Below are 112,948 nucleotides of genomic sequence, written 5' to 3' on the forward strand. Positions count from 1 at the left end.
AAATTACAGGCCTCTCTCATCTTTTTAAGTGGGAGAACTTTCACAATCGGTGGCTGACTAAATACTTTTTTCCCCCACTGTATGTAAGAGAGGGGGTCTGGACACTGTCCGTGATCAATAATATGTAAAGTAATCTACTAAAACATAGTAATGTATAGGGGACTGTAAAGACAATATGAATCCATTACCACCATGAGGAAGACAGTGATATTGAGATCAGTCACACTTGTAGAAGATCAATACAACAATGTCTGTCCAGAAAAAACAGTAAAGTGAGACAAAGCTTTTCAGAACAATCCATGTTTATTCAATATAACTAAATACTAAATCAACCTATAATAAGTTTAAATAGTGAAATATGACACTTAAATAACCACTCATATAATATGAGTAATATGGAAAGGATAAATGATTTGCATTTACAATGAGTGGTTTCTGTCAGATAACTGTGTCAGCCATTATGATTAGAATGTTCAGGTGTGTGTTGATGCCCCATTTACTGTCACACAACAGCTTCTTCTCTGATTGGCTTGATAAAGTTTTGGCCTCTTAAAACGGCCATGTTCTGTGTTTGATCATGCAGGACCTTCGCAGATGTAGGGTTTTTTGAAAGAACCACAGTGCTCCCTGCTGGCTGAAAGAGACATTGCAAACAACAGCAGAGAGCCCCCACTAAACTGTACACAACACAGGTCAGATGCTTGTGTGTGTGTGTGTGTGTGTGTGTGTGTGTGTGTGTGTGTGTGTGTGTGTGTGTGTGTGTGTGTGTGTGTGTGTGTGTGTGTGTGTGTGTGTGTGTGTGTGTGTGTGTGTGAATAACCCAAGTCCATGTTGCTCACATGTCAGTGTGTGCATACGTGTGCGTCTGTTTTTCAAATCCATGTTTATTGTGCGTACTCCACAACTCTACATGGCAGTCTCTGTTATCATCCTCAGGGGCATGGTGAGAGCACAACCACAATAGTTTTCACCAAGAATTTGTCTGAATCACGGAGAGAGAACCTGCATGGCCAATGGGCAACTTCAATAAAGGCAATCAGAAGCTATAATGATCAAAATCCTCCACCAAAGTTTATTTTTATGAGGGGACATGGCTGAGGGTTAGGGAATTCAGAGCAGTAATTAATAGTCTTAAGTGACTGTTGTTGGATGAGAGATGCACTCTGGAATGGTACTGTGAGCTGGTACTGTGTCCCCCAGCGCGTCCCACAGCATCTGGCTGGCATGCAGCGAGGAAACTGAGAAACTGTATTACTGCTCTCTCATTTCTCCAGGCTCACACTCCTCCCTGCATGTACCAATGCTAATCTCCTGTCACAAATGTTAAGGGAAAGACTTGAAATGCCACAAAAATGTCATCGTTCCACCATGTTATCCTCTCATCTAGCCCCCCACCCCACCCCCAAACACACATTAGCAAATATATATGTGTGTGTGTGTGTGTGTGTGTGTGTGTGTGTGTGTGTGTGTGTGTGTGTGTGTGTGTGTGTGTGTGTGTGTGAGTGTGTGTGTGTGTGTGTGTGTGTGTGTGTGTGTGTGTGTGTGTGTGTGTGTGTGTGTGTGTGTGTGTGTGTGTGTGTGTGTGTGTGTGTGTGTGTGTGTGTGTGTGTGTGTGTGTGTGACGAGAGGGGACCAACTTCTTCTTGCCGTGGGTTGTTCTTGCTGCGCGGGGGAAGGTTGGTATGTCAGTCCCTTATTGGTACCCCAAGGCAGGCCTGGAGCTCTGGGGTTGTGACTCTCTTCAGTCCTTCCACTGCTAGGGCCAGCAGAAACAAGGAGAAAGCAGTCAGCGCCGACTACTGACATTTGAACACTGAAATAACTATTTTCTTAGAGGTTGTAAAAGGTGTTACATTTGTCACAGTCTGAGTTTATGCCCATTTCGGAGGAATTAACCTACAAAGACCAGGTAATAGAACCTCAAAATCTTTATGCTCTATTACAACAAGCTAACACTGATATACACAAAGGTTACCTCCCAGGTTTGTTCATCCACAATCATTTGTGAAAGCTGTCTGTCTTCTCTCTGGTGTTGGGGGAAATGTGAGACAGATAGGAAAAATAAAAACTGGATGCTGGGGTAGGATTTCAGTCTCTGTCTCTTTCCATCACAGGCTTTTCTCTAATTGTCACACAGCCGCCCTATGTCTGTGCCCATGTTCGTTCCAGCTTGGCAATCCAAGGTAGCACCAATACACAATCCGTGCTGACAGCATGCATGTCTCTGCTCACGACCGATCCTTGTGCACGATCTCGTGCAGCTCTAGATTTAAATATCCAGACGATAACCTTACAGGTTATGAATGGTAGCAGGGGAGACAGCTCTGCATAGGCCTTACATCCAAGCCAGACAAATCAGTGTAACGGGGGAAGAGATATCACAATTGGGGAATGCGGATGCCCCTGGAAGCCCCACGGCAGTATGGGTGACCCCGCAGTATATTCTCTTACAAATGTGACCCTGGATTATGTATCACAATCGGCATGAGAAATAATCCCACGGGCTATAGATCGTCCTCGGCAACTGGAGATTGTTGTCCTCAGCACATCTGTGTACATACAGGATGTGGCAGCTCCAAGGCATTTGGTAGAGGAGGCTTACTTTAACGCTGCAGGCATGCATTTCTGAAATCCCTACTAGGCTAAAAATGTATGACGTGCTGAAACACACAAACAAAAAGGGAAAAACTGGAATTATCCTTACCTTGTTCTGTGGCATCTAATCATTTGTGATAGTTTGTGTACTCATTCTTATAATTAATTTGCTTTCTGGGACAGCTTTTCTTCTCCAAATTAGTTCTAAAAATAATGTTTGCAATAGCAGATAAAGTGCACATGTAGTGATGGGGTTAGGATATGTGCAAGGTAATAAACATTAACAAGAACGTTCCATCCAAGGCCCTATTCGTACTAGATTCAATCATAAAAAGGCCCTAGAATAATATTGCTACAATTAGGCTAGATGGGGTTTGAGGTTCAAGTCAAATAGGGGGTGCTGGTGCTTATATTTGTCCTGTTTCACTCATGTACAAGTGTGTGGTGTGAAATGGAAATTTGTTTTTAGTATATCCCACTCCCCCTGAGACACTGGGGTCACAGCCAGGGATCAGCTATTATTGACGGCGACCATGGCATAGTTAGGGTTAAATGCCTTGCTTAAGAGCAGCGCAACAGATTTTTCACAGAGTCAGCTCAGGGAGTCAAACTAGCAACCTTTCAGTTACTGGCCCAATGCTGTAACCGCTAGGCTACCTACCTTCCATCTCATGTGCTCACTGCATATTGGGCTTTTTTGGAATACTGTATTTATTCATTCCTTATTTTACTGTAACCTGGTAAATTGACTGAGAACACATTCTAATTTACAGCAACAACCTGAGGAAGAGTTGCAGGGGTTCATCAGTGTAGGAAAACTCTGATGAATTCTACTTCATGTTATGGTGATACATGTAACGTGCCAAGCCGGACCATGGTAGAGTTTTTACCACAGGCAGTAGCTTTTTTTTAACCCTGTTTAGAGTAACTTCCCTCCACATCACCTCAACCTGGATACTCAAATATATGTGACAACCAGGAACATGACTGATGGGAGGTAGTAGCACGCGACACCTCAACGCAGCCGTCACTTCCTATGATGTCATACACACACCTGGCCCTCATAGAGTTAATAAGCAGAGTTTGATTGACATCTGACATTTCATTATGGACGAGTCATAAGGAGGCTGTACAAATCGAAACAGACATGACATACAACGGCAGAGCAAGGAGACTGACATGCCAGGAGACACGGAGGCAAACTTGCTGCAGGACTTGGGGAAACTCTAGACCTTCACTGTCATTTTGATTTAATTTTCCACAAATCTCATACAACGCAGTGAGGAAACAAGTATGTTACTATGAATTGTAGGCCCCTGTATGCTTCCCATTATTTGATAGATTCAGCTGTAGGAAGGGTTTGAATTACTGGAGTGCCCGAAGATGCCGAGCACTCCCATAAGAAATCAGGGTACCCCTATACTATTAACATGTGTATTCCCATAAGAATATTGACACATTGATTGTATTACATAACACATCTTCGCCCCTCTGCTCATTTATAAGCTGGAGCCAAGTCATGCTGGAAAACGACATATCTAAGCCAGCACAGTACTGGGGTCCTGTGTGGCTCAGTTAGTAGAGCATGACGCTTGCAACGCCAGGGTTGTGGGTTCAATTCCCTCTGGGGAAAAATGTATGCACTCACTACTATAAGTTGCTCTGGATAAGAGCATCTGCTAAATGACTAAAATGTACTGCTTGGGTTGGCGTGAAAAGGATAATTGATCAGACTGAATTAAAATGAGACTAGTATTTTATGTAGGCTTACATGCAAATCCATTACAAAACAAGCTTTTCATTTATTATTAAAACTCCTCAGTTAACAGTATGCCTTATATTAACCAAATACCATAAGATTTGTAAACATGAATTATCCATACACCAATTGAAAACCTCTCTTTAATGTGCCTCAGTGGGGTTTTTTGTGTGCCATTTTTATTCTGCTGAAATATTTTTTGATTAATCAAGAAAGATAGACTTTAAGATATATATATATATAAATTAAACAATTAAACATTCTCAATTTGATCATTCATGTGTAGCCTAAAATAATGTAAGCACGTTTTAACTACCTAATAAAGACATTATTCTGTAACGAAATATTCATGGCGATAGTATTCGTATACTATAAAGTACTTTTATCTGATGCAACGTAATTAAACAAAATAATAGCCACTTTTTATGTCACCATTGGCTGAATATGTTGTCGATTTAAATCTAGTGGGCAGGACTGAGTAATTTCGACCAATCCTGTGCCATCTCCCTTGTCCCATCGTTCACAAAGATGTCGTTGAAAGAGCTATCCTCGCTAGAAAAGGCTTTAGGATTGAAAAAGCCTAACAAATACAGTACTCAGGGGGATAAGAAGGTGAATTTGCCATCTAATGGTTGCGGTTACAGTTATCGATATGTGCTAAATAAAATAGAGCTTACCACATGAACAGTAGCCTAGGTTAAAAAGAGTCGTGAGCACATGCTAGCTACAAAGCTAGCTAGCTAGCTTGCTAATGTTAGCATGCCAGTATACTTTCCATAGAAAAGCAAGATACTAGTTAGCTAGCTAGCTTTAGCTAGTTCTATTTTAGCGAAGGCAGGTCACGTAGGAACAAAGAAGCTATAACTTTACCCCATATAAGTTGTAGAGTAAATGTGTAATCAATGTTTGAGCTAAACTGTGTTATTAGCCAGCTGGCTTGGCTAACATTGAATGAATCTGCTGCCTGTTTATGCCATGTGATTGCAATCTTAGGTTGCCAACGATTTCTGGCTCTAACTATAGCAAATTTCAGTGGAGTGCTATACTGACTCAACTGCCTTCATTACAATGTTAGAAACACAAGTCACAGGGTGTAGTCAATGTGACTGCATGTTTAAGCACTGAAATACTGTATCTTGTTGACAAGTCATTACAATACAGACACTGACATTATGTGTCCATAATTCCTATCAAGCTAAAGCTAAATGTACACATTGACATTCTCTCTCCCACCCAGGTGCCTGTCCTCCAGAGTGTTAATGGGCCAGCTCTGGTTGGCTTGGTGACCATCGCCACTCACCTGGTCCAGGAGGCCAAGCGGCCTGAGTTGCTGGGTGGGTCAGCAGAACACAAGGCTGTAGTGCAGCAGTGGCTGGAGTACAGAGTCACCAAAGTGGACGGATGCCACAACGAAGATATCAAGACCATACTAAAGGTAGAGACCCAGAAACAATAGTAAAGATTATTCTCCAACGTTTTATAACTTCAAATCATCCAGAATTAGAAAGTCAATTAAAATAAATAAATATCGAAGTACATTTCATTGTCCAATGTAAATGTGGACCCACTGTTTTTCTACCATTGCTGTCATATGGGATAGACCGGCTTGGTGAGCTGTGTACGGAGAGGGTCTAGAATAGCAGAGCCTGGGAGAAGCCCCTGAGCCAAACTCGCCAACCCATGCTCCACCAGCCGTGGCTAGACTGACAGAGTGTGTGACTCATTAAGGCGCGGGGATATGAATCTAGGCTGATATATGGCCCTTCAGTGACATGGCCGAGGTGGGCAAAGCCGTAGATAAGAGCTAAGGGTGGGCACACACTTTACAATATAAGTCTTTAATTGGGGGCCGCTGTCGACAGCGTGAAAGGGATATGAAGCCATTGGTTGACTGGACAGGCGGCTCTCGGCACTGGCTGTCAGGGTGACGTGCCGCCTTGGCATCACTGAGAAGTCCTACTGATCCAGAATGTGGACGTGAATGTGGACTTTAAAAAAATGTAATGGTGCCACTTACAGAAGTTAGCCCTGAGCCCCACTCTGTGCCCCCACTGGCTGTTCACTAGAACTCTTAACAGCACACCAATAATCCCAGAAATGAAAGGGGTCAATGCGGGCCACAATAGCATACGTTTTTGTTTTTTTGCGCTTGTAAATTCTACCGTGTCACTAGTTTGTGTTGATTGTGCAGAAAAACAGCCAACATTTTAGATTTGAATTCAATAGTTACACTTTGGAATCGATTTCATGGGCGGCTTTAGTCATACCGTTGATTTAGAAAACCTCAAGTCTTGGAAAATAACAAGTTTGTCCTCAGGGGAGCTAATGTTCTACCTTGTGCAATAACTTATTCTTCACTGGGACCAGAAAGTGCCCTTCCTTCACTATGGTAGAATAGTCATGATGTTATAACCCACAACCTTGGGGTTGTAGTGAGGTCTAGAATCCCCAGTGAGTGTAGAGATATCAGAAGGCTTGGACAGACTGTGGTTGGGGATGGTGGAGGAGCAGAACCCAGGTTCTGAACTCCATGTGGGGGTGGAGGGGGAGCAGTCTTCCGTAGCTGTAGGGAAGGCAGGGATCTGATTGTGGCGGAGGAGACTGCTGCCTTCATGCCTTGCTTGGCAGCACATTCCGGCTGAACAATAACTCCATTAGCCCTCAAGACGCTGTATGTGCAGTACAAGTGCTAAAGATGGTTCCGTCCCTTGGGACCTGCACAACCACACACACACAGCCCCTGTGTGCTTAGTCCATCCAGTTTGTGGAAGGTTCATTAGATTTGCAGGCGCCCAAGTCAGTTGGGAGAGGAGTGGGCCACTTGTAAGGCATCTGCGCTAGCCGGAGTGGCCAGAGTTTTGGGGATGCCATGCCACGGCAGGTAAATACGTGTTCCCCCTCAGGTCGCTCATTATTCACATACAGATACAGCGCTCTCCACTCATATGTGCGCGTCACGCACTCCCAGATATATAGGTTAAATAGATCTCAGGCCTGGGTTGGCTCCACCAGCCACCATCTTAGTTTTCAACTATTTTGACTGTTAAAGATGTTTATTTTGATATTTTGTCTCTTTAACTGTGGATATGTCATTATCACCCCATTGCTGAAAGTTTGGTTATTGTTTTTCCTCTTTAAAATAAATGTTCTATAGTTGATTAAATTCCTTGGTCAACTTTTGAGACATTTCTCAGATTCAAATGTCTAATCTGGTTGTTATGATAAAAAAAAAAAAATGCTTAGATAATGTCAAGAATCACATTGGAGTGATTCTGACTGTGGTCCTCAAGACAATTGTTTGTAGGCGTATGTCTCCACAGTGCATTCGGAAAGTATTCAGACCCCTTGACTTTTTCCACATTTTGTTACGTTACAGCCTTATTCTAAAATGGATAAAATAGTTTTTTTTTTTTTCGTCATCAATCTACACACAATACCCCATAATTACAAAGCAACAACTGGTTTTTAGAAATGTTAGCAAATTTATAAAAAATAAAGTGAACACACTTAAATAAGTGTTCAGACCCTTTACTCAGTACTTTGTTGAAGAACCTTTGGCAGCGATTACAGCCTTGAGTCTTCTTTGGTATGACGCTACAAGCTTGGCACACCTGTATTTGAAGAGTTTCTCCCATTATTCTCTGCAGATACTCTCAAGCTCTGCCAGGTTGGATGGGGAGCGTTTGATCGGTTTCAAGTCCGGGCTCTGGCTGGGCCACTCAAGGACATTCAGAGACTTGTCCCGAAGCCACTCCTGCGTTGTCTTGGCTGTGTGCTTAAAATGTTTGTCCTGTTGGAAGGTGAACCTTCGCCCCAGTCTGAAGTCCTGAGCAGGTTTTCATCAAGGATCTCTCTGTACTCTTTGCTCCGTTAATTTTTCCCTCGATCCTGACTAGTCTCCCAGTCCCTGCCCCTAAAAAACATTCCCACATGACGCTGCCACCACCATGCTTCACTGTAGGGATGGTGCCAGGTTTCCTCCAGACGTGACGCTTGGCATTCAGGCCAAAGAGTTCAATCTTGGTTTCATCAGACCAGAGAATCTTGTTTCTCATGGTCTCAGAGTCCTTTAGGTGCAGTTTGGCAAACTCCAAGCAGGCTGTCATGTGCCTTTTACTGAGGAGTGGCTTCTGTCTGGCCACTCTACCATAAAGGCCTGATTGGTGGAGTGCTGCAGAGATGGTTTTCCTTCTGGAAGGTTCTCCCATCTCCACAGAGGAACTTCGGAGCTCTGTCAGTGGCCATCGGGTTCTTGGTCACCTCCCTGACCAAGGACCTTCTCCCCCGATTGCTCAGTTTGGCCAGGCGGCCAGCTCTAGGAAGAGTCTTGGTGGTTCCAAACTTATTCCATTTAAGAATGATGGAGGCTACTGTGTTCTTGGGGACCTTCAATGCTGCAGACATTTTTTGGTACCCTTCCCCAGATCTGTGCCTCGACACAATCCTGTCTCGGAGCTCTACGGACAATTCCTTCGACCTCATGGCTTGGTTTTTGCTCTGACATGCACTGTCAACTGTGGGACCTTATATAGACAGGTGTGTCCCTTTCCAAATCATGTCCAATCAATTGAATTGACCACAGGTGGACTCCAATCAAGTTGTAGAAACATCTCAAGGATGATCAATGGAAACAGGATGCACCTAAGCTCAATTTCGAATACTTATGTGAATAGGTTTTATTTTTGCTAAAATGTCTAAAAACCAGTTTCCGCATTGCCATTATGTGTGTAGATTGATGAGGAAAAAAACTAATTTAATAAATTTTAGAATAAGGCTGTAACGTAACAAAAATGTGGAAAAGGGAAGGGGTCTGAATACTTTCCGACTGCACTGAGGATCTGTGAAATTCTGTCAAATATGCAATTCTAATTAACCTAATGATCCACCAAAAGTAATTTACTTTTATTTTTTTCCTCATGCAGGACCTCAACAGTTATCTAGAAGACAAGGTTTACCTGGCAGGAAATCAGTTCACCCTAGCCGACACACTCATGTACTACGGAATTCATCACGTCATCGTAAGTCTGTCAAACGGAGCTCACAATTAAAAGAGTCATATGGTTAAAGGGCATGAGAAAGGAAACTTGACACAAGCAGAAAAGATGAGGCGCAAAATGATGTCTTTAGCCCAGGCCAAGGAAGAAGTTTGTTGGCCCCTGGAGGCTGACAGAGAGAAACTGGATCACATGTTGAGAAATGTCAGCGGTTGTGGCGGAGATGGATCGTTGCCACCAGGCACAAGGGAGTCAGTTTAGTTTTTTATCACAGCGGTTAACCTCAGGACAGAGGTCAGTCAGCAGCCCAGTTCCTCATTCTATTTGTTTGAAGTTCAGTTCAGGGGGGGACTATCATAGCTATCGAACCCAACTGGCATGATTTTAGACTCTATTTCAGGTACAGTAGAGCTATGTTAGACCAGGCTTGGGCAGCCTCACAACGAACCTGAAACAGGATTGTCTAATATGTTCACATTATTATGGTGTCTCTTCAGCTAGCAATTACAGTTGAAGTCAGAAGTTTACATACACCTTAGCCAAATACATTAAAACTCAGTTTTTCACAATTCCTGACATTTAATCCTAGTAAAAATTCCCTGTCTTAGGTCAGTTAGGATCACCACTTTATTTTAAGAATGTGAAATGTCAATAATAGTAGAGTGATTTATTTCAGCTTTTATTTATTTCATCACATTCCCAGTGGGTCAGAAGTTTACATACACTCAATTAGTATTTGGTAGCATTGCCTTTAAATTGTTTAACTTGGGTCAAACGTTTCGGGTAGCCTTCCACAAGCTTCCCACAATAAGTTGGGTGAATTTTGGCCCATTCCTCCTGACAGAGCTGGTGTAACTGAGTCAGGTTTGTAGGCATCCTTGCTCGCACACTCTTTTTCAGTTCTGCCCACAAATGTTCTATAGGATTGAGGTCAGGGCTTTGTGATGGCTACTCCAATACCTTGACTTTGTTGTCCTTAAGCCATTTTGCCACAACTTTGGAAGTATGCTTGGGGTCATTGTCCATTTGGAAGACCCATTTGCGACCAAGCTTTAACTTCCTGACTGATGTCTTGAGATGTTGCTTCAATATATCCACATAATTTTCCTTCCTCATGATGCCATCTATTTTGTGAAGTGCACCAGTCCCTCCTGCAGCAAAGCACCCCCACAGCATGATGCTGCCACCCCTGTGCTTCACGGTTGGGATGGTGTTCTTCGGCTTGCAAGCACCCCCTTTTTCCTCCAAACATAATGATGGTCATTATGGCCAAACATTTCTATTTTTGTTTCATCAGACCAGAGGACATTTCTCCAAAAAGTACGATCTTTGTCCCCATGTGCAGTTGCAAACCGTAGTCTGGCTTTTTTATGGCGGTTTTGGAGCAGTGGCTTCTTCCTTGCTGAGCGGCCTTTCAGGTTATGTCGATATAGGACTCGTTTTACTGTGGTATAGATACTTTTGTACCTGTTTCCTCCAGCATCTTCACAAGGTCCTTTGCTGTTGTTCTGGGATTGATTTGCATTTTTCACACCAAAGTACATTAATCTCTAGGAGACCGAACACGTCTCCTTCCTGAGTGGTATGACGGCTGCATGGTCCCATGGTGTTTATACTTGCATACTATTGTTTGTACAGATAAACGTGGTACCTTCAGGCGTTTGGAAATTGCTCCCAAGGATGAACCAGACTTGTGAATGTCTAGTTTTTTTTTCTGTGGTCTTGGCTGATTTCTTTTGATTTTCCCATGATGTCAAGCAAAGAGGCACTGAGTTTGAAGGTAGGCCTTGAAATACATCCACAGGTACACCTCCAATTGACTCAAATGATGTTAATTAGCCTATCAGAAGCTTCTAAGGCCATGACATAATTTTCTGGAATTTTCCAAGCTGTTTAAAGGCACAGTCAACTTAGTGTATGTAAACTTCTGAGCCACTGGAATTGTGATACAGTGAATTATAAGTGAAATAATCTGTCTGTAAACAATTGTTGGAAAAATTACTTGTGTCATGCACAAAGTAGATGTCCTAACCGTCTTGCCAAAACTATAGTTTGTTAACAAGAAATTTGTGGAGTGGTTGAAAAACGAGTTTTAATGACTCCAACCTAAGTGTATGTAAACTCCCGACTTCAACTGTACACTTGTTTTACATTTACTTTTACATTTTAGTCATTTAGCAGACGCTCTTATCCAGAGCGACTTACAGTTAGTGAATACATATATATATTTTTTTTATACTGGCCCCCCGTGGGAATCGAACCCACAACCCTGGCATTGCAAACGCCATGCTCTATCAACTGAGCTACATCCCTGCCGGCCATTCCCTCCCCTACCCTGGACGACGCTGGGCCAATTGTGCGCCGCCCATGAGTCTCCCGGTCGCGGCCGGCTGCGACAGAGCCTGGATTCGAACCAGGATCTCTAGTGGCACAGTTAGCACTGCGATGCAGTGCCTTAGACCACTGCGCCACTCAGGAGACTGTGGGGAAAGAAATGTGACTTAAGTTACAAGTAGAGTTGCTTCATTAGTTTTGGTACTAGCTAGTTATAGCCAGAAAGATGCATTTGCTAAATATAAATGGAGATTCATAACATTGCTAGACATTTTATTTTCCCGCCTGCCTTGTAATGTGACAGTAGTGTCATTCTCAACCTTAAACAATGTCAGATTTGTATAGTATGGATCATCAGTGATAAAAATGAATGACCCCCTGTCTCTCCTAGGTGGACCTGGCCGTCCAGGAGAAGGAGAAGTACATGAACATGACGAGGTGGTTCAATCACGTCCAGCACTACCCCGGCATCCGGCACCACCTGCCCCCCGTGGTGGTCCTGAGGAACAGAGTCTACACCAGCGGCCACCACTGAGGTCTCCTGTCCCCTGTCAGGGTGCACTGCTGGCTGCCAGGATGGCCCAGGGCGGACTTGGGGGGTACACAGGGTGGTGCTGACATCTCATCATCCCCACCTACCCAACACTACGGTCCCTCCCTCGCCTTCGAGACGTTTGATGTCTTTTTGTTGTTGTTCGGAGTCTCTGTTTTTTTTATGACTGCAGATGCTGTCAGTGTCAAGGTGTAGGGATATTCTAGCGCTGCTTTCTGAAACTGGCTCCCTGAGAGCATTCTTGCTGATGAATGGCAGTAGGGTTTGCTGATACCTGTCAGCAACTCTTGTCTTTTCACTTAAAGGGATAGTTCACCCAAATTACAAAATGACATTGGTTTCCGTACAGCAATCCATCGTTTAGTTTCCCATGCACTGTTTCCACATGCTAATGGTTTAGCGTTTGTGGCACAAATCCCATTCAAGTCATGGGACTGATATTAGCATTTTTTGCACATCATGTTCAAATCATCCAAAACTGTTGAGCTTCACAAACAATTTTAGATACTTTGGATGATTTGGACATGATGTGCGAAATAGGCTAATATCAGTCCCATGACTTGATTGAGATTTGTGCCCAAATGCTGAAACGTTAGCATGTGGAAACAGTGCCAGAGAAACTAAACCAAAGCATAGATTGCTGTAATACCTTGTCCATAGACTACTTACAGAGTAAGGAAACCAATGTCATTTTGTAATATGGGTGAACCTTCCCTTTAACCTGAGCCTTGAATGTGAAAAAGTATTATTAAAAAGTACAAATTAGTTAATAGTTTGCTATGTCGCTTTAAAGAAGTCCCTCTTGCAATTTCAATGTCTCAACATGTTACTTAAACAAAACAAAATAACTCCAGTCCGCCGAACTGTGTTCAGCATCCTCCACAGATCCCAGGTCCACTATCAACTTTCCGCCCTCATGAATATAGTCTTCAGTCTTAGTTTCCCGAGCTGCTGCCTCTGCTATTCCACCAGCAGCGTGGGCAGCAGCCTCTAGTTCAGATCAGAGTCACTCGAATCAATCTGTGTGTTGATGCTGAAGGACAGAGGGCAGACTACCAGCTGCCATAGAGGCCACAGTGTGCCTCTGTCCAATGCTAGAGCCCTGGGTGTCAGCCATGCATTGTGTCATTTCACCCTCTTACCCATGGGGCGGCAAATCATTTTGCAACAACATCCGAGTGATAATACACACTCACACAAGCAGACTGGATTTAGCCATTAGCTCTGTCAGCAGTGGGAATCACAGCTAATATATATATTGAATCGCTGTGTTTGCACAACAAAATAGTTGGGTTATCTTTGTCTTAATTATGAAAACTTTATCCGATGTGTCAAACTGTTAACTGGTTTAAACTGGCCTTTTTGTCCCTCCTAGTTTTCTGGTATGTTCTTCCTAATAAGCCTGCCTTATGACGGCTGCTGCTTTACTGCTATGGTTTGTGTTATTTAAGTCTACAGAAGGTTGTCCTGTGCCAATAAAAATCAAAGGGAAACAAAGATAATCTTCATCTCATGAGTCTCATCTTGTTTTGTTTTTTATTAATCGCTTATTTATAATTCAAATATATATGTTTTTAATTTGGTGGGTCCATCGATTAAACAACAGCAAACAAGGTGCTGTGTGTTCCAGAAAGAGTAGACTTGTGAAAGCAGACATCCTGCAGTCATTTGAGCAGGCCTTGTGACTAGATAAGAAAGAACATTGCACTACTGGACCATAATAGAACCACTGTCCTGTTGTTTATTTCAGTTCCATTTAGATATCACTGCTGCTGAAAAGAAGCTTAACACAGCATGTCATGCTTTATCTTTGAGGTGTCAGCTAGATTGCAGAGACTGAACTTAAGAGGGCTTTTGTTTTATGCGTTTAAACTGCGTAGACACATTTTGAAGTTATACAAAGCTTTCTGAAGACCTAACTCATGGATTCGCAACTAACTCGACGATGTGTAACAATAAACTTCAAATTAGTCTTTGATGTTTTGTGTGCTGACTGACTATTGTCGTAATGTCAAAATGGCAGTGTCATTAGGTCTTCCAGCTTTGCAGCTGATGATCAAACCAAAGCCAAGACAAACCCATAGATGAAGCCACAGTGGGTAACTCAAGACAGCCCAATTAGTAGGAACCTCTCCCCAGTCATCTGAAGACAGAGGTTCACCCCTCTACAGGGGTGGACTGCCACAATGAGCTCACATTGAGATCTTTCCCCCCTTGGCAGCTGAGGCAGCCTTTATTTCCCCCACCCCCTGGTCAGCGATAGTTCAAGGGTCAATTGGCTCGGTGGATTAGCAGGGTTCACTGGTGACTTCAGCTCTCACCAGGAGTCATCTCTCAGTGTGTGGTCATGACCAGACGCCACCTATCACTCACTCCTCTTTATGGCCACAAGCGGTTTCACTGTGGGAAGGGCATGGGGGCAGAGTCCAGGGCCAGGTGAGGTGAAGTTGCCCTACGGACAACTATCTAAAGAATGACACCTCTGCTGGGTCTTACCTTTTAAAGTGTAGTGAGGAGTGCCACAGGTTCCCCAAGCAAGACCCTGTGTCAGGTAAGCAGTTTTGGCAATAAGTCTGGTCATGAAGTAAATGGTGCCAATCTGAACTTGTAAAAAACGATGTGGGTTCCCACAGATTCAGGCAGTTTCAATAACTGGTCCCTTAGTACCATCTTCCTAATGAAAGGCAACTGTGGTGGGGTATTCACGTCACATAACACCCCACGGTGTTAGTCCGAGTCTGCCATGTCGACACAAAAAATAGTTTGTTATGTCTTCTTAATGAGATCGAGAGAGCGGCGCATCCGACGGGACGTGTTCCCCTGATTGATTAAATGAAACAATCAACACTGAGTGGGGGCGCATTAACGTGTCGTAAGTGCTTGTGACAGGCCTTGCCTTATCCTCCTCTTACAGATAGTGACAGTTCTACCATGCGCCCATAAAGATGGCATCTGATTGTCAATTACAATTACACAAGTGCAGAGGCAATGATCAGGCGGGTGGGGGTAGTTTTCTTTGCACACTGTTAAGTACAGTCATTGGTTCAGGCTTCAAGGGCTTGAGGGCAAGTTGGGAAACTTATTTTGCTGTAGTTTCCTCTCCTCTCTAAAGGTACAGAGGATCGTGTGAAATTGTGAGGTAAGCAGGGGATACATTCCAAGGTTGGGTGTATTTGTCTCTTTCACGGTAGTGTTTCTGTTGAGGGTTTTCTATCCAGCTTCTGTATTAGAAGCATGGCGTCTTAATGCAGCTTCTGTATTAGAAGCATGGCGTCTTAATGCAGCTTCTGTATTAGAAGCATGGCGTCTTAATGCAGCTTCTGTATTAGAAGCATGGAGTCTTAATTCAGCTTCTGTATTAGAAGCATGGAGTCTTAATGCAGCTTCTGTATTAGAAGCATGGAGTCTTAATTCAGCTTCTGTATTAGAAGCATGGAGTCTTAATGCAGCTTCAGTATTAGAAGCATGGAGTCTTAATTCAGCTTCTGTATTAGAAGCATGGAGTCTTAATGCGGCTTCTGTATTATAAGCAAGCTACAGGGAGGTAAACACTAATCTTGTCAAAGTTTATTTTCTCTGGGGTACAAGTAGAGCCATGCCATGGAGCGCAGAATGAGCCCAGGTGTGTGGCGAGGAGTTTACGCGACGCACTCACTCACTTCATCAGTCAGAGAGGGGCGGCTGATTCAGCCTAGGTGCTGAAGTACATGTGTGCATCCCGGGGCAATGGGATCACACCTAAACTCAGGCACGGATGACAGACTGCTCCAGAATTAGCCTGCATCGCTTGCCCTCTCTCTCTCCCAACCTGCCTCAGCTGCACACACACTTCCTGGCTGCCGCATTCAGATTTCCTGTGTGTGTGTGTGTTCATGCGCTCGTTCAGGGGGTTGTGGATTTGGCTTGGGGGCAAGGGTTGAGAGAGACGTGGTGAGTTTGGGGGGATGGGAGGAGTGCATACCGTGCAAGAAGCAAGGAAGATAGAAAACTTCCTTGTCTGGATAAGTTCAAATAATGGACCTCTCAGTTCTCTTGTGTGGATTTGTCCTGCGCTATGTTCTAAAGCTGCGAAAGTCTTGATCTTTTTTATATAGACCCCTGCTTTTAGGAGTCAGTGGGGTAGAGGTGCAAGAACATACACATCATTATTATTATTACCAATATGGAACTAGTTCTCCATACATTTTGCCAGGGAATTGTCTCCTCCAGGACATTTTATCGGCTGCACTCTGGCCTTGTGGCATAGTCACTGGTGACAGAGAGGCCATTCTGTGCCCTCATATTCTAATTCTGAAGAATGTGTCGCAAATTAGGTATACATTTTCTCTCCTACTCCATGCACCCTTGCCTCTCTACCCCACAGGTCTATGCCACTTAACTTTAGACTGCCCTCCTGCCTTAATGGTTTTTGATAGGATGTCTTCGGGGGGGGGGCTACCAAAAAGTAATTGTGTCTGAAGCCCCTTGACAAGGGCTGTACTTTTAAAAAGGTACTGCTCAGGGAACCGAGGGCAATAAGCTGAGAGAATGGTGATGGTAGTGAGCCTCAGATGCATTCCTGGGTGGAGAGAGGGCAGGAGGGGGTCAATGCCATCAGCGATACCCTATAATGACCACCCTTGGAACAAAAACAACACCTTCATTACCATTTCTCCTCGGCTCATCTGCATATGTGTCAACCGGCTGTGAATTTTTAATTTCCGCCTTATTACAATGCAGATTTTAATTTGGGGTGACTAATTTATTTAAACCTGGAGTGAAATTATCCCCCTCTTCCAGCACTGTTTCCCTCCTTATCTTGTCACATTTCCCTAATGCAAAAAAACACTCCTGATTCATATTTAGGAGAACAACTCAGGCAAGGTTTGATATGATTAACTGTAATTATGTGTTACCTAACTGATCTGCTTACCTTTGGTGCAGTAGTCTAAATACATATTCATGAAGGAGGGGTTTACAGGAATAGTATGTGTTTATCTTCCATTTTACTTTAAAGTTTGCATTTCCACTTTTTACCGAAAGACACTTGATACAATGACAGTACTTCGGCATATTTTAACTCTGGGTTGACTGTATCATATAAGCCAAACCAATAGACAGTTCCCAATGTTCACCTCACTGAGCATGGCGATAATGCATAGCCTGGGCACAAAGGGAGCCAGCCGGCGTGGCGCTAATGGATTAACCTTGACAGGACATGATTATGAACCAGAAGTGCACCTTTTACTCATGCCTGGTTGTTTCCCGTGTGTGTGTATATGTATGAGTGTGTGTGTGTGTGTGTGTGTGTGTGTGTGTGTGTATATATATGAGAGAGTGTGTGTGTGTGGGCTTCACCGCTCACTGGCTTGATTCTGGACTGGGGGCATGAAGCTGCAGTCTGGCATAGGGGATGCCCGCTCGCTCACCCGACTGCTCCACTCACTGCTCACTTCCCCTCTCTCTCTCTCTCTCTCTCTCTCTCTCTCTCTCTCTCTCTCTCTCTCTCTCTCTCTCTCTCTCTCTCTCTCTCTCTCTCTCTCTCTCTCTCTCTCTCTCTCTCTCTCTCTCTCTCTCTCTCTCTCTCTCTCTCTCTCTCTCTCTCTCACTCTCTCTCTCACTCTCTCCCTCTCCCTCTCCCCCCTCCACCTCCTCACACACACACAACCGTCCACAGCAGGACTGTCCCAGGACCAGGAGGGGGGTGATAATGGGGGGTGGGGGTGATAATGGGGGGTGGGGGTGGGGGGGGGGTATGGGTCATGGAGAGAGTGGCAGCTGGGGTCTCAGTCTTACCCCTCAGTGAGCTTGCTCTGCTAAACATCGACTTATTTCAAGGGGTCGCTCTTTGATTCTCTGAGTATTAGTTAAAGTACAGTGATTCAAGTCACTGATATGAAGGGTTAGTTAAAGTACAGCGATTCAAGTCACTGATATGAAGGGTTAGTTAAAGTACAGCGATTCAAGTCACTGATATGAAGGGTTAGTTAAAGTACAGCGATTCAAGTCACTGATATGAAGGGTTAGTTAAAGTACAGCGATTCAAGTCACTGATATGAAGGGTTAGTTAAAGTACAGCGATTCAAGTCACTGATATGAAGGGTTAGTTAAAGTACAGCGATTCAAGTCACTGATATGAAGGGTTAGACCATATTTTGGGCATGCTCTCTTTTAAAAATGTGTCAATGTGATATTTTGTGGATTATTGGAAAAAAGTGATGTTTTGTTGGTCCAGTCAACATGCAAAATGTGCTGTGTGTCAAACAGCCATGGATAAAGGAAAGACAAATGATTGCTCAAAGGTTGCAACTGCCTAATTTGCCAAATTACACAGAGTGAGTCTATTTAAGTGAGCATGTGCTGTGAAATTGATTATGCTCCTCTTTGGAATAGCCTATGGTGCATTCCTCACTTAAGGCAGTCTTGAACTCCTAGCATTGAAGGGTACTGTCCCTGAGTCTCGACCAGGGATTGGTTCATGTTGTCACCCCCGGCAACAACCCCAGCGGACATACAGTACAGGACCGGGGGACACCAAGAGGTACGATGTCCTGCAGATGTGTCCGTCTTGGAAAAATGACAGGACATGTTACAGCCATCCACCATCGTGGCTCAAATGGCCTGCAGTCAACCACCCATTCCCCAGCCCAGACACTGCTGAAGGAGCCACTGCTAGGGATGTTGGGGGGTAGGTTACTGAGAGAGCTCCTCAGTCAGGCTATATTTAACTGCACATGACACACAGCTGATCGCTGGCTCCTTTGAAAAAACATATATGGTCGAGGCCTGCGTGAAATCGACATTTGCAACCCGGGGACGGCGCGAGTGAGCCAGGACAAAGCCAGAGTTTTGTGCCTCGTCCGAGGAGGGGGGGTCGAGCGTCAACAAGGCCCATGTCTTATCTCATGTTTCCCCCACACACACTTACGTTAACGCTCGTTACACGCTGGCTTTTCACCACCCCGACTCATCGACACTAACCGCCCGCTTTGAACTGGGCACCAGAGGCCCCAGAAGCCCAAAGGGCAGCGGCGGACTGGTGCGCTATCAAAGATGCTGTTGATGGGTTGGATGGATGATGGCGGAGGTTATACGGGCGTACAACGGTATGGAGATGATCGTATCATAATGGGCCCAGTGTGCTCCTCCAGGCCCCCAATCCACCACCCTCCCCGGTCGTCCCTGCAGGCAGGGAAACTTTGCCTTCCTTACGGCCCTTGCAGACTTCCCTTGTGACTTTCACAGCTGTGCTCTGCGACCATTCATTCAAGCTTAAGATACGTGGTGGGTGCTTTTTCTGTGAGCATGTGATGGCCTGGCTATACACACAAGTGAATGATTCCTGTACCTCTGGTGTTAATGGGGTGTGTTATTTGCAATAATGTCATTTCACAGGGGGTTACGGCACTGCAAAGGCAATGATATGGATCTTTAGCAAGCCAGGTGTACTAGGCGCCTAGTCTTGAATGGATTTGGTATCATGTGGAGAAGACTATAGACAGGTTGGTTGTTTAGCACAGGGGTCCGCAGCCCCGTACTGCATGGGGTCCACGAAAATATACAGTACCAGTCAAACGTTTGGACACACCTACTCATTCAATGGTTTTTCTTTATTTTTACTATTTTCTACATTGTAGAATAATAGTGAAGACATCAAAACTATGAAATAACACATATGGAATCATGTAGTAACCAAAAAAGTGTTAAACAAATCAAAATATTTTATATTTGAGATTCTTCAAATAGCCACCCTTTGCCTTGATGACAGCTTTGCACACTCTTGGCATTCTCTCAACCAGCTTCACCTGGAATGCTTTTCCAACAATCTTGAAGGAGTTCCCACATACAGTGGCTTGCGAAAGTATTCACCCCCCTTGGCATTTTTCCTATTTTGTTGCCTTACAACCTGGAATTAAAATGGATTTTTTGGGGGTTTGTATCATTTGATTTACACAACATGCCTACCACTTTGAAGATGCAAAATATTTTTTCTTGTAAAACAAACAACAAATAAGACAAAACAACAGAAACAGTTTTCCCTCAAGAATTTCCCTGTATTTAGCGCCAACCATCATTTCTTCAATTCTGACCAGTTTCCCAGTCCCTGCCGATGAAAAACATCCCCACAGCATGCTTCACTGTGGGGATGGTGTTCTCGGGTGATGAGAGGTGTTGGGTTTGCGCCAGACATTTTCCTTGATGGCTCAATTTGAGTCTCATCTGACCAGAGTACCTTCTTCCATATGTTTGGGGAGTCTCCCACATGCCTTTTGGCAAACACCAAACGTGTTTGCTTATTTTCTTCTTTAAGCAATGGCTTTTTTTCTGGCCACACTTCCGTAAAGCCCAGCTCTGTTGAGTGTACGGCTTAAAGTGGTCCTATGGACAGATACTCCAATCTCCGCTGTGGAGCTTTGCAGCTCCTTCAGGGTTATCTTTGGTCTCTTTGTTGCCTCTCTGATTAATGCCCTCCTTGCCTGGTCCGTGAGTTTTGGTGGGCGGCCCTCTCTTGGCAGGTTTGTTGTGGTGCCATATTCTTTCAATTTTTTAATAATGGATTTAATGGTGCTCTGTGGGATGTTCAAAGTTTCAGATATTTTTTTATAACCCAACCCTGATCTGTACTTCTCCATAACTTTGTCCCTGATCTGTTTGGAGAGCTCCTTGGTCTTCATGTTGCAGCTTGCTTGGTGGTGCCCCTTGCTTAGTGGTGTTGCAGACTCCAGTTATTTTTTTAATTTCACTTCACCAATTTGGACTATTTTGTGTATGTCCATTACATAAAATCAAAATAAAAATCCATTTAAATTACAGGTTGTAATGCAACAAAATAGGAAAAACACCAAGGGGGGTTAATACTTTTGCAAGGCACTGTATGCTGAGCACTTGTTGGCTGCTTTTCCTTCACTCTGCCGTCCGACTCATCCCAAACCATCTCAATTGGGTTGATCATCCGTTCACCCAAACCACCCAAACCGCGTCACGGCGGTTGGAACCAAAAATCTCCAATTTGGACTCCAGACCAAAGGACAAATTTCCACCAGTCTAATATCCATTGCTCATGTTTCTTGGCCCAAGCAGGTCTCCTCTTCTTATTGGTGTCCTTTAGTAGTGGTTTCTTTGCAGCAATTCGACCATGAAGGCCTGATTCACACAGTATCCTCTGAACCGTTGATGTTGAGACGTATCTGTTACTTCAACTCTGTGAAGCATTTATTTGGGCTGCAATTTCTGAGGTTGGTAACTCTAATGAACTTATCCTCTGCAGCAGAGGTAAATCTGGGTCTTCCATTCCTGTGGCGGTCCTCATGAGAGCCCGTTTCATCATAGCGCTTGATGGTTTTTGCGACTGCACTTGAAGAAACTTTCAAAGTTCTTGATATTTTCTGTATTGACTGACCTTCATGTCTTAAAATAATGATGAACTGTCATTTCTCTTTGCTTATTTGAGCTGTTCTTGCCATAATATGGACTTGGTCTTTTACCAAATAGGGCTATCTTCTGTATACCTTGTCACAACACAACTGATTGGCTCAAACGCATTAAGAAGGAAAGAAATTCCACAAATTAACTTTTAAGAAGGCACACCTGTTAATTGAAATGCATTCCAGGTGACTACCTCATGAAGCTGGTTGAGAGAATGCCAAGAGTGTGCAAAGCTGTCATCAAGGCAAAGGATGGCTATTTGAAGAATCTCAAATCTCAAATATATTTTGATTTGTTTAACACTTTTTTGGTTACTACATGATTCCATATGTGTTATTTCATATGTCTTCACTATTATTCTACAATGTAAAAAATAGTAAAAATAAAGAAAAGCCCTTGAATGAGTAGGTGTGTCCAAACTTTTGACTGGTAGTGTATGTAAAAAAAAAGTGGATTTTCTTTTAAATATCGCTAGCTACAACAGAATAAACACATGTTGGATTACATACCTACAGTAGAAAATAGGAGAATATGTTATTTCTAATGATGTCAACTTTATTTCTCAACTCCTAATATTGAGCAAATTACACTCACTGGAGTACCTGGCATAGGCTTTGAAAAAGCAACAGCGAATAGGCTATCAGTGCGGCAAGTGCCAATGGCTGATGGTACGTTTTCTTGGCTTGGACATACATTTTTGCCAACATATGGCTAACGTTTGTTTAACCTGTTAAACAGCTGCATTTATGCGAAAATGTGTTTGAAGTTACCTTTCTAGCTAATAGGCTATGTTAGAGTTTACATTTCCAATTATTATGTGGCAGGTCAAAATAATGAAAAACTATCTACCAAATGTATTCATTTTAAAAAGTTGATTACTTCTCATTGCCATTATCATGAACCTGATGATAAGACAAGATATATGAAAACATTTTTATTTTGCTAAAGTATGATGAGGGTCCCTGGGTCGCCAGTTTGCCTGGGTGGGGGGGTCCCTGGGCAAGAAAAAGTTGAAGACCCCTGGTTTAGGAACAAAACCGACACGTGCGCAACTATGTGGCAAAAAAGACAGGGTTGGCTTAGATTGTTGACAACATGTAAACTATATTTTGTCTCAATTAACATTTGTTGTCTCTCAAATACATTTACATTTACATTTTAGTCATTTAGCAGACGCTCTTATCCAGAGCGACTTACAGTTCGTGAATACATATTTTTTTATACTGGCCCCCCGTGGGAATCGAACCCACAACCCTGGCGTTGCAAACGCCATGCTCTATCAACTGAGCTACATCCCTGCCGGCCATTCCCTCCCCTACCCTGGACGACGCTGGGCCAATTGTGCGCCGCCCATGAGTCTCCCGGTCGCGGCCGGCTGCGACAGAGCCTGGATTCGAACCAGGATCTAGTGGCACAGTTAGCACTGCGATGCAGTACATTGTTTCAGTTGTTGGTTAGCTAGCTAGCAAATCTTTGCCATATTAGTGTAACAGGTCAAAGAATTACAGATTTTTGCAACCGTTCATTTTCTATTTTTTATTTTATTTTGTGAGTTGATTTCACCAAAATATTGTATTGTTCGGCATTTCGTGTAGTCTACAGATATTGGGAGAGTTAGTTGTGTAAGTGCGCCCTCTAGAGTGTTGGTTTGGTTATATACGGAGGGGTGTCATGCTTTTCTCAGTCTGCATTGTACTCGACTGAGAGAGGTATGTGTTCACTTCGGCGTGATATAAACTTGATATACCTGTTAAAACTAAAACGTTTCAGTGGACATAGTAACTTGTATGTATATTATATGATGAGTGTACGTACATTTAATCAAGCTGTGTCGTGAATTTAGCTATTTTTGAGAGTTTGAGAAATTGCTAACTTAGCTAACCTCGTGTTTTGTTTAGCTGTAAGTTAGCAATCGTCATTCTATCCTCTTGTATGAAGCCCACGTTGTTCTTTTTATGTTAGGCGGATTCTGGTCGAGGGTAGAGTTTTGAACATTTTCTCTCTTTGATGTTGAACAGGTATGTATTCCCTATATCAGGTTAAAAATATGTGTTCATTTAAAATGTTTTCATGTATTGATTAGTGTTTAATGGCACTGAAAAGCTCAAATGTGAAGGATTACATGTTGCTTCGTGCATATTACTGTATGTATTACCTATTTGAAAGATGGTTTATGTCATGTTGCACAGTATTAATGTAAAGGCTAAAAGCTCAGAGTTTTTGGCAGAGATAACATGCAATATGACACATACATAAGATATACACCAGATGCAATGTTTATTTTCCAATTATGTTGTATTTTATTCGTTGTATTTTTGAATGTGATTATATTCGGTCTGCATTGTACTCGACTGAGAGAGGCGGATTCTGGTCGAGGGTAGAGTTTTGAACATTTTCTCTCTTTGATGTTGAACAGATTGAGAGAGTTGTACACAATAAAGTGCCTTCAAGTACGCCAGTGTCTTGTCTTCAGTGCACCGGAACACAACGCAGTAGTCGGCGACGAGCAGACCAGGCCGGCTACATTAGCATTGACATGAATTCAGTCAAAACACCTCAAAACAACACATGGTATCAATAACAAGATAACACTAGCTGAAACGAGCCACCTACGATACCCCACATGGCAGCTTCTTGTCATTGTTGCTAGCTATCTGACCGCTCAGAATCATAACAAAGCATGGCTTCCTGCCCCATCGATGCGCGTGCATCATTTTCGTGACGTTGTCAGAAAAGCCACAATCAATTTCATGGTGCACAGTTGATGCTGTATACTATGTATTGTTATACTTGACAGTATAGTCAATGTGGATAATTCCAAAGCCTCATGCCGAGTGACTCATAAAAACACCCTGGGACTATGTGGGAACCGAAATGCATTTTTCCCAGTTGAAAATGGTGGATTTGCCATCAGTTTGTTGTCGTGCCTTTTTTTATGACAGGCCCTCGAACCCTCCGTTACGCTAGTAATATCTCCCTTTCATAAAAATTGTCAGCTAAGGATGGTTGAAGTTTAGTCAAAGACAGTTGGAGATCACCTCCAGGGACACACAGAGCGGGATGAGGGAGAGATGTTAGCGGAGCGCCTCGTGGCTCGTAGCCCCCCGATCTGCTCAGTGACACCTCTCCCCCAGCCAGCAGGATGAATGACTGGAGCTGCTACTCCCATGCCTCCCTCGGGAGAAACCTGGCCTGCGTCCATCCTCACACACACACACAGACACCTGCTCACACGCATTCAAATTGATATCCACACACACATTTGTTTGCACACACAGGCATAAGGATACACTCCCATGGGGGCACACAAACACACACATACACACATGCATCAAAGGAGGCCTGAGCGCTATCACTGCTCTTTGTCTCCCACTGTCATTGCTGAAGGGCTACTGTATGTAAGCTACAAGACAACATGTTATAGCAGCGTAGACCTGGACAACCACAGAGCTTCTCCTGACCTGAGGGCTCCCTTCCTTCCTTCCTACCGCACAGACCTCCGAATCTGAGGGAGAGAGAGGGAAGAGGGCAGGCACAAAAGTGAAAGAGAGCAACAACTCTCGGAGATGTGGCGACTAACGGACGACAGCCTTTCCCTCAAGGAGGCCGCCGTCTCCCGCCTTGGCGGACACCAGCGCTAAACTCCTGTCAGGTCCCATCTTACATCCCCCTGTCCTGTCTCTGGCAGGACTCGCCTCTCCGAAGGGGGTCACGTCACACACAGGGACGGCAGTCACTTGTCCCCCTCTCAGGGGTGTACTGTACTAACATGTCGCCCTGTCCAAAGACGACCCGCTGCGGCCATTAGGGTGGTAATGTGGCCACTAGGATTTGGACAGAGTAGTGGAGAGCTCGCTTTACAGCGCTGAAATTTCCACTGATAGATTTACAGCTGGTAGAGACATTTTGCTGTCAGGTTTTGCCTTGTGCCTCCATCTATTTCAATTTTGGGTAACATGTACTACACATTATTTATGAGTATTAGCTTAAGTCTTCTTTATTTAATGTAAAGTAAATGTGTACTGTAATTTTTACATTACTGTTATTGTAATATTTCTTCTGATACAGTTGAAATCTGAAATGTTTCACTAAATGTTCTGTACTTTAATTTGTCATTTGTTCGCTTCTGTAACACTATCATCTCACTTCTATTTTCCTCACATTCAAATGTGCCAACTGTGTATAGCACAAGAAAATGAATATGAATCTATTTTAACTCATTTCAAGACATACATTTGATTAAAATAAAATATCAAATTATCAATCCTTTGTCTCAACAAAAAATGTCTATATATATAATAATAATAAGCCATTTAGCAGACGCTTTTATCCAAAGCGACTTACAGTCATGCGTGCATACATTTTTGTGTATGGGTGGTCCCAGGGATCGAACCCACTACCTTGGCGTTACAAGCGCCGTGCTCTACCAGCTGAGCTACAGAGGACCACATATATATATATATATATTGATAAGATCTTTTTAAATGTCTGTTTTTCTGCCATTCTCTTAGAATGAGGACATGGGGGATGTATTTTTCCACAAACACAGTGCATCTCTCCCAGGTGACTGCTTAACACATGCAGTAATTGTAAACTTGCCCCTGGCACTGTATATGTGAGTCTGTGTATGTGTATGTGTATGTGCATGTGAATGATCGCCCTCTGCGTGAGGGTGTGTGTGCACGCACAGTTGCATGCATGTGTACTGTATGTGCGTGTGTTTGGGCATGTACATCTGCTTGTGTTTTTGTGTGTGTGTATATAAAGTGTGTGTGTGTGTTATGTGTGTATGCATGCATTGGGATTACGGTATGTTCCTCCACAGGTCTGACTTCTGTTGTTCCCTATACTCTTCTGTTTTTGTTTTTGGGTTTTTTCTGTCTTCTCAGGACAGGAAGCAAAAATGAATTAATAACATTTTATAGGGGCCAAATCTTTTCAGCATTTCCAGTCCTGTGAGCTAATTTGACAGCTCATGGGGTGATGCGAATTCCACTTCAGAGAGACAGGTACCCTAGGGCTAGCCAGCTGGATTGTGGATGCTTACAGATTTGGCTCTCGCTTCCTGCTGGGTGTCATCTGTCTCCTTGGTCTCGCGGTGGATAATTTTTTGTCCTTCTGACATCATGTGCCTGAGCAGTTTGTGCCTGGCAGGGCATGTCTGTCCAGGTTGGCCATCAAACCCAGCCAGCGTGCATCTAATCTGACGAGGCACCACTCCAAACACAGCCGCCCCCGGGCGCCCCCTCTGTCCCACGTCGAAAATCACGGCCCCACAAAAAACTTCTCAACCGTCAAGACTGGCCCCCACTCCTCCGCCAACATGGTGAAGGGGTAGAAGGAGAAGTGTTTTGGGGGGGGTTCCGCCAGGGGACTTATTTCGCTCACGCAAAGAAAATGTCCCTACTTTCTCTCCCGTGGCTGTCACTTTGATTGCCGTCGTGGTGCGGGAGGGTCTGCCTCAACAGGTTTGGGCCTCTCCCTGCCTGTTGCCGGCAGTTGACTTGGACACCGCAGCACTCGGATGAGGCAATCCTTTGGTTGGATTATAGTTGCGGCGGATGGCCGAATGGGAGAAGTGACAGCGCAGCGGCCCGCTAATCCCGGGGACAGCCCCAAACCGGGGCCCGCTGAGAACACTAATCGTAAACGACACAATCGTTCCACTCCAAGGAGGGGCAGTTTACAAATCGCAAGACGTGGCTGACAAGGTTGCTTGGCGGAAAAAAAAGAATTTCACAAAAAGCACATGATGACTACATATGTTGATTTTCAGGCTGTGAGCTACTTGGATGCCGCTGCTTCTTGCTGCTTGTTGCTGCCTTCCTCCGCTCGGCCCCTTGCTTCATTGGCCCCGGTAGAACATGACAGCAGGGCAGCGTCCTGCTCCGCCGTGCCTCCTGAGGTGCCACTATTACCGGGGCTCCAGTTATTTCCCGGGGCCTCTCTCTTTCTCTGACACGGTGGACGTGGGCAGCTCAGGAGTAGCCTCCAGGATGCAGCGAGTTGCACCAGGATCACTGACCTGAGCAGTGTGAGCTGGCTGACTGGCTGAGAGAGAGAGGGAAAGAGGGGGGCAGGTGGGTGTACGGCAGGAGGGGCCCCCGCCCAGGGGCCCAGGCAGTGAGTAATCCCACCCATCCATCCCCCTCCACCCGCACCTGTTCAGAGCCACAGTCACTGGCGCTCAGTGTGCTGTGAACGCCAAGCACCATGGTCCCTCTGGCCTTCTCCAAGGGCCCAGAGATCATGACCAGAGCCAGAGAGAGGAGGAGGAGAGAGAGTGAGGGACAGAGAGCAATGTAATGCAAAATAATTATACCCATTGGGTAATGTGAGCAGCACCGTCGTTAGGGGCTGTGTAGAGAGGAAGAGAAAAAGAGATGTGTTTTCTAAGCCGTCACCACGCTAACAGGCCTGATGGGTATGTTTTGTAAACCACTCAGCCAGACCTCCCACAGAACACTCACCATTTGTCTAAGTACTCAATGCTCTAGGAGCTCAGCCACGTTACTGCAGTCTGAGCAAGGGATGAGCACGGCTGTGGTTTCCCATACTGTGTGTGGAGGTCTATGAGAACAAAATTATGGGAGACAAACCAACATGCTATGAAGGGAAATTACAATTGTAGCTAATTGAATAAATTGCGCATTACAAAATGTATTGCTAAATATTCATCCACATTTAAAATTGTTGAGGATTGTTTCATAAACCTGTTTCACATTGTGAAAATATTTATCATTTTTCACAACTTATTAATGAAGATTGTACATTTTATTTATTTTAGAAATATTGCAGGAAACATTGTTACAAAAATGTTATTTTACTTTATTATTTTACTTTCTTTAAAAACTATTTGAATGCACCCCACTTTGTGTTAGTTACCCTTGAAAAGCCTTGCTATTTCAGAACAGAAGTGTGCAACGAAGAGATCACCACTGTCACTCAATTCACTTAATAGACCTGTGAGAGAGATGCATGTATACCCATGATATGGTTCATGTAAGAGACAATCACATGCAAACCTTACTGGAACACAATCCTGGTAGATAATAATGGACAAAGACAGTGCCATTTCTCGAATTTGATGTATAGCATTTACTTTTACGTCCTACTTTTACTCAAGTATGACAATTTAGTACTTTTTCCACCACTGTACTTAAGTACATTTAAAACCAAATACTTTAAGACTTTTACTCAAGTAGTATTTTACTGGATGACTTTCACTTTTACTTAGTCATTTTCCATAAAGGTATCTTTACTTTTACTCAAGTATGACAATTGGGTACTTTTTCTACCACTGCCTTAATGACTACTTCTGTGCAGCAGTGGAGATACAATAAAATCATGTAATGAGGTACATTCAGTTTCACAATCGTGCACTCTTTTGTGACTTTAGTTCAGTTCACTCATTTCTTTAGGTGTGATTAAAGTGTGTTAATTCACTCTCAACTACAGAACAGAAAACATATTTCATCCTTTTACATGAAGTCAATAAAAATATAATGTACAGTTATTGGTGGAAATACATTTGAAAAAAAAGTATATGTATAATTCAACAACTGTAAATTATGAGATTACTTCGCTTTATTTCTGCTCTAATGAGCAAATTGGCAATGTCTATTCGTTTTTTATTGAATATCATGGCTGTTAACATGTAATTACATTTTCATCATAACTATAATAATGTTATACTCTTAAATTCTGTTATTAGACTACATTGTATCTACATTACAATACATTACATTACAGCCTATTACGCGTACTCCAAATGAAACAAGTTAATTAAATAGAAGAATAAGTATTTTTAGAGTATAACAAAATATTTGATCCATTATTTGTGAAATGCTGTGCAGTTAATCAAAATATGATTTGGCTGCACAGCTGCACATGTACATTATAAACACAACAAGGGAATAGGTTATGTCATTGTCATACTGTGTACGTGTTGTTTTGTCATTCTTTCATGGTGTATCTGACCTTGTTTGTAGGCAATCAATTTAAAAGCACCCCTACTTATTTTCACAAACGTCAAAGTTTACTAATGCACTCTTTGTCGATGGGCCCTGGAGCACTCTGCGATGGCAGTTGATCAGTTGCCACAAGAACTTCTCATGACTGCAATCTCTTTAATAGACTCAGATCAAAATCAATCATGTGGTCAGGACGAGAATTAGCTCATGTCTGAAGACTTTCTTTTAAGTGGAAGTGGCATTTCTGAGTAATAGCAGGCACTTCTTTTAAAACAAATGTTTGAAGTCTTAACATGCAACACTAGACCCAAACAACCCCCTTTCTTAACACATACTAATATGTTTATGTTCTTAATGTGCTCTTGCCAGGAGTCCTTGTCTCTAAATAGGCCTACACTGAGAGGAGGTCATATAGTTGCATTTAAATTGTTAAATGTCATGAACTTTCTATTCCAAAATAATTCACTAAGCAGGGTCTCATTAACCAGACTGGTAATAATAAGAGTGGACATTGTTTTCACCTAGTGGCAAATTAAGGGAGCACACTTTTTATTTAAAAAACTAAAGCGCTACTCTATTACCCAGAATAAATAGTCTACAAAGTGATCTCAAACTTCTACTCTTTATATTATATCTGCATGACTTTTGAAGAACAAGCCGACTAAATAATCTAGGCTAATTGTACATGTGTACATATTCATAATCTTTGGTCAGTCTTGGTAGGATACAGTGGCCCATAATACTATAGTACTTAGTTTACTGGTTGAATGGACGATGCACAGAACCAAGGGGTTGGGAGGTGTAGTGGATAATCTCTCTTTTAAAATCCACAATTTATATTGACATATCTATTATTTCCTGCTATGGCCAACACTGCACACACAGCATTATGTTTATATTCTAAATCCATGTGACAGCCACACATAGTAAGGTATTACTTGATGAAATCTCTCAAAATGATGGCCAATCCCTATAATTACTACTGTCATCAGCTAGAATGGGGTTGCGTTATGTGTGTATTTTACGGATTTAAATGGATCATCTCTCTGTGCTAACAGACACTTCCATTCATTGTATTGTATGCAGAGGGGACTCATCAGGCTCATCTTCAGTATTATACTTTATGTGGCTGTGGAACTCCCTGATAAAGCCACACCATAGAGCAAGACTGACATCTGCAGTCCTGACTCATGCAAGACCTCTATCCTCCATCATTATCATTGCATTGCCCTGGAATAAATTACAATTCATCAATGACAATATAGCAATTTAAATGCCTCATCACACACACAAACACAGAGAGAGAGAGAGAGAGAGAGAGAGAGAGAGAGAGAGAGAGAGAGAGAGAGATCATAAACCATTAACGATGGAAATTTGCTGCTAAATTTGTAGGCTACACCTACAGTGTAAACATGTATTATATTGATGACTGATGATGATGTTGTATAGTCTGTCCTGTACCTACTGTACCTCAGAATTTACCTCATGTAAGTGTGGCCCCCGTTTTGGGAGGTTTGGTTTGAGCCAAGACCTCGTACCCGGAAGTAGTTCGAGTATTTATATCAGCTGACTTTAAATCAGCTGACAACAGTTACAGTTTTTGCTAGAATATATTTAAGCTACGTTTAACAGCCGCTGGAGCTAAATATTTGCAAACTCATATATGATAAATTGCATGTAAATATCTCGTGAATATCTATCTCGTTGAAAAGAGGTTGAAAGCTAGCTAAGCAAACTCATTCAACCCTAACCAACTGCTAAACAAACATTGCACGTATTGTCGAGGTTTAACTATTTGCTTTTTTGTGTATTAACGCGTAACTATGGACAAGATCGCCAAAGGTGAGTTCAATATCGTGTTACGGTTATCATTAATTGCAGGTAACTCGCTAGCTAGCCTGCACAACTCGGGAGAGTCATGTGTTGCAGAATTAACGCACACAATTTGAAGCCTCTAGCCTGATCCCAGATCTGTTTACGCAGCTTCACCTGGGGTGTAATCCAAACAGTTGCAAAACATTCTATTTGCAACGAAAACTAGCGTTTCTATTGGACAAATTCAAGTATGTTCCGCCCTGTTTGCTGAACCTTGCCAATAGAAACGGTAGTTTTCGGAGTAATTATGACTTTTCCTTATCTAGATTTCCTTTACCCCCCCCCCCCCCAATCAATTCAGGGGCTAAATTGATATTAAATTAATATGAATTCAGATTATTTTGCTGTCAATTATTCATGTTTCATTATTTTCTCTGGGGACACTTCATGAATTCCTTTGGATGAAATGACTGCAAGCACTAGAATGAAGTTGTTACTTTTCAATATATCTGACATTATCAATTGCTCCCATTAGATGTTGGTGATATTCAGTCTAGGCTAATAGACCATAGGCCTGTTGTACAAGGGGAGATCCGCTACTTTGTGAGAGAATTTGAGGTAAATATTCAGCTTGGAAAGATGCACCGTAACATAATGGGGAGTACAATATGATTTGACTAATTTAGGAATTGTCATTTGTTAACATCTACTTCTTTGTGATTTTGAAGGAGAAACGTGGATTTAGAGAGAGCCGTTTGCTGGACAACTTGAACAAAATGGTAGTGGAGACCAACGAGCAGATGTTGCCCAAGTGTTCAGAGCACATGCATCAGCACCTCTATGAGGCCCTCACACGATGTAAGACTCTCTTCCTTACCTAGCCGGTGTATATTTCAATTGCTAGCCACTGCAGTTGTGATATGGAGTGATTGAGTTATTGTATTGTTCGATTTTATTTTATTAGGATCACCATTAGCAGACGCAATGACGACAGCTAGTTTTCCTGGGGTCCGATACATAATGAAAAAGACGTATTACATTCATGTGTCACAGAATTTCAACTGTATTGTATTATTTCAGTGTGTCTTACTGTTAAGGCCAGAAAGTAGTTGAATGTAACATTTGTTCATTGTGTTTTCCTACAGTGGAGGCTGCGAATCACATGTCACAGAGGATCCAGCAGAGGGCGCTAGAAGCACAGCAGGTAAAGACGCGTGCTCTCCTCAAAGTCCATGAATTACCAATGTTATTTAACCATTGACAGTCATTTACATTCAGGCAATGATTGTGACAACATACCAGAGTCGTGGTCATTTGGCACTAAACAGGAGATAACTGAGTACCACCTAAATCTCTCCAAGTGTATTTTCATTTTGTTTCATTGTTTTGTCTAGTTTTAAAATGTTTTGTCTCGTGTCTGCCTAACCCACATCCTTGTGTGTTGTGAACCTCAGAGCACCCAGCTGCAAGTGACCATAGACAGACGGAAGGAGGACTGGGATGAGTTTCTGAAGGAGCAGCTTCGTCTGAAGGAGGAGGTAGACGAGGAGCACGCCAAGGCTGTCGGACGCCTCAGCGTCATGTACAGCGAGATGAAGAAGGATTTGGCCAAGTTCTCCCGCTTCTGATCCTCGGTGTGTGTGTACGTCCACGTGTGTCTGTATCACAGGAGGTTGGTGGCACCTTAATTGGGGCGGACGGGCTTGTAGTTATGGCTGGAACAGAAAAGGTGGAATGGTATCAAACACATGTTTGATGCCATTCCATTCGCTCTGTTCCGGCCATTATTATGAGCCGTCCTCCCCTCGGCAGCCTCCTGTGGTCTGTATGCTTGTGTGAAATGAAGGTGTTGCATTTGATTGATGCGGTACTTAGTCATTGGCACTAACAGAGGACTTCTGAGCACTAGTGCTGCACAAAAGTAAACATTTTCCAGATCACAAGTAAGAAAGTGTGATTAACAACGTGGCATTTTCACAGCCCATCCAAATTAAAATTTTCTGTTCTAAGCACATGGAATATGTAAACTTCTGAAAAAGGTCATTTCTAAACCAGCAATAACATGATTTTTCCTTGGCTGTGAAGCTTTTAACATTTTGAGATTTATTATGGAATCATGCTTGGAGGTGTGGATAGATTTTTGTTTGCCTCAAGCCGAATAAGAAAAGTGACTGGGATTTGGCACAGAGATTAGATATTTAAAGCTACGTGAAAATGTTTAATGTCAGAAGCGCTACTCAAAGCTGGGTCAACATCTCAAACTTTACTCACTGAGCAGTTACCCCAACTAGGCATCCCTCACCAACTCTTCAGAATAGAGAACAGTCAACCTCTGACATCAAGTACAACAAGCAACCTCTCAAAATACATACATTTAAAAATGGCTTCACTGAAGCCAGCTCAAACTGTCAATTGCAGACATTATTTAGTGGTGTTTCCTCAGGCCTGTTATGTACCCTTGTTAAATGGAGAGGTAGACTTGTAGTGCTTCGTGAAGGTTTATTAGTCTTATGTACGGAATACACATTGTCCAATGAATGCTTACTTGCAAGTTCCTTCTCGACAATGCAAGTGTTGTGTTTAGAGAAATTATTTTCACTGGACAATGGCAGGCTGTTTAGACTGATGGATGGATGGGCACCCTGACATATCCTGTTCCCAGCAGGTCAGGAATGTATCTCAGGTCGAAAGTGACAGAATAAGTATTTAAAATGGCTGTCATCAACACAGAATGGACCCCTTACTCAAGACTTAATTGTTGCGTGGGGGATGCTGACCTCATCAATCAGTATAAGTAAAATAAAGCGTTGCTAAACTCTGCACGGCTCAAGTGTGGTTTCTTTCTCTCGACACGAATGTATACTACATAGTTCAGCAATTTCTTTTGACACGTCTGACAGCCGGTCTCGAACAGCTTGGTATCCCGTTTCATGGAAGGCAGAGGCACAGTCTTTTCCACTTGGCTCGCGGTGATCCGCAATGGCGCTGCTGCTGTCCGGTCGCACTGGGTCGCCCTCTGTGAGTGACTGGCGTCAGGGCGGGCGGGCGCCCTGGCCTGTGTGTCATCAGAGATCAGAGAGGGCATGCCCGTGCCAGCAGATGTTGTAGAGGCAAAGTGCAGCCAAGGGAGAACTCACTCCCCTACCCAGCCCTGACTGGGCCCAGTTGGCCAAAGCCAGACAGCCCATCACCACTTAATGAGGAGTGACAATCCGGAAACGCAGCCCACCTCCACCAACAAGGCACCTTTCATCTGGCCCTGTTTATTTTTTCAGTTTAGCTCGAGACTGGGAGAAAAAAACTGCCCGGATATATTCCGAAAGGTCAACAAAGTCAGAGTGTTAGCTATTCATGAGAAAGTACTCTAAGCCTTTCGCCCCTATTAAGTCCTCTGGTGTTGTGAGAAGCTGGTGCACCCTTAACCTTAGTTTGGAGGATGTCCCACTGTACCAAGCAGACGTCCACTCAGGTCAATGACCTTTGAGACAGGGATCGAGGTGATGGTGGACATTGAACTCAAAGGAAAGCCACCTGGCCTGTGGCGGTTCGTACAGGTACTGCCTCTCAGCCTTCCCCGATAGACTCGCAGTTCCGGGAAGATGAGTGCGGAGCAAGTCGGGTACCAGCTGACACCAGCGTTATCGGCCCACCGCCGCGTGCCTCAGGAACCAAGGCTTGTTTTTCGTCTCCTCTGTCTATCGGAGCCATTGTGTTCTTCCTGTTATGGAAAAAGCGTGGCGATCCCAGTCGAGGAGCTGACTGCAGTTCCCTGCCAACATAAATCGTCAGGGGAAAAGCACCCGGAGACCGGCAGTCCTGACGGGGGGACTATGGAGACACAGATTAGGAAATGTATGATCTTAGCCTGCCTCGGTTTCTCCAAAACAAAAGAGGGGCCACATCAATTGGAATGGCATGGATGGTGTGTGTTTCAGGATGAGTCTGGAGTGGAATGGAAAGCTATTCCCTCACCTCTGAAATCACAGTCTGTGCTTTCTTATTGAATATACCTAATATAACCCATGTGTATTAGGATAGTCTCTCGGCTCACTGCTTTTATCACCTCCACTCCTTCTGAAGTGGAGATCAAAGAGTGGAGTGCTATAGCTGTTCCAGTCTGCAGCCCGCTCTTCTTGTCCCGACTCCCAGTGTTCTCACACATTCAGGACCAATAAACCCTCACTGGACTGCTGCTTCTGAAAGCCTGACAGGGGCCCTTGGCACTTTTCAACTTAGTCAATGAGGGCTGAAAAGGAAAACAATTTTAAGTCAGCGATGGAACAATGTGAAGTGGAGGGCATTCATTTACAGAAGCATTCATTACAACAGCCCCTGAGATGTAGCCTCCATACACCCACTCCCCTGCATTGTATCACAGAATAGGCCTCTCACTCAATTACTGTGGGGTCCAAATGAAAATGGCAATGAACAATTGGGTGTGCTTCCCAGTTAATAACCTAGTATTACAACACCACAGGGAGTCGGTGGATGGGTCCTGTGTGAACGCTGATGCAGGTAGTAATATGAATTCTTTGGCAGTGGCAAATGTTCACCCTGAGAATTGCTAAGTGGGGCGAATAAGCTCGTAAGAACTGCAGTATAATGAATTAACAAATGTAAAAAAATCTGAGGGGTAGCATGGTTATACTCAGACTGCCAGTTTCGAAAATGAGTACGAGGTGGCATATAAAAGCAATTAGAAAGGGATTCAAATGGAATTCCTTCTTCAACAAATAAGTTCACTCACACTTTTGCTATGTACTGTATCACCAACGTCAAATCATCTCTGAGGGACGTCTGTGTTTTTGGTCTGCTTGGGCACAGCCTCGCGCTACTTGTCCCTGCCAAGTCCAAGAAACCCAGATAAGGGCCAGCAACAACAAACACCTTCCTCAGTCAATCACGGCCAGAACAATGGTCAGAGAAGACGTGGAGAATGACTTGTCATCATATGCCGGCCTCTACTGGGAACCTGCCGCTTGTTGTTGTCTAGAAGTTGTGGAATGTCTGGATCCTTTGCCAACTACATAACTCTAAAGTTTATTTTTTTATTTTATATACCAGGTACTATTTATAAATAATGACTATTTGAAAGGTTTCTGTCACTCCCAACGTCTAACCAATGTTGGTTCCACATATTTTTGTCTGGCAGGATATCAGGTCATCTCCCATGGCCAGTCATTTGGAATGACGACGGGAAGGGGGAAAAACTGTTATGATTCCTCTATCTCCATGTAAGTTAATTGATAAGAGGTTATCTGTGTGCCTTCAGGGGACAGTGGAGATCTATGGTTGTTATCAGACGGGTGTTTTTAGACTACTGCTCATTGTTGGCTAACAGGTAATGTAGAAGGTTTTAATGAGAACAATAACAGTGACCTCTACAAGCAACCCGTTATCAGTCACAACACAGAGGAATGTGAAGTGTTCATTCTGAGAGATTTGAGAATGCCTCTCAATCAAGGCTTTGCCAAACATTGTTAGACCACGATACCGATAGTCGTACAAAGATAACCCTGTCAATAAACGCAAGTGTGGCCTGAAAAGGAACAACCATTTTTAACAAGGGGCAAAAAAGTATCTAACTCCTGCTTAAACCTCCCCAGAGCAGGTAGTATCTGCGTGAACAACAATTCAGTACACCAATACATTCAATTTGGGCATGTAGGGATAAGCTGAATCTCTTTACCTTACTTTACCTCTAAACTCAGTGCCAGCTTGTTGTACGCTGAATTTACATCCTCCCTTGACAATGTTTCCCGTTTTGACGTTGTGAAATAAAGGAAATGATTTAATGAAATCTATCGGTAAACGATCATGGCAAAACCATTCCCCAACCCTTTTATCAGTTATTTATCACTCGTTGTTGGCATATTGATGATTTCAGGAAATAATTCAGCAAACAGAGATGTAATAGCTGGACACAATATAAAAGATGATTCAGGAGCCACGGTCCAGTCAGCCTTTCTCGTGGTGAGTGAAGTAGCAGGGACGGCAGGAAATCTCCATGATAACCTTCCCTCTCTCAGTTCCTCTCTGTGGTCAAATTCGATCACACGGATCATCGGTAGATGACAGAGTGCTGTATTGCTCTCATCTCCTCAACATGAACCTCTCCAAACGTAGGAGGGCTCTCTCTATTTCCCAGGCACACACTATACATTATACTGGGAATGGTTCCCAGTCAGCCTTTTCTTTTTAATCTTCTAAATCTCTTTTATGTATATATTTTCCTTTTAACATCAGGCCTTTTCATTTTGGTTATGAATTATAAGATAATATTCTGGTCAAGCTCAGGCCCTTGAATGGATTTTTTTCTACCCTTATATTGGAACAACCCCGTCCAGGTGCGCCATCGTTGAGCAGCCCTTTCCTTTCAACCGAAGGCTCTGGAATGAGATCGCTAAAGCACATCTAATATCCAATTTGAAACAAGCCCTGAAACCCAATAAATCAATCAATTGCGTTTTATAAGATTCAGGAAATTGAGTATTCCTGCTGCTACTTAGCCACCGTGTATCATGTTGAGTAAGAGACTGACAGCACAATGAGTGTGTGTGTGCGCTGTGTGTGTGTTTACAATGAGAGTGTGTGTGTGCATGTCTGTGTGTGGCACAGCTCCAGACAACAGAACCCTGTGTCTGAGTCAGTCTCCCATCCTCACTACTCTGGGGAGGCCCAGGCCAGGGCCAGTGTCTTGGCAGAGGAATGTAAGGGAGTGGGCTTTTCCAATAAAGGCAACTCTCTTTCAGGGCCCTGTGACGGCCTGCGCTTTAGTTTTGATCCTCTCCCTCTCTGAACCCAAGTGGGCCGCTTCATCTCAGGCTGATCCTCAGCCCCTAATGACTTTACCTTGAGGTACAGAGGCCTGGAGCTAAAAGCAGCGTTACTCATGTCCTGCCTGGCCACGTTAAGTGCGCGACACGCTGCTATCATGTCATTCGGCCCTGCAGTCGTGGGACTTAACAGAGCGCTCTGGCCTCTGTCTCTGACCACCCGCCATCATAATGTCAGAACATTGTTGTTGTTGTTGTGGATTGGAGTCACTTTGGAATAGTTCGTCTTGACATTAACACAATTTAAGCAGGGGAAGAAGAACTTTCAGAACATTCAGCTTTTTGTATTTGTCATCCATTCTAACTATGTGTTAGCCTGCACTTTGTATGCCATAGCATTTTAAAAACACACAAAAAAGAATTACATCACTATATGTCATTTTAACCTGTTGAATTTCAGACCCTGGCAGCACTTGCCTTGTTTTCCAGGGTCGATTTGGTCTATAAATCTAAACTTACACTCAATATGATATACCCTGTTGTATTGTTTAGGTCTAACAAGCCTGTCAGCAGCAGTTGTGTGGGGCTTCAGCCTGCAGCAGGGCTGAGTCCTCTAGCAGGAGCAGAGAGAGGGAGGGGAGAGACAGCTGACCCTGGACCACATCAAAGGAGCCAGTGAGTAGTAGCCATGAGCAGAGCCTCCCTCCCAGCACCTGTTCCTGCCCGGCCGGCCAAGTCAAACACATTATTCCACCAGCCACGCTGCTTAATGGCTTCTGTGGTGACCCCGCGAGTGGAGGGCCATCCAGGGCTGCCTGAACGCATGGTACACAGGTAAAGGACATACACAGCACACACATTCTTATAACACGTACACACAGAGACAAACTCACATACAGTACACAACACACTTACACTCTCACATATACTAACATGCATGGACACACGGTCACACGCATACACGCACCTGGTCTCAGCCTAAGAGGAAAGCCCTCGCTTTCCTATTCTGTTACGCAGTGCTCTAGGGAGGAGAGTGTGGTTATGCTTGGACTGGGATCAATATTGAGCAGAGAACAAATCATCCTAAGAAAAACGGTAAACATCTGTTTTGAGACTTGGCCACCTCTCGTTGGAAATGTCAGGCTTACTTCAACAAGGCTGGGCCCTTTTCTCCATGAGCGAGCAAATGACAACATCTGCAATTTCTTTTTAAAAGGAAAATAAAAACAAACCTTGACGCAATGTAGGGCTCGCTTAAATGTCTTGCAATATGTCTAAACAGAATCAAAGGGGGGCAATTTGGTCGTTTCCCTGGCTGGCAGGTGAACGTCAGTGGTCATCATGACATTTACAGCACTCTACCTATGAAATATTGGCTGTTGAAAGATTACCTGAAACAGGACCATGTAGGTAGAAGACATTGTGTCAGCAGCATGATTTGTACTCTGACAATGATATTTTGATAACCAGACCACATGCATTCAAATAAAAGTAGCTTCTTTTAAATAAAGTTGAGGACCTCCATGCCTCATGTATCTTACTAGTTGTATGGCCTCTGTCTAAAAGTGGACCTTATGACACAGGTGGACACTTACCCTGTTACCATGGGGTTACTGGTTGAAGCCCTGTCTTGACTTCTGTCTCAATGGCCACAATAACGTTGAATGTTTATCTCACCAAACAGCATATGCCCCCCCCCCCCCCCCCCAACAGGCCCATAGCCTAAGGCTGTGCTGTCCCCCCTGTTAGTGATGATCTGGATGGGTTGCCATGATGGCTGGCTCCCTGCTGCGGCACCTATGGGCAGCAGTGTGGTGATAAACTTTGCAGCTTGGCCCCTCTGCTCTCTCAATTTTAGCATCCAGCCACAGGGGAGCCTGAGACTGGCAACCACCAGAGTTCCTACAGGTCTGTGCTGTCCCTGATGCTCCTGATGGCTTTTCCAGGAGGAAGACAGAGCTTAACGTTTTGGGGGGGGGGGGGGGGGGGACAGCGTCTGTGAGAGGCAGCCCCGGCAGAGGGTCCTGTCACCAGGGCTCAGATAGCGCCTCGTACGACTTGTTCAACAAGGAGCGGGGTCCATATTTCATAGGTAGACATGGCAAGGCAGCAAGTGAAAGCACATGGAATTAGCCAGGACAGCTTGTTCTGTGCTGTTCTGTTGCTTCCCCTCCACAGCTAACAGAGGTGGCCAAACCCTGTTACCACAGTTATAGCTGCAGAATGTTCCCACTGGGCACACACTGGTTGAATCAACGTTGTTTCCACGTCATTTCAATTAACTTACGTTGAACCAATGCGGGATAGACGTTGAATTGACGTCTGTGCCCAGTGGGTTGTGATCACGCCAGGTCATCAAGTTATAGTTTTCACTATAAAAACTACAATTGCGTGATCATATAAGATGTAAAAGCAACAGTGGCTGTCCTGAGTTGTCTGTATGTAGATTATTCTATACTGTGATCCCTTACAACTGTCCTGTACACAACCTGCAGAGGGCCATGTCCACCGGGGGAGTCACTGACCCGGGAACCCGACCCAACTCCGAGGTTGGAAAACTGTGATAATTTCAACAGATACCTCAGGAGACCTGGGTTTGGATTAGCCATTGAGCAGTGGTAGAACATAAAAACACTGTGATACAATGGCCATCGCCATGGAGACCGACCTCAGCCGTGTGTGTCCATCCATCCCAGATTCCCAGATGAAAGGCTCGGCTGCATGAGATTTTTCCGTAACCGTTCTGTTGGTGTGGGAGGCCTTTTCCCATGGAAGGTGGCTGGTGTAACAGCTAGCCTGCGAATGACATCCGTTCCTCTCGATTGATTGCTTCCTGTATCCCCAAACGCCATGTGAAATAGGCGGATACGATCATTTCTTCATATTCCCAGAAAACATATGTAGGCCTACTATTGTATAACTTCCTCAGTGATTTGCTTTATGTTCAAGTAATCCTCAAGAAGCTGTGCTGCGGGTTAAAATATATAAAACCACTGCGGCGCTTAAGTATTGTACCTTACTAACCAATTCGTTCAATGTAGGCCTGGTGTGGATAGAAAATCGGAATTATTGCACTATAATCAGGAAACAACTGTAACCGTTGAAGATGATCCTGCCTTATTTCATTGTTGTGTAAGGCTTAGCCCAGGAAAATAAATAATATGCTAGAAAAATGTTATTTCTTCCCAAAACCCAGTTACTGATTTTGATTTAATATGTCCTGCTGTCCTCGTTGTGCATGTTGAATCTGAAACTTTCTAAATATAGACTGGAACTTGAGAGTGAAACTCTAAAATGCAATCCACAGCTGTGAAGTAAGATTATCTATTGGGTTACATAATGTGATTTTAAGCACTTACAAATTCGTAACATATCATACGAATTGCAAAATTGCAGGACGTACTGTAACGTATCATGTGAAATGGATGACGTACACAATTGTGCACAATCTTCGTAGGGCCGTTTTTGCTCGTGAGCGCTACTTTCAAAACTACTGCCTGAAATTATACAAAACGCTGCTGCATCACTTTAACCTGGTTGTTTTAATCAAGATATAATTTCTAAAGTATGGTTTAGCAATTGTGGATGGTGGGAACATATCACAAAATAGCTAAAACATTTTAGTAGACGCTCTTATTCAGAGCGACTTACATGAGCAATTAGGGTTAAGTGCCTTGCTCAAGGGCACATCGACAGATTTTTCACCTAGTCGGCTCTGGGATTAGAACCAGCGACCTTTCAGTTACTGGCACAACGCTTAACCACTAAGCTACCTGCCATCCTAAAAGAGATGCAGATTATTCTACTTTCTTTCAACTACACTTAACAAAAATATAAAAAGTCAAGGGGTCTGAATGCTTTCCAAATGCACTGTATACTGAACAAAAATACAAACACAACATGTAAAGTGTTGGTCCCATGTTTCATTAGCTGAAATAAAAGATCCCAGAAATGTTCCATATGCACAAAAAGCATAAGCACATTTCAAATTTTTTTGGGGCACAAATTTGTTTAAATTCCTGTTAGTGAGTATTTCTCCTTTGCCAAGATAATCCATCCACCTGACAGGTGTGGTATATCAAGAAGCTGACTAAACAGCATGATCATTACACAGGTGCACCTTGTGCTGGGGACAATAAAATGCCACTTTAAAATGTGCAATTTTGTCACACAACACAGCCACAGATGTCTCAAGTTTTGAGGGAGCTTGCAATTGGCATGCTGACTGTAGGAATGTCCACCAGAGCTGTTGCCAGAGAATTGAATCTTAATTTCTTTACCATAAGCTGCCTCCAACGTCGTGTATGGCGTTGTGTGGGCGAGCGGTGTGTTGATGTCAAAGTTGTGAACAGAGTGCCCCATGGTGGCGGTGGGGTTACAGTGAGGTAAAAAAGTATTTGATCCCCTGCTGATTTTGTATGTTTGCCCACTGACAAAGAAATGATCAGTCTATAATTTTAATGGTAGGTTTATTTGAACAGAGAAAGACAGAATAACAACAAAAAAATCCAGAAAAACGCATGTCAAAAATGTTATAAATTGATTTGCATTTTAATGAGGGAAATAAGTATTTGACCCCCTCTCAATCAGAAAGATTTCTGGCTCCCAGGTGTCTTTTATACGGGTAACGAGCTGAGATTAGGAGCACACTCTTAAAGGGAGTGCTCCTAATCTCAGCTTGTTACCTGTATAAAAGACACCTGTCTACAGAAGCAATCAATCAATCAATCGATTCCAAACTTTCCACTATGGCCAAGACCAAAGAGCTCTCCAAGGATGTCAGGGACAAGATTGTAGACCTACACAAGGCTGGAATGGGCTACAAGACCATCGCCAAGCAGCTTGGTGAGAAGGTGACAACGGTTGGTGCGATTATTCGCAAATGGAAGAAACGCAAAATAACTGTCAATCTCCCTCGGCCTCGGGCTCCATGCAAGATCTCACCTCGTGGAGTTGCAATGATCATGAAAACGGTGAGGAATCAGCCCAGAACTACACGGGAGGATCTTGTCAATGATCTCAAGGCAGCTGGGAGCATAGTCACCAAGAAAACAATTGGTAACACACTACGCCGTGAAGGACTGAAATCCTGCAGCGCTGCAAGGTCCCCCTGCTCAAGAAAGCACATATACTGTACATGCCCGTCTGAAGTTTGCCAATGAACATCTGAATGATTCAGAGGAGAACTGAGTGAAAGTGTTGTGGTCAGATGAGATCAAAATTGAGCTCTTTGGCATCAACTCAACTCGCCGTGTTTGGAGGAGGAGGATTGCTGCCTATTACCCCAAGAACAACATCCCCACCGTCAAACATGGAGGTGGAAACATTATGCTTTGGGGGTGTTTTTCTGCTAAGGGGACAGGACAATTTCACCGCATTACATTTACATTTACATTTTAGTAATTTAGCAGACGCTCTTATCCAGAGCGACTTACAGTTAGTGAGTGCATACATTATTTTTTAATATATATATTTTTCATACTGGCCCCCCGTGGGAATCGAACCCACAACCCTGGCGTTGCAAACGCCATGCTCTACCAACTGAGATACATCCCTGCCGGCCATTCCCTCCCCTACCCTGGACGACGCTGGGCCAATTGTGCGCCGCCCCATGGGTCTCCCGGTCGTGGCCGGCTACGACAGAGCCTAGATTCGAACCAGGTTCTCTAGTGGCACAGCTAGCACTGCAACTTCACCACATCAAAGGGACGATGGACATGGCCATGTACCATCAAATCTTGGGTGAGAACCTCCTTCCCTCAGCCAGGGCATTGAAAATGGGTTGTGGGTGGGTATTCCAGCATGACAATGACCCAAAACACACGGGCCAAGGCAACTAAGGAGTGGCTCAAGAAGAAGCACATTAAGGTCCTGGAGTGGCCTAGCCCGTCTCCAGACCTTAATCCCATAGAAAATCTGTGGAGGGAGCTGAAGGTTCGAGTTGCCAAACGTCAGCCTCGAAACCTTAATGACATGGAGAAGATCTGCAAAGAGGAGTGGGACAAAATCCCTCCTGAGATGTGTGCAAACCTGGTGGCCAACTACAAGAAACATCTGACCTCTGTGATTGCCAACAAGGGTTTTGCCACCAAGTACTAAGTCATGTTTTGCAGAGGGGTCAAATACTTATTTCAGTCATTAAAATGCAAATCAATTTATAACATTTTTGACATGCGTTTTTCTGGATTGTTTTGTTGTTATTCTGTCTCTCACTGTTCAAATAAACCTACCATTAAAATTATAGACTGATCATTTCTTTGTCTGTGGGCAAACGTACAAAATCAGCAGGGGATCAAATACTTTTTTCCCTCACTGTTTGGTATGGGCAGACATAAACTATGGACAACAAACACAAATGCATTTTATCGATGTGTCGTGCTGCATGAGGCATATGGTGGTCACACCAGATACTGACTGGTTGTCTGATCCAGGCCCCTACCTTTTTTAAAATGTGTCTATCTGTGACCGACAGATGCATATCTGTATTCCCAGTCATATGAAATCCATAGATAAGGGCCTAATGTTAGTGAGCATTTCTCCTTTGCCAAGATAATCCATCCACCTGACAGGTGTGGCATATCAAGAAGCTGATTAAACAGCATGATCATTACACAGGTGCACCTTGTGCTGGGGACGATAAAAGGCCATAAAAGGCCAGAATTTTATGTTAATGTCTCTACCATAAGCCGCCTCCAACGTCGTTTTAGAGAATTTTGCAGTACGTCCAACCGGCCTCACAACCGCAGACCACGTGTAACCACGCCAGCCCAGGACCTCCACATCCGGCTTCTTCACCTGCAGGATCGTCTGAAACCAGCCACCCGGACAGCTGATGAAACTGAGGAGTATTTCTGTCTGTAATAAAGCCCTTTTGTGGGGAAAAACTCATTCTGATTGGCTGGGGCTGGTTCCCCAGTTGGTGGGCCTGGTTCTCAAGTGGGTCGGCCTATGTCCTCCCAGGACCACCCATGGCTGCGCCCCTGCCCAGTCATGTGAAATCCATAGATTAGGGTCTAATTTATTTATTTTAATTGACTGATTTCCTTAAATGAACTGTAACTCAGTAAAATCTTTGAAATTGTTGCATTTATATTTTTGTTCAGTATAGAATAAGCATTTCATACTCTATAGAGACAGACAGTTGAGTAGGCCTTTTTTGTTTGACTTATATTCTTCAACCTTGGTAGACAGAAATCTGACTGTGCCATTAATTTGGTCCTCAATCTCCTCCTCTCTTTCAGTCTCCCATTCTCTCGCCCTACAACCTGCCGACTCCTGCACTCTCGAGCACTAACTTCAGGCAATTAAGAAAATAAACAGTACTTCCTAGGGTCCCTGTGGACCATTAATCTACTTTTCCAGATTACAGCACATATAGTTGGCCTGGCAAGCTGCCGACTGTCAACAATGGGTAACCAGTAGACACTGGAACTATGTGGCCTCCGTTGTGAGAGGCATGCTTAAATGTGTCAGCTACAATTTAGTCACATTTACTATCAGTATGGCATGTTGAGATTAAGCTGTTGGGATTAGTTGTGAAATGTGGATACTGGCGACCATGGTAACAACAGAACACCCATGGTAGATTTGGCGCTAGATGTTATTTATCGTGTGGAAGTCAAAGAAAATATCTCATATATATTATTTTTCGCCTCCTGTTAGCTGTAAAGGCAGAGGTTTCAGTGAGCAGGGAGGGATTGGAGTTTGATAGGATGTTGAGAGCTCTGAGCTGGTATGAACACCAGACCTCTTCTGATAACAAAAACTCAAATAAACACTTCTGTGTGTAACATTTCAAAGAATACTGAAACCTGCCAAATAATGATATGTAAGCACAATGGACAAGATTAGGGGTAGAATTCAATCAAACATGTCATGACTTGAGACTTGATGGTGTGTGTGTGTGTGGGTGTCACTCAGCCCTGTCATTTTGTTAGATCTTGCTGAGATTCGTCATGGTATTTGCAGGTTTAAAGTATGGTTATTAAACTGGCAGTTAATTTTCACCAAACACTGTGATGATAAGTGTTACATTTTCTTCTTACATTTACATTCTCTGCACCTCAACAAATTTGATCACCACCAAGCATTTAATGAAGCTGTTCTCTCTGAACGAAGGGGGGGGGGGTGCTTGGGTTTGAGGGCAGAGGTTGAAGTTCAACTCTAGTCAACCTTGAGGCCAAAGTGGCATTATTTATCTCTGTGGGGAGAGTCTGTTACATTGCTACCCCATAAACGGACCCAGTCCCAGTGGAATGGTGGAATGTTAATGGTCGCCCTGAGAATGGCAGGTCACAGTCAATCCCTTGACACAGGTCACCTCCAACCAGTGACCCCCAGTTTAACCAAACCCAGAACACTTTCTAAACACCTCATCCAGTAACATGTCTGAAAGCAGAGTCGGAATCCACTACCAAAAAGTTATTAGCCATGGTGAACCACCAGTGGATATACAGCACACCAGCGCCTTAATAGAGAGGCAAATATAAAACATGACAAAATACAGTATCTGTAACCCGGTTACAGTAGCCAACTCTTATCATTGTCATGCTATACGACATGGCTAAAGCACAAACAGCACTGGACTGCTAGGCTAGAGTATGTGCATCTGTTGTCTAGGTAAGAAACCAACCCAGGAGCCTGCACTGCTGCACTGTGAGTTGATGAAGTCTTTCTGTGACAGGGTGGAAATAGTTTGTCCAGCCAAAGACTTGTCAGTCCTGGGAGGCAGCGTACTAAATACCTTGGGAATGGAGCTCAGATTTATAGCTCTGTAACCATTGCAGAGCACTACAGCCCCCAAGGGAGGGACCATATAGCTTAAGCAATAAATTGGATTAATTAATAGGTCTAAATGTTCTCACTCTGAGGCATCCTTTCCAGTGGTGATGAAGAGGTAGGCAACCTTTACTCATATCTGACCATCGGTTTGGGAGACCAACAGACTATTACTCATCATAACCGAGTATGATCCAACACCTCAGTCTTAGATGTTTTATTTTGTGGAAAGCGAGCCGTAATGGTATATTCTCTCTGCCACAAGTCCCTTTCCACAACATTAAGAATATTGTTCTTTTTTCACTGATTTCTTCAAGGATTTATGAAACTTGCACACCAAGGGGCCAAGCTTGTTCCAGGAGCAGGACAGAGCTAGGTATGAGGGAAAGTTGTGGTGGCTGCCAAGGAGTTGCAGTTGACCGGAACATGCCAAAGACCATTTGAAAGTGACTAATTTGGTTTTTCTAAAGACCTGTTGGAGGTGACATATGTGTCCTCTAAACTAGGCTACTGACAGCTGTCATACTGAGGTTTCTACAAATTTAATGGTACCACTTTGGATATTGTTTGCAGGGTTATTTGAAAACTATTGCACTGTATTTCATGAGCAAAAACAATCGTTCCCACAAACAGAGTCAACTTCAAAGAGCTCTCACAATGGAAAACTATACAAAACAATCAATCTTATGGACATCCCTTTGTCTGAAAGACCTCATCTGTAATTTTGCAGGATCAAATGTAATTCCTAACATTCTGAAGTTGGGTGAAAGAGAGAACTTTGCAAGAACAACTGCTGTTTGTTACAAGTGACCTTGTTTAACAAACCAATGCATCTCTAGTTTGTCACAAATAAATGACCAATGTGACTAGGGAAGCAAATGTGGTCCATTTCCTCAAAATGGTATTCCATTGTTCTATGTATTGAAATGGCTCAGGAGAGGAAGGTTTCTCATATCATTTCCTGTTCTCATGTATAAATAATCCTCCTCAGAATGATTTTTGCTTGCTTCCCATGACCGTATGAATAAATATAGCATGGCACAGACAGTGTAAAACAGTACCTGGGACAATTCTGTGAAATATTGGAATACTTTGGAGTTCGGATTCAATGCTTTGACAAATTACATCTTATCATTTACACTAAGTGTACAAAACATTAGGAACACCTGCTCTTTCCATGACAGACTGACCAGGTGAATCCAGGTGAAAGCTATAGTCCCTTATTGATGTCACCTGTTAAATCCACTTCAATCAGTGTAGATGAAGGAGAGAAAACAGTTTAAAGAAGGATTGTTAAGCCTTGAGACATGGATTGTGTATGTGTGCCATTCAGATGGTGAATGGGCAAGACAAAATATTTAAGTGCCTTTGAACGGGGTATTGTAGTAGTTGCCAGGTGCACCGGTTTGTGTCAAGAACTGCAACGCTGCTGGGTTTTTCACGCCCAACAGTTTCCCGTGTGTATCAAGAATGGTCCACCACCCAAAGGACATCCAACCAACTTGACACAACTATGGGAAGCATTGGAGACAACATGGGCCAGCATCCCTGTGGAATGCTTTCGGCACCTTGTAGAATCCATGCCCCGACGAATTGAGGGTGTTCCTAGGTCAAAAGGGGGTGCAACTCAATATTAGGAAGGTGTTCCTAATGTTTTGTGCACTGTGTATAGTCTTATAGGCAACTTGTACTAAATACGTATTGATTTACATGTCTTCACTACAGTATTAATTTTTTTATTTTTAGATCATCTTATTAAAGCCCATCTGGACTGATGGTTGAAATACAGTGCCTTCAGAAAGTATTCACACCCTTGACTTTTTCCACATTTTGTTGTGTTACAGCCTGAGATTTTGTGTCACTGGCCTACAGACAATAACCCATAATGTCAAAGTGGAATAATGTTTTTATACATTTTTACAAATTAATTAAAAATGAAAAGCTAAAATGTCTTGAGTCAATAAGTATTGAACCCCTTTGTTAAAACAAGCCTAAATAAGTTCAGGAGTAAAAATGTGCTTAACAAGTCACATAATAAGTTTCATGGACTCACTCTGTGTGCAATAATAGTGTTTAACATGATTTGTTAATGACTAACTAATCTCTGTACCCCACACATACAATTATCTGTAAGGTCCCTCAGTCGAGCAACGAATTTCAAACACAAAGACCAGGGAGGTTTTCCAATGCCTTGCAAAGAAGGGCACCTACTGGTAGTTGGGTAAAAATAAAAGAAACAGCCATTGAATATCCCTTTGAGAATGGGGAAGTTATTAATTACACTTTGGATGGTGTATCAATACACCCAGTCATTACAAAGATACAGGCGTCCTTCTTAATCTTAGTTGTCGGAGAGGATTGAAACCTTGAGGCCAATGGTGACTTTAAAACAGTTAACTAATTTAACGGCTGTGATAGAGAAAATTGAGGATGGATCAACATAATTGTAATTACTCCGCAATACTAACCTAAATGACAGAGTGAAAAGAAAGAAGCCTGTACAGAATAAAACATATTCCAAAACATGCATCCTGTTTGCAATAAGGCACTAAAGTAAAACTGCAAAAAATGTATGTCCTGAATACAAAGCGTTAAGTTTGGGGCAAATCCAACACAACACATCACTGAGTACCCCTCTTCATATTTTCAAGCATGGTGGTGGCTGCATCATGTTATGGTTATGCTTGTCATTGGAAAGGACTAGGGAGTTTTTTTAGGATAAAAAGAAACAGAATAGAGCTAAGCACAGGCAAAATCCTAGAGGAAAACCTGGTTCAGTCTGCTTTCCAACAGACACTGGGAGACAAATTCACCTTTCAGCAGGACAATAACCTAAAACACAAGGCCAAATGTACACTGGACTTGCTTACCAAGATGAGATTGAATGTTCCTGAGTGGCCTAGTTACCGTTTTGACTTAAATCGGCATAGAAATCTATGGCAAGACTTGAAAATGGCTGTCTAGCAATGATCAACAAACAACTTGACAGAGCTTGAATAATTGTTTTTATAATAATGTGAAAATATTGTACAATGCAGGTATGCAAAGCTCTTAAAAACGTACCCAGAAAGACTCAGCTATAATCGCTGCTAAATGAGTATCTAACATGTATTATTGACTCAGGGGTGTGACTACTTATGTAAATGAGATATTTCTGTATTTCATTTAAAATACATTTGCAAAAATTTCTAAAAACATATTTTAACTTTGTCATTATGGGGTATTGTGTGTAGATGGGTGAGAGAAAAAAACAATATTTAATATATTTTGAATTCAGGCTGTAACAACAAAATGTGGAATAAATCAATAATTTCTGAAGGCACTGTAGCTCATGGTAAAGCATGATGATGCAATGCACAGACTCTTGATTATTCAACATGACAATATCTGTGCTTACTCAAATAAACCATTTAAAATAATGTGTATACCTAGGCCTATCTAGAACATTACAATATATGGATACTAAATACACATCATGCATTGCCTCCTAGTAACTAGGCTGGCTGACAGAAAGACATGAATGAATGAATGACGCAAATGAATGAAATGTAACCAACACTGAAAAGTTTTGCAAACTTTGATATTTTACACTAGCCGCCCTACTTGTGAAACTATCTGGATTGAAACTTGTTAGAGCTTGTACAGGAGTGTTTGAAGTGCACCATTTTCGTGATGCCACAGATCTCTATCTAATCTGCATTGCATCTCCACCTGTAAAACGGCAGCAACCATTGTTCAGAGCGTCTCCCTATGCATTGGCCCTATCCAGATTCTACATTCCTGGAAAATCAGCACTAGGGCTAGGGGCTGTCCTAGTATTCACAGACGCCGGTGGCAGACGGGATCATGGCCTACTCAGCACTGAATTGCACACCTTTTATGTTGTGTTTTATTTATTGTGCGTTACTTTTTGGTAATATATTTTGCGATGCTGATTCAGAAGAAGATGAACATGCCAAGCATACGTATACGGTGGATATGTTCAACGATGCTGTCCCCACCGCTCCCCACTTTGTCATGTTCTTCGCCCCTTGGTAAGCAAACGTTTATTCACGTTTTAACCTGAATGAATGGATTAGCTAGTTAGTAGCTAGCAATTTGTAAAGTTATTGACAACGTTACATATTTCCTTACCAAAATTAGCTAGCTGTTTCATTTTCAAGTTGTCATGACATGATGGGCAAGCTGCTAACTTTGATTACTGCTACTAGCAAACGTTACCTAGTTAACTGCAGCTAACTAGCGTAGCTTTTTGACGGCTAACGTTAGCTGACTACTGATCTAACTAATAAGCTGTCTAGTCAGCCAACTTGTCTTTTTAGTTACACGTGATATGATATGGCTGTTGTATATAAAATGTTAATTCATCCTTGCATTTGATGCAAAGTCCATTTAATCTGGCTAACGCGTTGTCTATTACTCCAATACTCGAGCGTTAGGTAGCATGTTATGGCTGCTACATTTTGGGATACCGTTATTTAAACTAGCGAACTTTTTGAAGTCACGTTTCAACTTGAACTGTCCCGTACTTTAACATGTTAGTTGACAAAGTCGCTACATGCACACCGCAGTGTTTTTTCAAGGTGTTAATTTTGCTGCTTAAATGTTTCTACTGTACAGCAGCTTGCTTGCTAACATTACAATACAGTACAGTGGAGGAATAGATCATTTCAGGATTCGTTCCTGCTGTGACCGTTTACGTGGCACTGATAAACGTAACCTCGTAGACATGCACGCACAAAAGCTGTGCCTAAAAATGTCCCATGTTTTTTTTGCCCAGTGAATAATCTACTTGATGTAGTTAGGCCTAAATGGGATTTAACATATGTTGGTGTCTTTGCTGACATTTAGGCTTATAGAAAAACATGTAGCGCTTCATCATGGAAGTAAAATATCAGTCTTTTCTCCTCAGAGATATTTCCTCAAAAGGATTTCTGGTCGCCTCCCTATGTTTTCTTGATACTCATGTGAAGTGTCACACCTCCCCATATACAAGCATAGCCGCGGAAAGTAGGGGTGCTGAGGGGGCTGCAGCAACCCTAAAAAATCTAAATAAAACCAATAATAATAATCAAAAAAAATATTCATAAAAGTAGTGCACTCGGCCTTTACTAGTCCGATATATAGCCGTCTGTAGCGCTGGCAAAAAAAACAACAATTCTCTGCTGCATTGTCTTTTCAGGTGTGGTCACTGCCAGAGGCTACAAGGGACATGGAACGAGATGGCGGACAAATACAACAGCATGGAGTCGCCGCCGGCCTACGTTGTAAAGGTTGACTGCACTCAGGACGTCAAGTTCTGCTCCAACGTCCACGGCATCAGTGGCTACCCTACGTAAGTACAGTGGCGTATTCATTTGAGCTGAACAACAATTTTGCAGTTTTAAAGCTAATTTCCTGCAATTCTATGCATTTTGCCAATGCTACTGCTGTGTTCCTCTGCTCAAACATTATAACAAAATCAATGTTCACGTGCCCTCAATTCCATTTTTTTTCTTTTTTTTCTCAATACTCCCTGACTGTCTAGTTTTTATTTTATTGTTAGTTTTCAAATATGATATTATTTAAACAAATATTAATATAGTTCAATATCTTTTCTGCATGCTTTCTATCTGGTATTGGTCGTTTAAGTTGACACAAACTGTTTTTCCATCGTGAAAATTACCACTTAGCTGGCCGGCCAAATCATTTTCTATACAGAACATACCCTGTAATTAGCTTGATTTTGGCAATGAAGCCATTTATCTACTTCTCCAGAGTTGGATGAACATGAACAGTTTGCATGCTAACTGTTCCTGTAGACTTCCAGTCATTATGCTAACACTAGTTAGCATTGGCTTGTGAAACTACCTCTAACTTCCCCCATACTGGACGCGGAGACATACAAATGGTATCTACAATGGACCCCAATTTGAAAAACTCTGCATTGTGCAATAGAACAGTTTCTTCTTGGTTTTCTTATTGGATAAGTTGAGAGTACCTCACCGTTTCGGGGCACATTTTGCTACAGGGATAAACCATGAAGAGCAGTGAGCTTCAATGTAGATTGATTACTTATTGACAGATAGCAGTGAACATTGACATGCATTTCGTTGAATTTTTAACCACTGGTTTTGCAGTGTATGCTCTTTAAAGGAGGAACCTGGACCCTAGCATGCTTATAAACTACTTGGTCGAAAAAAAACGACTGTCACAAAGAAAGTATTAACATTTTATTAGCCATGAACATGATGTAAATGTGTTGCAAAGGAGTTGACCAATTTGGTGTATTTTGAGTGTGTCGGTACTGCAGAGGAGTATGGCCAAGCCCTAGTCATTGAGTCGTATGATCTCATTGATCCCTGTGTTGTCTGTAGGCTAAAGCTGTTCAAGCCCGAGCAGGAGGCGATGAAGTACCAAGGCCCCAGGGACCTGCAGTCTATGGAGACCTGGATGCTCAACACTTTGCAGGAGGAGCCTGTGGTAAGGAGAAAGGGGAGGGGAGGGGGGTTCATGCAAATCAAATCAAATCAAATCAAATTTTATTGGTCACATGCGCCGAATACAACAGGTGCAGACATTACAGTGAAATGCTTACTTACAGCCCTTAACCAACAGTGCATTTATTTTAAACAAAAAAAGTAAGAATAAAACAACAACAAAAAAAGTGTTGAGGAAAAAAAGAGCAGAAGTAAAATAAAGTGACAGTAGGGAGGCTATATATACAGTAAAATAAAGTGACAGTAGGGAGGCTATATATACAGGGGGGTACCGTTGCAGAGTCAATGTGCGGGGGCACCGGCTAGTTGAGGTAGTTGAGGTAATATGTACATGTGGGTAGAGTTAAAGTGACTATGCATAAATACTTAACAGAGTAGCAGCAGCGTAAAAAGGATGGGGTGGGGGGGCAGTGCAAATAGTCCGGGTAGCCATGATTAGCTGTTCAGGAGTCTTATGGCTTGGGGGTAGAAGCTGTTGAGAAGTCTTTTGGACCTAGACTTGGCACTCCGGTACCGCTTGCCGTGCGGTAGCAGAGAGAACAGTCTATGACTAGGGTGGCTGGAGTCTTTGACAATTTTGAGGGCCTTCCTCTGACACCGCCTGGTATAGAGGTCCTGGATGGCAGGAAGCTTGGCCCCAGTGATGTACTGGGCCGTACGCACTACCCTCTGTAGTGCCTTGCGGTCAGAGGCCAAGCAGTTGCCATACCAGGCGGTGATGCAACCAGTCAGGATGCTCTCGATGGTGCAGCTGTAGAATTTTTTGAGGATCTGAGGACCCATGCCAAATCTTTTTAGTCTCCTGAGGAGAGACATCCCATCATCTCATCTGAAATGGCTTCTCATTTCCTTCATCTGCGCTGATGGATAGGTGAAAGCAAATGAACGGAAGACAACGTCCTTGTTGTTTCCACATTATCCTGTTTTCAGTTCAGGCGACTGGTACTTACTTGCGTGCCTACAGTGAGGGAAAAAAGTATTTGATCCCCTGCTGATTTTGTATGTTTGCCTACTGACGAAGAAATGATCAGTCTTTAATTTTAATGGTAGGTTTATTTGAACAGTGAGAGACAGAATAACAACAAAAAAATCCATAAAAACGCATGTCAAAAATGTTATAAATTGATTTGCATTTTAATCAGGGAAATAAGTATTTGACCCCCTCTCAATCAGAAAGATGTATGGCTCCCAGGTGTCTTTTATACAGGTAACGAGCTGAGATTAGGAGCACACTCTTAAAGGGAGTGCTCCTAATCTCAGTTTGTTACCTGTATAAAAGACAACTGTCCACAGAAGCAATCAATCAATCAGATTCCAAACTCTCCACCATGGCCAAGACCAAAGAGCTCTCCATGGATGTCAGGAACAAGATTGTAGACCTACACAAGGCTGGAATGGGCTACAAGACCATTGCCAAGCAGCTTGGTGAGAAGGTGACAACAGTTTGTGCGATTATTCGCAAATGGAAGAAACACAAAAGAACTGTCAGTCTCTCTCGGCCTGGGGCTCCATGCAAGATCTCACCTCGTGGAGTTGCAATGATCATGAGAACGGTGAGGAATCAGCCCAGAACTACACGGGAGGATCTTGTCAATGATCTCAAGGCAGCTGGGACCATAGTCACCAAGAAAACAGTTGGTAACACACTACGCCGTGAAGGACTGAAATCCTGCAGTGCCCGCAAGGTCCCCCTGCTCAAGAAAGCACATATACAGGCCCGTCTGAAGTTTGCCAATGAACATCTGAATGATTCAGAGGAGAACTGGGTGCTAGTGTTGTGGTCAGATGAGACCAAAATCAAGCTCTTTGGCATCAACTCAACTCGCCGTGTTTGGAGGAGGAGGAATGCTGCCTATGACCCCAAGAACACCATCCCCACCGTCAAACATGGAGGTGGAAACATTATGCTTTGGGGGTGTTTTTCTGCTAAGGGGACAGGACAACTTCAACGCATCAAAGGGACGATGGACGAGGGCCATGTACCGTCAAATCTTGGGTGAGAACCTCCTTCCCTCAGCCAGGGCATTGAAATGGGTCGTGGATGGGTATTCCAGCATGACAATGACCCAAAACACACGGCCAAGGCAACAAAGGAGTGGCTCAAGAAGAAGCACATTAAGGTACTGGAGTGGCCTAGCCAGTCTCCAGACCTTAATCCCATAGAAAATCTGTGGAGGGAGCTGAAGGTTCGAGTTGCCAAACGTCAGCCTCGAAACCTTAATGACTTGGAGAAGATCTGCAAAGAGGAGTGGGACAAAATCCCTCCTGAGATGTGTGCAAACCTGGTGGCCAACTACAAGAAACGTCTGACCTCTGTGATTGCCAACAAGGGTTTTGCCACCAAGTACTAAGTCATGTTTTGCAGTGGGGTCAAATACTTATTTCCCTCATTAAAATGCAAATCAATTTATAACATTTTTTACATGCGTTTTTCTGGATTTTTTTGTTGTTATTCTGTCTCTCACTGTTCAAATAAACCTACCATTAAAATTATAGACTGATCATGTCTTTGTCAGTGGGCAAACGTACAAAATCAGCAGGGGATCAAATACTTTTTTCCCTCACTGTATGTCAGATACTCCAGTGAGTGTAATTGGCTCAAATGAGTGTCATTTGCTAAATATTAGGAGTTCATAAATAAAGTTGACATCATTAGAAAGATATATTTTCAATTGTAGGTGTGTCATTTAAAATGTTTATTCTGTTGTTGGACCCCAGTGTTGAATACCCCTGCTTTAGACTTTTGAGAGCATCTAAGTAGAAGATACAGTAGGTGATCCTGTATGGCTCAGTTGGTAGAGCATGGTGCATGCAACGTCAGGATTGTAGGTTCGATTCCCAGGGCCACCCATATGTAAAATGTATGCATGCATGACTAGGACGCTTTGGATAAAAACGTCTGCTAAATGGCATATTTTTTAAATATTATTATTATATATATTGAATTGGAAACCTTTTGAGACTAATGTTATGTGATGGTAGTCTTTATTTGACCTGTGTCATGATGTTCTGTGGTTCTGTAGGAGCCAGAGACTGAGCTGGAGCCTCCCAAAGCCCCAGAGCCCAAACAGGGCCTGTATGACCTCACCGCCAGCAACTTCAAGGCCCACGTCTCTAAAGGTAACGTGGGGAGGACTGGGATCAATCAGTACCACACGTGGCAACGGTCTCTTTATAGCCTGGTCCCAGAACTGTCTCTGCTCTCTTGTCAACTTGCAGTTGTCATGCACGATAGGAGTTGGCAAGAGGGCACACACAGACCTGGGACCAGGCTTGTCTCTTTATACCAGAATACAACCCAATGTTTTATGCAAGTTGCATACGTAACGTTTCTACAACGTTGAACATAATTTAGGCGCCGTTATTCCCTTGAAACCATGATGCAATCCACTCTACATTTATCTAATGCAAACCGCATGTTTCCGATCGCTGGACAAGCAGAACAAAAATAAATGGTCACTATAATTGCCCTGATGAAATTGCAGCTCTTAAAGGGATACTTTTGGGATTTTGGCAATGAGGCCCTTTATCTATACTGAACCAAAATATAAACGCAACAATTTCAAAGATTTTACTGAGTTACAGTTCATATAAAGAAATCAGTCAATTACAATAAATAAATTAGACACCAATTTATGGATTTCACATGACTGGGCAGGGGCGCAGCCATGGGTGGTCCTGGGAGGGCATAGGCCCACCCACTTGAGAACCAGGCCCAGCCAATCAGAATGAGTTTTTCCCCACAAAAGGGCTTTATTACAGACAGAAATACTCCTCAGTTTCATCAGCTGTCCAGGTGGCTGGTTTCAGACAATCCTGCAGGTGAAGAAGCCGGATGTGGAGGTCCTGGGCTGGCGTGGTTACACGTGGTCCTCTGTTGTGAGGCTTGTTGTACGTACTGCCAAATTCTCTAAAACGACGTTGGCGGCGACTTATGGTAGAGAAATGAACCTTACATTCTCAGGCAACAGCTCTGGTGGACATTAATGCAGTCAGCATGCCAATTGCATGCTCCCTCAAAACTTGAAACATCTGTGGCACAACGCCTTTTATCTCCTTTTATCGTCCCCAGCACAAGGTGCACCTGTGTAATGATCATGCTGTTTAATCAGCTTCTTGATATGCCACACCTGTCAGGTGGATGGATTATCTTGGCAAAGGAGAAATGCTCACTAACAGGGTTGTAAACTAATTTGTGCACAACATTTGAGAGAAATAAGCTTTTTGTGCATATGGAACATTTCTTATTTCAGCTAATGAAACATGGGACCAACACTTTACATGTTGCGTTTATTTTTGTTCAGTATACTTCCCCAGAGTCAGATGAACTCAAGGATACCATTTTTATGTATCAGTATGAAGAAAGGTAGAGGTAGTTTCCCGAGCCAATGCTAACTAGCGTTAGCACAATGACTGGAAGTCTATGGGTATCTGCTTGCATGCTAGCAGATACCCATAGACTTCCAGTCATTGCACTAACGCTAGTTAGAAATTACTCCAGCGCTAATGAACAACTTCCTTCAAACCGAACGCAGAGACATAAAAATGGTATCCACGAGTTCATCTGACTCTGGGGCCTCATTGTCACAATCCCCAAAGTATCCCTTTAAGCCTGGTTTTAGTCTGTTTTGGTTGAGAATAAAAATAAATGATTTCTGTTTTGGAGAAAAAATACAGGATATGACAAGGTCATTTGTAAGAGGAATGTTTATGGGTCTCACCTTTTAAATCTTGGCAAGATGAACTATGACGAAATTGCGTAATCGGTAGCATTTAACCTCTGTGAGCTCAGTTTATTTTAGTCTCCAGGCCAGCAATTTTATAGTTGATGTAATTTCTCATGTTATTCCATCAACTCATAACCCATCCTTAAGCTAAGACGCTCTTACCCTCTAACTTAAGGTAATACGTACCTCTGTAAAATGCTTTATAATTACGGTTCTTTCAGATTGCAGCTATTATTACTGTACATTTATGTATATATGATGTTTTCCAGAATGAAGTACAATCTCCTTTTCTCCTTTCTGTCTCCTCTCTACAGGGTCCCACTTTGTCAAGTTCTTTGCCCCCTGGTGCGGTCACTGCAAGGCCATGGTCCCCACCTGGGAGCAGCTGGCCACCAGTTTCGAGCACTCGGACAACATCAAGATCGGCAAGGTTGGTGACAAGTTCCAACTCTGCCTGAGCAACAGCAGGGGACCGGAGTCACTGTTATCTATGTAACAAGACCAGGACACGGATCTTCTGACGAGTCATTTTGTTTGTACAATGAGATAATACAACCCACTGAACAAATGTTATTTATGGCTGTGGCCTGATGTTTGTATTGAATTGCATGTTGATATTTCCAAGTTCAAAGCACAACTAGCTATCTTTACCAACTACAGGAGTTAAATGTGAAGTATGACAAACTAGGTATGAGCTGGATATGCTGAATGAATTCTGATTTAAACTGGTGTTGTGTGATTGGCCAGGTGGACTGTACCCAGCACTACGAGGTGTGCTCTGAGAATGCTGTGCGTGGCTACCCCACCCTACTCTTCTTCAAGGACGGAGAGAAGGTACATAGTGTGGTTGGATAGCACACTGAAGAAGACCTTGTGTCATTGTGTTCAGTAACGCATTTAAGCATTTAAGGAGCTATGGCTTCGCCATTAAAACAGTCAGTTTGTTAACCCTTTCCATTGCTGCTGTTTGTCTGTCCAGGCGGACCAGTACAGAGGCAAGCGGGACCTGGACTCTCTGAAGGACTTTGTGGACAACCAGGTCCAGGCTGCTACTAAGGAGGATGACGAGCACCCGCATGCTAACGAGATCCCAGTACCCAGCGCCGAACCCGCCAAAGAGGAGGTGTGTGTGTGTGACTTTCTTTCAGGCACCGTGGGGCCAAGAGCATGGGTCTTCCAGACTTTAAATACACCACATGCTATTTAAAAACTCTGAGCTTTGGTCAATGTTTTCTAACGAAAAAAAGAAGTTGAGCTCTGTTGTGGTAAGATGCTAACGGCGATATCTCATTTTGGGGGCGGGGCACCCTGTTGCATGTGTGGGCAGCAAGTTTTTACAACATACAGTACCAGTCGAAAGTTTGGACACACCTACTCATTCCAGGGTTTTTCTTTATTTTTACTATTTTCTATATTGTAGAATAATAGTGAAGACATCAAAACTATGAAATAACACACATGGAATCATGTAGTCACCAAAAAAGTGATAAACAAATCAAAATATATTTTATATTTGAGATTCTTCAAAGTAGCCACCCTTTGCCTTGATGACAGCTTTGCACACTCTTGGCATTCTCTCAACCAGCTTCATGAGGTAGTCACCTGGAATGCATTTCAATTAACAGGTGTACCTTGTTAAAAGTTAATATGTGGAATTTCTTTCCTTCTTAATGCGTTTGAGCCAATCAGTTGTGTTGTGACAAGGTAGGGGGGGGGTATACAGAAGATAGCCCTATTTGGTAAAAGACCAAGTCCATATTATGTCAAGAACAGCTCAAAGAGAAACGACAGTCCATCATTACTTTAAGACATGAAGGTCAGTCAAGCCGGAAAGTTTATTCAAGTGCAGTCGCAAAAACCTTCAATCGCTATGATGAAACTGGCTCTCGTGAGGACCGCCACAGGAAAGTAAGACCCAGAGTTACCTCTGCTGCAGAGGATACGTTCATTAGAGTTACCAGCCTCAGAAATTGCAGCCCAAATAAATGCTTCAGAGTTCAAGTAACCGACACATCTCAACATCAACTGTTCAGAGGAGACTGTGTGAATCAGGCTTTCATGGTCGAATTGCTGCAAAGAAACCACTACTAAAGGACACCAATAAGATTTTTATTTTTATTTTTTAGGGGGTAGGTCAGCTTTAACATTGCAGATAGATTGTAACTTCCATCACTGTAATTGTCTGCATCACTTCCAATCCCCCATATTTTCTTCCGCAAAAAATTATATATATATATATATATATATATATATATATATCATTTTTTAAAATGTATTTTCCTTTATTACTTTCCAACCCCACCACCCCTCCCCTAATTGGAGTGAACAACAAAGCTTAGGTGTCTACTTCAAGCTTATACATACTATATACATTTTATGGACACAGTCAATAATAATTATATTTTGTTTGTTTTTACTCCTGAACTTCCTCTACCCTCAACCTCTCTGATCATTTTCATGACGTCCATCCGGTTTGCCTCTACATGCCATATCCCCAAACTGAGCTCTTTTTCACAATAGTTCTCAACCTACATACTTACTATGGACACAGTATGTTTTACATGAGTTATTTTGTTGTTATTAGTCCCAACCTTCAGCTCCATTCAACCCCTCCCATCTATCTCTTAACACCATCCATATTGGATTTCTACTTGCCATATATTTCTCAACTGTACTGTGATGTTGCACAAAAGTTCTGAACCCTTCTATTCTCATTGTTTCTACAGATTGTAAATTGAAAATAAACATTTTTGCTAAAAGTATTATATTATTGATCGATTGACAGACTTTTCAGATCACCCAGTAGTGCTATCTGCAGGGTTAGCTCCAGGTAAATATTGCAATCCTTCAGCCATTCGTGGACCTGTGACCAAAAACAAGCTACATTTACATCATTTAGCAGACGCTCTTATCCAGAGTGACTTACAAATGGACAGTACCAAAACAAATTATCTAATGATTCTGTCTCTTCGCAGCAAAATCTGCAGAGCTGGGAAGATTGTATCCCCCATATAAATAAAATTATATTGGTTGCAAGAATTTTTTATAATAATTTAAATTGAAAAATTCTTACGTTTTGAATCCGGCGTCGTTTTGCGTGTCAGTTCATAAACCATTTGCCATGGAATCGGTACGTCAAAAATCTCTTCCCAACTATTTTGCCATCTATATGGGACAGCTGTCAATCCTTTGGTATACTTTTTTATTTATCACAATTTTCTTTAACCAATTATGGTCTTTAATGCAGAGCCGACAGACACGTTCCTTACTTTTCCCTCCTTCCACTTTCCTCTTCCATTTTTGCGGTAATGCTGCAATTATTTGGTTGTAATTTTGGGTAGAGCAGACATTTTTGTTAGCTGCATATGCGACATAACTCCACCAGTTCTACCTATGATATAATTTACGAAGATCATACCTTTTTTTTTTTTCTCCAAAAAATGTTTTTTTTATCAATTAGTATATTTGAGTTTAACCACAATATTTTTGCATTATTTGTTCTGTCATTTCTGGAGGATTAAATTGAAATTGCAACCAACTTTCTATGGCTTGTTTTAGAAATAGTGATGTTTGGGAGATGATTTCCTTTTCAAATAACTGAAAGTGAGAAGTTGTAATCTGAATAAAGGGGAAAAGGCCATTCTTGAACATGGGGTGAGACAATCTTACTAATTTGCTAGAGAACCAGTTCAGATTTAAGTATAACTTTTGTATGACCGAAGCTTTTAATGATAGGTCTAATGCTTTCATATTTAATAATTTCTGTCCTCCGAATTATTTAAATAGGCCCGTTTAATTTTGTCTGGCTTGCCGTTCCAAATAAAATGGAATATTGTTTTCTCATATACAACAAATAGTAAACTGGGATAATACTAAAGAGTTAATCAGGGTGATTTGTCCACAAATAGACAGGTATTTACCTTTCCATGGTAGCAAGATCTTATCTATTTTTGCTAACCTTCTGTTAAAATTGATTGGAGTGAGAATGTATTTCTTTTGGGATATATATTCTGAGTATAGAGACTTGCTTGGGTCAAGAAACACGAGCAATGGATATTAGACCGGTGGAAATCTGTCCTTTGGTCTGAAGAGTCCAAATTTGAGATATTTGGTTCCAACCGCCGTGTCTTTGTGAGATGCAGAGTAGGTTAACGGATGATCTCTGCATGTGTGGTTCCCACCGTGAAGCATGGAGGAGGAGGTGTTTTGGTGTGGGGGTGCTTTGCTGGTGACACTGTCTGATTTATTTAGAATTCAAGGCACACTTAACCAGCATGGCTACCACAGCATTCTGCAGCGATACGCCATCCCATCTAGTTTGCGCTTAGTGGGACTATAATTTGTTTTTCAACAGGACAATGACCCAACACATCTCCAGGCTGTGTAAGGGCTATTTGACCAATAAGGAGAGTGATGGAGTGCTGTATCAGATGACCTGGCCTCCACAATCACCCGACCTCAACCCAATTGAGATGGTTCGGGATGAGTTGGACCACAGAGTGAAGGAAAAGCAGCCAACAAGTGCTCAGCATATGTGGGAACTCCTTCAAGACTGTTGGAAAAGCATTCCAGGTGAAGCTGGTTGAGAGAATGCCAAGAGTGTGCAAAGCCTGTCATCAAGGCAAAGGGTGGCTACTTTGAAGAATCTAAAATAAAATATATTTTGATTTGTTTAACACTTTTTTGGTTACTACATGATTCCATATGTGTTATTTCATAGTTTTGATGTCTTCACTATTATTCTACAATGTAGAAAATAGGAAAAAATTAAGAAAAACCCTTGAATGAGAAGGTGTGTCAACTTTTGACTGGTACTGTACCTCTCCAGATACTTAATGAGTGAATAAGCTCTTGGGCAGATGGTTTAGCAGTGAGATTACCATCTAGCCTGCTCAGGCCTACGCTGTGGAATACAGTCTACTGCAGTGTACAGCAGGCATAGGCCTCTGCTGCACAACGGTCAACTAGACCTAGCAATTATGGGCAGGCTAGCTATTTCCTCCCGCCCATGCCAAGGCATCTCGGATAGAGTGTTCAGTGTGAACAGTGACATCACTTGAGGCTTAACCTTGAACAAAGACATGGGACAAGTCTTTTAAGGAGCAATCCAAAGCTAATTCTAATCCGTCTCGGATGTTCGGTGTAGGAACTTAGGCTACTGGTCTTGTGGACATGCAGTGCCTTCAGAAAGTGTTCATACCCCTTGACTTATTCCACATTTAGTTGTGTTACAGCCTGAATTCAAAATGGATTAAATATATGTATTTCTCTAACCCATCTACACACAATACCCCATAATACCAAAGTGAAAACATGTTTTTAGATATTTTTGCAAATTTAGTGAAAATAACAAAGAAATCTCATTTACATAAGTACTCACACCCCTGAGTTAATACATGTTAGAATTATCTTTGGCAGCGATTACAGCTGAGTGTCTTTCTGGGTAAGTCTCTAAGAGCTTTGCACACCTGGATTGTACAATATTTGCACATTATTTTTACAATTCTTCAGGTTCTGTCAAGTTGATTATAGCTAGACAGCCATTTTCAAGTCTTTCCATAGATTTTTAATCCGATTTAAGTCTAAACTGGAACTAGGCCACTCAGAAACATTCAATGTCGTCTTGGTAAGCAAGTCCAGTGTATATTTGGCCTTGTGTTTTAGGTTCTTGTCCTGCTGAAAGGTGAATTTGTCTCCCAGTGTCTGTTGGAAAGCAGACTGAATCAGGTTTTCCTCAAGGATTTTGCCTGTGCTTAGCCCTATTCCATTTCTTCTTACCCTAAAAAACTCCCTAGTCCTTTCTGATGACAAGCATACCCATAACATGATGCAGCCACCACCATGCTTGAAAATATGAAGAGGGGTACTCAGTGATGTGTTGGATTTGCCCCCAAACATAACACACTGTATTAATTTCTTTGCCACATTTGTAGCAGTTTTACTGTAGTGCCTTATTGCAAACAGGATGCATGTTTTGTAATATTTTTGTTCTGTACAGGCTTCCTTCTTTTCACTGTGTCATTTAGGTTAGTATTGTGGAGTAACTACAATTTAGTTTTCTCCTATCACAGCCATTAAACTCTGTAACTGTTTAAACTCTGTAACTGGTAAAGTCACCATTGGCCTCATGGTGAAATCCCTGAGTGGTTTCCTTCCTCTCCGGCAACTGAGTTAGGAAGGACGTGTGTGTCTTTTCTATTGACTGGGTGTATTGATACATCATCCAAAGTGTAATTAATAATTCACCATGCTCAAAGGGATATTCAATGTCAGCTTGTTTTATTTTGACCAATCTACCGATAGGTGCCCATCTTTGCATTGGAAAACCTCCCTGGTCTTTGTGGTTGAATCTGTGTTTGAAATTCACTGCTTGACTGAGGGACCTTACAGATAATTGTATGGGGTACAGAGACGAGGTAGTCATTAAAACATCATGTTAAACACTATTATTGCACACAGTGAGTCCATGCAACTTATAATGTGACTTGTTAAGCAAATCTTTACTCCTGAAATTATTTAAATTAGCTATACTGTAACAAAGGGGTTGAATACTTATTGACCTAAGACATTTCAGCTTTTCATTTTTTATTCATTTGTTTAAAAAAAAAATATACAGTGGGGAAAAAAAGTATTTAGTCAGCCACCAATTGTGCAAGTTCTCCCACTTAAAAAGATGAGAGAGGCCTGTAATTTTCATCATAGGTACACGTCAACTATGACAGACAAATTGAGGAAAAAAAATCCAGAAAATCCCATTGTAGGATTTTTAATGAATTTATTTGCAAATTATGGTGGAAAATAAGTATTTGGTCACCTACAAACAAGCAAGATTTCTGGCTCTCACAGACCTGTAACTTCTTCTTTAAGAGGCTCCTCTGTCCTCCACTCGTTACCTGTATTAATGGCACCTGTTTGAACTTGTTATCAGTATAAAAGACACCTGTCCACAACCTCAAACAGTCACACTCCAAACTCCACAATGGCCAAGACCAAAGAGCTGTCAAAGGACACCAAAAACAAAATTGTAGACCTGCACCAGGCTGGGAAGACTGAATCTGCAATAGGTAAGCAGCTTGGTTTGAAGAAATCAACTGTGGGAGCAATTATTAGGAAATGGAAGACATACAAGACCACTGATAATCTCCCTTGATCTGGGGCTCCACGCAAGATCTCACCCCGTGGGGTCAAAATGATCACAAGAACGGTGAGCAAAAATCCCAGAACCACACGGGGGGACCTAGTGAATGACCTGCAGAGAGCTGGGACCAAAGTAACAAAGCCTACCATCAGTAACACACTACGCCGCCAGGGACTCAAATCCTGCAGTGCGAGACGTGTCCCCCTGCTTAAGCCAGTACATGTCCAGGCCCGTCTGAAGTGCATTTGGATGATCCAGAAGAGGATTGGGAGAATGTCATATGGTCAGATGAAACCAAAATATAATTTTTTGACAAAAACTCAACTCGTCATGTTTGGAGGACAAAGAATGCTGAGTTGCATCCAAAGAACACCATACCTACTGTGAAGCATGGGGTTGGAAACATCATGCTTTGGGGCTGTTTTTCTGCAAAGGGACCAGGACGACTGATCTGTGTAAAGGAAAGAATGAATGGGGCCATGTATCGTGAGATTTTGAGTGAAACCCTCCTTCCATCAGCAAGGGCATTGAAGATGAAACGTGGCTGGGTCTTTCAGCATGACAATGATCCCAAACACACCGCCCGGGCAACGAAGGAGTGGCTTCGTAAGAAGCATTTCAAGGTCCTGGAGTGGCCTAGCCAGTCTCCAGATCTCAACCCCATAGAAAATCTTTGGAGGGAGTTGAAAGTCTGTGTTGCCCAGCGACAGCCCCAAAACATCACTGCTCTAGAGGAGATCTGCATGGAGGAATGGGCCAAAATACCAGCAACAGTGTGTGAAAAGCTTGTGAAGACTTACAGAAAACATTTGACCTGTGTCATTGCCAACAAAGGGTATATAACAAAGTATTGAGAAACTTTTGTTATTGACCAAATACTTATTTTCCACCATCATATGCCAATAAATTCATAAAAAATCCTACAATGTGATTTTCTGGATTTTTTTTTCTCATTTTGTCTGTCATAGTTGACGTGTACCTATGATGAAAATTACAGGCCTCTCTCATCTTTTTAAGTGGGAGAACTTGCACAATTGGTGGCTGACTAAATACTTTTTTTCCCCACTGTATATATATATATATATATATATATATATATATATATATATATATATATATATATATATATATATATATATATATATATATATATATGAAAACGTCATTCCACTTTGACATTATGGGTTATTGTGTGTAGGCCAGTGAAACAAAATCTAAATTGAATCCATTTTAAATTCAGGCTGTAACACAACAAAATGTGGAAAAGGTTGAGGGGTGTGAATTCTTTCTGAAGGCACTGTATTAACCTATACATGACCAGGAATGATCCCATCCGAAATCATCTCTGTTTTTTCCTGCAGTCTGGCGTTGTTACACTCACAGAGAGCAACTTTGACGAGACAGTGGCCAAGGGGCTGACGTTCATCAAGTTCTACACTCCATGGTAAGTGCTCTTATATACAGTACTAACGCTCTTTCTATTTATCTCACACGTATGACCTTGGACATTTGTGAGTCAGTGTCATTTGAGTCAGTGGTACTTTTTAAGAAGTTGAGGAGGCTAGTGCATTTCCCCTCAGGTAATGGAGCGGCACACTTGCAGACAGAAGTTCCATCTCAATACTCTACTAAAGTGGCCTCAGCGCCCTAATCTGCCCTGATCTAGGCTAGGTGAAAGGAATATAATGGATGCCTGTTTTGTCACAGCAGTGCACATGACTAAAAGTACACTAGATTCAAGTACCACTCGACTATTGAGATGCAGTCGCAGAGAAAGAACACCTCTGTCGTCCACTGACTGGATAACCTGCGTAATTATAACTGACTTGTCCCTCCCCGCCCACCCCCCCTCCAGGTGTGGCCACTGTAAGAATCTGGCCCCTACATGGGAGGACCTGTCCAAGAAGGAGTTCCCTGGCCTGACTGACGTGAAGATTGGCAAAGTGGACTGCACAGTGGAGAGGACGATCTGCAACAGGTTTTCAGTAGGTGTTCTACACTGAGTGTACAGAAATTGAGTTGCACCCTCTCTTGCCCTCAGAACAGCCTCAGTTCGTCGGGGCATGGACTCTACAAGGTGTCGAAAGCGTTCCACAGGGATGCTGACCCATGTTGACTCCAATGCTTCACATAGTTGTGTGAAGTTGGCTGGATGTCATTTGGGTGGTGGACCATTCTTGATACACAGGTGAAACTGTTGAGCAGTTATTAACACTCAAACTGGTGCTCCTGGCACCTACTTAAATATTTTACTACCGTACCCCGTTCAAAGGCACTTAAATATTTTGTCTTGCCCATTCACCCTCTGAATGGCACAAATACACAATCCATGTCTCAATTGTCTCAAGGCTTAAAAATCCTTCTTTAACCTGTCTCCTCCCCTTCATCTACACTGATTTAAAATGGATTTAACAGGTGACATCAATAAGGGATCATAGCTTTCACCTGGTCAGTCTATTTCATGGAAATGTTTTGTACACTCAGTATAAATTGTAAATTGACTGTCAGTAGCTAAGATATGGCTCAGAAAGAGCACTACTGTAGTCTGCGGTATAATTAGCAAGACCTTGATTGTGTAACTTCACATTTGGTTCATAAACCCACACAAGCAGGTGAGACCCAGGGCCACAGGAAGTATAAACGGTGAGTTAGCTGAGGTTGTGTACTGTGGTTCAAAAAGCCATAAAACTATACAGCCACCTCATCGTGGGATTGGATGATCAGTAGTGCTACGCTACCAGGAATAGTGGATCTCAAGACTCCCTCATGGCCCTTTTTAAGACAGACCATGTTATAACCATCACAACCTTTATTAGTGGGATGCTCTCTGGAATTTTCCCTGACTCACCGTCTCAAGGCCATGGACCAGTAGTCTCTTCAGCTGCAGCCTCTCTGGCTCTTAGAAGCTCACTGTTAGAATTTATTAAATTAGTGTTATGACTCGCACTGCTAAACAATCTAGACGATTCATGCATAGTTTATAGTAAGAGAAAAACCGTGCAACCATTATTTCCTTCAGTGTTGGCCGATCTGAAGGAAAGGTGGAAGTGATATGGTGAAGGCATTGCAGGGTTAGGTGAAGTCAAGACCATATTGCTCATACCTATCCATTCCCTTCAGATCAGCAAACACTGAAGAGGTCGGGGCTAGCTAGGGGTTATTACCTTGCTGACTTGTTATCCATGGACGATGCCTATTTCCCCTTTCTCTTCCACAGGTACGTGGGTACCCCACCCTGCTGCTGTTCAGAGCTGGTGCTCAAGGTGAGGAGCATCACGGAGGGCGGGACTTGGAGAGCCTGCACAGTTTTGTGATGAAGCAGGCCCGAGACGAGCTGTAGCATTGTCCAATCAACATCCACCGTTACTTCTCTCCTCCCCAACACAGAATGGTCCTCTCCCACAACGGCCAGCTCTTATCTCTCTCCATCTCCAATCGTTTTTCTTTCAGAAAGGAGTAGCGTCAACACACTGCTTTTTAACCCCCTCTGTAATGTCTCATGCCTTGTGAGCGAGGCCAGTCTGATTCTATAATAATCCAATAGTTTGTGTGAAATGTGAATGTGTTTTGTTTGGGCTGCTCCTCTGGAGAGCATTGGCTGGCTCTGCAAACCATTTTTTGCCAACGGTACTTAAATCGGCCAAACCTTAAAATGCATACCTTTTTATAGTCATCTCTACACTTGACAACTCAAGCAGAGTCGTCTTAAATAGTGCCTGCTGGTTGTATCAAAAACCGTTGGATTAAGCTGACTAAGTTTGTCTGAAATTTTATAGATGTAAATTTGTTAATGTTAATTTGGTGATTTAAGAAAATCGTGTTGACGAACAATCATGAGCCATTGATATGTTACTGTAGCACAGGGGTCAAAGCCGCGTGACCTCTCATGACATTGACGGTACTTTTTATCCATGCCAGTGACGGCCTAACTAACTTAACTCTCAGGGACACCCAGTTGGAGTTCTCGGCCTACGCCATACTGCTCTCTCTTATCGGGTATATTTGTCTCCCCTTATTTTTCTGACGAATTCCCCCAACTGCTTTTTGGCTATGATTGGAAATGCTGCATGAAACTACTTTAATGTTTCATGTCAAACTGCCCTTTGTCTGTGTCAGTGAGTGGTCTTCCGTGACATTGCATATGTACTACAAAAACTCTGAATGTATTTTTTGTTTTCCATTTTAGTGTTGTAAGAGGCTTCAGTTCAGTCCCACGGTCCAATGTCAGGCACCTCGGGACTGTTTTTCCCGTTCTCACTGTTTTATGAACAATGATTGTGATCGTCTGTTTGGCGCACTCAAGTCATGCCTTATGCATGGAATGTGCTAGTTTGTCATTAAAGGAAACCATGTTTTCATATTTGTCATTAGTCCATGTTTGAAACATCCCTCAGAAATGGTTTGTGAGGGATTGTGTCCAACATGGATGAATGAAAAAATGGTTTTGGGGTCAAATGCTTCTTTACGGGTAGTTCATTAAAATGGAACATTCAGAACTTTGCAGATAGGAATGTTGTATAGAACAAACACATCCTTATCTTGTGTCTGCTGTAAATGCAATAGATTTCCCAAAGCGGATTAATATTCTGTTCCATTGACTAAGCCCCATATCAGACCCCAGGGTGTCACTCAAACATCCAGTGAAGCACAAGAATGCAACAACAGTGATAAGGTCACTTTACTTTGGGGTTGTTGTTTGGTTACCTCAGATGCTTGGAGATCAAAAAACGGAATACCCTAAATATATTATCCACTCATATAATGATCACTCATGACTTGTTTAGTCTATAAATTACGATTACAAAGTTGATTTTTCTTTCCATATATAGAATATTATATCAACCCATAATGTTAGTGATTCTGAGTTTTATTGAAGTGTGTGCTATTCTGGGGTGGTTGAGGTAAATGAAGTGGTCTGAGAATGTGTGTGTGCATGGAGTTGCTGTGTGAGGCAGTTTTTACATTCAATGCTCAATTAAGGGAAACAAATGCATTCAGAGGCTAACCACTTATTGTCAGTAAAAATCTTTATGGATAGTACATGGTCTAGGCAGACTCCAGTGAAGGAAAGCAGTATTTTGTTATTGTGAGTGGGTTGTACACTGCCCCCCCCCAAAAAAGGCAAGTTGTAACATGAGATTTTGTAATAAAATGTCTTTCCAAAAATAGTATTTTTCATTTGTTCACGTTTCTTTCTCTGTAATATGGCATGTGACTTTAAGAGGTGCAATAAATAAGCTGAAAATGTACACGTATTTACACACAAGTCTAAATATGACCACAAGAAATGTAAACAGCAGCTTACTGGAGGTATATTTTGTGATTTCTGATTGGTTAGGCACAAAGGTATCTTTTTTTCAGCTAGCAGGATTGGGCTCAATTAAAAGGCAGTCAATTCAGGAAGTGATTACAGATTGCGCAATAGAAATGTAAAGGTAATTTTCAAATGAAATGACATGCAGCGTTTACCGTGAATGCAGGAACCTTGCCTTTAAATTTCAATCACACCAACGCTGAACTTCCGCAATACGGATTGACTAGAGCCCCGATCCGTAAATGCGTCGACAGTTGCAATTACTTTGAAATGAACAAAATCTAAACATCAATGACAAACCCAAGCTAATTTCAGAAAACTGGTCCAAAACATTTGATCAGCTGATTTGACCAACAAATAGCTTTTTCCACTTTTATTCTCTCCAGGTTTTTGGGGATAATATGTTAACTCAGTGAGTGGAATAACATGGAAATTGCTGTTTGCGGGATGTCTAAGGAATGAGGTGAATGTCATCTTCTTTAGCGCAGTCCATCAGTTAAGCCGCAACCTGCTACCTGTTGAACCAGCTTGGTGAACACCCAGCATGAGCCTGGCAAATATTGACCCAATGAAGATATTTTGAGGAGTTCACAACTAAAATAGTATGTGGTTGTTTCCGTTCGGCCCATATTATATTTTTGGAAGCCTGGTGAATATGGCTGAAGAACTTCTGAGTACAATACATAAAGAGGAATAGGAAATATCTGGATCTCTTTACATTAACTGTAATGTATTGTGGCATAGATTTCATGAATATTTCAGCAGATTGTTCATGTTAAAATCAGGCTTTGGTTAGTCACACAATATACATCTCTATTAAAAATGGTGTAGTTAGGCTAATGCTTTCCCCTGCGGTCCTATAAAAGGATTTCTACATGTTTTGTGTCATTTGACTACATCTGACGTCATGTAACAGTTGAGATAACATTGAGTCAATTCCCCGATGCCATCGAGTTGTTTTGCTGTAATGAGCCATTAGCTGTCTGAGAACTTGAACACCACTTAGTTTTGAGAGGAGGGGAGGGGGGGGAAGCAGCACGTTGGTCTGGTCTATTATCAGTTCCGCCCTCGCCCTGAGTACGGGAGAGGAGAGGGTAGTACACACACACAACACCCACTCACAAACAGGCAGGCCCAGGATGTCGTGTGCACACAGTCTCCGCTGTGACCTTTGACATGAGCAGGTGACCATGATGACGCGGCAGTTTGGCGGTTGTCAGTGGCAGCCACAGGCCCTCACCACCATGTTCTTGTACTTCTTCAGGATGACGTTGGAGTTGTCGTCGAAGTAGAGCACGGAGATGGCGTGCAGCTTGGTGGGTGCGCAGCAGGGCTTGGGTACGTTCTCCGGGTTCATGAGGTGGACCTGGGAGACAACAACAAGAGGTCAGAGGTCACTTATTCCCCTTGAAGCACAGCTTGAAGGGTCAATGTCACTTTCCTAACGTGAAGTGAGCACTTGAGACATTTGTTTTACAAATCAAAATATACATTTACATCAATGGGAGATTTGCATGAAAATTCAGGATTCATGAAATTAGGATTCAGCTCTTTATTAGCACTTAGCTCAGTTTATTAGCAACGTATTAGCTCAATTCTTGGAGTGCTCACCAGTGTCTGCACAATGGCATGGTTGGTGGCATTCATATGGGCGTTGAGGGGGAAGGAGCACTCTCCGTCACAGTAGTTGGCTGCGTAGCCCTCAGGTGCAATGATCCAGTCCTGATACAATCACAAGAGGGATACATTTAATATGGCTAACCATCTGGACACAACACATCATAATGGTCTAAAATGTGTTCTGAAGGCTCTGGAAATGGAATCCTGTGGCAATAAGGTACTGTGTGTTTTAATGGTTACTATATACAGTTCAGTGAAACAGTGCCAGTTCAGCCGCAGCAATGTCAGAGGGCATGTATACTCGCACAAGGTCTAAAGCACTTTGGACTGTAGCGCACTACTTCACTCCCTCACAGCCTTCAGTCTCAACTGGGTCTCCTAGGACGGATCAGGGCAGAAATGTACAGGTGCCTGTGGAATCACTCAGGGAGCAGGCTGGTTGCGTGTGTGTGTGTGTATAGGCCTATGTACAGTATGTGTGTGTGTGTTGGCACTTTCCCTCTAGATGTCAGTGCTGTCTTAACAGGGGGTTGATTGTTTTGCAGGACGTAGGTGGCTGCATGTTTTCCCCTCCATTAACTGTTCGCGGCCCCTGTTACCCAACACGCCCAGTGACCTGACAGAGTTCACAGGCCACTTAAGCTCTTACCAAATGCCCATAAATACTTATTTAAATGGTTATTAAAGCGGTACAAAAGCCTGTTTGTTGGTTTGCTTTCACCTACCAAATGTCTTCATTAGGGTTGCAAAAAATCTGGTAACTTTCCCAAAATTCCCAGGTTTTCAGGAAATCATTATTGGAGGATTCCTGATTTCCTGTTTATTCCCTCCTGATGATTCCTTCTTTGCAGGTTTTCTGGAAAAACCAGGGAATTTTGGGAAAGTTACCGTATTTTTGCAACCCGTGTCTTCATTGACCTTCTCTTTGACATGTGATGTTTGCCTCATGTCTGTATTGTATTGAAAACTCTTTACTCTGATCAAATGGGACATTATGGGTACTGTAGTCCACCAGTGTGTCACTGCAATTACTGGGGGGGGGGGGGGGGTTGATCCTTACCTGCCAGCCCAGCTCCCGGAAGCTGACGTAGAGCTCATGTCTCCTACAGGCCGTCTTCTGGTCACTGCTGTTGTATTCTAAATGGGAAGAAAGACCTAGCAAGATAAGTCAGGGTTGAATCATAATCATATGCCTCCGCTGTCATATATCATATTGGGTAGTATGACACGTTTATATGGGTGTTACACCAGTTCACAGTAACATAATGTGTTCATTTGTGTAATGTATTATTTTACGTGGCTCACATTCACTTGGAAGATAAATGAATTTGAAAGCGTGCCAAATTGAATTGGTCGGCTTTTGGATGCATTGGGTCGGATGCCAATGACAAGCATGTTTATAACTGCCCTCCTCTCTCCGCAGTTTGTTTTACTCATCTCCCTGTCGTCCCACCCAGCCGCAGAGTCACAGAGTTAGCGACTCAGCGGGTGTCAACCACAGGTATGGTGTTTCAGAGGGGAAGGTCATTGCTGGCACCGGCCGGCGTTCTGATGTCAAAACGGGTGACTCAGACTTTCCACTGACGACGTTGAGTCCACCTGCTGATTTTTTGTTGTTGCGTTCGTTTCCCCCCGTCTACTAAACAGAGAGAGCGTGAGGAGAGCTATCATATCAGCACAGACTGGCATTACTTCCTGCTGTAGGACCTCCATTAAAGCCAACAGTGGGCAAACCATGCCAGGCTATATGGCATGCAGTCTGGGGCCCAGGTGGGCATCGGGGGTGGCAGAGAGAACCATCTCTTTGTTTGTGTGTGTGTGTGTGTCAAAGTAATGGGGGACAGGGACGAGTCACTCACAGACCCCCTCCTGCCCTGTCTGTTCCCCCCTGGAGACCAGGACCCAGTCATTACACCAGTTTATTTAGTTAGCTAGGTGTGGAGTGTTGAGTTGAACTAACTCACTGCCCTTACTGTACCGTCCTATGACCAAGTGGCTCCACTCTCCAATTTATCAATGCAAGCGAGCGATCTACACAGTGCAGGCTCTTACCAGGCCGTCAAAATGAACGCTTTTATTTGTTTTGTTTTCAGCGGACCCACTCAGCCGTCGTTATTAGAGAGCCATAATCTGGATTCATAACCATAATGACATTATGATGTAATTACTAATTAGATTGAATTCACATAAACAGAACAAGCCCAGACACGTGTGCCTGCTCCCAATGACGACACAAGGCGAGCAAAGAGAGAGAGAGAGAGAGTTGCCCTGAAACACGGCAATTAAAAATAGCCGCCACTCGCTTCCCATTGGAACTGGAAAGACTTCAACATAAGTGCAGCAGTCCCCTGACTGGGGGGTTAACTCAAGCCGAGGCGGAAAATAGAAAAGGTGGCATCTGGTCACAAGGGCAGGGTTGAGAGGTCATCCCGGCTGTTACCGTCGGAGACACTCAGGTGTTTCCTGTGTTCTTTCCTGTGTGTTCTCTGGGTGTCAGCTGATGGTTTGTGTCGATATGGGGGCGATAGAGGAGGGGTGTAGCTACAGTATCTGTCCTAACGCAGGACAGGGCTGCCATAGCCTCTGGGTCAACCTGCCTGCCTAGCCTGTTAGCCCCCGGGACGGTCTGGGTTCCCCTCGGCTGTGCCTCTGCAAGGTAAATATTTACAGAGATAAATCCGCCTCTCACTGAGGCCCTGGAGCCGGTCTCGAGAGGGTACTTAACCCCTGTCCCCTGGGGCTAGTGTTCCTCTCACATGGCGAGGTGTGACCTGCCTGCCTCCACAGACACAGGCCCCGATGGCCCTGCTTTACGGCCCAGAAATTCAGCTCCCAGCCAAATCACAGGGTGGGGACCGTGTCACTGAAACTCCCTCCCTGCCCTGGGCAGCTGCTTTAACAAGCACCCTGGTACAGTTTGACATGTAGCAGGACAATGTCTGAAAGGGCTAAGGGGACCAGAGGACTGGGGTGACCAGGTGGAAAAGTTCTGAAGGTTGAATACACACACACACTAAAGTAAATAAATACACCATGCTCTGAGACATACTTTCTGTAAGTGTATACGTGCATGAAAGCACACACACAGATACATTCTAACAGACAGGAATACACACATACACCTTGTTTCAGTTGCATCTCTCTGTCTTTATAACCATCAGTATTTACAGTCAAGGGGCTGTTAAACAGAAATAAAGCTGATATTTACTGTGGACTTTCATTGAGTGAGTGTAAAGGCCAGATTATTGGGACCCATAAACCACCTCTCTCCTTCCTGCCTGTAAAATGTAATGCCACCACAGCTACTGCTGATCCCAAGGGGCTTTCATACACTTCTAACCTGAAAAACCTGGCCTCCTTATTACCATAGACTACAGTTCAAAAGGGCCTTAAAACAGTTGGGCTAAAGGTGCTGAACTGCACACAGTAATTCCATGGTTTATTCCTGAACCCCCCCCCCAAAAAAAACTGAAGCCATTTTAAAACACTGCCCCTTTTTACAGTAGCAATTACACAAGCCGCTGTGCCTGTCGAGAGGCGGTGATGGAACGCTGGGCTAATAGGCCGCGGCATTCCCAAAATAACAGGGTTTTCCTAACAAGAGAGAGAGAGAGAATGGGCTAGCTTCTTCAAACTCCCATGAAGACTTAAAAGAGAATGTGACTGTTGTCTGTCTGTGTCCATGTAGTTTTTTTTCTCCCTCCCTCCCTCACTCCCTCTTCTACTGAAGTTTATCTTTCTTCCTGTCTTTCATCAGGGAGGTTATTAAACCCTCTGCAGAGCTCGCCAATGTCTAATTACACCAACAGTAAACAAAGGGAGACTGGAGGAGGAGAGGCAGAGATGAAAACACACAGCTGGACAGCGCCGTGTTATTAGAATTCTTTAAGCAATACTGTTAACTTGGTCAGTCTTTTAGCGAGCGGCTAATGACTGGCCTGGGTAATGACAGGTCTGGGACAGGTCGTTAAAGGGCCAAGCCCGGCTTCCATTACCGCCCCAAACCCCAAATTACCTTTAAAGGTGTCATACTGTTCTTTAAAGGTGTAGTACTGTTCTTTAAAGGTGTAGTACAGTTCTTTAAAGGTGTCGTACTGTCCTTTAAAGGTGTCGTACTGTTCTTTTTCTCTCTCGTTTCCAAGCGTACAGTTACAGTACAAACTTCCCCTCTCAAAGGAACTCAGTATGTATGTTACACTTAGGTGTGATTTTGTTTGTCGGATAGGGTTTTCTTCTGCTGAGTGGCGCAGCGGTCTAAGGCACTGCATCTCAGTGCTTGAGGCGTCACCACAGACCCCCTGGATCGATTCCAGGCTGTATCACAACCGGCCGAGATTGGGAGTCCCATAGGGCGGCGCACAATTGGCCCAGCGTCGTCCGGGTTTGGCCGGTGTAGGCCGTCATTGTAAATAAGAATTTGTTCTTAACTGACTTGCCTAGTTAAATAAAGGTAAAATAAAATAAAAAATAAAATTGTAGGCTTATTGTTTAGCATATAGGACACCTATATGATGAGCCCATGGTTATTTGCCAATATTCATACTAGCATACCACTTAGAATGAAGCAATGTATTGGGTATGTATTTTAAGTGGTATGCTAGTGTGGATGTTGGAACAGAGCCCATGACTTGGCTGTGGCTGTGTGTTGTCTTCTTAAGCATTATGCATACAATTATTCTGGTGTGTAGCTACATTGATTTGTTTATATGAATTGTAAACTGTAAAGACGGGGCGATGGTGGTCCCATCAGATGCTAAACAATGAGGCACTGTCCCTATTTGTTTCTCCCTCAGAGCAGCACAGAAGAAGGATGCTCCCTTTATCCATCTATCCTTCTTCTCTTCCTCAGAGCCTGTGAAGTGAGTGAGTGATGCGGTATTGGAACCACATGCCTTGCAAGTCCGCCTGATCATCGCCACTTGCTGTCACAAGGGCCTCGCAACTTCCTGCGCAGGATCTAAATATTTACGCTCCAGACATCCCAAGTGGCGAGGCCGAGGGATTGATGTTTTGGGTTACATAAAGTCCTATCCTTCAGGACACGTTGGTTCAACAGATTGTCCTCATTAGCTTGAGCACCAGCACACTGGTCTGGGTCTGGGAGCCTGCTCTGTTCTGTTCTCCACTGTCCTGCTCTGTTCTGTTCTGAGGGGTTTTATCTGATCGACACTGCACTACTGAGAAGAGAATGGCCATAATGTCACGTCTAGAACTCTAGACTCTACAGCAAAGCAGATATGGCAGATTCTGTACAGAATGATTGGTGTGATGAACCACTGAGATGGAACCACAAACGAATAACTTCAGACTCCTGGTTAAATAAAGATGAACTATGATGTGTTCCAGAAACGGGAAAAAAAACAGCAGAGCTCCGATTAATATAATCCAACAACACCTCTAGCCTTTGGATGGTATCGCCATCAAAACAGATGACGTGAAACTGAGGAAGTGAGGGAAATCACTTGAGCTGCTATTGTAACGTCGACGGTTACGAAGCTGAGTAGCTGACCCCGTGGCCCTAGCCATAAGGGCTTAATATTAGCCCGGGCCTCATCCGTCAAATTAGTGCTGGGATCAGGCCGATATTAGCCACAAAGCCCTCTGAATCACAGCTCTTCCTGCTGTAAAAGCACTGGGATCCCCCCTCACAGGGACAGCTTTATGTTCAGCAAAGGCTAACGTTATGCTAGTGTTATGACGGAGCCAGGGGATGATGGCTGACGGGTAGCCGGATTAGAGCCTAATTTAATTTGCCTGCATACCTGTTCATAACATCAGCCGCTAAGTATGAAGCGGGGGCAGAGGGCAGGTACTGTAAAGTGCACTCTCGAATGATGAGTTCATGCATCTAGGGGTAGTTTCCCTCTCTCTGTCTCTTTATTTGTTTTAGATGTCCCCATCAATGACAGCACACCTCACCATATTACACAAATCCGGTGCTTCGAGAGCTTCCCTGCTCGGCTTGCAGATGTTTGAATATTGTCTTGTGCTTTGTGTGAGTGTGAAGTGTGATGTTGTGGGGTAGTTGTACGGTGCAGTTGGGTTTGATTCAAATCAAATTGTTTTGGTCGCATACACAGTTAGCTGATGTTATTGCAGATGTAGCAAAATACTTGTGATCAAAGCTCCAGCAGTGCAGTAATATTCAACAATTCACAACAATACACACATATCTAAAAGTAAAATAAATATCTAAATATTAGGATGAGCAATGTTGGAGTCTGGAGTACAAATATATACAGTGCATTCGGAAAGTATTCAGACCCCTTGACCTTTTCCAAATTCTGTTACGTTACAGCCTTATTCTAAAATTGATTAAATTGTTTGTTTCCTCATCAATCTACATTTACATTGACATTTTAGTCATTTAGCAGACGCTCTTATCCAGAGCAACTTACATTTAGTGAGTGCATACATTTTTCATACTGGCCCCCCGTGGGAATCGAACCCACAACCCTGGTGTTGCAAGCGCCATGCTCTACCAACTGAGCTACAGGAGGCCTATCTACACACAATACCCCATACTGACAAAGCAATAACTGGTTTTTAGAAATGTTCTCAAATGTATTAATAAAAAACTTAAATATCACATTTACATACACTACCGTTCAAAAGTTTGGGCTCACTTTGAAATGTCCTTGTTTTCAAAAGAAAATGATTTTTTTTGTCCATTAAAATAACAGAAATACAGTGTAGACATTGTTAATGTTGTAAATGACTATTGTAGCTGAAAATGGCTGATTTTTAATGGAATATCTACATAGGCGAACAGAGGCCCATTATCAGCAACCATCAGTCCTGTGTTCCAATGGCACGTTGTGTTTGCTAATCCAAGTTTATCATTTTAAAAGGCTAATTGATCATTAGAAAACCCTTTTGCAATTATGTTAGCAAAGCTGAAAACTGTTGTGCTGATTAAAGAAGCAATAAAACTGGCCTTCTTGAAACTAGTTGAGTATCTGGAGCATCAGCAATTGTGGGTTCGATTACAGGTTCAAAATGGCCAGAAACAAATAACCTTCTTCTTTCTATTCTGGTTAGAGCCAGTTTGCGCAGTTCTGTGAAGGGAGTAGTACACCGCGTTTTACGAGATCTTCAGTTTCTTGGCAATTACTCGCATGGAATAGCCATAATTTCTCAGAACAAGAATAGACTGACGAGTTTCAGAAGAGAGTTTTTTGTTTCTGGCCATTTTAAGCCTGTAATCGAACCCACAATTGCTGATGCTCCAGATACTCAACTAGTCTCAAGGCGGCCAGTTTTATTGCTTCTTTAATCAGCACAACAGTTTTCAGCTGTGCTAACATAATTGCAAAAGGGTTTTCTAATGATCAATTAGCCTTTTAAAATGTAAACTTGGATTAGCAAACACAACGTGCCATTGGAACACAGGACTGATGGTTGCTGATAATGGGCCTCTGTACGCCTATGTAGATATTCCATTATAAATCAGCCGTTTCCAGCTACAATAGCCATTTACAACATTAACAATGTCTACACTGTATTTCTGATCAATTTGATGTTATTTTAATGGACAAAAAAATTGCTTTTCTTTTGAAAAAAGAAAGTATTCAGACCCTTTACTCAGTACTTTGTCGAAGCACCTTTGGCAGCGATTACAGCATTGAGTCTTCTTGGGTATGACGCTACAAGCTTGGCACACCTGTATTTGGGCAGTTTCTCAGATTATTCTCTGCAGATCCTCTCAAGCTTTGTCAGTTTGGATGGGGAGCGTCTCTCCAGAGATGTTCGATCGGGTTCAAGTCCGGGCTCCGGCTGGGCCACTCAAGGACATTCAGAGACTTGTCCCGAACCCACCCCTGCGTTGTCTAGGTTGTGTGCTTAGGGTCTTTGTCCTGTTGGAAGGTGAACCTTCGACCCAGTCTGAGGTCCTGAGCGCTCTGGAGCAGGTTCTCATCAAGGATCTCTCTGTACTTTGCTCCGTTCGTCTTTCCCTCGATCCTGATTCGTTTCCTAGTCCCTGCCACTGAAAAACATCCCCACAGCATGATGCTGCCACCATCATGCTTCACCGTAGGGATGGTGTCAGGTTTCCTCCAGACGTGACGCTTCGCATTCAGGCCAAATAGTTCAATTTTTGTTTCATCAGACCAGAGAATCTTGTTTCTCATCGTCTGTGAGTCCTTCAGGTGCATTTTGGCAAACTCCAAGCGGGCTGTCATGTGCCTTTTACTGAGGAGTGGCTTCCATCTGGCTACTCTACCATAAAGGCCTGATTGGTGGAGGGCTACAGAGATGGTTGTCCTTCTGGAAAGTTCTCCCATCTCCACAGAGGAACTCTGGAGCTCTGTCAGAGTGACCATCGGGTTCTTGGTCACCTCCTTGACCAACGCCCTTCTCCCCCGATTGCTCAGTTTGGCTGGGCGGCCAGCTCTAGGAAGATTCTTGGTGGTTCCAAACTTCTTCCATTTAAGAATGATGGAGGCCACTGTGTTCTTGGGGACCTTCAATGCTGCAGAAATGTTTTGGTACCCTTCCCCAGATCTGTTCCTCGACACAATCCTGTCTCAGAGCTCTACGGACAATTCCTTCAACCTCATGGCTTGGTTTTTGCTCTGACATGCACTGTCAACTGTGGGAACTTATATAGACAGGTGTGTGCCTTTCCAAATCATATCCAATCAATTGAATTTACCACAGGTGGACTCCAATCAAGTTGTAGAAACATCTCAAGGATGATCAATGGAAACAGGATGCACCTGAGCTCAATTTCGAGTCTCATAGCAAAGGGTCTGAATACTGGTTAAATGCGGTGGTTCACGCTTTCAGTTTTGCGTGAATGCTGCCATCTATCCACGGTTTTTGGTTTGGGCAGGTTTCAGTCACCGTGTCAGCGTATACGTCAATGTTATTCTCAGAGGCAACCCGGAACATATCCCTGTCCGCGTGATCAAAACAATCTTGAAGCATGGATTCCTATTGGTCAGACCAGCGTTGAATAGACCTTAGCACGGGTGTGTCCTGTTTGAGTTTCTGCCTATAGGAAGGGAGGAGCAGAATGGAGTCGTTATCTAATTTGCCGAAGGGGGGAGGGCCTTTTATCCATCCCGGAAGGGACATTAACAATGGTGGAGAGTTTTTGAAGCACGAGTACTACGGGCAATGTGTTGATAGAATTTCGGTAGCATTTTCCTCAAATTTGCTTTGTTAAAGTCCCCAGCTACAATATTGATTGATTTTCTAACAGTGAATAATATGTACAAATCCAAAGAAACTTTCCACGTACTGAATTGAGCAAACAAGTAAAACAAAGCAAAACCCAATCCTCACACTGTTATACACTATTCACACTACTGAGCTGTAATGAACTAGCATGGTTACGGATCCACCATAATTGCTGGAACCACGCTGGAAACGACAATGTAAAAAAAAGATATCCAAGCCAGCACAGTACGGTTTGTGTCGGCACTCGGCACGATAGAATGAAAAGGGTTTAACTGGGTGTTAGTCAGACTATGGACCCACCTGCTGGGCTTGGGCCCCTGGAGCCTCCTTCCTGGGGCTGGGTGGGGCGGTTGCGGTTCTTGTTGCGCTTGTTGGTGGAGCGGGCGGTGCGGATGTGCACCTCGCTGACTTTGAAGAAGGCCACCATGAAGGGCTGCTTCTCCAGCGCTCCGTCACGCCCAACTAGCCCCGCCTCCTTGGAGCTAATGCTCCGCCCTATTTTCCAGAGGGGCCAGCCGTCAATCACTTGGACACACTGAATGGGCTACAGTTTACTGAGCATAGCATACCTGGAAGAGTATCATACACCCTACTGATATATTAGTGAAAAATGTCTGTATTTTTCCTTTGATGGATGTCGAGTGTCCATTAAGTGGTCTAAAAAAGCCACACTATTATTGCCCACTATTGTTAACATTTCAAGATGAAAATTCTAAAGTTAGTTAGCATGTTTCCAATGCTAGCTGTTAGCATTTGTTTCTAATGTTAGCGTTAGCATATGTTTCTAATGTTATCCATTAGCATGTTTCCAATGTTAGCTGTTAGCATGTTTCCAGTGTTAGCTGTTAGCATGTTTCCAATGTTAGCTGTTTTCATGTTTCCAATGTTAGCTGTTATCATATGTTTCTAATTTAGCATGGTGCTCACCGCTGCTGGTCTCCACTCTGATCTGGAGGCCCATGTTGTTGTGGGGACTCATCACCCACAGGTTACTGGTGGCTGTGATGTCAAACTCCAGCCAGCCCTCCTCGGCTGCCCACAGCCTGCTAGACTCCAGCAGGAACAGGTCTGCTTCCCTGGGGGCACAGGTCACAACAAGCAGCCATGACTGAGGGGCAGCTAGCAGGTTTCCCATCTTTAGAGAAGTATACAAATGTACATCAAAGACCGGTACACTAACATAACAGATACTGTAGCATGTCAGTATGACTTTCACGTGTTCTTACAGCTTACATTCAGGGATTTTGGCACTTTACACTAAGAACATGCTCCCTAGCTAATTCCTATTCTGTAAACATGAGTAAGATGTCTTCTGACCTCAATGGGACTTCCTGGTTAAATAAAATATGTCAAATACATTTTTGGTATGGTTGTGATTGCCAATTTCTGCACATCAAGAGTCTATGGGACACTTGACTTGACTTTGTAATAATATATTATATTATATTATCCAAAGCAACTTACAGTAGTGCATGTATACATTTTCGTACGAGTGGCCCCAGCAGGAATCAAACCCATGATCATGAAGTTGCAAGCACCATGTTCTACCAACTCAGCCACACAGGACAATTTTTTTACATTGTGTAACATTTCTCTACTTCGTAACATCACCCCACCACCACCACTCCCCTGCCCTGCCCCACTGTAGCTAGGTCTCAGGTGCAAAAGACAACAACAACCCAATGAAAGAGAGAGAGAAGGAGAGAAAAGAGGTCTGTCACATCCCCATTACTGTAAAGAGAGTGCAAGGCTGCCGGGCCCTCCCAAGGCCACACATCAAAGCCCCACAAACTCCCAGGTGTTCCCGGAATGCCCCTGCAGTCATGCATCGGCAGCCCCTTGTTATTGCTCATTAATGAGAGTGTTTCTGAGGGCTTCCATATGAGGCCGTTCCCAATGCCCCCCTCGAGGTAGTTCACACGTTTGGCACAGCGTGGGTCCGGTGGGTCGGTGCTGACTCATTTTGATCGAGGCAGCCATTTTAAAGCCCGTGGACTGGCAGGGGGTCCATCTGGGAGCCACAGGGGGATGTGGCACTAAAGCTCTACTGTAAAGCCTCTTATTGACTGCTTAAATGAACTGGAATAATAAGGTCATATGTCAACGTTTTGTGTTTTTTGGTTCCACTAAATCTCCTTTACTGGCCCTGTCAAATTAATGCAGTTAAAAATGCACCATATCGGGCTGTTGTTTAGACGGCTTGTCCTGTTCTAACGTACATTCAGTTTTAGACTGGTGACAAGACTTGGAAACAAAATAATTACGTCACAGTTCTCAAGAACACCATGCTAAATATGTACTGATTTATTGGGTGTTGTTGAGAGAGAATGTGGACCTATGTAGTAATGTTATTTAGTAAGGAAATAAACACATACCAGTGCATATTAACCTGCCATTTTTTGCACTGACTAAGGCCACATTCTTTGCAATCAAAACATTATCTGCAAGACCTTGCATTCCTTGCGTACTGCCAAACAAACCACCCCAATCAAGTGAATACTGTAGTATAATTCTACAGCTTATCATTATTGCTGAGGGTCACAACAGAAGCCTCTTAACTGGAAACAAGGGAGGAGTGGAAACCCCAGAGTTTGAAGACCGCCTGCTGACTTCAGATTTCAGAGGCAAGTTTTGCATGACTTTAAGAACAACTACCAGAGACATTACTGTCGCAAATTAATCCTTATGCAAGGATTTATATTTTTTTCCTATCTTGTGGCTTTTATGAAACTTCAGCCCTACTTGTGCGCTTATTAAAGATTAGGAGCTATAATCAAAGCAATTACAACTTCCAAGACTTGAACAACTTGCAAATTAATCTGTTTGTCAGCAAATGTGTTTTGCCAAGTATTTAGGATTTGCAAGCACAAAGCAAGTTTCTCGGAGAGCCCACGAACCAAACTATATAATTTGCTTCAAAGTAAAACCTTGTCCTACAATAATTGGAGATATATGGCCCCTTTAATCTCCAAATATCAAAACGATTAAATAAAAAGGCTTTGCCTGTGGGCAGCAGAGCACAAACCGTCTATTGTAAAGATAAAGGAATGTGGCAAACAAGTACCTCATGATAGACATAGAAACGCTTTGAGAAAAAGAAGAATCCAGCAAAAATGTAAAAAAGAACAACTGTCTTTACAACTTTAATTGAATTGAGGACTTGTAGACAACCATAAACGTACACGGCAAATGTAATAATCCAACTGCATCACTACACATGAGGAGGAAAACAGAGAAGAGCCCATTTTACAAAGCCATGGGACAAACATTTTGGGACATATTATGCAACTCTTTGTGGCTTTTGAAAAGTGCCTCAATGAACAACTGCATAATCTTACATCGTCTCCCATTGGTCAATGTTTAAAAAATATATATACCCTCCAGCTATCTCATTGGCCGTTGTCTCTGCGTGGGACGTCTCTCCCAGCAGCCACAATGTAAATGTTTGGCCTGTGTTGGCCTTGCTACTCTTTTTAGGACTCTACTAAAGACAAGCTATTTCAGTAAGGTGTTGTGGTCATGCCTCATTCTACAGAAAATACATGCCAGAAAACCAGATCTGGAAGTCTGTCTTCCACAGCGACAGAGAGAGGAGCCTTGGCTAAATTCACCAACACCCTATCAATCCCCAGGCCAGGAGAGGATGCTGCCTACGCTACACTAACGTGTAATCAATGGCTGGAGATGTGCATGTAGCTAAGCCCTCCCTTTGCATACAGTATACTTTTCCCCTCATCTGGACAAGCTCAGGACTGACTAAGAGGACGGCGTAGCAGGAGGTTGAGAATGGGATGGTCTCATCATATCTCAGTGTTCACTTAGTCTTAGGGTCAGGTATTATAATGTATTGTTCATGTCATCCCAGTGTCAGACAGCTCATTGGGAGCATAACCAAATGGGGACTAGAGAGAGGATTCCATAGAGGTCCGTCCGTGTTTTATGGAGGATTTTGCCTCAGCAGCCCTTTCGAATACTATACTTCTATACCTCAAATGTATGTGATAACATTTCATCGCTGCAGCACTTTCAACCAGTACAACTGACAACAAGCTAGCCCTGATATAAAGTAAACCCATGTATATAACAATAGCAAGCACCAAGCTATTTGACTGTGAAAAGGGCATGATGATATGATCATATTTTCACCAGATTTACATATTCTAAAGACTGGACTGTGAGTGAATGCAGGGTGTATCGGTGTGTCTGTGTTACCTGTTGGGGTGCTCCTGTACCACTTGGTAGACGTTGAGCAGGAGGGTCTCGTTGCGGAAGGTCCGGCTCACACACTCCTTGTAAAGGCGGAACTCGGAAGCGGTGACGGCCTCTCCCTCAGGGATCTGGGACAGGTTGAACTTGAACTCCTTGTGGTGCAGTCTGTGTGGCGACATCTCTCTATCGGCCTCCACTATCAAACACACACAGGGCAGAGACACAGGTTAGAGCCATACACACATACTGTAAATCAGATCATTGGTACAACATAATTGGTTAGACCTGGCTGAGACATGCAACAGTCAAACCTAGGAATTCAAATTAACAGGAGAGATAGCTGAACGCAGGACGAATTTTGATGTATCTTGTATCCCTCCGCACCCATTAGTTTACAATGTAAAATTAATCTTAACAGTCTTCATTTACATAGAAGCATAGTATTGGGTTTCATATTGCAAAGTCTGCGTATGTAAACATTTCTAACTTTATTTGAGTTGTCTAAATAATTGAGGCCAAACACAAAAAAATTATGTACTGACGGAAAAGCTGACCAACTATACAGTTCCAGTTTTCTAGATTTTATAAATATTCCCCTGACTTGATGGGGATTTACTCTGTGAATGGCCGTGGGATGTTAACATGTAACTCAGCTAGCATAACAAACAGGGCTTGACTTGAAGAGGCCACACAGGGATAGTAAAAACGGTTTTTAATAGTAAAAAAGGACTTCCGCCTGTTATACTGTACATGCAGTTAGTTACTTAGGCGTTCAATGTATTTCTATGCAGTTGAGTGGTCAATGGCTATATCTCATTCACAGACACAGCACTGAGGTACACCATAAAAGGGTTTCAAAGCATCACATGTGATTTATGCATATGGACTAATAGGGCTGTGGCTTACAGCTTCCTTAAATAAATTCCCTGTTATTGTCTGAAGTGAAAACCCATGATTTCAGGGCTGTAAACTCAGTCTGTGTTCCAACGACCACTTCAGAGGCTACAAATGACAAAAATCAACTATTGCCTCCCAACAGTCTTTCAACTGCAACATGCGTTGCAATAATAATGCGTTCCCCAGGGAATTGGTTCCCATTTCGCTCTGGGACTTCCCCACAGTAAAGCCAGTTTCCCCACAGTTCAATAGCACACAGAGAGAGAGGGAGGGATAGAGATAGAGCAAGAAGCAAGAAGCACAGTGATCCCCCCTGCACACTGATGGCATTCCTGCCACTAACCATGCTCAGTCTCACACAGACACACACACACACAATGACCACACACACACACACAATCACCATCACCCCTGTAGTTCCCAGGACTGGCTCCACTGCCTGTGTGTTTCCCGCCACATAAGTACAAGTCCAGTCGGGATGGAGTGTCCTGTCCCGCTCTCTCGTTCTGATTGGATTTCCATGCAGCGTTCCCTTGTGACGTGCAGACACACAGCCCACACTTCCGCCACGCCAGCCCTCCCCAACAAATCTGAGGAGTAAATTAAATGGTAGAGCAGGGACGTGGAGCGAGGGGGAGGGCCAAGCGAGGTACTATAAGGAGGTTCAGTACTACATTATGGAGGCTACACAAAGAGACTTCCCTGTGGGACAGTAGCTTCTCTCCTAGAGACATTAGGGAGTCACTTCCCCCATCTCCCCTCTTCAAACAGGGGTCAAGGGTCCCTCTTGGCATATGTGTTTCCAATTAGGGAGGAGAGACACTTTGGAGGGTCTCACAGGGAATAGGGGACAGTACGCTGTGGGACCCCTGTTCCCATCCAACCACTGAGGCTTCAATTGACTGACTAACCTTGGCCAGTCCGCCCCTGGTAAGACAGCAGTAAAGCTCAATGACGAGCAGCCCCCTGGAGACCCTGAGACACACACACACACTGCTTTAGGGGTTTACCAGAGCTTACCCCCTTCGAGACTAACACACCCCTACACAATCGCCTTCAGAATCTACCGGAGCTCAACCCCTCACACACACACACACACACACACACACACAAACACACACACACACACACACTCGTCCCAGAGCACAACATGGAGGATGAGGGAGCACGAGGACGTGGAGGAAGATGCGCCTCACTTCACCTCAGGTCTCATTTGCAGCCAGCCAGGACTCACAAGGCCAGGACCCCACTTAAGCCTTCCGCTGGCGCCTAGCCGAACTCAGCTAAGCGAACCGAAGGAGTGTGCTCGCATACTCCCTTAAAAGACCGTAGCTTGAAAAATGAGAAAAAAGCATAAATAGTACTGTTTGTCCATCTTGAGACGCCATAGCCACTTCTTCAAAATAGTCAGAATTAATTTAAGGTAACTCAAGAAATATGTAATTCATTGTGATGTTTTTGCCGTGGAGATCTTAGTAGCACAATTTTACGTCTAACTAAGATGTTTGGTTACATCTAACTAAGATGTTAAGGAAATCACGAATATCATGGATATATTGGAACTAGTGGATATATGGAGGCTTAAATATCCTGACCTAGTGAGATATACATGGCAGAGGCTCAATCAAGCTTGTTGTCTTGATTACTTTCTTATGTCATTCTCTCTGGCACCAAAAGTTTAAAAAGTGTTCATAGGGGACAGAATGTGGTCGGACCACGTGGGTGAGGATATTGGAAATTTAATCAAAGCCTATTGGATGATAACTTGTTTTTAACTAGGACAGAAGAATCTATAACTGACTTTTTCTGACATAACATAGGTACAGTAGATCCCTTTATTGTATGGGACTTTAGAATGTGCCTTTAGAGGCCATGCAATTCAGTTCTCATCTCTAAAATAAAAGCAATTTAGGTCAAGAGAGTCCATATTAACAAAGGAAATGGAAGGACTAACAGTACAGATAGATAGCAATACAAACTTTACCACAGAGGCTCAGAAAAAGTTAGAGGAAAAACAAAAAGAAATGGAGGAACTTATTCAAGAAAGATCAAGTGTAATATATTATAAAAATAAAGCGAACTGGATGGAATATGGGGAAAAATGCACCTAATTATTTTTTAAACTTCAACATATAGAGTGGGGAAAAAAAGTATTTAGTCAGCCACCAATTGTGCAAGTTCTCCCACTTAAAAAGATGAGAGAAGCCTGTAATTTTCATCATAGGTACACGTCAACTATGACAGACAAATTGAGAAAAGAAATTCCAGAAAATCACATTGTAGGATTTTTAATGAATTTATTTGCAAATTATGGTGGAAAATAAGTATTTGGTCACCTACAAACAAGCAAGATTTCTGGCTCTCACAGACCTGTAACTTCTTCTTTAAGAGGATCCTCTGTCCTCCACTCGTTACCTGTATTAATGGCACCTGTTTGAACTTGTTATCAGTATAAAAGACACCTGTCCACAACCTCAAACAGTCACACTCCAAACTCCACTATGGCCAAGACCAAAGAGCTGTCAAAGGACACCAGAAACAAAATTGTAGACCTGCACCAGTCTGGGAAGACTGAATCTGCAATAGGTAAGCAGCTTGGTTTGAAGAAATCAACTGTGGGAGCAATTATTAGGAAATGGAAGACATACAAGACCACTGATAATCTCCCTCGATCTGGGGCTCCACGCAAGATCTCACCCCGTGGGGTCAAAATGATCACAAGAACATCCAAAGAACACCATACCTACTGTGAAGCATGGGGGTGGAAACATCATGCTTTGGGGCTGTTTTTCTGCAAAGGGACCAGGACGACTGATCCGTGTAAAGGAAAGAATGAATGGGGCCATGTATCGTGAGATTTTGAGTGAAAACCTCATCAGCAAGGGCATTGAAGATGAAACGTGGCTGGGTCTTTCAGCATGATCCCAAGCACACCGCCCGGGCAACGAAGGAGTGGCTTCGTAAGAAGCATTTCAAGGTCCTGGAGTGGCCTAGCCAGTCTCCAGATCTCAACCCCATAGAAAATCTTTGGAGGGTGTTGAATGTCCGTGTTGCCCAGCGACAGCCCCAAAACATCACTGCTCTAGAGAAGATCTGCATGGAGGAATGGGCCAAAATACCAGCAACAGTGTGTGAAAACCTTGTGAAGACTTACAGAAAACATTTGACCTGTGTCATTGCCAACAAAGGGTATATAACAAAGTATTGAGAAACTTTTGTTATTGACCAAATACTTATTTTCCACCATAATTTGCAAATAAATTCATTAAAAATCCTACAATGTGATTTTCTGGATTTTTTTTTCTCATTTTGTCTGTCATAGTTGACGTGTACCTATGATGAAAATTACAGGCCTCTCATCTTTTTAAGTGGGAGAACTTGCACAATTGGTGGCTGACTAAATACTTTTTTTCCCCACTGTAAATGCTACCAAAAATAATTTACTAAAACGTGTTACAAATGACGGAGTCACCCATATTTTGAAATAGGAAGTAAAGTACTTTAAGAATATGTTTTCGTTTCAAGTCTCCTCCATCTCCACTAACCGAAGCTAATTGTATAGATTTTTTTTCTATTAATAATGTAAAATTAACAACTGTACAGAAAGACTCATGTGAAGGCCAAATTACAGAGGAGGAACTTGATGCAATTAAAGCCTTTAAGTCCAGGAAAACTACAGGGCTTGATGGCATACCAGTGGAGGTATACCAAACCTTTTTTGATATACTCAGAGGACCGTTATTAGCATGTTTTAACCACTCCTATATAAATGGTAAATTATCAGACACTCAACAAGAAGGTCTGATTTAATTATTACTGAAACAGGATCCAAGTGGTAAATATAAAGATCCAGTCCATTAAAAAAATTGGAGGCCTTTTGCACTTCAGTGTAAAAAATCCTAGCAAATAAAATCCTAGCATAATGCTTAACGCATAGAATAAAAAAGGTGTTGTCGGATATTATTCATCCTAATCAGACAGGTTCTTTACATGGACGATACATGTGGTCCTCTGTAGCTCAATTGGTAGAGCATGGCACTTGTAACGCCAGGGTAGTGGGTTCGATCCCTGGGACCACCCATACGTAAAAATTTATGCACACATGACTGTAAGTCGCTTTGGATAAAAGCGTCTGCTAAATGGCATATTTTTATTATTATATTATTGGAGATAATATAAGACAAGTACTGGAAACAATAGAACACTGAAAAATCTGGGAAACCAGGCCTGGTATTCATAGCTGACTTTGAAAAGGCCTTTGATAAATAACGACTGGAGTTTTAATATGCCTGGAATATTTCAATTTTGAAGAATCTCTTATAAAATGGGTTAAAGTTATGTATGGTAACCTATGTGTAAAATAGTAAATAATGGCTACTTCTCAGAAAGTTTTAAACTGTCAAGAGGAGTAAAACAAGGTTGTCCACTATCGGCATATCTATTTATTATTGCCATTGAAATGTTAGCTGTTAAAATCAGAGCCAACAATAATATTAAGGGGTTAGAAATCCAGGGCTTGAAAACAAAGGTGTCATTGTACGCTGATGATTCATGTTTTCTTTTAAATCCACAATGTGGATCCCTCCACAGCCTCATAGAGGATCTAGATACCTTTTCTAACATCTCTGGATTAAAACCAAATTATGATAAGTGTACTATATTCCGTATTGGATCACTAAAAAATACAACTTTTACATTACTGTGTAGTTCACCAATAAAATGGTCTGACGGGGATGTGGACATACTCAGCATACATATCCTGAAAGAAAGAAATGATCTCACTCCAATACATTTTCATAGAAAGTTAGCAAAAATTGCTACCATGAAAAGGAAAATACCTGTCTATTTGTGGAAGAATCACCCTGATTAACTCAGTCATATCCTAGTTTACCTATTTGCTTATGGTCTTGCCTACACTTAGAAACCTGTTTTTTTTATTTAAAATAAAAGTATAATCTTTGTAAATTATATCATAAATAGGACTAGTGGAGTTATGTCACACAAGCAGCTAACAAAAATATATGGAAATGTCTGCTCTACCCAAAATTACAACCAACTACTTGCAGCATTACCACAAAAATACAAAAATACAAAAAAAAGCCCTGCATTAAAGACCAAAATTGGCTAAATTAAAATTGATAAATAAAAAAATATACCAGTTTAATTTAGGGACCAAAAAATGGACAGCTGTGCCATATAGATTGCAAAATAGTTAGGAAGAGATTTTCGATGTACCGATTCCATGGCACATGGTTTATGAACTGATACGCAAAACCAACGCCGGATTCAAAACTTAGAATTTTTCAATTTAAATTATTATACAAAATTCTTGCTACCAATAGAATGTTATATATATGGAGGCTACAGCCTTCCCAGCTCTGCAGATTTTGTTGAGAAGAGACAGAGTCCTTAGATCATTTATTTTGGTACTATCCATATGTAGCTTGTTTTTGGTCACAGGTCCAGGAATGCAACATTTACCTGGAGCTAACACTGCAGATAGCAATCCTGGGTGATTTGAAAAGTCATAGTCAATCGATCAATAATATAATAATAGTTTTAGCAAAAATGTTTATCTTTAATTTACAATCTGTAGAAACTATGAGAATAGAAAGGTTCAGAACTTTTGTGAAGCATCACAGCACAGTTGAAAAATATATGGCAAATAGAAATCCAATATGGGTGGTGTTAAGAGATAGATGGGAGGAGCTGAATGGAGCTGAAGGGTGGGACTAATAACAACAAGATAACAAATGTAAAATATACTGTGTCTGTAGAATGTATATAGGTTCAGAACTTTTGTGAAACAGCACAGTTAAAAATATATGGCAAATAGAAGTCAAACTGGATGGACATCAGAAATAGATGGGAGAGGTTGAGGGTAGAGGAAGGACAGGACTAAAAACAAACTAAATATAAACTAAAATAGACTGTGTTCGTAAAATGTATATAGTGTGTACAAGCTGGAAGTAGAAGCCTAAGTGTTGTTGTTCATTAGTTTACTCCAATTAGGGGAGGGGTGGTAGGGTTAGCGGAAAATAATAAAGGAAAAAATATTTTTAAAAGATATGTATATGTATACACACTACAAGTCAAAAGTTTGGACACACCTACTCAATCAAGGGTTTTTCTTTATATGTACTATTTTTTACATTGTAGAATAATAGTGAAGACATCAAAACTGTGAAATAACACATATGGAATCATAGAGTAAACAAAAAAGCTTTAAACAAATAAAAATATATTTTATATTTGAGATTCTTCAAATAGCCACCCTTTGCCTTGATGACAGTTTTGCACATTCTTGGCATTCTCTCAACCAGCTTCACCTGCAATGCTTTTCCAACAGTCTTGAAGGAGTTTCCACATATGCTGAGCACTTGTTGGCTGATTTTCCTTCACTCTGCCGTCCGACTCATCCCAAACCATCTCAATTGGGTTGAGGTCGGTGGATTGTGGAGGCCAGGACAACTGATGCAGCACTCCATCGATGTGTGAAGGACGATGTGTGATGGTGTGGGGGAGCTTTGCTGGTGACATTGTCTGTGATTTATTTAGAATTCAAGGTACACTTAACCAGCATGGCTACCACAACATTCTGCCGCGAAACGTCATCCCATCTTGTTTGCACTTAGTGGGACTATCATTTATTTTTCAACAGGACAATGACCCAAACACACCTCCAGGCTGTGTAAGGGCTATTTGACCAAGAAGGAGAGTGATGGAGTACTGCATCAGATGACCTGGCCTCCACAATCCCCCGACCTCAACCCAATTGAGATGGTTTGGGATGAGTTGGACCGCAGAGTGAAGGAAAATCTGCCAACAAGTGCTCAGCATATGTGGGAACTCCTTCAAGATTGTCGGAAACGCATTCCAGGTGAAGCTGGTTGAGAGAATGCCAAGAGTGTGCAAAGCCTGTCATCAAGGCAAAGGGTGGCTACTTTGAAGAATCTAAAATATATTTTGATTTGTTTAACACTTTTTTGGTTACTACACGATTCCATATGTGTTATTTCATAGTTTGGATGTCTTCACTATTATTCTACAATGTAGAAAATAGTAAAAATAAAGAAAAACCCTGGAATGAGTAGGTGTCCAAACGTTTGACTGGTACTGTTTACAGTGAGGGAAAAAAGTATTTGATCCCTTGCTGATTTTGTACGTTTGCCCACAGACAAAGAAATTATCAGTCTATACTTTTAATGGTAGGTTTATTTGAACAGTGAGAGACAGAATAACAACAAAAAAATCCAGAAAAACGCATGTCAAAAATGTTATAAAATGATTTGCATTTTAATGAGGGAAATAAGTATTTGACCCCTCTGCAAAACATGACATAGTACTTGGTGGCAAAACCCTTGTTGGCAATCACAGAGGTCAGACATTTCTTGTAGTTGGCCACCAGGTTCTCATCTCAGGAGGGATTTTGTCCCACTCCTCTTTGCAGATCTTCTCCAAGTCTTCTCCAAGGTTTCGAGCCTGACGTTTGGCAACTCAAACCTTCAGCTCCCTCCACAGATTTTCTATGGGATTAAGGTCTCGAGACTGGCTAGGCCACTCCAGGACCTTAATGTGCTTCTTCTTGAGCCACTCCTTTGTTGCCTTGGCCGTGTGTTTTGGGTCATTGTCATGCTGGAATACCCATCCACGACCCATTTTCAATGCCCTGGCTGAGGGAAGGAGGTTCTCACCCAAGATTTGACGGTACATGGCCCCGTCCATCGTCCTTTTGATGCGTTGAAGTTGTCCTGTCCCCTTAGCAGAAAAACACCCCCAAAGCATAATGTTTCCACCTCCATGTTTGACGGTGGGGATGGTGTTCTTGGGGTCATAGGCAGCATTCCTCCTCCTCCAAACACGGCGAGTTGAGTTGATGCCAAAGAGCTCAATTTTGGTCTCATCTGACCACAACAATTTCACCCAGTTCTCCTCTGAATCATTCAGATGTTCATTGGCAAACTTCAGACTGGCCTGTATATGTGCTTTCTTGAGCAGGGGGACCTTGCGGGCGCTGCAGGATTTCAGTCCTTTACGGCGTAGTGTGTTACCAATTGTTTTCTTGGTGACTATGGTCCCAGCTGCCTTGAGATCATTGACAAGATCCTCCCGTGTAGTTCTGGGCTGATTCCTCACCGTTCTCATGATCATTGCAACTCCACGAGGTGAGATCTTGCATGGAGCCCCAGGACGAGGAAGATTGACAGTTCTTTTGTGTTTCTTCCATTTGCGAATAATCGCACAAACTGTTGTCACCTTCTCACCAAGCTGCTTGGCAATGGTCTTGTAGCCCATTCCAGCCTTGCGTAGGTCTACAATCTTGTCCCTGACATCCTTGGAGAGCTTTTTGGTCTTGGCCATGGTGGAGAGTTTGGAATTTGATTGATTGATTGCTTCTGTGGACAGGTGTCTTTTATACAGGTAACAAGCTGAGATTAGGAGCACTCCCTTTAAGAGTGTGCTCCTAATCTTAGCTCGTTACCTGTATAAAAGACACCTGGGAGCCAGAAATCTTTCTGATTGAGAGGGGGTCAAATAATTATTTCCCTCATTAAAATGCAAATCAATTTATAACATTTTTGACATGCGTTTTTCTGGATTTTTTGGTTGTTATTCTGTCTCTCACTGTTCAAATAAACCTACCATTAAAATTATAGACTGATCATTTCTTTGTCAGTGGGCAAACGTATAAAATCAGCAGGGGATCAAATACTTTTTTCCCTCACTGTATATATACAGTTGAAGTCGGAAGTTTACATACACCTTAGCCTAATACATTTTAACTCAGTTTTTCACAATTCTTGACATTTAATCCTAGTAAATATTCCCTGTTTTAGGTCAGTTAGGATCACCACTTTATTTTAAGAATGTGTAATGTCAGAATAATAGTAAAGATAATGATTTATTTCAGCTTTTATTTCTTTCATCACATTCCCAGTGGGTCAGGAGTTTACATACACTCAATTAGTATTTGGTAGCATTGCCTTTAAATTGTTTAACTTGGGTCAAACGTTTCGGGTAGCCTTCCAGAAGCTTCCCACAATAAATTGGGTGAGTTTTGGCCCATTCCTCCTGACAGAGCTGGTGTAACTGAGTCAGGTTTGTAGGCCTCCTTGACGCACATGCTTTTTCAGTTCTGCCCACAAATGTTCTATAGGATTGAGGTCAGGGCTTTGTGATGGCCACTCCAATACCTTGACTTTGTTGTCCTTAAGCCATTTTACCACAACTTTGGAAGTATGCTTGGGGTCATTGTCCATTTGGAAGACCCATTTGCGACCAAGCTTTAACTTCCTGACTGATGTCTTGAGATGTTGCTTCAATATATCCACATAATTTTCCTTCCTCATGATGCCATCTATTTTGTGAAGTGCACCAGTCCCTCCTGCAGCAATGCACCCCCACAGCATGATGCTGCCACCCCTGTGCTTCACGGTTGGGATGGTATTCTTCGGCTTGCAAGCCCCCCTTTTTCCTCCAAACATAACGATAGTCATTATGGCCAAACTGTTCTATTTTTGTTTAACCAGACCAGAGGACATTTCACATGTCCCCATGTGCAGTTGCAAACCGTAGTCTGGCTTTTTTATGGCGGTTTTGGAGCAGTGGCTTCTTCCTTGCTGAGCGGCCTTTCAGGTTATGTCGATATAGGACTTGTTTTACTGTGGATATAGATACTTTTGTACCCGTTTCCTCCAGCATCTTCACAAGGTCCTTTGCTGTTGTTCTGGGATTGATTTGCACTTTTCCCACCAAAGTATGTTCATCTCTAGGAGACAGAACGCGTCTCCTTCCTGAGCGGTATGACGGCTGCGTAGTCCCATGGTGTTTATACTTGCGTACTATTGTTTGTACAGTTGAACGTGGTACCTTCAGGCATTTGGAAATTACTCCCAAGGATGAACCAGACTTATTTTTCTGAGGTCTTGGCTGATTTCTTTTGATTTTCCCATGATGTCAAGCAAAGAGGCACTGAGTTTGAAGGTAGGCCTTGAAATACAACCACAGGTACACCTCCAATTGACTCAAATGATGTCAATTAGCCTACCAGAAGCTTCTAAAGCCATGACATCATTTTCTGGAATTTTCCAAGCTGTTTAAAGGCACAGTCAACTTAGTGTTTGTAAACTTCTGACCCACTGGAATTGTGATACAGTGAATTATAAGTGAAATAATCTGTCTGTAAACAATTGTTGGAAAGATGACTTGTGTCATGCACAAAGTAGATGTCCTAACCGACTTGCCAAAACTATAGTTAGTTAACAAGACATTTGTGGAGTGGTTGAAAAACAAGTTTTAATGACTCCAACCTAAGTGTATGTAAACTTCCGACTTCAACTGTATATAAATATATATATTTACAAAAACATATACAGTGGGGAAAAAAAGTATTTAGTCAGCCACCAATTGTGCAAGTTCTCCCACTTAAAAAGATGAAAGAGGCCTGTAATTTTCATCATAGGTACACGTCAACTATGACAGAGAAATTGAGGAAAAAAAATCCAGAAAATCACATTGTAGGATTTTTAATGAATTTATTTGCAAATTATGGTGGAAAATAAGTATTTGGTCACCTACAAACAAGCAAGATTTCTTGCTCTCACAGACCTGTAACTTCTTCTTTAAGAGGCTCCTCTGTCCTCCACTCGTTACCTGTATTAATGGCACCTGTTTGAACTTGTTATCAGTATAAAAGACACCTGTCCACAACCTCAAACAGTCACACTCCAAACTCCACTATGGCCAAGACCAAAGAGCTGTCAAAGAACACCAGAAACAAAATTGTAGACCTGCACCAGGCTGGGAAGACTGAATCTGCAATAGGTAATCAGCTTGGTTTGAAGAAATCAACTGTGGGAGCAATTATTAGGAAATGGAAGACATACAAGACCACTGATAATCTCCCTCGATCTGGGGCTCCACGCAAGATCTCACCCCGTGGGGTCAAAATGATCACAAGAACGGTGAGCAAAAATCCCAGAACCACACGGGGGGACCTAGTGAATGACCTGCAGAGAGCTGGGACCAAAGTAACAAAGCCTACCATCAGTAACGCACTACGCCGCCAGGGACTCAAATCCGGCAGTTCCAGACGTGTCCCCCTACTTAAGCCAGTACATGTCCAGGCCCGTCTGAAGTTTGCTAGAGTGCATTTGGATGATCCAGAAGAGGATTGGGAGAATGTCATATGGTCAGATGAAACCAAAATAGAACTTTTTGGTAAAAACTCATCTCGTCGTGTTTGGAGGACAAGGAATGCTGAGTTGCATCCAAAGAACACCATACCTACTGTGAAGCATGGGGGTGGAAACATCATGCTTTGGGGCTGTTTTTCTGCAAAGGGACCAGGACGACTGATCCGTGTAAAGGAAAGAATGAATGGGGCCATGTATCGTGAGATTTTGAGTTAAAACCTCCTTCCATCAGCAAGGGCATTGAAGATGAAACGTGGCTGGGTCTTTCAGCATGACAATGATCCCAAACACACCGCCCGGGCAACGTAGGAGTGGCTTCGTAAGAAGCATTTAAAGGTCCTGGAGTGGCCTAGCCAGTCTCCAGATCTCAACCCCATAGAAAATATTTGGAGGGAGTTGAAAGTCCGTGTTGCCCAGCGACAGCCCCAAAACATCACTGCTCTAGAGGAGATCTGCATGGAGGAATGGGCCAAAATACCAGCAACAGTGTGTGAAAACCTTGTGAAGACTTACAGAAAACGTTTGACCTGTGTCATTGCCAACAAAGGGTATAATACAAAGTATTGAGAAACTTTTGTTATTGACCAAATACTTATTTTCCACCATAATTTGCAAATCAATTCATTAAAAATCCTACAATGTGATTTTCTGGATTTTCTTTTCTCATTTTGTCTGTTATAGTTGACGTGTACCTATGATGAAAATTACAGGCCTCTCTCATCTTTTTAAGTGGGAGAACTTGCACAATTGGAGGCTGACTAAATACATTTTTTCCCCACTGTATATGGGGGATTGGAAATGATGCAGACAATTACATTGATGGAAGCTACAATCTATCTGCAATATTAAAGCTGATCTACCTGCCCCCCAAGAAAATATGTTTGGTGCAGTATTTCTCAAGTTATTTATTTTTGTTGCATGAAAACGATTAGTCTCTCGTTCAATGACAAACACTTCATTGAAGAATCTCTACTGTTGACCAATTACCAACGAAGGGGCGTAGACTTCGGCTACCGAACTACGGCTTGCCTCGAGAAACAAAAATGTAACAAAATGTCGTCATAATATATGCACAAACTGATCTGAACTGTTTCGGATGGGAGGTATGTGGACGCCTTTATACACACCTGGAACCTACAGGACCCCAACGAGATGTTATTCACATCAGCAGCCCGAGTGTCAACGTGGCCTCTGACACCTCTTGTCAGTGACTGCTTCATTATCTCCACTATCCCCATGCACGCCCACACACGCACGCACACACACACACACACTGCAGTGAGAATTGAGTAGCTCAGAGGTCCGTCTGAGGTTTACACAGCTCTTTCAAGTGGAGAGGTCAGGGTATTCCAAATGACTTTACAACTCTTACTTAGCACCCATGGGTTTAAGATGGAGGCTTGAAATGCAATTGATGGTCCGTTGAGCACTTCCATCTTGTTTAAACTGACCTGAGATCTAGAGGGGGAAGGCATGAAGGGGAAATTTGGATTTGTCGAGATTGAGTTGCTTCTTCTGAGAGTATTCCAGAAGATGTAGCATTAAGAGATCGTCTTGCTAACAGTAGGTGATGGAAATACAGTAACACGTATAGGGTCAATAGGGGAGAGTTAGGGTGGGTTGACCAGATGCAGACCTCCAGCACAGAGAGCGTGGTCACATGCTGTAGCACAACCACAGAATGTGGTCACAAAGCCAGTGCGAGTGTATGCACACACACACCCCCCAACACAGACACACACCATCACACCCCAACACAGACACACACCATCACACAAATTACTGCTTTTACAAAGGGCTGTTGATAAAATTGCAGCTGACTATAAATGTCAATGATCCTGCTGCACTGGACACCTGAGGTCTTTAGTATCCACAGACAAACACACACCACCACACACGCACGCACGCACACACACACACACACACACACAGTGGAAAAGTACACTGAGCAGCCCTAGAGCCAGTGGTGACCTGTGAAAGTATGCTGCAGACTTGAGAATGGAATGTCTCTGATGATTCACCCCAACCTGGTGGGCGATTCGACCGAGAGAGAAAGACACAGAAAGGGACAGAGAAGAAGAAGGGGGGTCTTGGAAAGGTATTATTGGTGCCTGTTCTCTCGTTTCCACCTGCGCAACATGTGGCTTCAGTGTCCTGGTGCTATTGTCATTAGCCCCCACACAGTATGGATGCTCTCTGGCCTCTGCAAAGCTAGTAGTAGGAAATGACTGAGGAAACTAAATGGGACATGCAACTCCAGTAGAGGGAGGAAGAGAAAGAGAAAGAAACTAAGAAAATAAACCAAAATGAGGAAGATTAACTTAAATTAATTGAGGTCTGTTTTTGAATGCAGGAAAAGTCTGGCACCCAGAAGTAAAGGTTAAGGAATCACAGAAAACAAGAAAAAGAGAGGGACAGAGGAGAGAGGAGAGAGTCTGCAGTGTTAAGAAGACCGCACTGGCGTTGAGGGAGAGGTGGGCGGGTGGCTCTGTGGTCAGTGGTCAACGGCGTCTCTCACTCTAAATGTTTTCCATCCAATCCCCTGGAGGGAGCCCAGCAGTCGCCTTCCATCTAATCCCTCTGGCCGCATCCAGTCCTTTCCCTCAACCACAAAGAAAAACAAATGCCATCTCCCCAACAGTACTGCTCCTCAGGGCACTGGTTAGCTAGTAGTTACACACTTCCACTACCCCCTCCCAAACCACGGGGGCGCTGTAGCAAAACGTGGTGGTTTACACCCAATCTGAACAGCACCTGTGTGACCCAGATAGCAGGTCTCTGAAAGCTCAAAGCGGCTTTGGGGAGGTCTGTGTGTCAAAGCCAGTGAGTTTCTTTTGAGTAACGGTTTGACAACATGATGGTTAAGGGGAGAGCTATCCCATTAGTGTTCAGTCAGGGTTGCCCAAGTCGGCAGGGGAGAGGGGTTTTCTTGGGGTACCACCACTCTGATGGAGAATAAAGCGGTTTGGATCCATTTGGATAATGTTGTTTTAAAACCCAGTTTCTAATTATAGCTGCAAACTATATAGCCCACATCTCATGTTTTCGTAGAAGTAGAATGTTGATTACAAATCCATGACTTGGAGTGCTGAGAACATAGTTTGTCAAATTACGGCTGTGAATAAACTACACTTGACCTGAGGCATGTAATATACATTATTGTTAGCCACAATGGAAAACAACTTGGAACTTTACACAACCCAAAACAAGAGCTTGGGTTAGAATCCAGCCAACAGTTCAGACTGTAAATCTACTCAACAATCCACTTTGTCATTAAGTCTCTCTAATTTGCCATTCATTCAGGAATGAGCTGCCATACCCACAATGCATAGCTGTGAACTAAAGCAAGATTTTTTTTAAAGCCACTTTGCAGTTTGCACAAGCTCTTCAATTAAATATGACTTATTTGCACCCAGTCAGACAGTCCAATGCCAAAAAAAAATTCTAAAGATGCCTCCGATGATTAAACCAATAGAAATGAAGGCATGTGAAGAATTAATATCGTGTTTATGTAATTATATTCTCTCTTGCCTCCCTCTCAGATTTGATGGCTCCTGGGGGGGGGGTTTACACATCCCAATGCCTTCCCGCTCTCACTAATTGCTCCAGTGTTCATAATTAAAGGTATGTTCGACTCCTGTTTCTTGGGAAACTCTCTGTGCTTCACATGGTGGGCCCAATTCTTCTAGAACCGCAGCACATAACGAAACGAAGCCAAAGAAAAATACATTCTCAAAGTTTGAAAAAATAAGATCTGCTCTAGTCAAAACATAAAGGTTCCTGGGCTTCCATTCAACTTCAAACTCTATTTGTTAGTATTAGGAGCCCATGCAAAAACTCATCCCTTGGAAAAACATCCTTTCTTCTATAAAAGTTTAGACATTTCGCAGTATCCTCTCAGCAGCAGAGTTCGGAGTTGGTGGTTGTATCCATCTGCCTGAGGGGCTGCCTGTGGCGCTGTCTGAGGGGCCGCCACGCTCCACTTCCCCCAGGGCCTGTTTCCACATCCTGCTGGCCTGATGGGCTTTGTTGTAAGGCAGATGGGAGGCAGCTAGATGGGGTTCAGAGTGTGGGGTGAGAGTGAGGGTTTGGGGGGTCCCTGAACACTTGTCCCTGTCTCTGATCCTCTACTCTGACCGGAGCCTGCATCAAAGCCTGCCCGCCAGGAGACTCCGGCCCAGGCATGGGTCACTGGCGGGATTGGGGGTTTACGACGAAGCCACATATGCGCAAACACACACACAGTCACAGACCCCACACAGCTCAGCCCCAATTACAGAGAACACAAATGTGAACATGGATGGGCAGACCACTCCACCATGGTGAGGATATGAGGCAAGGAGACCATCCTTTGCAAAGAACGTCCTAGACCATCTGCACTAGAAGAAGCGCCTTCAAGCCAAGACTGGCCAGTTATTTGCCCATCAGCCCACCAGGTTACGTAATGACATCACTCAGGAAGGGATTCCACATTAGGACATCAGTCCGCATTAGAATCCTATTCGGACTGTAATCATAATCCTTTAAAAAGGAATACGGAGTCCAATCCAAACCCCTGACAGGCAGTGTCTAACATCTACTGTCTGGGCGTATTTTCCAACGGCAAGTCCGTCAGCGGTGCATTCCACACGAATGCCCAGAATTTTTTTTTATCTGGACGCACATCTCAGGTTTTAAAGTCCCGGGGTACTCAGAAGGTATGGGTAATTTGTGATAATTGCAGCTTTGCGGGGGCTCTGCTAAAAGATGTCCGGGTGCTGCCTGCCTGCCCACGGCCTTGAATGTAACCAAAAGAGACTATCAAGAGACCCGATCGGCGGACGGCTGAATGGTAGCAGTCATCCCCCTCATACCTGTGTGTCATTGGGAGATTTCATTCCCATTTATTCCACAGCTCTCAGGACATAACTACACTGCTGAGAGGAAATTATTCTGTGTGTGTGTGTTCGTGTGTGTGTGTTTTGTGTGTGTGTGTGTATGCTAAAGGCCTCAGGTGTCCACAGAGCAGGCTCATTGACATTAACGGTCAGCAGTGATTTTTTCAACAGGCCTTGTAAAAGCAGCCATTCTAATTCGCTTCCCAATGTGAGCCAATGACCTGTCAACAAATAGGGTAACATATTTTTTCTAATTGAGAAGGAAATTCCATAACAATCGGGGCAATGGGCTGGAAAATAAACACTCATATTCTTTTCCACTTTTTGACTTATTAACATTAATGAAAGCATCAAAAGTACAGCTGATATAACAGTGTTAGGACAGACTAATGGTAGTCTACTGCTCTGCATTAGCAGTCTCACAGAACGGGACCTTCTCATACCATCCTGCATGCGTCTCCTCCCTGACATCCCAGGACAGGGGCCGGAAAATCGCTGAATGCTTTCACTCACACACAAACAAGAAAATAAACCCAACCAAACGTTGGTAAACAAAGTGAGAGGGATATAAGGTTCTTGGCTGGTGGTTGTACACAAACGCGAAAGCGACAATACTGAAGTCAGCATCACTATTATCCAACATATTGCAATACATATTACAGACATGCATAGTGTACACATAGAAGTGTTTACATGGCTCTTATCCTGTCCTTAGAGTTCACTGTCCCTTGGTAGCCATAGGATACAGGGACAAACCATATGTGTGGGCCAGAGGGGTGTCCTAAACTGCCTTTCACTTAGCATAACGCATATCTGCTCTCTGAAGCTACGCCAAATACATTTCAGACTAATAATAATCGTCAGCTAAGAAGATACCATCAATGTCCGTCTTTATCTGAGAATCAATGGCCATCCGATTTGGAGATCTTAAAAAGCCTCATCTAATTTCTTCCACTACTGTAGGATTCTCTGTCCTTGATGTTTCGGTCAATTTCCTCTGAGATTTATAGGCTACTGACGACGAAGGCTACTTCTTTCCTATGGGCCAAACTACTGACCCTCTATAAAAAATGTCTCCCTTGCTACTTCTCAGTTTGGCTTCCATTAGTACAAACTAAATATAAACAGAGATGTACTCTGTTGTTTTTTTATGTACTTTATCTCTTTCCTCTCCCCCAAATCTATACACTTGTAATTTTCGCCAGTACTCTTTTTTTCATACTCTGCCAAGTCTGTGATTATTATTGTCAAGGTTCTCTTTTATTCGCCTTTCAGGCTTTGTGGAATGTCATTTGAGGGCTGGTCCCTAGGGAGTGTGTGTGTACACGTCTGCACACATGCGTGTGTGTGTACTGTATGTGTATGTGTGTGCGTACACATCTGTGTGTGTGAGGGGGCAGTGGGACCGGGTGGGGAGACCTGCTATAGTGATCTGGTGTCTGTTGTAGCAGGTGTGTGTCTGAGCGCTCGGCGGGCCTCTGCACTCAGATTTAGAGGAGGAAGCTTGTGTCAGACGGACGAGATGGATTTCTCCTGAGGGATCCGATAAATAAGGAAAAAATATATTTGAAAAAGGAAACGCAGCTGTTTCCAAAGAAGAAGACAAAATATTGGTGGCTTGCATTCCACAGCAGCAAGTTAGAAGGCCAGAGTATCTCTCTCTCTACCCCTCCTTCCCCTTTCTCCCTGACTGGTATGAGGGTTGAGGCTCAATGCTTTTCCCATTGGAAACTCTGAGTAGACCACAATGCCATTCAGTGGCTAAAAACAAGAGCACATGATCCGCTGATAAATCAGAGCAGCTCCATTGTTCCTGTGTTGTTTTTTATGTAAGATACACAATTTAAACGCAGCGACGTGGTCAGGGCCGGAGATCGGTACTAGGGCCTGAACAGAAAGGATAAGTACTACGATAAGTACCTGCACAGGTCTGTCAGTAAAAATGTCAGCACGGTAGTCAACATTCAACATTACAATAAAATATTCTATGGGGTTCTCAAGCAATTCACCAGCCATCTGGACATGTAATACCAAATGAAGGTGCTGTGGCCATTTAAAAAGGCTCTTTGGCTCAACACTCCCTATCTACTAATCGACAGAGCGAAACATGACACAGACATAACCATGGAGACCAACCGACAGGGTGGAATTCCTTTCCCTGCTTTGATACCGGCCATATGATTTAAAAACACACTCCAAAATGGAGGGTCCCCCCAAAAACACTTAAGTGCTCCCATAAATCAAAAGTTCCAACTTCCAGACCTGACAAGTCAGATGGAGATGGGACAACAGGCGAGCCCCGTCGAGAAACTCAGCTCACACGTTTTCTATTCTATTCATTAGCAGCCAGTATTTAGGATACATACCTCCCCAGCCTACAGGACAGGGGTGTGAACATTGAACAATACAGGGTGTTTTGGGTCTGAGGGCGGGTAAACAGTCTGAAAGCAGCCTAGACAGTGACCTGACTAGTGGAATGTGCCAGTGGGAGTGTGGCTATGATCTCCATCCCTCCCCTCAGCTCAGGGAGCTCCCATCTCGCTTTGTTTTCGTGCCTGTATCGTGTTTGGAAAGCCAGCCCCTCGGCTCGTCTGGCCCTCATATATTTGTCAGCGGTGGCCCGTTTGAAATAGAGGGGCTACTTGTGGAGGTTGGAGGGGTTGGAGTGTTCGGCGCACGCGGAGGCCCTCACTCTCCCTGGGTTGTTGTTTCAAGCACGTCCTCTTTAGAGGTCGGACCGGGCTGGGAACACTGAACACGGAGGGGTAGCAATGGTCAACCCTGTCCTATCTCCACCCGTGGACGTCTTCCATTGAGTGTGTGGGAATCCTGACCCCTCTCCTTCCTCTTGACCCTTCCAGGCCACAGAAACACTTAAATCACTCATGGCCTCAGTGGCCTGTCCCTCTCAGCTCTTTGTATCCATGTCTCTGTCTTCATGCCACATCTGGGTATACCCTCCTTTGCCTTTTATTGGCTGGAGATAAATCCTGCTCTTTTCTGTATTGGACAGAACAAAGCTCCATGTTGGACTGTGACAGGCAGCCTGTCATTAGTTAGACAGGACGTTTACACACATACAACTCTTCTTTAGTGGCCGTCTCTGTTGACCGTGCTTATTGTTTAGCACATTATATGAAGTCCTGTCATCCTAATGTCTATGTGTGATTTACAGAATAATACAAATGCAATTTCGATACCTCCCTGAATCAATTTGATATCAATGATATCAGTCGCATCTCTTCTGCTGTCCGCAGCATGTTAAGCTTGAAAAGCAATCAACAAAGGAGATTGATGAGAATATACCTAAGGTGTGTGTGCGTGTGTCTATGTCTGTGTGTAGGCGTACGTACCTGCGTCTACGGATGTGTTTGTACGTATCTGTACGCTACTGGCCAGGAGAGCGGGAGGGCATTCGTGTGTGTGTGTATTTTACAGCTGCTTCGCATCAACATATCAGCGCTGTGTTGATTCAGGAAGCGCTAACGCTACCTACGGCACCCAGGCGTCCAGGACTCCTCAGCAGTGAAGGTAGTAAAGGCCTAAGGAGCAGGAGAGGGGGCGCTCAGAGAGAGGGGCGATGCTGTTCTCACGCTCCTATCAATAGCCTGTGGCCCCCCACTCCGCTTTGCTTAGAGAGCAGGTGAAAAGGGAATTTATCACTTGTTACACCAAACGTGTATCGTATAGGATAATTAATCTAGAAAATAGTTAATTCAGCAAACTGGAAGCAATATTTCTATCACCAGGGTAGACTGTAGTACTCCTATCTGTATTACTGGCCTAGGGAATCCTCTGGTCCTACACACACACCAGGTTAATGATCTCCTCACTAAAGCCCTCTCTAAAAGAACCACCAGGGGGTCAGAAGGTCAGAGGTCAAAGCCGAAGCAGGCCGACTGTACTCCACTCTCTTCTTGGCCTCTGCCACCAGTGCAACAGTTGCAAGAATGAGCCGTAAGGGAGATTTGGGTCTGTCCTTGAGATATAGCAGAGCAAACATTCCTGCATGCCAGCACACGACGTGATAAATGGGAGAAGAGCGGCCCGTAATCAGATGTTCCGTCGCAGTAATCTGCGCTCCTTGACAGATCGTTAACTGCCGGAGTGTGCCGTGTCTCACGCTCTTATCTCCTCCCGCTCATGGCGCTCCCATCCCACGCTATCCCACCGGGAATAGGAATGTGTGAAGAATTTTCAGAGCGGGACTTTGAAAAAATGAAGTATGGAACATGGCATTCTTTTCACGTATAAAGACCAATCGTGACAGCCATCTTGTCAAGTTAGAGAGTAATGGCGTGAGAGGGAGTGATACCATCAGGTTTTTTTAAGAGTAGGGTGTGACAAACTTCTTCAAGTGTAAACGGAATGCCCTCTTAAAAAGTGTTATCTTTCGACCTTGGGGGTCATCTCATCTCTGTGTGTGGTTGTGTGTATGTATGTTTAAATTCAAAGTGTTCTCTGAGGCATTTCCTGCACATATGCCTACTGAAGGACAGAAAGTAGGCTTTTAGGGGCTGAACTTAAAGTTTTAAAACGAGGGGATGTAATTAACAAACCATAAACATTATTTTGGCTTTCATAAGTTTTACGTATATCAAACATATGATGCTTCCACTCTTAACATGGGACCAATAAAGTTCCAATGAAGTGCCCAAGATACACAAACGATTCCGCATATTGAGTTACCGCATTTAAAGAGCTTCCTTTTCCGCTGTTTGGACTATATTGGTTATGAGGCTCTTTGGCAAAACATACAGCCGCTTCATAGAAACAAACAGTTTGATAGAGGAAACGTCTCCTGAGTCTGGTTGTTATAGCTTTTCTAAGACAGTATGGAATTGAATTACAGAGTTAGGTGTTAAATCATAAATCCCATCTTTTCCTTTTTGACGTTTATTTATTTGTATCTCTTATTTTCCCTCAACTTCATGGCCTAGATACAGTATTTTATTCCACGACAGCATATCTCAAATTCTTCACTTCATTTACTCCTAAAACACTGAACACAAAGCAGGAATGACACAATGTTGCTTTTGTTTAGGGGGTCTACAGGAAGCCGTTTAGAGGCTTTCATGGGTATTGGCCAAAGCCGCCCTCGCATCAAACAATTAACTCTTTGATCGTTCCCAACTAATTATTTGATCATGCCGGAGCTTTGGGACAAGTTCTGGTGCAAAAAGAACACAGCTTACCTGAGATTGAGCTGCTCAGAAATGCACCCAGGCATCGTAAAACAGGAAACACACATTTTAAAAGGCTGGGATTGCGAGAGTAAGCTTGGTATTGTCTAGACCGGGTTAATCTCCTGAAACCCCCCCTAGAAAATCCTCCGTCTCCCAGGTCACCTTTCAAGTGTGGGAGGCAGGCTGGTGGTGCGCTAACGCCCGACGCGGGTGGCTATTGACTTAGCTAAGAGGGGCACTGACAGATCCTCCATTGCTGTGCAATGAGGTGTGGAGAGGAGGATGAACGTAGGCCGGGTTAGGGAAGGTGAGGACCGGCTCATCCGTGAATCATGAAAACCACGGAAGGAGGGCGGCTAAAAAAACAACAGCTGCCTGGTCCCGGCAGGTGGAAAATTAAGTTCCAAACAACTCCTACAAACAGTTATGGATTTTCCTGGATTTTGCTCTTATTTACTGGAAGTCCCCCTTTAGAGGATCTCATAGACAAATATAGAGAGTTATGAGGAGAAACAGGAGATGGGAGTTTTTGGTTTCATCTCACGCCAAGCAAAGCTCGGGAAGACCTTCACCTGTCTGTGAGGCAAAGCGAATCCATCAGAAATAAGTGAAATTGACATGAGAACTACATTTGAAGTTCCCGTTCAAGCAGCACACAAACTAAACCAACTCATATAGGACATTACTGTACATTCATGAGTCTGGCGGAATACTATTTTGACACAGCTGGCATGTCCTACATGAAAAGCGAATTGACTATGTTTTTAGACAATGTTTTCTACTCTTCTGGTCAGAAAACCTTTGCTTTTCAAAGGAAAAATGACATCTGTGGTTTTTAGAATACAGTGTTTCACAGAACAGTTGAATCCCTCACTTTCCTAGAAGACGGAATGACAGCTCACTCCAAGGGAATGCCATTTCTCACAGGACTAAAGCTATTATCTTCAAACTCATCTTCAGGCTGAGTAGAGCTGCCACTGACCGGCTGACCGTGGCTACTACACAACGTTGCATTAAGACAAGTCTGGACTTGTGGTGCGACACGATAGGCTGTGACTCATACTGTACATAGTGTAATACTGTGTAACTGCACCACGCCAGCACCAGGGTAGGGTACCCACCAGGCAAACAGAGTGATGACAATGATCAACACACTATTTTAGGGAATGAGTGGGAAGGAAAGGAAGGAATGTTTCTATTAACCTAATTTAAGTGCTTTCCTCTTACTTGTGATGAGTCAATATGGGTCGTTGGCATGAGCGGTATTCTCAACGAGTGGATGACTAAACAAGACCTAAACATGAGTCATTGACGAGGAACAGAACGTCTGCTTCACACTGGCCACAAATCAGACAGACGCTGTAGCGCTGTAGTATTAAGGGATTCCTAAATCCATGAACCCCCATGGGAATACCCCAAATGAGGCCTCTATTAGTAGAGCTGGGTGTGCAGTGGATCAATTGAGACCTACAATGCAAAAGTAAAAGGTCAATCACCATATTCTCCAACACCGATCAGATCCGACGGTTGTCCCTATTCGATATACAGACTGATGGCAGACACGAAAGAAACGAGACCACCCTGACAGTAAGCGGCATCCCATAGTCTGTTTCTCTGCCATCCGTCAGGAAACAGTAAAATACAGAGGAAAGCGCATTAAAAGCTAATCCGATGACACACAGTAGTCATGCAATGCTTTATTCGCAAAGCAGATGGAGCACCTTGGCCTGTCTAGCATTAATTTGAATCACATTCGAAGAGGAAGCAATCTTCTCCAAGGCAGTAACTAAGTAGCAGGACTCTGTTCTATTGGGATGGCAACTTAATCCCTGGGTACTATAAATTTGAGGGAATCGTGAAGTGATGTATAGGAGATGATGAATTGAAGTGTATACGCAGATGTGCAACAGCAGCAAAAACCCAAACTAACAGGAATTCTAAACCACTCACCACACTCCAACAGTAGTCAATAGTCACTGAAGAAAAAAACACCCTGCAATATCTGGTTTTCATCACTATATGATGCAATTTCACCATTGAACACTCCAGAGGACGATTTTTTAAAAGGAAGCTTTTGCTGTGTAGTTTGTTACATGCTCTACTTTGAATTGCATCTCATGATAATGACTTGTGGAATTGTGTGGTTAGGTTTGAGTTTTAAAAAACGTTGATAAGTGCCAAATACTTTTTTTTTTTTTTTATCCCTCTTGGTTCGGACACTTCCGTAGTATTCGCAGGCTCAATAATGACAATATGCAAAGAATGGCATCCATCAAGTTTAGCAGCGTTGACCGGAGTCTGGCAGCGCCTCTGTTTATCTTCACGCAGTTTGTTTAGATGAGCTCTGTAAACACTCGCGCGGCTAATGGAAGGAGAGACCGTGGGCTTTTATGTTGAACTGTTTATGATGAAAGTATCTCTATATAGTCCGGGGTCTAATTAAAGAAATCCAGCGAAGCAACACAGTTTACATATTAAACGGCAACTTGTATTTGGTCAATGCCAAGAATAGCCTTACACAAATACCAGCGTGCTGGTTGTTGTTTTTTGTAATTAGTTTGGTGTGGATAAGTTTTCAATTTTCCTCCCTCAGACATAAATCATGGAACCGATTGCACAACATTCTGAGGAGTCAGCATTTCGACTAAATTAACCAATTTATCCCTGTGCGTAAATTATCCTCGTGCATGAAGTCTATAGACAAACAAAGTTAGGAAGCCTCGCGGTTAAGAGCGTTGGGGCAGTAACCGAACGGTCGCTGGTTCGAATCTCCCGAGCCAACTAGGTGAAAAATCTGTCGGTGTGCCCTTGAGTAAGGCACTTAACCCTAATTGCTCCAGCAAGTCGCTCTGGATAAGAGCGTCTGCTAAATGACTAAAATGTAAATGTTACAATTAAGAGAACTTCTGACATTTCAACACAGGTTATTTTTTTTATCGGGTTAGCGTTTTTACCACTGAAGTGGACTGAGAAGACTTTGAAGGAGATAATTCCCTGTGGTTGGTGGGAGCAGGCGCAATGGTGCAGGCATCCACGGCGCAATACAGGCTCATTGGAATATTGTTGGCACGTGCTCGAACACCTGTGAACAACAATTCACACATCGGCTGCAAAGGATCACTGTCTCTATTTTTTTCAACCCCTGTAGAATTACCTTCACGATTCTGCTTTTTACGCACATGCGTAAGCTACGTCTCCAATTTGCGATCGGATTGAGATTCTTGATGTTAAGGACGGATAAACTATTACTTTATTTGCCTATTTTTTATCTCAACATTTAGCTAAATTACTATAGTGAATACATTACATTTATAACGATATAATAATTTAATAGTTTACCCAAATTGACGAAGCTCATCACCATGTCGGCGTCATTTAGGAAGGCATTCTCCTGATATGTTGCCAAAGGAGGACCTTGGGTGGTGTACATGGACTGGGACTGTTCCAACATGCCCTCCACTTCGTTTTTCTCCTCGCTTGATATCGTATTGTAAAGATCCAGCATGAAGAGCGGAGCGGAGTTGTACTTTCCATGTGACAGATGCGGTCTGGGTCTGTGTGGAAGTCCAAGGATGGAGAGGATCTCCTTCTGCATCTCTCTCTTTTCGTGAGTCCGCAACCGCCGGTGAATGAAACTCGGGTGCACCTCGTTGTTCCCATCGAATAAATAATTGCTACCTGCAATAAGGAACATGCAATAAGCGCTCCACCACAAACCCACAAAGGCAAACCAACAGCTTGTCATTGTATGTCCAGTTTGTAGAAAGCGTGTCCCTGAAGTGCGGTTTCAATAAATTTCAATTTTGTTTTCTCCAAATGAGCTCCTTGTTCTCACTGAAAGCTAAAGCAGCTACTTTGAAAGAAATCGAAAATCATTCACGCATTATGCAATATTATCCAACAAAAAATGTTCGTAAAATTGGTCTTCATAATTTCTGATTCTGAAAAGTCTCCAAGTCCACAGCTCGGCTTTCTGCGTCAAAGGCAGCATGTACAACAACTTCTGAACGCTTCGGTAAATCCAAGTCAGACCCAGTCAAATGTAAAAGTTATATGCCAGGTTTTCTGGTAAAAATATAATAACTCTGAAAGAAACCATTTTACTTTAGTGTATGTATTTAACTCTTAAATACAATATTTTCCAAAGTTGCGTAGAAGACATAACCCCTTAACTTGAAGTTTCCCCAATTCCACAGGTTGAATGTGTGTCTGCAGTGTGTGTCTGAGTTCTGAGTAACGGGCATTAGCAGGTAGTAAAGCGCGTGTAGCCACTGTACCCGCCCAGTTAGTGAGCGCAGATGATAGGTGGGGCTGATGACATATTGATTTACATGTAGAAAGTGCCCATCAAAAGCTGTACATCTTTTCATACTCATGAGAAATAAAAAATACTTTAATTCATATTTATGACCATTTGTCAGCACGTATACAGCAGCAATAACCTCCGCACCAAATGTAAAACTTTCTCTGCCTAAAAATAGTGATATATACTATTCGAATAACCTAGACAGGCCATAACGGTCATATTTTTAAGTCGTTAAAAGGTTTGAGCCACTTCTTAAAGGTCCTCAAGGATTTTCTTTAGGGAAAACTACTCGAGTCCGTTTGGAAATAATATTATATTGGTTACGCACGACCCCTGACGATGAAATGAAAAACAGCAACATCTCTGACACGTTACAATATTACTATAAATAATCCTTATTATTATTATTATTATTATTATTATTATACCTTTATGCAAATTGTATCAAATTGTGATCCAATTTTGCCTAATGACTCCGTTACACACTTGTGTCAAGACATAGGGTTCAATACCACACATGATGCTCAAAATAACACTATTATATTCCAATACATTTGTGATGCACCAGACAAATATATATATATATATAAAAACTCCTTTATTCATTTGCATTATGTAAATGAGCACCATGTCAACAAGCTTTACAAGAGACCCTTATGCAAATGACAAAACATGCAAGCTAGTTTTTACCCTGCCTTTGGAGAGGGCCTTTGGAGAGGGAACAGAAGAGAGCCCCCCCCCCCCCCCCCCCTCCCTCCATGTTGTGTCTGTCTGTGTGCCCAGATCCCTCTGATAGGAAGGCAGGGTGTCCTTATCTCTCTGCTGCCTATCT

At 43.0% G+C, this 112,948-nt stretch overlaps 4 protein-coding genes across 4 annotated transcripts; 3 read left to right on the forward strand and 1 right to left on the reverse strand.

Annotated features, from left to right (window-relative positions):
* Positions 1-4,864: 4,864 nt before the first annotated feature.
* Positions 4,865-13,743, forward strand: eef1e1 (eukaryotic translation elongation factor 1 epsilon 1). Its single transcript, XM_084186911.1, has 4 exons — positions 4,865-4,966; positions 5,592-5,789; positions 9,277-9,372; positions 12,074-13,743. Exons 1-4 carry the CDS (start codon positions 4,883-4,885, stop codon positions 12,215-12,217), a joined length of 522 nt encoding a protein of 173 aa, XP_084043037.1. The 5' UTR covers positions 4,865-4,882; the 3' UTR covers positions 12,218-13,743.
* A 17,429-nt stretch (positions 13,744-31,172) lies between these two features.
* Positions 31,173-34,248, forward strand: bloc1s5 (biogenesis of lysosomal organelles complex-1, subunit 5, muted). The gene is made up of 5 exons (XM_084141977.1): positions 31,173-31,455; positions 31,964-32,046; positions 32,157-32,286; positions 32,574-32,632; positions 32,883-34,248. The coding sequence occupies exons 1-5, from the start codon at positions 31,437-31,439 to the stop codon at positions 33,054-33,056; spliced, it is 465 nt and encodes a 154-aa protein (XP_083998103.1). The 5' UTR covers positions 31,173-31,436; the 3' UTR covers positions 33,057-34,248.
* Positions 34,249-50,758: 16,510 nt separating this feature from the next.
* txndc5 (thioredoxin domain containing 5) lies at positions 50,759-70,497 on the forward strand. The gene is made up of 10 exons (XM_084184198.1): positions 50,759-51,016; positions 52,165-52,317; positions 53,339-53,444; positions 56,485-56,581; positions 58,503-58,618; positions 58,936-59,022; positions 59,168-59,311; positions 66,688-66,770; positions 67,182-67,311; positions 68,544-70,497. Exons 1-10 carry the CDS (start codon positions 50,829-50,831, stop codon positions 68,664-68,666), a joined length of 1,227 nt encoding a protein of 408 aa, XP_084040324.1. The 5' UTR covers positions 50,759-50,828; the 3' UTR covers positions 68,667-70,497.
* A 62-nt stretch (positions 70,498-70,559) lies between these two features.
* On the reverse strand, positions 70,560-112,038 carry LOC311147470 (bone morphogenetic protein 7-like). Its single transcript, XM_084184181.1, has 7 exons — positions 111,150-112,038; positions 85,659-85,851; positions 82,374-82,522; positions 81,747-81,941; positions 73,321-73,397; positions 72,252-72,362; positions 70,560-72,006 (listed from the first exon to the last, which is right to left on the reverse strand). Exons 1-7 carry the CDS (start codon positions 111,553-111,555, stop codon positions 71,857-71,859), a joined length of 1,281 nt encoding a protein of 426 aa, XP_084040307.1. The 5' UTR covers positions 111,556-112,038; the 3' UTR covers positions 70,560-71,856.
* Positions 112,039-112,948: the final 910 nt, after the last annotated feature.

This window comes from Coregonus lavaretus, assembly GCF_964263955.1.
Source record: "Coregonus lavaretus genome assembly, chromosome: 2".
Classification (NCBI taxonomy): Eukaryota; Metazoa; Chordata; class Actinopteri; order Salmoniformes; family Salmonidae; genus Coregonus; species Coregonus lavaretus.

What these genes read in the sequence shown, in the direction of transcription:
- bloc1s5 (XM_084141977.1), top strand. An exon ending in ACTTTGTGAGAGAATTTGAG is followed by an intron (nt 32,047 to 32,156) that starts GTAAATATTCAG and finishes GTGATTTTGAAG; the next exon opens with GAGAAACGTGGATTTAGAGA. An exon ending in GGGCGCTAGAAGCACAGCAG is followed by an intron (nt 32,633 to 32,882) that starts GTAAAGACGCGT and finishes TGTGAACCTCAG; the next exon opens with AGCACCCAGCTGCAAGTGAC.
- eef1e1 (XM_084186911.1), top strand. Translation starts at nt 4,883, where the DNA reads ATGTCGTTGAAAGAGCTATCCTCGCTAGAAAAGGCTTTAGGATTGAAA. An exon ending in GTACTCAGGGGGATAAGAAG is followed by an intron (nt 4,967 to 5,591) that starts GTGAATTTGCCA and finishes TCTCCCACCCAG; the next exon opens with GTGCCTGTCCTCCAGAGTGT. An exon ending in ATATCAAGACCATACTAAAG is followed by an intron (nt 5,790 to 9,276) that starts GTAGAGACCCAG and finishes TTCCTCATGCAG; the next exon opens with GACCTCAACAGTTATCTAGA.
- txndc5 (XM_084184198.1), top strand. Translation starts at nt 50,829, where the DNA reads ATGGCCTACTCAGCACTGAATTGCACACCTTTTATGTTGTGTTTTATT. An exon ending in CTTTGCAGGAGGAGCCTGTG is followed by an intron (nt 53,445 to 56,484) that starts GTAAGGAGAAAG and finishes GTGGTTCTGTAG; the next exon opens with GAGCCAGAGACTGAGCTGGA. An exon ending in ACAACATCAAGATCGGCAAG is followed by an intron (nt 58,619 to 58,935) that starts GTTGGTGACAAG and finishes GTGATTGGCCAG; the next exon opens with GTGGACTGTACCCAGCACTA.
- LOC311147470 (XM_084184181.1), bottom strand. Translation starts at nt 111,555, where the DNA reads ATGACAAGCTGTTGGTTTGCCTTTGTGGGTTTGTGGTGGAGCGCTTAT. An exon ending in GTACAGGAGCACCCCAACAG is followed by an intron (nt 82,523 to 85,658) that starts GTAACACAGACA and finishes CTGTGCCCCCAG; the next exon opens with GGAAGCAGACCTGTTCCTGC. An exon ending in TCCGGGAGCTGGGCTGGCAG is followed by an intron (nt 72,363 to 73,320) that starts GTAAGGATCAAC and finishes TGATTGTATCAG; the next exon opens with GACTGGATCATTGCACCTGA.